This window comes from Tenrec ecaudatus, chromosome 7 (assembly GCF_050624435.1).
Source record: "Tenrec ecaudatus isolate mTenEca1 chromosome 7, mTenEca1.hap1, whole genome shotgun sequence".
NCBI lineage: Eukaryota > Metazoa > Chordata > Mammalia > Afrosoricida > Tenrecidae > Tenrec > Tenrec ecaudatus.
The window spans coordinates 137,150,857-137,295,035 of NC_134536.1; the positions used below are offsets into that span (position 1 = coordinate 137,150,857).

The 144,179-nt window shown below is 42.5% G+C and overlaps 3 protein-coding genes, 1 long non-coding RNA gene, 1 other non-coding gene and 1 pseudogene across 5 annotated transcripts; 3 read left to right on the plus strand and 3 right to left on the minus strand.

Moving 5' to 3' along the window:
* Nucleotides 1-4,501: 4,501 nt before the first annotated feature.
* On the minus strand, nucleotides 4,502-6,631 carry LOC142453668 (uncharacterized). The gene is made up of 3 exons (XR_012785400.1): nucleotides 6,186-6,631; nucleotides 5,305-5,402; nucleotides 4,502-5,112 (listed from the first exon to the last, which is right to left on the minus strand). It is a non-coding gene; the product is annotated as an uncharacterized LOC142453668 (long non-coding RNA).
* Nucleotides 5,681-68,569, plus strand: SRPK1 (SRSF protein kinase 1). Its single transcript, XM_075555209.1, is given in 16 exon segments — nucleotides 5,681-5,893; nucleotides 5,895-6,301; nucleotides 29,962-30,080; nucleotides 31,250-31,358; nucleotides 34,511-34,598; nucleotides 35,590-35,677; nucleotides 43,163-43,269; nucleotides 44,113-44,278; nucleotides 45,342-45,367; nucleotides 45,784-45,997; nucleotides 46,386-46,790; nucleotides 47,386-47,486; nucleotides 53,149-53,256; nucleotides 62,219-62,288; nucleotides 65,954-66,046; nucleotides 67,296-68,569. Coding segments are annotated over 16 exon segments (2,484 nt in total). The 5' UTR covers nucleotides 5,681-5,695; the 3' UTR covers nucleotides 67,481-68,569.
* Nucleotides 68,570-84,494: 15,925 nt separating this feature from the next.
* On the minus strand, nucleotides 84,495-88,064 carry LHFPL5 (LHFPL tetraspan subfamily member 5). Its single transcript, XM_075553810.1, has 2 exons — nucleotides 87,653-88,064; nucleotides 84,495-84,757 (listed from the first exon to the last, which is right to left on the minus strand). Exons 1-2 carry the CDS (start codon nucleotides 88,062-88,064, stop codon nucleotides 84,495-84,497), a joined length of 675 nt encoding a protein of 224 aa, XP_075409925.1.
* Nucleotides 88,065-93,713: 5,649 nt separating this feature from the next.
* LOC142452532 (H-2 class II histocompatibility antigen, E-S beta chain-like) lies at nucleotides 93,714-116,263 on the plus strand. The gene is made up of 5 exons (XM_075553811.1): nucleotides 93,714-93,830; nucleotides 110,420-110,708; nucleotides 114,045-114,326; nucleotides 115,017-115,127; nucleotides 116,046-116,263. The coding sequence occupies exons 1-5, from the start codon at nucleotides 93,714-93,716 to the stop codon at nucleotides 116,261-116,263; spliced, it is 1,017 nt and encodes a 338-aa protein (XP_075409926.1).
* A 3,537-nt stretch (nucleotides 116,264-119,800) lies between these two features.
* Nucleotides 119,801-121,271, plus strand: LOC142453670 (ADP-ribosylation factor-like protein 5A pseudogene; annotated as a pseudogene).
* A 1,866-nt stretch (nucleotides 121,272-123,137) lies between these two features.
* On the minus strand, nucleotides 123,138-123,198 carry LOC142453975 (U7 small nuclear RNA). Its single transcript, XR_012785520.1, has one exon. It is a non-coding gene; the product is annotated as a U7 small nuclear RNA (small nuclear RNA).
* Between the last annotated feature and the right edge of the window lie 20,981 nt (nucleotides 123,199-144,179).

Consider the following 144,179-nt stretch of genomic DNA (forward strand, 5'->3'; position numbering starts at 1 on the left):
CCATACCTCCGTGCAGTCCTTAGCTTCAAATATGTGTTTCCTGCTACCCAAGCACAGAATACACAACATACTCCAATGATCACAATGGCAAGTTACTGTTCTGTTAGGGTTTCTCAATTCTGCAGACACCTACTGGGAATCTTATTTTATTCAAAATCAAGCATCTGATAAAAATGCTCATTTTCTCATGGAGGGAGGGTGGGGTGGAAAGGTGGAACCAAATACAATGATCTACATATAACCTGCTCCCTGGGGGATGGACTACAGAAAAGTGGGTGAAGAGAGACATCAGACAGTGTTAGATATGACAAAAATAATAATTTTTTATAAATTATCAAGGGTTCATGAGGGAGGATGAAGGAGGGGGGGGGGAAATGAGGAGCTGATGCCAGGGGCTTAAGGGGAGAGCAAATGTTTTGAGAATGATGAGGGCAATGAATGTACAAATGTTCTTTACACAATTGATGTATGTATGGATTGTGGTAAGCAGCTGTACAAGCACCCAATAAAATGATTTTAAAAAAATAAAATGAACAGGAACAACATTAAAAAGTTCACCTCCTGCTGTTTGCTTACAAGACATTTCAAAATTCACTTTCATCAAGTTGATTCTGACTCTTAGGACAGGGTAGGACTGTCCCTTGGGTTTCTGAGACTGTCAGTCTGTACAAGAGTAGAACACCTCCTCTTTCTCCCTTTGAGAGGCTGCTGGTTTCAAACTGCTGACCTTGCAGTTAGCAGCCCAATGTGTAACCTACTACACCACTAGAGGGGACCATCATGGGAAGTGCTACTTTGGGTGAAACCGAAACTCACACTTTTAACAAAGTGTTAGTGTTTGTGGAAAGCAAGGCAGGGGGCTGTCGGCTGTGTGGAAACATGTGTCCTAAAGGCCAATAAATCAGATTTCAAAAAAATCCAAAGGTGAACAAAGGGAGAGGTTAGAACAGTCTCATAAAAAATAAGTTACGTTCCAAGATGGGAAACGAAAATCTGACAATGCCACTGAGCAGCCAGAATTAGGACTCCCCCATGCTGTTTGAAGAAGCCCTCTTTGAGAAGAGCTTGTAGAAAAGCAGCTGGCGGCGAGGGAGTGCGCACGTAGCCGAGATGGAACACCGAAGAATGGGCCACCACCTTTAAGAAGGGTGGAAGTCTGGGTAGGTCAAGTCCAGAATATGCTAAGCTCGGTGAAACTGCTAAAATAAAGTGATTGAAAACAACAACAAACAAAACAAATAACTGCAATTAAAGCAGGAAGTGCAAAGTAAGGGGTGGCCCTAGAGAGAGCGAGAACGAGAGCGAGAGAGGGAGAGCGAGAGAAGGAGAGAGAGAGAGAGAGAGAGAGAGAGAGAGAGAGAGAGAGAGAGAGAGAGAGAGAGGAGTGTGTGTGTGTGAACAACTGTGGTGATTTTTGAGAGCACGGACGGGTAGGAAAATGGGGACAAGCAGATGCCAAAAAGGAGAAACGAGATCACATTCTTGGAATTTAGTCCAATGAACTTGACGGTGACTCTGGAAAAATTCTCGAGTCGTTTAACAGATGGTTTGCAAGCTTTCAGAGAAAGAAGCCCTAGTCTCTCAGCATCCGAGTCAGAATCCTGCCAAGCTAAGCTCGTTTCCTTTCTTGAGGGAATGGCAGTCACCCATCTGGGGTTTAGCAAGCTCTTGGGCTGGGTTTCTCTATCTTTTCCGACCTTTCCCATCAACCACAGATCTGAATTTCCAATTATTTGCTAGGCATTCCCATGCGAGTCTTTGGCTAGACAAATATTATTCAAACACCTACTAAGTACTGGATAGAGCCCTAGGTGCAGGCAGGGTTCTGACACTCATGGAAATGGCAGAATCCAGAAGTACTGGATTCTGGGACATTTCTTCAGCTATCTGTTCTAGCCTGTCTTCGGAACCCAGGGGTTTCCTTGGGCTCCAAGGCTTCATCAGCTGCCCCTACTCTCCTTCTGTCCTCCCTGTGGAGTGATGAGAAGACCGGGCTGCAGTTTCCCTTGGCCAAGAGATGCTGTCAAACATTAAGCATCAAAAATCAATGTGTAGAGCCTTGGGTGGGACTTACTGAGCAAAATAATCCATGTAGTTCAGCTAGGGAGAAGGCAGTTTTGGGAATATGCCCAGAAATGCTATCATGCAGGTTCCATGCAACAGATATTAATTATCTATATTTCAAATGTGGTAGACCTACCTTTCCAGCCTCACCTTCCATTTCACCCCTTTAGTCATGAACAGCCCTGGGCCCCACCCACAAGCTTCTACGTTTATAGCTTTATGCTCCATCGATTTTCTTGGCCAGCAATGTCTGACATCTCCTTCTCCACCTATGGAAAGAAATCCTACACATTTCCCAAGATACAACTCAAAACTGGCCGCCTCCTGGGCAGAACTGGTTTACTTATTTTGTCCCAAAAGTTCCCCCTCCCGCCTCCAAGCAGCAGTTCGAAACCAGCAGTTTTTCCTTGGGAGAAAGATGAGGCTTTCTACTTTCATAAAGAGTTAGTCTCAGAAACACACAAGGGCAGTTTTATTCTGTCCTTTAGGGTCACTATGAGTCAGAATCAAGTTGTTGGCAGGGAGTCAGTTATTTTTTTGGTAAGCCCCAGTCTGTGCTGGTGTTTGAACCCTCTACCTAGATGCTCCAAGGGGAGAAAAATGAGGCAATTTGTTTCTATAGAGATTTACAGCCTGTGACACCCTGTGGGGCAGTTCTACTTGGTCCTATGGGGTCACGATGAGTGTGAATCCACTTGATGGCAGGTTTGGATTTACAGCAGTTGGTTTCATCTCTCTTTCAGAAGTTCCATTCAGTCAGTCCAGCTGTAACAACAGGGCTTGGCAACCTAGTGGCAGGCAAGAATGGCTGAAATGGTTGGGGGGGGGGGCGGAATCAAAGGAAGAACAATGTCGTGACATGTAAAAATTCCAGGAAATTCCTATTTCAGCATCCACAAATTATTGCAACAACAGCCCATAGTTTCCATGACTTCTTTTGTGCTCAAATGCAAAGCTGAGTAGTTGGGAAAGAAGTCTTATGGTTGAATCACCCAGTGAGCAAGGTAAGCACATGGTTTGGTCATCAACAAAACAGGGGTAGCTTTGTCCAAAGCAGAGACTCATAGACGCCCAGCTGACTGGACACAAGGCAAAAAGAAGGCCATGGCGGGAGGGAACTTCCAGGGCACTAAAAGAAGAACCTGCTAGCAGTTCTGGTATGTGAGATGTGCTGGCTGCAAATGGTGCATGGTCACCAGGTGCCCGCTGTTTAAGCTTGAACCCCCGACCACTTCAACAACTTTGTGGATATCTGACTCGGAAAGTTCCCTCTTATGTAACTGAAGCTCCTTTAAAAAATATTTCCCCCCCAGGGGGTCTCTTGGGAATACTCTTTCTAATAAATAGGCAGTCTAATACGCAACTGGATCCAACATGAACGGAAGAGCAGATTCTATTCACAGATAATTGGTCTGGCCCACTTGGAGAACACTCCCTTCTACATCCATGGCTGTTGATCTAGCAACTTCAGCCAGGATGCCCAGTAATGCTCTCCACCAAGATACCAACTCAAGGGTATGTGCTTGTACACGTCTGGTAAACATCCAATGGAAACTGTAGACCCAGATGACTCGAAGAAGCAAGGGAACTTGAGTAAATTGATTATTACAGTGAATTCAATCAAGTTGTTTTTTAACTGCATAACATTTATGCAGTTATATCTTAACTTTTGTAAAAATAAAATTTATGATTTTAACTTTAAAATGTGTGGCATACACATAAAAGCAATGTAGCATACATTTAATATAATACTAACGTGGACAATAATGTAATAATACTAACATAGCAAACATGAAAAAAAAAACACTGGAAATTTACCTAGTAGGAAATTTTTTAGCTTATGTATCAAGTTTTGTTGTTTATCATGTGTTACTTAGGGCTTGATATTATCACATGTTCATTACATTTATAATTATAGTATTTGTTACAAGAAGCATCAAAATAGAAGTATGAGCAAAATTAGTGAAAGTCAATTTTTGGTTGTGGGTGATAAGCAGAATTTAATGTTGATTTTTGAACAATGATGATGATGGACTCATTTTCGGTTTTGGAGAATAGGTGGGGTGTTTCTTATGTGAAAAATGTGATATTTACTAAAAAAAACTCAGTACCCTGCACCCACTAAATATTTTACAATCCAGTTTAACTCATTTCAGTAAAATGGCACACGGCAACTAATATTACAGTTGCATTCAAAAAGTTACACCATTCTTGTTGACACACTTAAGTACCCATTGGAATTGGTGAGTCAGCATAGAAAAGTGCCTGACAGATGGTCAGATTATCATTGTTTATGGCCTTCTAGTGCCCTAATCAGGCCCTGGATGCAGCCCTTTATGCGTTGACCTGCTTTACTATAAGGGCCTGATGATTTAGTCATTGGTCAGAATACCAACATTAAAAAAAATCATTTTATTGAGGGCTTACAGCTCTATAACAACCCATACATCCATCGTGTCAAGCACATTTGTACATATGTTGCCATCATCCCTTTCAAAACATTTTCTTTCTACTTGAGACCTTGGTATCAGCTCTTCATTTTTTCCTCCCTCCCTGCTGATCCCTTGATAATTTATAAATTATTATTTTCATATCTTACACCAACCTCTTTCCCCTAGTTTCTGTTGTTTGTCCTCCCTGGGGGAGGGGGTATGTTATACATCAATCATTGTGATCAGTGCTCCCTTTCTCCCCCTACCTTCCCCCCACCCTCCCATTATTGTTCCTGAGGGGTTTTATCTGTCCTGGATTCCCTGTGTGGAGAGTTCTATCTGTAACAGTGTATACATGCTCTGGTCTAGCCGGATTTGTAAAGGATACCAACATTCTAAATCTTAGTTTAGTGGCAGTAGTAAGTATCTTGCCTTTCCAGTTGTCAGGAACGTCTCATGAGATCAAGCATTTGGGAAAGCGGGAAGCACACTCCAAAGGAACTTTGACAACTTGGGTTATAATGTACTGACGAGGCAGAAAGTCGGAACATGAGAGACCACGAAACGTTGACTTATTCTTGCATAGTTCGCTTTCCTCCAACAGCCTTCATTTAAACTTTAAAATGAAAGAGAAAACTTACTTTTAAAGTTTCCACTCTTTAAACAATCCATTCCATCATTGTCACTGCTGTTATTTCTTCTCCCTCTCTCTCACAAGAAATCTTCGACCACCCCAGCCCCCCTCCCAATTCCCTTAAACAGTGTCTCGAGAGACTGGGACACGCCTAATTAATTCCATTTTACAGACCAGAAAACTGAGGCAGATCCCGTTGACTGCGGGGCTCGGACTTGGCCCGCTGGGAACCCTCACTGCCGCGTTCCTCGGCCTTTTTCCTTAGGGGCTACCTGTGGGTAAACGACACGAAATGGCCCCTTCAAGCTACGCCGGCCCACACCTCCTGGGCGTTCAGACTCGAAAGTTCCATTTCCCCGCCATCCTCCCATTGCTCACGGCGCCCCCCTCCTCGAGAGCAGGTGGTAGAATCCGAGCCCAACGCGCAGGCGCGCCGCGTCGTGGGCGGGGCTGGGCTGGGCGGGGCCTGGGGGCGGGGTGTGCGCGGGCTGGCTTTTGGGCCGCGGCGGGAGCTGGAGTCGCCGCCACACGAGTGCGCAGGCGCCTGGCGGTTACCGGTCTCGCAATGGAGCGGAAAGGTGAGCAGTGGGTCGGCCTCCGCCACGAGGGGCAACGGCCTTCGGGGCGAGGCCCGGGTCAGTGCCGGGAGCTCCGCGTAACCGCGGTGGTCCGGTCCCTGGGCGTGCGGCGCCCCTCTCCATTGAGGTGGCGGACGCCCCTCACCCCCCGCCGCTGTGCTGCCACTCCGCGCCCCTCAAGCCGGGGCGTCCTCCCGCGCCGGCCCCCGCCGCCTCTTGTTCTCCGACCTGCGGGCGGGAGCCTTGAGGCCACCGCAGAGCTCGGTCCCGGGCGGGCGAGGCCGGCCCACGCCTGCCGGTCCCCTGACGCGGCCCGACCTTCCCCCGAGGCATTCCGCCTGGGCGCTGCTCCGCGCCCCGTGGGCAGCCCGCCCCCCGGCCGCCCGCCCCGCCGAAGCCGCGGCGCTCGCCCCGGAGCCGCCCTCGAGGCCGGCCGTGCACTTGGGCCTGGCACCCCTGCTAGGTCTCCACCCTTACCTTGGTCGCCTGCTTCCTTCCACCTTCCCCCTTCATCAATCCCTCTCTCCTGCAGTGCTTGCGCTCCAGGCCCGAAAGAAAAGGACCAAGGCCAAGAAGGACAAAGCCCAAAGGAAGTGAGTCTCGAACCCCGCCACCCCGTTCTTCTGGGTTTGCGTCCCGCCGCTGCGCTCTCGTTTCCAATCCCCTCTCGGGCGCCGGGTGTGGGCAGCCTGCGGCCCCGGCCACATGGCCTCTCCCATGTGCCAGGGTGCTGGTCGCCGAACGCCAGGCCTGGGTCTGGTCCTGGCAACCCGAGGCCTTCAGGAAAGGGCCACCGGGGGGAGCGGAGCCTCCTGGGACACGCCACGCCGCCACGCCAGAGAGGAAGGCACCACCTTCTTCGCTCGGGGCTGCCCATCCAGCGCGGGTTGACCACGATCCGTTTGTTGGTGAACTCAGGGCCATTTTCTAGACCTGCCCAGCGCCTTCACTGTCCTCCCGAGGCAGTCCCGGTGGCGCAGTGGCTAAAGCGCTGGGTTGCGATGCAAACGCACCAGCTGCTCTGGGGGAGACAGCGGGGGGCCGCCTGCTCCCTAAAGGTTTCCAGCCTGGGACAGTTCTCCGCCGAATGACGGGAGCGCACTGGGTGGTGGGGCGTGTGTGTTATGTTGTGAGCGTGTGTTCCTTCAGTATTCCCTTCCAGTGCCATAACTTGCCTCCAGCATCAGCACAGTAGGCCCGTCAGGAAATTCTTGAATGAATTTTCCGTGTTTACTTTAGGCTGTGCCAACGACACGCTTCTCTTGGAAGAGGGCTTGGCGCGCTCCCCCGGGCTAGTCAACTTCCTGAGCCTGAGCCTGGCGGTGTGCTTACAGGCCCGTCGCAGTCCGCCCCTGCTACTCTCTGAACCGCCTGCTGAAGCGCAGGTACCCCTCCGAGCGAGCCGAGCGGCCATCACCTAAGTGAGGGGGAAGTTCTTGAGCTCCCTACCACAACTGGCGATGCAGGCTAGTGTAGCAAGTGCCACATGCCCGGATTTATCAGCAGGATGCACAAGGGTGGTGCCACACCGAGGTAGCCCGTCACAGCCTGCTAGAAGCACCCCAGAGAAGGCTTTTGCTTGGGAGGCTTAGTTAAAAGAACTCTTGCTTGTGCTAATATTTGCACTGGATGGGGTCTCGGAAATCCGCTTTTAGATAATCTGTATTTGGAAAGAAAAAGAATTGCCCATCTAATTCTGTTTAAAAAAATAATTTTATTGGGGGCTCTTAAAGCTGTTATAAACAATCCACACCAAGCACATTTGTACATATGTTGCCATCATCGTTTTCTAAACATTTTCTTTCTGTTTGAGCCCTTGCTATCAGCTCCTTTCCTCCCCCTCCTTCTCCCACCCTCCCACCCTGGTGATCCCTTGATAAATTATAAATATTAGTATTTTCATGTCTTAACACTGACCGCTGCCTCCCTTGACCCACCTTTCTGTTGTTGATTGTGCTTGCGTTAAGTAGCTGACAGTTTTCCATCTCCTTGATGCCTTGGCGGCTTTCTCTGCCTTTCCGGTTTTTGGTGCGCTCTAATTGTATCTGGGAAGGAGCCCTGGTGGCATAGAGGGTTACTCCTTGGTCTACTCACCGCAAGGTCGGTAGTTTGAAACCACTCGCGGCTTTGTGGGAGAAATAAAGGCTTTCTGCTTCCCGAAAGATTTTTAACCTTGGAAACCCACAGGGGGCAGTTCTACTCTGCCCAAAAGGGCTGTTCTGGGTCAAAATGGACTCAACCACAGTTGTTTGGTTTGAAGTCATTATGTGATAATAAATGACATTTCAAAGGCTTTCTGAGGTTACCCTAATGAATGACAATATCAGGGTGTGGATGTGTGTGTGTTCATTTGGGTGATACCAAATGTTAGGGAGCATACATAATTACATTTTATCTTTCAAGGCAGTTAAAGAGGTACATGACCTCAACTCTTGCTCCATTTCTAGCATCTGTCTTATGAAATCTTTTGTAATGTGCTTGCTGACTAGAGCACTGAAGTGTGTTTAATATATATATGGACACATTTACTTATGATAGTCTGTGTAGAGTCAATTTTTAGCCTAGCTTGATTTCATGGGAAGAACAAGGGGCTACCCAGGTTCTAGTATGAAGTGGGCATTTGAGTTGTTTTTCTCCCCCTGTCCCTTAGTTTTGCTATTTCTTATGAAGCTGATAGGAATGTGTTACAAAAAGTGACAGAGTACAGTCTTACCATTTCTGGTGCTTATTTTAGTGGAAAATATTTGTATTTACCTTGTATGAAGGGTTTCTACTTAACGTAGATTCCAGCTTTCATAGGTTAATGTATAACAGTACATAGACCAAAACCAAGTTCCCTGCTATCAAGTCAATTCTGACTCATAACAAGCCACCCTGTAGGACAGGGTAAAACTGCCCCTATAGTTTCAGAGACCTTATGGGGGTGGAACACCACTCCACCCTGTGTTTCTCCTGCAGAGTGGCTGGTGGTTTAGAACTCATCTGTGGGAAGCAGCCCGATGTGCAACCACTACTCCACCAGGGCTCTGTTATTTTGTGCCTTTCCTCCTTTTTTGTGGTAAGAGGGAAGATAAAGGGTGGGTAATGTAATCATAAATGGTGATATAGCTAGAAAGCAATTTTGGTCCCCCGATTTTATAGATTTTAAAACCCGAACCCAGAGAACATGAAATCATGTACCTGGGATCTCGAAGCTGGCTATAGCAGAGGCAGATCGGGAATCCAGAGCTCCTGCCAGCCAGCCTCGTGCTATTGTGATTTTGTTTCCTTTGAGTTCTTTGACTGCTGAACTATTTTAAAGTTGTCTTATTTGAATAATTCCTCCATTTCAGTTTTTGAAATGCTACTTTTTTTAAACTAACGTTAGTTTCCCTGTACAGATTAGGAAAGTGAGGTTTGCTAGGTTACTCATTTAGAAGCTTATAAAGGATTCAACCCCAGATTAGGCATTCTGCAAAGCCCTGAGTACTAGCTGTCTCTCTCCAGTTATTGATGCTTCATGGTATGTCTGAGGACAAATAGAGTAGGGTTTGAGTGAAGAGGGTGAAGGACCTTGGGGGACTGGGGTGTTTGAGTACCATTTTGTGGCCCAGTGGCTCATGTCTGCGGAAGTACATAGTGCTTTAATCTCCCTTTGCAGACTTGGTTTTCATTGTGTATACTAGTAACTGTACTAGAGCTTTTTTCTGTTTACCCTCAGCTCTTAGAATTTAATCTATTTTTGAAATTGCTTTCAAGGAACATAATTTCAGAGTGGATTTCATACCTGGTTTTATTACTTGGCTCAGGAAATTAGTGTGGACAGTAATTTTCACTTTGTTTGCAGTTAAAGAATCTTATGGGCTTAGTGTAAATTTGGTAGTAACCTTAATTTATTTGAGTGGTGGAAATGCTTTTGCTCATTTCAACACTCAATTGATCTGCGGGATCAGAAGGGAGTTAATGGTTTCATTTCTTAATTTTCCAAAAATAAAAATTGAGGTTTGAGAAGGGAAAATACTTAAAAAATGTTTCCAACATTTTTATGCAGAAGGGAGTAGCACATGTTAACTTGAAAGAAATTGGCTCTTGATCAGTTCTATTAAGTAGTCTTCTCCCCTCCCCCCCACCCCACTAAATCTTCAGAAATGGTTCTGTGTTAGGCTGCATGAAGGAGTCTCACCCAGGATTTCATTAAATGGTGCTGTAGTGGGTTATGCATTGGGTTGCTAACTGAAAGGTCAGCAGTTCAAAACCACCAGCTACTCCTTGGAAAAGAGATGAGGCTTTTTACTTCTGTAGAGGTACAGTCTGGGAAGTCCGCAGGGGCAGTTTTACTCTGTCCTACAGGGTCGCTGTGTGTTGGAATCAACTTGATGTCACTGAGTGCCATAATTTATTTTAGTCCCTATTAAACACACACACACAACCTCGGGACTTCAAAATTTTAATGCAAACAATTCCATTATATTTAATTCCATTTTTCCACAAACCTTTGAAGTCCCCACATAGGTATTTGTGGGGAAACTGTAGCAAGTGTTGGGCTTTTTCCCCCTACCTTGAGAATTTTGCCCTCTAATCTCCATGTTTTCCCTACCACTAATGCTGATTTGAGAACTTATTTCATTTTTGTTATCTTGACAGTTTTTAATTGAATTTAAGGTGCTGTCAATTTTAAAACACTGTATACTAGTAAGAGAAGATACTACCAAACTGATGTGTTGTTGCTTGTAAGATGTGTCCTTACTTCAAAGATGTGAAATGGAATAGCATTATATACTAATAGGCTGATGATGTAGAATTTGCATTTTCATTGTCTTTAAAAAATTTTTATTATGGAAATTTCAAATAAGGGTACAAATCATTTCTACTACCCCAAAGTTGGTCTTTAAGTGGTATTTGAACCTACATCAGAACAGTTATGTATGATTCCAATCTAATATTGGATTGTTATAGTATATAGTGTATCTTTCTGTGCAGAAAAAAACATAAAGAAACACTTCCAGATAAATTATCTTTAACATAATGCAATAATAGCAATAATGATGCTTTTGATGCTTGGCACAAAGTAGCACCTTTTTGTTAGCAATTGAAATAAAATTCGCTCATTCAAAGGTTGAAAAATGGACCGGTTTTTGGTGTGTTCACAGAGTTGTATATTGTCACCACATTCTTGAGCCTAGAACATTTTCATTATCCCAGAAAGGAATCTGGCCACTCCCCATTTCCCTTCTTTCACCCCAGCTCTAGGCAACCACTTTCTTTACAGATTTGCCTAGTCTAGATGTTTCATAAGAGAGGGTTTCAAAAAGTTCATGGAAAAATAGAGTGATCTTTTAAGTCAATTTTCCCATGAACTTTCTGGAATCCATTATATAAATGGAACCTACAATATGTGGTCTTTTGTAGCTGGCGTGTATTTTTATTGTGTGCCCCATTTGTGGCCAATGGAGCTTCTTTTATCATGGTGCCTGGATCTGTTTGATTCAACCTGAGGTGAATTTGTTAGCTTTTTTGCTCTGGGGTATGAGATAATACATTCCAGTTTCATCTAGTACACCTTGTTTGTGCCTGACTAGGAAACTATGAACCTTTTCTCCCAAGAAGTCTTTGAGTGGGAAATGGCATTTTAAGACCACAATCTGCACAAATATGGTGCTTATTCTTACTGAGTGAGTCGATTATGTAGGCCTTTTCTGTTAACAGAGCTAAGAAATAAGTTGAACTTTTTCTTATAAAGATTGTTTAGGTCATGTTCATGCTTAGGATCCAGGAATTTTTGTTCATTTTCTTGATTTACATCTGTATCTCCTTTCTTCCATGCTATAAACCAGTTATCAACAGCACCATTGGGGTGGTGGCTTGGGGCTGTCCTACCAGTTCCAACTCATAGCGACCCCATGTGCAGCAGAACAAAACACTGCCTTGTCCGGCTTCATCTCACGATTGTTCTTAGGTGTGAGTCCATCGATGTAGCCAGTGTGTCAATTTATCTTGCCAAAGGTCTTCCACTTTTCTCATGCCTTGCTCCTTTAGCAAGCATGATGGTCCTTCTCCGGGGACTGGTCTCCTGATAATACGTGTGTGTTAGGCCGGGTTGACTAGAGAAGCAAATCCAGTGACACTCATACATGTGTAAGGAAGAGCTTTATACCAAGAAGCAATTGTATAGCATGAAAACATCCCAGCCCAATACAGCTGAAGTCCATAAGTCCGATATGGTCCATAAGTCTCTCTTCAGTCTCATGCAGTCACATGCTATTGTGCAGCGGGGCAGGAGGGGGGGTGGGGGAGATAAAGGATGATCATGAGGTGACATCTCACAATGCTTGCCTCTAAGTAGCGTTCTGGACACATTTATTTGTTCTTGGTACTTTCGATATTCTTTGATAGCACCATAATTCAAATGCATTGATTCTTCAGTCTTTATTCAATGTACAACTTTCACATGCATGTGAGATGATTGCCAGTACCATGGCTTGGATCAGTGCATCTTAGTCTTCCAAGTCACACCCTTGCTTTTCATGACTTTAAAGTTGTCTTGTGCACCAGACTTACCCTTGCAATGTGTCGTTTGATCTCTTGATGACTGCTTCCTTGAGTATTGATTGTGAATCCAAGCAAGACAAAATCTTTGGCTTTTCCCCATTTATCATAATGTTACTAACTGGTTCAGTTGTGAGGATTTTGGTTTTCTTTACATTGAGTTGTAATCCATACTAAAGGCTGCAATACTTCATCTTCCTTAGCAAGAGCTTCATGTCTTTCTGACTTTAAACAAGCAGAGTTGTGTTATATGTATATTTTCCCCCAATCTTGATGGCCATTCTTTAAATAATTCAGCTTCTGTGATTATTTGCTTAGCACACAGATTGAGTAAGTATAGTGAGAGAATACAACCCTGACACACACCTTTCCTGATTTAAAACCCTTATTCTAATTGTACAACTCCCTCTTGATCCACATAGAGGTTCCACAGGAGCACAGTGTGGTGTTCTGGGATGCCCATTCTCAAAAGCTGCCCATAGTTTATTGTGGTCCACAGTTAAATGCCGTAGTGTAGTCAATAAAACACAAGTGAATGTCGTTCTGGTATTCTCTGCTTTCAGCCAAGATTCAGCCAATGATATCCTTGTTCCACATCCACTTCTGAATCCATCCTGAACTTCTGGCAGCTCCCTCTCAATATGGTTATTGTCAGTATTATTGTGACATTGTGGTCATGTGACACTAATATAGTTATTTGTTTTCTGTTCCCCACTATATGCATCCAGTAGTGTCAGAATGACAGTGCTAGAGCTTAACCAAACGGCATGCTTTCTGATGAAAGGTTAAATTTTTTTTTGTTTATAGGGTATATTTTACTAGCAATGTAGAATCAAATTGCTGTTTTATTTACTTTTAAACTTTGTGATTTAGGTGAAAGCTTACAGAGCAGATCAGCAGTTTTACATTTAACGGTTCATACACATTTTGTTTCAACTCATCCATTGTAATCCCCTCAAAGTACCATCACTTAGCCCTCTGCCTCCCTGTGTTTCTTATTTCTGTTCTTTTCCCCTAGCCCTTTGAATGGTTTTCCTTTTGTAAATGCAGTTCTTTTGATCTTAAATGGTTGATTATTCTAACATGGAGCTGAGTTCAGATCCAGACCTGAAGAGTGACTAAGAGCCATTGTCTTGGGAGTTCCACCAGCCACTATCCAACTAACTGAGGTTTTATTTCGCGGTTTTGTCCTGTTCTATCCAGGATCTTCTAATGTGATCCTTCGCAGAGCAGTTGGTAGTGGTGGGCAGGCACCATCTACTTCTCTTGGTCTCAATGATGTTTGTATGGCCCATGGGACTAATTGTTTATATGGTTTTCACTTTTCATCATTCTTTATCCTGGGGTGGGGGTGGGGGGGATAGTAGTTGCTTATTAGATGGCTGTTCCACGGGCTTTTAAAACTTAATTGCTAGTCACCTAAGTAGGATGTATAACACTGTCTTTATGGCCTATATTTTGCCAATTGATCTTGGTGACCTCTGAGAAATTCTTCTAGATTCTTAAAGTGGTGTATACATGCACTATTTCCTCACTGTGGTTATGTCACCCCTGGTTTCAGATTTGTTATTTTTTCTTTCATTTGTCATCTTTGACTTGTTTTCACAGAATTATTTGGGTCATCTGTTTGTAGCCTAAAATTAATATTGTATATAATTTTTTATTGTGATTTGTTTTTTATGTTGTGCTTTTCATTTTTTAATACATACTTTAGTTTTAAAATACTGTAAGATACCCTGAGTAAGACTGAAAAGAATGGTCAATAGTCAAATGTGTTGGGTGGGTCCCTTCCTTCCAGCCTACATGAGAAATGGCTCCAGCATTTGCTTAGAGTCAGAGAGAAGGTAAGCCTGGAGCTACCAGACCTTCAGTGTTTTATTTTTTTGAAAGAGAGAAGTTAGATACCTGTGTTTTTATGTGTTTGTAGCTCATTTATTTAGCTATCTAGCTATCTATTTATTTATTTCTAAGCCATATTTTAGTTCAACAGCAACAGGAATAAGTTTGTATCCTGCAGGTTCTCTGCCTTCAGGGTGAGAGTTGGGCATTAATAGGCCTATTGCCACAAGCATCCTCTCCTAGAGATAAACACTGCCTTGTGGAAGAGCCTTGTGATCCTCTTACTGGGGGGATGAATGTTAGAAATTTGAAGAAGGCCCGTATCAACTGTGAATGCTATAATAGCCAGTATTGCAACTGGTCAAACAAGAAATGGTTTCAGAAGTATATTTAATAACTTAAATATACTTTGTTCCTTTTCAGGAAGGTTGATAGCAAAATGTTTTCATTGAAGCCTAAATTGGCAGGCAGGAACCAGATAAATAAAACCAAATTGTTCATTTGTACCAAGGTTTGCTTTCAGTTATATAGGTGAAGGTTAGCCCTGGGTCTAATTTACTGCTTCCATGTTGGTTAATACATTTCTTGGTTACTTAAATACTTGAACATGTATTGATGGGTCTTTTAGGATAGCTTATCAAGAAGCCTTGGTAGCTTAATGGACTGCACATTGAACTGTTAACCACAATGTTGGTGGTTTGAATCCACCTGCCGCTCTGAGAGAAAGATCAGGCTATAACTATTGTAAAGATTTACAGTCTCGAACCCCAATAGGGCAGATAAACCATGCCTTATATTTGGGTCGTTAAGAGTCAGAATTGACTTAGTTGCAGCAATTTTCAGGAAGTTTGAGAATGCTTACTACATTTTAAGAATTGTTATGAATTAAATAAGAATTAATGCCTCGAAGTTTGGTTGTTGGTGTCATGAATCTTATGGCTAATCTTTAGATAACATTCGGTTTTAATCAAATTCTTTGTTCTAAATTTCTAGGCATAGTTAGCAAGGCTACCTTTTTATTTTTTTAGAGCAGTTACAACTTAAGCAGAAAGTACAGAGAGTTCCCAAATACTCCCGCTCTCTGCCTACTTTTTCCCCTATTTGGCGTCTTGCTTTGATGTGGGACATTTGTTAGAATTGATGAACCAATATTGATGCATTATTATTAACTCAATAAAGCCCAGTTTACATTAAGGTTCATTCTTTGTGCTTCTGTGGGTTTTCATGAATGTGTAATATATAAAAATCAGAATTCTTCCCCTCGTTTCCTGGCAATCACTAATCAAGTGTCTATAGTTTTGCCCTTTGTGGAATGTTTTATAATTGGGATGGATGGTACAGTTTGTAGCCTTTCCAGACTGGTTTCCTTTACTAAGCAACATCCATTTAAGATTCCTCCACTGGTAGTTTAATAGCTCATTTCTTCTTTGTTGCAGAATAATATTTCATAGTATGGCTGCACCATGCACACTCGATTGAAGGAAATCTTATTGCTTCTAATAAGCATTTGTGTGCATTTTCAGATCATATGGGGTTCCTGTCTTTTTGGACATGGTCTTTAAAAATTTGTTTCTGAATCCTAGGTTTGCTATAAGCTAGATTTGCTTTCCAGAACTCTAAACTCGCTGACTATTTGTTTTGGAGTTTTGGAGGGTGACCCCTTTTGTAGCTGATTATAAATGTTAATTAGTGGGCAGTGCAAGTGGCCACCATACCTTCTCCTCGTTCAGTTTGCTCTTAGTGTAGTGTTACTTTTCAGCCCGTGGAAACCGCCCCGCCAACAACAACAAAAACTACAAACGGAAAAAGTCTCTGATGGGTGGAGCTTTTGTAGCACAAATTTTTCCCACTAGCCGAGCATCAAACAACTCATTCTGAGTTTGTGCACCCAGCTAGTGTTGCCTGGGAAGGTTCTCTTTGGCCACAGTGAATTTTTTTCTAAATGTAGTTTCACTCAAACCTTGTTTGGTGTGATTGGCTGATATAAGAGAACTGTGTGTGGCTGTGAAAGCTTGTTTCCTGGTCAGGAAAAGTACCGCAGAAACTGCTGTGATGACAGTACAATGGGAGAAACTCAAGTGTACGAGTGGTTTTCTTGTTTTAAAAAAGATGACAAACCTCGGACGGCCGTCAACTTCCCCAACAGATGAAAATGTCAGCGCCCAGTGCATTTGGAATTCGTTCCACCAGGGCAGACTGCTAATCAAGCTTTCAATTTAGAGGTTCTGAAAAGATATTGTAGCCGTGTGCCACAAGAAAGGCCTTATTTGTGGCAGTTGGGGCACTGGTTTTGCCATCATGACAGTGCATCTGCTCACACAGCCATCCATCTCAGTGTGGGGTAAAACAGCATGCCTTTCTAGCCCTTCGCACCTGGCTCACCTGACCGGGCTCCGTGACTAATTTTTGTTTCCTCAATTGAAGAGGGACATGAAAGGACAGAGATTTGAGGACATAGAAGAGGTGAAGAAGAAAACAAGGGAGGTGCTGTCAGCCATCCAAACAGATGAGTTTGAAAGCTGTTTCCAAGAATGGAACCGCAGGTTTGACAAATGTATTAAGTGTAATGGAGAGTACTTTGAAAAGATGACAAGGTTGTTTCATAAAAAAATAAAAACACAAAGCCTTGAAAAAACTTGTGGTTTTTGGGGGGGTACCCCCTCGTATAACATGTGGTAAACTTAGACATTCAAAATTTTAATGTGATAGTAGCAAGTCTTATCCTTAGTTTAGGATTTCTGAGTTGAGAAACTTATAACTGCTTAAGTATAATCTCAGGAATTATGCATTGATTCTTCTTCCTTTATTGAATGTTTTCATTCTTATTTATTCAATGTCCAACTTTTATAACCATGAGGTAATAGACAATACCATGGCTTGGATCAGGTGCATGTTAGTCCTCAAAGTAACCTTGCTTTCTAGTATTCTAACGTCTTGTACAGCAGATTTACTTAATGCACCTCCTGTTTTGATCTCTTGGCTGCTGCTTCCATGAATGAGTATTGATTGTGGATTCAAGTAAGACAAAATCATTGGCAACTTCAACCTTTTCTTCATTGATCATTTTACCTGTTGGCCCAGTTGCGACATGTATGAGGGGCTTCAAAACGCTTGTGGGGCAAGTGGGATGAGACGATGGCATTCTTTGCACAGACCCTTTGGAGTGCCCTTTTGTCTTCCCACAATACAGAAGTACTAATAATCTTTGCGGTTTTAACTTTTGCTAGTCACCAGCAGAACCTGTAAAACCAGATAGACAAATTAGGGCAAGTCTGTCACCTCCTGTTGGACTATAAACTTGTTGGAGACGGTATCCTTTTTGCTCACAGTGCCTAGAAAAGTCTCTGGCATACATACAGGCACACAAAGTTCATTGAATGAATGAACTAACACTTGCTTGAAATTTTATATATCAGCCCTGTACTAAGCACTGAATAAAGAGAGATTTCCAAGTTCTCTTGTGCCACTTTGCAGTCCATTCTTTTCCACCTCCTTGTATCTCTGGCCCCAGACATTGACTAATCTGCTTCTGATATTGCAGGTTAGTTCACATGTGAACATGATGAAATAGATTATTTGCATCTGGCTTCTTACCTTAGCGTGCTTATTTTGAGATTCACCCATGTTTGTGTATATGAGTAGACTTGCTCCTTTTTAGTGGTGCATAATATTTCAGTGTTTGGCTATATCATCATCTGGATTGTTTCCAGACTTTGACACTTGTAAATAAGACTGTCTACATAGTAAATTTGTTGCTGAACCATTTGAAAGTTGTGTACAAAAGGTTATGTCACCTAGATATTAAAGCATACATCTTTGGAAAATGACATTTTCTTATAATGACCATAATACCTGTATCACACCTAATATTATTATTGATTCAATAAAATCTATTCAGATCATATTTGAAATTTCCCGATTTTTCTTTATACTTTTAAAAAATCATTTTTTGGGGGGCTCGTACAACTCTTATCACTATCCATACATACATCCATTGTGTTAAGCGCATATGTACATTTGTTGCCATCATCATTCTCAAAACATTTGCCTTCCACTTGAGCCCTTAATATCAGCTGCTCGTTTTTCCCCTCCCTCCCCACTCCCTCCTACCTCATGAACCCTTCATCATTCATAAATTATTATTATTTTGTCATAGGTTACACTGTCTGACATCTCCCCCTGCCCTCTTCTCTGCTGGCCCTCCCCCAGGGAGGAGGCTATACGTAGATTCTTGTAATCAGTTCCCCCTTTCTACCCCACATTCCCTCCACCCTCCAGGCATCGCCACTCACCTGGAGGAGTCATCTGTCCTGGATTCCCTGTTTCCAGTTGCTATTTGTACCAATGTACATCCTCTGGTCTAGCCAGATTTGTAAGGTAGAATTGGGATCATGATAGTCGGGGGAGGAAGTATTTAAGAACTAGAGGAAAGTTATATGTTTCATCGTTGCTACCCTACACCCTGACTGGCTCATCTCCTCCCACAACCCTTCAGTAAGGGGTTGTCCAGTTGGCTGCCAATGGGCTTTGAGTCTCCAATCTGCACTCACACATTTACAATGATAAGATTTTTTTGTTCCTTGATGCTTGATAACCTGGTTCCTTCGACAGCTCGTGGTCACACAAGTTGGTGTGTTTCTTCCATGTGGGCTTAGTTGCTTCTGAACTACATGGCCACTTGTTTATCTTCGAGCCTCCATGACCCCAGATGCTATATCTTTTGATAGCCAGGAACCATCAGCTTTCTTTACCACTTTTGCTTATGCACACGTTTGTCTTCATTGATCGTATGAGGAAGGTGGGCACCCACTGATGTGATTTTTAGTTCTTTGATGTCTGATAACTGATCTCTTCTACACCGTGTGGTCAGACAGGCTGGTGTGCTTCCATGTGGGCTTTGATGCTTCTCAGCTAGATGGCTGCTTGTTTATCTTCAAGCCTTTAAGACCCCAGACGCAATATCTTTTGATAGCCAGGCACCATTAGCTTTCCTCACCACATTTGCTATGCACACATTTGTCTTCAGTGATTGTATCAGGAAGGTGGGCACCCAATGGTATGATTTTTAGTTCTTTGATGTCTGATAACTGATCTCTTCTACACCTCGTGGTGAGACAGGCTGGTGTGCTTCTTCCACGTGGGCTTTTATTCTCAGCTAGATGGTTGCTTGTTTAGCTACCTTTTTTTTTAAAGCCAGAATTCAGTGTAGCTTCAAGCATTGTGTTTTGTTTATCTCCTTTACCCTTTGGAGTCCAAACTGTTCCGAGCATTTTAGAATATGATATAAATGTATAAATATCTTACAACCCTTCAACTTGAAGTTTCTACCTTTTTTCTGTATAGTAAATGTGCTGAACATTAGATATATAAGTCCTGTGTACACCTTAATTTTTAGTCTTAATATCTAGAAATGGAAAAGCTAGTGCTTATGGAAAAGTTTTGTACTTATAGCCAAACTCTGAAAATTCCTTATTTAGAATGCTTCAAATTAGCTTTGACTTGATCCAGGGCTTGTTAGGTAGGGAGCTGTCCATGACACTAGGATTTAAATGTCATGTGAGTAGATCTTCCTGCCTGCCTTTCTCCGCTCTGGACAATAGTTGTGTCAACTTTGTTTTCCTTTATTTTGACTTTCTGTTGCCATGTGGTAGCAATAACCACCTCTGACAAGTTTTTGGTCCTTATTGCTTAAGATTTCAGAAATAGAGCTTCTAGCAGTAATATATATCATTACTTCTCAAAAGGATTCTAATTCTCAGGAATTCTAGTTGATCTTGCTTCTGTTGTGTACTTGGCAGCTCTGCCGGGTTGTGGAGCAGCAGTTCCTGAAAGAAATGATGCCGAGGAGACAACAAGACTCCTTGTAGGAGTGACAATCCAAGCATTTCCCCCAGCTCATTAGTGACTTGTATTTTTAAGTGTTTTTCTAATATCTAAAATGATGTGACTATTTCATGAGTAATTCTCTCTGGAAGAAATTCTGATAATTTAGAATTATAATGTGTAATATATAATAGAAAATATGAAGACGTCACCTTGTGTTCTCTATATTCGTGTGTAACAGTTTTTTGTCTAGCAGTTGTTAGTGAGGGTTTTAATACCCCAGTCTTAAAACCTCCACCTTGCTCTATGTACGTATGTATGCCAGTGTACAAAACCAGAAAAAAGCCCACCACCATTGAGTCGATTCTGACTCATAAAACTATAGGGCAGGATAGAACTGCCCCACTAGAGCTCCGAGACTAATTTTTACACAAAAGCCTCATCTCTCGAGTATTTGGTTTCAGGCTGCTAACCAGTTAGCAGCCCCGTGTGGAACCACTGCACCACTAGGGTTCCTGTCAGTATACAAGGGGACTTCCACTTGGGGGATCCGAGGTGGAAGGAATAGAATTGGAAAATTAGATGCTAGGATTTCTCCACAAGTCTTTGGAAATCCATCTGTCTTTTTGTGTATGAACTTAGTCTTGTCAGCACATTTCCTTTGACTCCAATCTTCATGCTTCCCTCTTTTAATGATCCTTGTGATTAGATTGGGTCCATCTGTGTTTCCTGGTGATCTCATTTGAAACCAAACTGTTAATTACATCTACAAAGATCCTTTTGTCATGCAGGGGGTGGGGGCGGGGGAGCATAGTTACAGGATCCAGAGATTAGGACTTGCCCAACTTGCTATTATTTTGTCACAGCTGCTTGTATAGACCTAGTAATAATTGAGTGCCTTAGACGAGATATTTTATTTCTCACCTACTAGTCTCAAACATCTTTGTTATCATTTGGGGACTTGAGCCCCCCATTTCTTGAAGCGTTGTCCTTGTCCAAGTCCAGGCCTGAGTGGATTCTAGACCATTGGGTGGAGAAAGTGGCATACCTGCATGCCTTAAGTCCCAGAACCTGAAATGACATTCCTCATATCTACTTGAGGCCCCTGGTGAGAAGTTCATCATAAACCCACATGTCCTGCAAAGAAGTCTGGCAAATGTATTAGGTCTGTACCATTGGCTGTGTGGCTCTATGTATGTAAAGAGCTCTGTATTTTCTGGGCACTACGTCTTGTTAAGGATTCTTGGTGATGCAGTAGTTTAAACAACCTGTTGCTAACTAAATCGTTGGGACCTACTAGGCACTATGAGGGAGAAATATATGGCAGTCTGCTTCCATAGAGAAAGCCTTGGAAACTCAAAGTGTAATCAATGCTATTGAATTGGACGTATTGAATTTGCATGTATTCTGCAGTATAGTCAACAAAAACATAAATATGTATTATACGGTCTCTGTCTTTCAAAAGATTGCTTATCTTTTTAATGTCTTAACTGATGGCATACAAAACTTTCCATTTTCATGGGGCTTCTAGGTTTTAGGGTTAGATCCTCCATGTATGTATGCATGATTCTTAGTATGTTATGTATGTGTATGTTTGTAGGTATGTATTAAAAACAGTCTATCTTATTTTGTTTATAGATCAAATTCCCACTCATTACTCTTTCTGAAATATTTTTTTTGCTAATTTTCCTTTCCAAAATTTAACAAATCCTATTCTACTTGGTTTCCATTTAGGTTATATTGAATTTTAGATATTAGGGAGAATTGATGGACCCTTGTTGGCACTATGGTTGGGTGTTGGGCTGCTAACCACTCTGCTAAGATGTTCAGTTCAAATTCACCAGCTGCTCCAAAGGGACAAAGATGAGACTGTGGGCTTTTGTAAAGGTTTGTAGTCTTGGAAACCTGGTGAAAGATGACTGTGAGTTGGAATTGGCTTGGTGACTTTGTTGTTGTTGTCTTCAGAGGTTGTGTCAGTTTTTATTCTATACCTTTTTCCCCCCCCTGTGTGTGTGTCTTGTTTGTATTTCATACAAGGGTCCCTGGGTGGCAGAAATGGTTAAGCTCTGGACTATCAGTCAGAAGGCCTTAGTCTGTTTGGAAGGAATGAATTGGTACCAATGTATCCACATAAATAGCTCCATAAAAGAAACAGATTTAAATGAGCAATTATAAAAAGTTTGTAGGAGATCTAAATTTGATCACTAATTAAACCATGCCATATACAACCACTTTCCTACTGTATTTATGGTAACTGCATGATTACCTCAGACATCTTTGCAATAATTTGATGGATAAAGTCAGTGAGATTCTCTTCCTTGAAAGCATTCACAGCCATTTAAAAAAATGAAATACTTGAGAGTGTACATAAAAATGTATAAACAGTAGAGGTATAGCTATAGGCATGTAAATATATTTATAATGAAAGGGATAGAGGCCAATGTACGTTTCCTCTTCATAGTTTTATGTTAACACATTGCGGACGGATCCCGAGTTTACTCGTGTTTCGCGCACCATCTGTTATGGACGGATTATGAGATAACTCGTGAAGCAGCATGAACCTGTGTTCATTTCAAGCAATGGAAAAAAGAAATTTCCTACCAGAGCCTGTAGAGTTTGCGCTGCCCATGGAAAAAGAAGTGAAACCAGGTATACCTGCAAATTTTGTAAGATACCGCTTCACAGAGAAAAACGTTATACAAAGTACCATACGTTAAAAAAGTACTAGGAACGTTGTTTACATATAGGTCCTCTGCTAACTACAATACATGAAATAATTGTAACTGTTTAGGGTAAGGTCTGCACAACTGATCAAGCCAAAGGACTAGGAGATCATTTTTGCACAGTGTTTCGGGGATAATATTTGCACACTGTCTTTGTTTCTCAATGTAGTTGTGTAATATAGTTGTAGAGTACAGTAACAATAGTACATTGTGTAACAAAGGAACATAGCAACAAATGAACACTGGGGAACAAAGAATGTATTTTTTGTTTGATATACTGTATTTTTACTGTTTTTCAAAATAATATGGATTGTGTTGATTATTTTTACAAGATTACAGTCATGAAGATTATAGTTCATAAAAATAATGTTTTGCATACATTGCAAAATATTGTTTTATAATGTGAGATGTTTTATATTCAAAATCTGAAAATTAATAAATATGACAAAACGTTGATGAGATGTAAACCCATTTATGGTTTAATGCAAATAAAACCCCTAACAGCCGAAAAAGTACATGGCCACTCTATGTATGGAGTGTTATAAGAGCTGTAAAAACCTCCAGTAAAATGATTTGGAAAAAAAATGTGTAAACAGTATTATGAAAACACTTAAGCAGCTCCCACCCAGCTTAAAAAATAAAATAAAATATGCAATGTTCAGTGTGTACTCCCCTTCATCATATCCCTGTAGTTTCTCTGAAGAATGAATCCTTATGCTGAATTTGCCTGGTTTCTTTTTATGTATTGACGATCCCAGAACAGCAGATAAAATGTTTTAAAATTTGCTTTCCGTGGAATACTCTGTACACGCATCTTGTAATTTTCAGTCTATCTTACTGCAGTTGTGAGATTTCACACTGATGCATATATCCCATTCATTTTCGCTGTTGTATGTTTGATTGCATAAGTGCTTATTCACTCTCCTAGGAAAGAGTTTATGGAAAGAGTTGGTGTTTCTGGCCCTGTTTCTCGCAGGCAGTGCTGCTCTGAGCTTGACTACTTTCACAGGAGCATGGGCCCCAAGGCAGGAGTAATCCAAATGTCTGTTGTAGCAGTGGTGGAATGGACACACAACTAGTGACATAGCAATACAATGGAATATTATACAGCGATGAACATGCATTTCTATCGTTGCATTCTATAGTATAGACAGGTTTCAGTAACATTGTGCTTAAACAAGTCAGTCATAAAAGACCGTATATCGTGATTTTCATTTATACCGACTATCCAGAGTAGGCAATTCATAGAGATAGAAGGTTGATAAGTAATTTCCAGGGACTAGAAGAAGGGGATACTGGCATGTGACTGTTAATGAGTTTGGGCTTTTCTTTGTGGGACTGGGGTGGGGGTGGAGGTATGACAAAACTTCTATTATGATGAGATTGTAACTCTGAATAATATACTAGAATCATTGGATTATATAATTTTATTAAGTAAATTTAAGTGTTAAATTATCCCTCAACAAAGACTTAAAAAGAATCTTAGGTCAGTTATTAGGTCATAATGCCAAGTTAATGAAATTTTCTTAAGAAAGTAAAGGAAGGGGAGATGGCGCCCATGGTTGACTCATGCACTGTTCAATCAAAAATTCAAATAGCATGTGCTTTATGGCGATGATGACATTACAGCCACTGCCCACAAGAGATTTGTATTTAAATGCTTTCATTTTACTATTTGTTTCAGAGATCTAGGTAAGTAAACATCATTGAGAATGAGGATTACACCAGGAATGGAATCTGAGTTGAGAAAGCCTTTGAGATAAGAGGAAGCACTGGTCCTTAACTCATTAGGCTTTTATCAACTCTCTTAACCTTCCAGAATGTTCCGGTCAAGTTCAACTTGAAAGTTAGAAGAGCAAAACTGTCAAGCTTCTCCATCTCTGTCTTCCTTCCAGAAGTTTGCCTTTGTTCTATTTTGCAGTTTAGCCTAGTACATGACTGTTTCTTACAGTACTAGTGTTCTTTTTAAATCAGGTTTGAAAGAAATTTGATTCTTTTGAAAGCATATTTATTATCAATAATAAGTTGACCAATTCAGTTTATAATGGAGGATTTACAGACATACTGGGTTAAATTTTTGATACTTGGAGATGAAATATCCATCTCTATATATGTTGTTGTAAACATGAAGAGCAAATATGGGAGACATTTACTAGATATAAAGAGTTTAAAGGCATAAACAATTTTAGGACTCTCCATTTTTGTTTTAGGGAGAGTGAAGTTTAGTTTTCAGTATTAATTAGCTGAAAATTCTGTATATGGTATTGAGAAAATTCACTTCTTGAGAAGATCAGCGAAACTTTCTTTTAATACTCATCAGACTGTCCTTTAATACTTTTCTCACATCATTTTATTCACCTTCATCAATTACTTGGAAATCTAATAGTAAACTCTTTCCTCAGATTTCTCTTTCTTGTTTTTAATTCAAGAACAAAAATGTGTGGAAGATTAAAAATATGGTAGAAATATAAAAGATAAAAAATTGGGAAGATAAGTCTAGGAAGTAGAACAAAAACCACGAAAGAAAAATTAGAAAAAGAAAATTAATGAATTAGGCAAGAGAAACCAATGTTTGGGTGAGAGTGTAGACCCAAAAAAATTCTTTTTAGCAGTTTTATTGGCATAGAATTCACCTACTATACAATTCAGTGGTTTACCTATATTAAACAGGACGTGCAACCACCACCACAGCCGGTGTGAGAACATTTTCTTCATTCTTGTGTCCCCTATTATTAACTCCCCAGTACCCTTCAACCCCCCGCTATAACCCCAAGGATCTATTCCTCTGCTCACAGAGTAGACAAAACTAGGGAAATAATTTCAGTGAAGAGCAGAAAAATTTCCACAAGTTATTCTAGTTAATTTGGTTTGCAAAGACAGTACTTTTAGCAAGATGGATTTTAAAAACTCATTGAAAATTTTTCTAAGAAAAAAAATTCACTTTATTTCCTTACAAGCTAGTTTTTCTTCAGCTTCTAATTCTTACATAGGCTTTGGGATGAGGTTGTGGGTCTAAGTCGGAGTGAGTGGGGGGGGGTTGGTCCTTCTGGGCTCCATGTGACAGCTTTCTGGCCAGCTTGCTGTAAGTGGCAAAACTCATGTAAATAATGTAGCTTTGCATACAGCTGGGGAGGCCACATACGCATTGAAGACATGATGGAAATTTCTCTAATGGCTGTGGCCTGTACTATTTTCTTTTTACGAACTTAATGGCCTTGTCATTGGAATTCTTAGTCAATTTAATTGTAAAAGGCAACTGCATTTGGTGTAAATTTGAAATTAGATTATCTTTTAGGGATCTTAATTTTACATTTGTGGAAGTTGTCCATTCAGTGATGGTGTTGCTAAGTGTTGGACTGCTAATTGAAACATCGGTGGTTCAAATCCACCAGGTGGTCTGAGAGAAAAAGACGAGGTTGTCTGCTTTGATAAATTATTACTAGTCATTCAGACACGTTATTTGTATTAGGGAAAGTGGGCCAGGTAATTCCGCAATAAATATATTCCTCAGACTTGTTTTTTCTCAGAGTGAGCACATTGGCTAAGGTTTTATAATTACTTTTGTATGTTATTTGTTACTGTTGAGTCATATAACAGAAGGAAACTGCCTGATCCCGTATGACCTTCGTGATCATTGGTTTGAGCCCATTTTTGTGGTTTTATGTCACACCGTCTCATTGAAAGTTTCCCTGGTTTTCATTGACATTAGTTCCTTATGTGTATACCTTGGAGTGAAAAATCATACAAAGAATTGAAGCAGATTAGTGTGGCCACTTAAAATTTAAATCTAAATAATTAAATTTACCAAGGAATGTCTTAACCCAGTGATACTGTGTGACTGGTTTGGTAATGTATTTTTCTCCTGTTAAATTGAATCTTTAGAAGAAATAATTTGATGAAAAGGTAAATAAACATTGAAGATACAGAGTGTAAAATTCCTTTTTCTGCAAATACTGAGAGGCATGCTGTGGACCCTGCTTTTCTGCGTATAGCTCTGTATAAGGTAGACAGCTAGTAAGTGTCCAAGCCTGAATACAAACCCAGGACTTTCTGCCTATTGAACTGCTCCATGTACCAAAAAGTATGATACATTTAATTGGTGACATGGAGAAAGGAATCACTAAATTAGGAAACATTGTTAGGCATAAGTCATAAGTGACTATCTAAAAAGCTGTTTTCAATTGCCCCTTCCCCCAGAAGAAGTTACTTTAGCGGACGGCCCAGAAGCTGCAGCTAGGGAAGAGGGACGTCTGATCAGAGCAATCGGGAGCAAATGAAGGGGGAGGAAGAGAGAGTGGAGCACATCTTAGCCCATCAGGCCTGGGGGATGATATCCCTGCTCCGAATAGCCAATGCACAGAGTGGACCATATGGCTGATCCCACTATGAGACACGCCATCCCTCGCTGACCCATGGCCCTTCGGGGGACAACACTGGATACTCAGTGTCAGGATTGGCCCGGAGTGATCCTGCGACACCGAGGCAAAACAGTAAAGGTGTGGGGCAGAGCAATGGGGTGGGGAGGGGGGGAAGGGATAGAGCCCAGAGCTCCTGAGGGAGTGCAAAGGATAGACTCAGGGGCCAGAGCGTGGCATCCCATCGGACTTGACTGGAGGACATGCCTAGAGGTAAAAAATCAGACCTTGATCTATTTACAGGTTTTTCTTAAAAAAATTTTTTTTAATTTTCTTTTTTTAATTCTTTTATGGGTCGTTGGTTTTCTTTTTTGTAGTCATCTTGTTCTCTTTTGTCGCTTTGTCTTGCTATGCCTTGTTTTTTGGGTGAATGTTATTATCTCTGCAGATCTATCTAGATAAAGATGGGCTGGATGAACAGTCTGGAGGAGAAACCAACGGGACCAATGGTTCCAGGGGGACACAGGAGATGGGGCGGTGGGGGTAAGGAGGTGATCTTGCCAACCCAAGGACAAGGGAGCAACAAGCGATCCAAAATTAGTGGCAAGGAAGGAGGTTGTGAGAGGCCTGGTAGGGATTCAGAAAGGGCAATGTAACCAAGGGAAATTACTGAAAGCGCAATGTAACCAAGGGAAATTACTGAAACCCAAATAAAGGCCGAGCATGATAGTAAGACAAGAGGAAAGAACTAGGAGAGAAACGGTATTTATAGAGGTCTAAATACAAGCATGTACATATGTAAATATATTTATATAGGATGGTGGGGAAATAGATCTACGTGCATATATTTATAGATTTAGTATTAAGGCAGCACTAACGGGCATTGGACCTCCATTCAAGTACTTAATGCAAGAACACTTTGCTCTATTAAATTGGCATTCCATGATGCACACCTTCACGACACAATCGCAGAAGACATATATGTGTGCATAATCAAACATGGTGAAGATAGCTGATGGTGCCTGGCTGTCAAAAGATACAGCTTCTGGGGTCTTAAAGACTTGCAGGTAAACAAGCAGCTATCTAGCTCAGAAGCATCAAAGCCCACATGGAAGAAGCACACCAGCCTGTGTGACCACGAGGTGTCGAAGGGATCGGGCGGGTATCAAGCATAAAGGAAAAAAAAATCATATCATTGTAAATGAGGGTGAGTGCAGAGTGGGTGCTCAAAGCTCATCGCTAGGCAACTGGACACCCCCTTACAGAAGGGTTGCAGTGTAGCAACGTTGAAACATACAACTTTGCTCTAGTTCTTAAATGCTTCCTACCCCCACTATCATGATACCAATTCTATCTTACAAATCCAGCTAAACCAGAGGATGTGCACTGGTAGGAACAGGGAATGCAGGACAGATGATCCCTTCAGGACCAGTGGTGAGAGTGGCAATACCTGGAGGGTGGAGGAAAGATGGGGTAGAAAGGGGGAGGTGATTACAAGGATCTACATATAGCTTCCTCCCTGGGGGATGGACAACACAAAAGTGGGTGAAGGCAGATGTCGGACAGTGTAAGATATGACAGAATAATAATTTATAGATTATCAAGGGTTCGTGAGGGAGCTAGGGAAAGGGAGGGGGGAAATGAGCTGAAATTAAGGGCTCCAGTAGAAAGTAGTGCATGTTTCGAGAATGATGATGGCAACAAATGTGCTTGACACAATGGATTATGGATGGATTGTGCTAAGAATTGTACAAGCCCCCAATAAAATGATTTTTTAAAATAAATAAATGAAAAGCTGTTTCATGAATGTAGTAATATTTTAATCCTGGAAGCCTAGATACGGCCAATGAAAATGTAACCCCTTTAGAAAGTAGTCATGCCATATGACTGACACTCCTAAAAAATGTGTGAAAAGTTGACACAGGACGAGCAGTGTTTTAATTTGTTATACATAGATTGGGTCACTGACTCACAGCTGACTCAAAAATGTGCATGGCCACAGACAAGGAAACACTCAACTGTTGATAGGTGTTCAGATTAGGAGTATGTATAGGCATACTTGGAAATCTTAAAAATCTAGTCTTGTCTAGACTATTGTAATGGAGCAAGCCACATGAATTTTTGTTTCCTGGTGCGTGTAAAAATTGTTTATACACTGTACTGTAGTCTATTAAGTATAATAGCATTATGAAAGCGTTTAGATTATTGTGCAAGTTGACAAAAAGTGAGTCTTTAAGTGAGCACTCATAGAAGAATGGTGGTAATAGTCAATTCGAGATTGCCATGAACCTTCAATTTCTAAAAACCACACTGTCTGCAAAGTGTAGCAAATGAACTATGCCTGCATTAACTGTTTTTCATATATTTACTTTTAATGTTTTATAAATGGGAGAAATACTTTTATTCCTATCTAGAAGGGAAATCATTCTAAATACTTTTATAGCTTTTCAGAAGTGAACATTTCTGAACAAGTTCCATGCTGGAGTGTGCCTTAGTAAGGGAGGATACTTTTAAGGAAAAGCATGTAAGATTTCAGAGTGCGGAAAGCTTACATCACAATAGGAATGCTTGTGTGTTTGTGTGTGCGCGCACGCGTATATGTGTAATACATATAGTGTATAAGTAGACATGTATTTCTATAACGATAGAACCATGCTGGAAAGTATCCAGGTTTGATCATTGGTTACAAGTGCCCTCAGAATATTTATGGAAAAATGGAATTGAAAGATAATGCAATTCCACAAAATTTTTGAAGCCCTCCTGTACGTTAGAATCCATGTCACTTTTCCTCTTTACATATGTCCCAGGTTTTATTGATCATATGTTGGCTTTTAGTAAACAATTCCCTACTGACATGAGATAAAGCTGTAGCTAGTGTTTTCCTAGGCTGCCACTGACTGTAGCATGTGAAGGCTCACGGAGGGGAGGGACATTTTCTTGAAGTCCTTCTTCCTTCCATAAGGGGTGAACATTTGTGTCATTTGGTAGATCTGAACCTCAGCACCGAGGCTCTGCACCCCACTCTGAGAGTGATATACCGGAGCAAGAAGAGGAGATCTTGGGATCAGATGATGATGAGCAGGAGGACCCCAATGATTATTGCAAAGGTAAGGCTTTCTAAGACAATTCCAGTTGTGACGTGATCCATCCTTCTGCAGCTTTTCATTTGTGTGTTTGGTTTATTATGTACTGGGGGCTTCTGGAAAATGCCCTGTGTCTTCTAATTCCATTTACCATGAATTTTTGGTGCTTTCTGTGTGTTTTTTTGTCTAAGGTATAAGAAATAATACTTTTCACTTGAACTGAATTTATTAAAATCTAGTTTTTAGGTTAAATCTTTTTTAACCCTTTAATATTGATGCATACTTACCTTTGGAATATTCAGAAAATATTAAGCAAAAAGAGGAAAATAAAAGCCAACTGTAATGTTATTACCCAGAAGTAGGCAATATCAACATTTTAATTGTAGATTAGTAAAGGAAAGAAAACCTCATTTCATTTCTTTTCCTTAAAGGGCTGGTTGCTAAGATCATTAACCTTGGACTACAATGTTATAAGGTTGCCTACTCTCTTCTCTGTTTCTTTTATGGGACTTTCGAGGATCCTTGGTTAGGAATTTACAACAAAACATACGATGCATCTTTGAGAAGAGTGTGGTTCTGATCCTCAGCAGGGAAAGATCAGAATTAAAACACCTGGAACCACTGCTGTTGATAGACTAGTAAGGACTCGTTTTGTGTTAATTTGGAGAAGCCAGCCTTCCTGTGTGCTTTCTCTTTTTTAGTCAAACAACCGTCATTCAATCTCCTACCTCAAAACCATCCTGAGATGGCAACTATAAATACATTTTTGTGTTTAGATAAATCTGTTGGATTATTGAGTGGCAAGAATATTGTGCTCATACCTTTGAGGATGAAATTTCTGAAAGAAAATGACTACAGAACATCACAGGTTCAGTCTAAATCTTACTAAGGCCTTTGCTTTGTTTTGTTTTTACTGAGATCTCTAAATACTTGGACTGATTTAGCTTTTGCAACTTTTTCCTCAGTTGGTTACATAGGGCTTCAGAAAGTTGGTGGGAAATGGAATTGAAAGGTAATGGCACTTTCCAATGAACTTTAAAGCCTTCTTATAAAGAAACAATGTTTAGTGGATGAAACATGTATTCCAAGTTAAGAAATGTAATGTATCTCTTACTCTTCTTTATTTAAATAGTATTGTTTCTTATCATGCTGCTTCTGATTAAGCTAAAATTTCTTCTCATTATTTATTCTAGGAGGTTATCATCTTGTGAAAATTGGAGACCTATTCAATGGGAGATATCATGTGATCCGAAAGCTGGGTTGGGGACACTTTTCAACAGTGTGGTTGTCATGGGATATTCAGTAAGTTTTAGTTAGTAGCTCTGCAAAATAATTTGATGCCTCGGTGTCTGTTTTTTTTTTCCTTTTTTCTCCACAGATCATTAGGGCTACATTCTAGCTTTAGACTGACTGCTTGATTAGAATCTTTTTCTTGAAAATAATCTTTATATTCTTGAGCAAATTACTTTCCTCATGAAAAATCAGTATTATACTGTGTATGCCCAAGTATAAGCCGACCCGATTTTCCACCGAGGGACCTAATTTTACCACAACAACGGCATTAAAAATGTGCTGGGAAACTCTGCTTATACTCGAGTATGTATGGTATACCTGGCCCTCTACTTTAAGATACAAGAAAGTAAGTTACCATCAGTGAAGCTATGGAACTCCTACTTAAAAGCTTTGCAAATATTCATTGCTTGGGCTGTAAATGGATGGTTGACTTTTCATTGGAGTGTAGAGTTAAATTTGTAGACATTGTCCTAGATGAAGCAAAATTGTTGTATTTTTGTTTTGGGAACAAATTTGCTGAGTTGTGCAGCCTAGAAATTTTCTTTACAGAAAAATACCGTATATGCTCATGTATAAACAAAAAAATGTGCTAAAAAAACGGGTTCGGCTTATACATGGGTCAGTGGTACCCCAGCAAGGTATAACATCTTGCAGCCCCCCCACCCCCCATAACGTGACATGTGCCCGTTATCTCGCGGGTGATTGCCGTTTCTCCGCTGTTCATTCAAAGCCCCGCTGACACTGCAGGGCTTTGAATGTTTGTTTACTCAACATCTAACCAGTCAGAGCTGTCCTATGACATGGACGACTCCAATTCACAGACGTACCCGTAGTGATTCACTTACACCAGCAGCTGAACTGGTAACCTGCACAGATTCCCCCCCCCCCCTCCATCCCGGCTAACATACTCTTGAACCAAAACAAAATGTCTGTCATATGAGGCTGGTTTCAAAATGAAGGTTGTGTCAAGAGTAGAGGAGAAAAGTAACAGTATTGCAAGTAGGGAACTCTGTGTTGACGAAAGCAAGGGAGGGAGTGGCGGAAAATGAAGGCTGACTTGGAGCAGATTCCAAAAGCTAAAAAAACTCATCGTGGTTTAACGTCTTTTTATGGGGCTCTAGAGAGTGAATTCCATAAATGGGTTATGGAGTGTCATCAAAATGGTTACTGCTTAACACGCATGGGAATCCGCATACGTGCTCTACAAATGGCTAAGGATGACAAATGTAAAGCACCAGGGATTGAAAAATTTGCTGCATCAGCAGGATGGTGTACCAGCTTGAGGAATAGGTTTGGCCTACTATGAGACAAAGAACAAAGATTTCCCAGAAATTGCCACACGACTTTGAAGAAAAAGTTATGTATTCTAGTCATTTATTATAAAACAAAGAAGGATTTATAATTATGACCTGGCAGATATTGGGAATATGGATGAAACTGCCATGACTTTTGATCTTCCAAGCAACAGAACTGTGGCAAGTTTAGGAGTAAATGAAAATGAAAAAAAAAACAAAAAAACACCACAGTTGTTCTGTCATGTTTGGAACTAAACTGCATCCTGTCATTATTTTTAAAAGAAAGACCTTGCCTAAAAAGATCAATTTCCCACCAAGAATTACTGTGCGTGCACATGTTAAAGGCTGGATGCATGAAGACGGAACAAAACAATGGCTGGAAGAAATTTGGAACCGACGACCAGGAGCAGCCTTAAAGAAAAAGCCATCGTTACTTGTTTGGGATATGTTCAGAGCCCACCTATCGGATGACATAAAAAAATCGGCAAAATCCAGTAAAGTTACTTTAGCCATTATTCCAGGTGGGCTTACATCTGTACTGCAGCCTCAGGATGTATCTTTGAATAAGCCTTTTAAAGACCGTGTGCGAAGGATGTGGCATGAATGGATGTCATCTGGTCAAGCCCGACTAACAAAAGGAGGAAATCTCATGAAGCCTGACATTGAGTTAATAGCAAAGTGGGTTTGAGATACATGGGAAGACATTCCAAAAGACATGGTGTGACGTGCCTTCCAGAAATGTAGTATTAGTAATGCTATGGATGGCAGTGAAGACTGCGCTTTGTGTGAAAATGACAGCAGTGATGGTGATGACGGCGATCTCAGTGAGGACAGCGTCTATGATGACCTCACACCAGCTGAAGCTCTGCATTGGGATACGGATGATGACAAGGAATCCAGTTTTGAAGGATTTTAACCCCCTACATTTTAGCTTGGTTGCTGATTGAGCTCAGGAAATGATACTCTTAAGGTATCATTGTTGATACTTTATTGTTTTTGTTGAACCTATTTTCCACTTACTGTACTGGTTTACTAATGTTAAATGACTTGTCCTTTTATTTATTTTTTTTATTTAAAATAAATATTTGAATACATTACCCGACTGATGTCTCAATTTTTAGTAATTTTATTTTCATTTGTTTTGATTACTGAAACTCACCAATAGCATCTGCATTTTCCATCCTAGGCTTATACTCAAGTCAATCAGTTTTTCTGGTTTCCCAGGTAATAATTAGGTACCTCGGCTTATACTCTGGTCGGCTTATATTCGAGTATATACGGTACTTATAATGCTTATAGTTTGTCTTTGAGATAATATTTACTGTCTGTGTTGTTTATTGTTTAGTTTTTAGGACTTTTGTCATTGTATTTTTCATACAAATAATTCTTCTGGCTTCTTACGAGAAAGTATTAACCTTTTTAACATTTTATCTTTTGCTATACCAGTGTACTTTTGTTTCATGTCTTCCCTTACTTATCCTCATTTTCATGATATGAGTTACTTGGGATTTGGGGAGACATTCAGATGATGGATTTTTAACTTGGAGAAAATGTTTAGTGATTGACCTTATCTGAGAAAGGATTTTTTTATGTGTATATTGAATCTGGCTTGACAATGCCATTAATGGCCACAGTGATCCCGTGGAAGTGGTACCCATGTTGATGTACAGGGAATGATAAAATCAAAATGTGTGCCGATTCCTATGCTTCTACTGCAGGGGCCAGGAGAGAAGTTAGGAAGGGAACAGTTCGTGTGTACATAACATCAATATTAATGACCATCACCTGCCAGTTGTAGCTTAAATTTTAGTTTCCTAAAGTAAGAGTAGGACATTTACTCTTAACTGATCTATGTTTGTTTCATAGGGGAAAGAAGTTTGTGGCAATGAAAGTAGTGAAAAGTGCAGAACATTATACTGAAACAGCACTCGACGAAATCCGGTTGCTCAAATCAGTGAGTATTGGAACTTATGCCTGAACTGCAAAGCGTTCTGATGGACATTGTATCGAAGTAACACAAGGACCAAGTGGTAGACTCTTTGAGCATGGCTAATTTTAACTACAATGTTACAATACCTTTAAAGAGGTACACCACAATTGCCCATTCAGTGTACAATTGGTGTGATCAACCCCACCACTACAAACAGACCAGAAAAACAAAGCAAACACCAAGTAAACAAAAAATGTGTATCAAGCATGTTTTATGTGCTAGGTAGCACTGCCATACATGCTTTTTTTAAATGCTGTGGTTGAAGAGGTGACAGATATATATGTTTTAAAATGTTTAAAAATTTGTAACATTAAAATACTATTTTCCATGTATTCCTGGATACAGGTAAATTGTAATGAGAATTTTTTTTCTTTTCACAATTTTACTGTAAATGAGGAAGATGTCAGTGTGGCACAGCAGTTTATTTTAACTCATATCATTTTATTTCTTCTGAATCTTAGAATTTTTAGTAAGGGTGTTGGACCAGAAGCGTTCTAATGCAGTGATTTTCAAAGTGCCAGTCTATGACAAGAAATAATCAAATAAATCAACATACTGCTTCCTTCATTGGGGAAGGTTTTCTGTGTAAGGAGGGAAAATGTCAGTATTGCTGCTATTGATTTGTGTCCTGTAAAAAACTTGATTCTTGATGGTCCTAAGACCAGCAGTCAATCTTTGGGCAGCACAGTGAGCAGCAAAATGGTTGCATTATTAAAATAGTTCTTGTTACTTGTATTTCTTCTTGTGAACTGCCTACGTTCTTTATCTATTCTGCTACAAAAAATTTAAGAGTATCTCTTTATAGATTTGTGTGAGTTCTTTGAGTTATTAATCATTTGTTACATTTGATGCAGGGATTTACCTTCAGCTGCATATCTCCCTCTTCCCCCCACCCCCAGTTGAGCTTATGTCCAAGCTTTCCTTTTTGTTAAATACTGTCTCTCCCCTTTTGTAGGTTCGAAATTCAGACCCTAATGATCCAAATAGAGAAATGGTTGTTCAACTACTAGATGACTTTAAAATATCAGGAGTTAATGGAACACGTATCCTTTTGAGAACCAGTCATGTTATAACTCTATCCCAAAGTAAGGAACCACATTGTAGAAACAGTATTGGTTTCTCTTCTGAAGGCAAGCTATAATTAAGTTACCTTTTGTTGTAAATGTCTGAACTCACAGGTGTGAATCATGAATGGTGTGATTTTGTTCAGGGTATTGCTTAGGCTTCTTGATTTTTCTTTTCAGGTAAATTAAACCAAAGTCAAAAGAAAATTTTAAAAGAAATATTTTGTATTAAATTACTAAGTAAAGATTCTGTCACCTTTAGTTGATGTAATAATTTACATGGTAATTGCTATGCTAGACAAGAATTTAAGGCATAATTTCATCTTTCATCAGGCCCATTACACTCTCACGGTAAAAGGTGAACCTCAGCTTAGGTTAGGAAATTCAAAGGGACACGTTCACACATTATTTTAAAATGTGTAAGGGAACGTATGTCATTCTATCGTTACTGCATGTGTAGCTTCTTTCAGCACCCATTTTTTAAAAATGTTTTATTAGGGGCTCATACAACTCTTATCACAGTCCATACATATACATACATCAATTGTATAAAGCACATCCATACATTCCCCGCCCCAATCATTCTCAAAGCATTTGCTCTCCACTTAAGCCCTTTGCATCAGGTCCTCTTTTTTTCCCCTCCCTCCCCGCTCCCCCCTCCCTCATGTGCCCTTTGTAATTTATACATCGTTATTTTGTCATATCTTGCTCTATCCGGAGTCTCCCTTCCCCCCCTTCTCTGCCGTCCCTCTCCCAGGGAGGAGGTCACATGTGGATCCCTGTAATCAGTTCCCCCTTTCCAACCCACTCACCCTACACTCTCCCAGCATCGTCCCTCACACCCTTGGTCCTGAAGGTATCATCCACCCTGGATTCCCTGGAGCACACATTTTTAACTGCAGTACAGTGGTCTTTTTTCTGAACCCTCTTGTTGAGGGTTGTAAGCTCCATGGACCTTTGTTTACGGAGGACTCTGGGAAAAGATAATAACAGAGACCTAAAACTCGCTCAGGTGGTAATGTGAACTTGTTTATCATTTGAACTGAGTTGTAGAGAAGCAGTATAGATCACCGATCCCTGGATTTCTGAGAGGAGCCACAAGCTCCATCCGCCTCATTTTAAGAACAGTGGCTGTGTTTGTTGTAGCCACTGTCAATGGCTTATACTTTAATTATTTATCTGTTTCATTACTTGATGTGTTCTGGATTTAAGGGGAAAGTCTAGCAAAAAATAAAGAGCAACAGTGAAAAGAATGACGACCTTTGGAAATTGTTTCTCTGTTATGTTGTCTTGTGATATTTGTGCAGCTGCAGTTCATTTCTTCCTTTGTCGTTAGTCTTTTCTTTCCACTCTTGCTCCTATTTGACCACCTTTCTTGGCTACTACGCTGTGCTGCTGTTAGAGATTGTAAAGGCTATGCCTGGAGTATTGTACTGGGTCATGTCACTGTCACTCCCCTAGCTCACATCTCTTTCCACAATACAGGCACACCTGTGTGCAAGTATACATGGCTATTTTTCTGTGTGTCTTGGCGTCCTACTGTTTTAGAACAGTCCTTTCTCATACTGAAATTTAAAGTACTGTTTCCTCGAAAAGATGGCTGCTTTAGACGTCAGTGACACTGGTTCATTCTGCGTCAGTGGCAGAAGTCAAGAGGGATGAAGGACAACCTGTCTGTAGGTGATACTGATGCAAGCCAGTGTGTGTCATTATTAAGCAACTTGTATGTTAAGACTGTTCTTTATTTCTAGTGTGCACTTCTATCTTTTTTGCTAACTCTTCTTACTCATAATGCAGCCGAACTGTAGTTCTTACTCAGTACTCAGTTTTCACTCTTGTTTTTCTTGGCTGCCCTGTCTCCCCAAGAGTTTACATGCTGCTTTTAATGTAACGCAATATAAACCAACCAACAGCAGCTCTGATGGCCTAGTGATTATGTGTTGGGCTTCGATCTGCATGGTCGGTAATTCAAAACCACCAGCTGCTCCTGGGAAGCTCCATGGGAGAAAGATTGGGCTTTCTACTCCCCTAGACAGTCTTAGAAATGCACGGTGGGGCTGCCATGAGTTAGCATTGACTTGATGGTAGTGAGCTAGTGAGAAAAACAACCAAACCAAACTCAACTGTTAAGTTGATTTCTACTTAGAGTGACCCTATCGGACAGTGGGTCTCAGCCTTCCTAATACAGTTCCTTATGGGGTGGTGACCCCAACAATAACATTATTTTCCGTGCTACTTCATAACTAATTTTGCTACTGTTATGAATCATAATGATATGCAGGATATATTTTCATTGTTACAAATTGAACCATAATTAAAGCATAGTGATCAGTCACAAAATCAATATGTAACTTATATTGTCAAATACTTCTTTCTAATTACAAATAAATGAAATTTTGTCTTGAAGCATGGTATAGCATGGGTAACAGTCTTCACGCCAGGTACTCATATGTGAGCGTATCTGCATGTGGGCAGACCTGTCTGGGAAACCCTGATCTAGTTCTAGGGTTGTGGAATCTGAGCTTTGTGTGGTTCATTGGTCCCTTGGACTGATTATTTCTATGCATCTTTGATTTTCTTTGCTAGGAGAGACTAATAGTTGGCACCTGAAATGACTGATCACAAGGTTTCAAACCCCAGTCACTGCTTACCAAAGTAGGATGTTGAACATTTTCTTTGTGCACTGTATTACACCTTTTGACCTTCCTATGTGTTACTGCAGCCCCCAGCTTCTAGGACCAGCAATTCGTCCCTTCATAACCGTGCCCCCTTTATGCTCTGCAATATGCATGGCTATGTTTACCCCACATTCACTGCTGTTGAGTTGGGTCCTGCCCAGCAACCCTGTAAGGAAGGAGAGAGTAGAGCTGTGCTCCATAGGGCTTCTCAGGCTATAAGGCTTCCGTGAAACAGATGGCCTCGCCTCTCCCCTGAAGAGGGGCAGGTGGGCCCAAATCCTGACCTCTGCAGGTCAGCAGCCCAATATGGAATCACTGAACAAAGGCTCCTTAGATATATTCACAGCAAAGATGTAGAAATATCATCTGCCGCAGCCATATGTGGTAGTCCTATTTGCCTAATCATACCTGTTCATCCTCCCAATCTACCTAGGGATACTCATTAATGTTTGTTATTAATGATAATGCAGGATTGCATATGTAATATTATTTACCTTTGTTGTCAGACTTCGGTGCCCCTCTCTGCACCTTCCTTCTCAGTGGTATTACTGATCACTCTCTTATTGTCTGTTGTCTTTTCCTTTACCCAAATTAATGCATGAATGATTTGAGTCTTGATAAAAAGTTTGCGCCAATGATAGTTTTATTATTTGGTGCTGTTGATTTCAACTCATAGAGACCCTGTGTACCCAGAATCTAACACTGCCTAGTCCTGAGCCTTCCTCACAACAATTGTTAGGTTTGATCCTGTTGTTGCAGACATTGCTTCAGCCCATCTCCTCGAGGGCTTTCCTCGTTTCTGCTGACCTCTACTTTACCAAGCATGTGTTCTTCTCTAGGGCATGGTCTTGTCTGCTAGCATTTGTAAGTTTGTGAGACAAAGTCTAACCGTCAAGTCTCGCTTTCCTTAATTCTAATGAGTATTCTGGGTGTACTGCTTTCAAGACAGATTGTTTAGGGAGCTCCCAAATCAAGATCTAGGACATTTTCATCATCTCTTCTCATGGCAGCTGCCTTCCAGAAAGGTTGACACCAGGGGTTCTCAACTTGTGGGTCGTGACCCCTATGGGGGCATTGAACGACCCTTTCACAGGGTTTACCCGGTTCATAACAGTAGCACAATGACAGTGATGAAGTAGCAACAAATATAATTTCTGGTTGGGGGTTACCACAACATGAGAAACTGTTAAAGGGTCGTGGCATGAGGAAGGTTGAGAACCACTGATTTACAGCCTTGAAAACCCTGGGGGCGGGGCAGTTTTGCTCAGTCATGTAGGGTGCTTTTGCTGGAACTACCTTGGCAGCTATTGCTTTGGTTTAGAAAGTTATCCTGCAGTTTACTGATGCTCTCTGTTAGATTGTTCCATCCCCCACCCCTCCTGTGTGTTTCATTTTAGATACCTAGTTTATTGCCATGCCTTCAAGTTCACTATTGTTGCCCCTGGACTGTGTCAATCTGCCCTGAATCCTGTCCAGTGTATTTTTCACCTATCTTCCATATCTCTTTTTCAAATGTCTGGAATACAGTTACAACTATTTCATGTCTGCTAATTCTAATGTCTCTTGTCAGTTCTGGATCAGTTTTGAATGATTGAATATATTCATTTGGGGGCATGTTTTCCTGCATTCTCACACTACCAAAAAGCCCCGTAGCTATGAATTTTTCCATTCTGTCTGGTGGGAACAGGCACGGTGAATGTTGGGCGTTTCCCCTGTAATCCTTTCAGGTGGTGGCTTTACTTGGCTGAATATTTGAGAGATCTTTCCTCTGTAGTTTTGTCTCCTTCCTGTTTGCTCATTCTGTGGACTCTAGACACTCAGCTCTCCCTGTTCACCTCAAGACTGCTGGGTTATCCCTGTGCCTCTCTTCTTAAACTTCAACCTGGAAACCCTCTGAGGCTGTAAGAGCGTGAGACTGTCTCAGGACAGTCGTGGGGCTAACCTCATTTTTTTTTCCTTTTTCCAGGTTGATTGCTTTCCTTGCCTAATGTCCAGGGCTTTGCAAACTGTTGTTTCAGGTATTTTTATCTGTGCTCTGTTGTGGTTGTTTGTGCCAGGGAAGAAGGTGGGCAATTTCAAGCCCTGTTACTCTATCTTGGCCAGGAGCAGGAATAGAAATCCTTAGGTGTATGTTTAACTCTTTAAGAGCTACCAGTTTTCCTAAGAGAGTCATTCTGTTAACACTTGTAATTGTAATGACATTGTAATAGTTTTCTTTTTTTCCCCACAACCACCACCTTCCATTTCATTGTAATAGTTTTCATTGATCCATTTCTTCCCTTATATTTGGTGATAAGCCTATATTTTAGCCATTCTAGTAGGTTGAAATGGCATCTCATTTGAATTTGATGTTGTCATGTCCCTTAAATTTTCTTTAATTTAGAACACTTCCTTTCATGGCATTCATTAATTTATTTATTTGGGGAAACCAGGCCAGTTGCTTTGTTCCTTAATTTGCATTTATCTGGTTGTTTTTTTGTGTGTAGATTCTGGTTTTAGTCAGAATCGAATCTAGGGCAGCGTGTTTGGGGTGGTGTTTTTAATACCACCCCGATACTGTTTTGTCCTCTCATTGTAGTTCGTAAGAGGGCACATGTGACTTTACTCCCCCATAATGCTGGCAAACTTGATCACTTAATAAAGGCAGTGTTCTCATATTTCCCCTGAAAGGACCTTTTTCCTTTTGTAATCAGTAATTTAAATTTGTCGAATTATATTCTGAGACTGAGGATCCTTTTCCTTAATTGTCTTTTATCAAGTGGCTTTTAAGCATTTATTGATTCTTACCTGAATCAGTTACTATTTTGGTAGTTTAGAAATAGTGATTAAAATTTTTTTTGGCCGTCTGAGGTCTTAAAGGCTTGAAGATAAACAAGTGGCCATCTAGCTGAGAAGCAACAAAGCCAACATGGAAGAAACACACCAGCCTATGTGATCACGAAGTGTCGAAGGGATGAGGTATCAGGCATCGAAGAACAAAAAAAAAATCATAGCATTGTGAATGAGGGGGAGGGCGGAGTGGAGACCCAAAGCCCATCTGTTGGCAACTGGACATCCCCTTACAGAAGGGTCACGGGGAGGAGATGAGCCAGTCAGGGAGCAGTATAGCACCAATGAAACATACAACTTTCCTCTAGTTCTTTAATCCTCCCCCCCCCCACACACACACTATTATGATCCCAATTCTACCTTACTAGTTTGGCCAGACTAGAGGATGTACACTGGTACAGATAAGGGATGAAAACACAGGGAATCCGGATAGATAAACGGGACCAATAATGAGAGTAGTGATACCAGAAGAGAAGGTAGGGTGATAAAGGGGAAACCGATCACAATGATCTACATATAACTCCCTCCCTGGGGGACGGACAACAGAAAAGTGGGTGAAGGGAGACATTGAACAGTGTAAGACAAGAAAATAATAATAATTTATAAATTATCAAGGGCTTGGGAGGGAGGAAGAAAATGAGCTGATACCAAGGGCTCAAGTAGAAAGAAAATGTTTTGAGAATGCTGATGGCAACAAATGTGCTTGACACAATGGATGGATGAATGGATTGTGATACGAGTTGTATGAGCCCCCAATAAAATGATTTAAAAAAAGAAATGACGTACCAAATACACAATAAAGAATATCATCAAGACAAAAAAAATTTGAGTGTCGCTTGGCATTACTTGGCTTCTCTATAAATGGCCTTTGCCTCCTCTTTTCCTATGCTTATTTACTTTAGTGTCAGCATGGATTCATCCCATTTCTAATTTGAATTAATGTTAAGTCTTCCTTTCATGTTGTGATGTTGAAATGGTCTCAAGTTTGACCATTGACTTCCTCTTCAACTGGTTTCTCTTTCCTCCGGGCATTTCCTTCTCCAGGCAAGGAGTTCCAGGTTGACCTCTGTTTTCATTTGGCCATTTCTCCCAAGACGTCCAAGTTGAGGACATCACCAGGTCTATGAGGGAGCTTCAAAAAGTTCATGCAAAAATAGAAGGAAAACAAAATGTTATTTCTCTTCAAAGCCCCCTTGTATATTTTAACTCTCTAATTTATATAGACGTTTCTGAGGGGGAAAGACACCAACATCTCACCACTGAAGTCTTTGCCTGTTTTTTCTACTAGTAAACACAAAAGTTATTCCTGCTGCATGGCCTGATCAAGAGGTTCCACGCACACAGAGAACACATGGTGGTGCTATCACCATGCTTGTATAGGAAAGGCCTGCTGATCACTTCTCAGTTCAGCCACTGTGAAAATTCTGTGGTGCTCCATTGTAATACAACAGCCAGGGGCCCGCCAGGAGTCAGAATAGGCTTGTTGGCAAAGCATAAAACAAGTCCGTGCCCTTAAGTGATGGGACACTGTGAACTGCAGTTAAGGCAAGATGTGGTTTTCCTTACTTTGAGGCTACAGTGAGACCAATTGAGGTAGGAGTTACTACTCTGGACATTAGTTTAAACGTCAGGGACAAGCGGGCTTTATTTGATGTAAGCTAGGATTTAAGCCTAGTGCTTTTCTTAATTACATGTTCATATTTCTTTCTTCCTTTTATCACTAAGTATTTTAATTCTTAAGTGCATAATTTTATCATAAACCAACCCCTCCTTCCCCTCACATGAACTTTTTTGTTTTTATTGACTACAGTTGTTAACCTTTGGAATTTCAGGATATTAATGGTATTTGTATCAGTTAAATCAGGTAACTTTTTATATTTAAAACAAAGGCAAGTCCTTGGTGTGGGGCCTGTTGTGTGCTGTTCTTTTGTGCCTTTCCTCCTTAACAGATCATTAGATATCTGCATGGTGTTTGAAGTTTTGGGACACCATCTACTCAAGTGGATCATCAAGTCAAATTATCAAGGGCTTCCACTGCCCTGTGTCAAAAAAATTATTCAGCAAGTATGTATTTTACGCTTTCCTATGTAGATTTTTTTTGTTTTGTTTTTGAATTTTCTTAAGTATCCGAGGTTTCTTTTATCTTTTTTCCCCAGTAGAATGATTATTGTTATTTTAAAGACTATTATTAATTTCTGAAATATGCATTCATATTCAGCGTCAATTGTTTATGTTGATTCTGTTTTCAAAGGTTTAGCACCATTCTCTCCAGGTTCATCTCCTAGGATAATTATTAGCAGGGAAATTGTATGGGGTGCTACACTTAACCAGAAGTTCTAGTTGCAAACATGACTTAAATATGAATAGAGATTTGCTAGATTAATCACCTTTTTATATAGCATTGTTTGTGGACATTTTCACAGAGCCCTCAATATTCACTGTAGGATTTACCACTAGGAAAGTATAAAACTTTAGAGGTATATGATTTGCATGGGCAATTGGTTTTGGTGGAAAGAGTTCCGCACTGGAAATCAAGAGACCTCAGTCTTCATCACTGAGGAAATTAGAATGAGGAAATAATCATCACTTAAAGTGTTGAACATTCATTCTCAGTTTTAACAACGTGCTCCAAATAGAATGAGCTTTATAAGACATGTAAGAACTCTTCATTATCATTAAACTCTTGCTTTTGTTCTTAAGAGTTTGTAGTGAAAAAATAGTTTACAGCGACTATTTCTAAGAAATATACTTTGTGCTTAAAATGATTTATTCTCTAGAAAACTCATATAGTTTGTGTTTGGCTATTTAAAATAAATTTTGTTGTTGTTAATATGCTATAGATTTTCCCTTCTACACAAAGCCTTGTATTCCATCTTTGCCACACTTTACTGCACTATTCCCATTCAGGTATTACAGGGTCTGGATTATTTACACACCAAGTGCCGTATCATCCACACTGACATTAAACCAGAAAACATCTTGTTGTCTGTGAACGAGCAGTACATTCGGAGGCTGGCTGCAGAAGCAACAGAATGGCAGCGGTCTGGGGCCCCTCCACCTTCTGGATCTGCAGGTGTGTTTTCTTTGAGTATTTCTCTCATTTAAAGAACTTCTAGTTTTTATCTTGTTATCAGACGGTTAGTTAAATAAAATTCATTCATCTTATAATGCTATGTAATAAAGTTCTTAATGTGTGAGAAATCTACCTAGCCTTTAAGAGGCTTACCTTATTCTCAGTTTTAGTCCCATATGGTGAAGAGAAGACTAGAAACTGTATCCTGTAGGTGCAGGTAGATTTAATTAAGAAAAGTGGATCTGTGTTGGTCCCTGTATTTTGGTGATCATTTTATTCTGACCTGTGTACATGCTTCTTGCCACCATCACACATGGTTGCTGTGGGGCAGGCATCTGTGGAACTGCAAGATAACATTGGTGCTAGAGCTTGTGGGTTTAATACTGAAGTTGGACAGACCTGGCTTGTTGAATCCTGGCTTCGCCAGTGGCCAGGTGACCTTGACTTTGCTTTTCCTCCTGTGGTTTATTAGGATTAACTTTCACGTTATAGCCCTTGGTAGTGTGCCACACAATACTGCATGCTGAGTAAATTCAATACCATATAAGATGATGGTGTGAGGTATAGCGATTTTAAGTTTCCTAGTCCATTTGTATTTGATGAACTTCCTTGATGTCTAATTTCAGCTGTCATCGGGTCAGCTTTTGAAAGGAATTCACCTCCTCCATGAGCTGAATTCATATCTCTAACAAGCTACATAGCAGTTTAATGTGTGCCCGGCTGTTGCTTTGACTCCCCTGTCAAAACTGGCAGCTGCCAAGAGGGGAGAACTAGAGATTGGAGTCTTTGAGGGGGAAGTTCTACTTAGCAGCACACAGCACTGGGTAATACCTTTTTTCTCACAACACGAGTTAGAAATATTCTAAGCATTATTCGTGAAAGTCAGGATTGGAGACATGCCTGTGCAGACATTGATGCTATCTGGGGAAGAATTTAAACTACTTAGACTTAAGTTTGTTAACTTCTATATGAATGTGGTTTTTTTTCTTTAAAAGAAAGAAAATAAAGATATTTTGCCTTCCTTTAAAGCAGCGTTTAAAAATCGTTTTCTTTTTCTTTTCAGTCAGTACTGCTCCCCAACCTAAACCAGTAAGTATAAGGTGTTTCTATATTTCATTCTGGTCGATGGGCGGCATGGGTGCTTCTGTCATGGAAGGTCACAGTTTGTTTAGTTTGGAAGTCAAAGGAAAGAGATCCTCCTGCACGTCTATCAGTCCCCGGTGCATCTTCAAGGAAGTGTGCATTGATGAGGCTTCCGTAAATCCGAGTGTGTCTAGAGTATACCAGCCCACAGGCTGCTCAGAAGACCAAGATGTGTTGTTCATTCTGTTTTCAATTTGTTTCTATAAGAGTATTCTAATTTTTTAATTAATGAAAAACTTAAAGTGCTTTGTCAGGGAAAAAGTGAAATTTAATTCGGAAGTAATTAAAATTAACAGTTATCTCCAACCAGGGGTAATGGATTAGCCACCTGAAGGCTTTATCTGTTTGTAATCTCCGCCCAGGCTGACAAAATGTCAAAGAATAAGAAGAAGAAATTGAAGAAGAAGCAGAAGCGCCAGGCAGAATTACTAGAGAAGCGAATGCAGGAAATTGAGGAAATGGAGAAAGAGTCGGGTCCTGGGCAAAAAAGACCAAACAAGCAAGAAGAATCAGAGAGTCCTGTTGAAAGACCCTTGAAAGAGAACCCACCTAATAAAATGACCCAAGAGAAACTTGGTATAAATAGAGCATCACAAAACTTACTTTTTAGCAAATTTTAACATTATTTATCATTGTTATATATATATATATAATGGTTTCGTGCATACAGTGCATCTCTGGGGTGTCCTTATGCACTAAGAGTACAGAATTTGTGATAAATGTTAGGCAGGTAAATATTTAAATGTAATTTGTAACTTTTCTCAGGAAATGGAGCATAGGCCTCATTAACAGTTGGGTAAGCATAAGATCTGTGTTCTTCTATAAATAGGCTTTTAGCTGCTCAGTCATGTTTTTTATGTCACCTAGTATAAATTCTAGGAAATGTTTTAATCTTGTCAAGAAACCTTTCTGTTCTTTCACTCACACACATACACATACACCTTTTTGTTTGTTTGTTCCTTAGAAGAGGCAAGTACCATTGTCCAGGATCAGACACTTATGGAACGTGGTGTAGAGGGTGGTGCAGCAGAAATTAATTGCAATGGAGTCATTGAGACCCTTACTTATACTGAGAACAGTCATAAAGAGACATTGAGGCTTAAAGAGGATCTACATAATGCTAATGACCCTGTCACCCAAAATTTGAAGCAGGAACCTAGTTTCCTAAACTCACAAAATGGAGATAGCTGCACATCTCAAGAAATAGACTCTTGTACACCTATCGCCTCTGAAACGTCGGATACTATGGTGTACCAGTCTTCCTCAAGTGTAAGCCAGGACATCAGCCAACTTCAGGAAAGCATTCGGGCAGAGATTCCTTGTGAAGATGAGCAAGAGCGGGAACATAATGGACCACTGGACAACAAAGGTATGTACCTGACAGACTGCATCGACGTTCCATCACCGATCAACATAACCATGAGTATGTAGACTAGAATGGGTCGGCTAACTTGTGATCTGGAAGGATTATTCCTGTCTCTCAACAATTTATGAGAGCCATAAGTATATTTTCCCCAACAAGTGAAATCATTATCTGAATAATATCCTTAAAAAATTTTTTTTCAATATTACTTCAGAGTCACATGTATGTACCGGAAGAGCCACCTGTGGCTTGGGAGCTGCGGTTTGCCGACCCCTGGACTAGAAATACCTTTGTGTAAATGCAATTGTATCGCAAGTTTCCAAGTCGCTTTCGGTGTATAAATTCATAGTGATGTTAAATTGAATTAGTCAATTTAATTTAATTGGATGCACAGCAATATGCCTGTTGTTTTGTGGGCAGAGATTTTAATTTAATTCAAGAGACTCAAGGTGTTGCTGAGAACTTTCATCTTACAAAATTTATTGTAGGTTGTTCACAGGAAGCTGGGCATACTACTTCAGGAAGCCTCGTTCATCTGTTAGTATTTCTTCATTCAAGCCTATGTTTGTAGCCTTATTAATGTGCTACCTATTGTCTGTAGGAAAATCCTCTGCTGGGAATTTTCTTGTTAATCCCCTTGAACCAAAAAATGCAGAAAAACTCCAAGTGAAGATTGCTGATCTTGGGAATGCCTGCTGGGTGGTAAGTTAAGCGTGTCTCGTATGTGTGCTTTGTTTCCAAGTGACCCTGATGGAGTGAGGGTATGCAGAAGTATCTATCATTCAGCACCTAAATTGCCACTTACCATTTTAGTGAGTTTTGTTCTTTTTGTCCCCCTCCCATATTTTTTTCTTTCTACCTTTTGTAGAATAGTTGAAATATATTTGCAGGTATAGAGAGAATTTCAAAGAAACAAACACTGCCATTGAGTCAGTTCCGACTCATAGCAAACCTAAAGGGCAGAGCAGAAAGGCCACTGCCCTTTTGGGTTTCCGAGGCTATAAAACTGTGCAAGAGCAGAAAGCTTCCTCTTTCTCCTGAGGAGCCGCTGGTGGGTTTGAGCGAGACCTCCTCATTAGCAGCTCTCCCAGTTCCAAAATTAGCACCCAACTTTACAAAGTTTGACACTGCCTTTTAATTCACTTAATATATTTTGAACACTTAGTCAACAAAAATTTACATAATACTAAATTGGTGGTATGTGAGGGGGCTTTCAAAAGTTCGTGAAAAAGTAGATAACTGAATTTTGCCACACTGTTTAAGGGTGCTTAACCCGCCCCCCCAATATCCTTTAGGCTGTAACTCTTCTTTTTAACTTTTTATTATGAAATGGGTGAAAGCTTACAAAGCATATCATCAGTTTTACATTTAACAACCTGCCAATTGCAGTCCTCTTAATGTATCCTTTCCTCCCTCTATTTCTTGTTTCCATTCCTCTTCTAACCCTGTATACTTTGTTCTTGGGTAAATTGTGTCTTTTTAATGGTTGATTATTCTAATACTGGGGTGGATTCAATTCCAGACTTTGAAGGGTGATCAAGAGCTATATAATCCTGTGGGATCTACCAGTCTCTAATGACCAGGAAACTTGGTCTCTTTTATAATTGGGGTTTGTTCCACATTTCCTCCCACTCTAATGTGATCCTTGTCAGAGCACTTGGTAGTGCTTAGCCAGGCACCATCTAGTTCTCCCAGTCTTAAGGCCTAAACTGTATCTAAGCTTTACACATTTACGTAATAACAGCTCTATTCATATTATTTTTTATTATATGTGTAGTCATGATTTGGGTTTTTTGTTTTGCTTTGTCTTGAACATTTCATTGGGTGAAAGCTGTAGCGAGCAAACCAGTTTTACCTTCAGCATTTTGTCCACGTCTTATCTCCTGGCGTCAGTTGCAATCCCATCAGCGTGGTAGCACTCCTTCTGCTTCTTCCCGGGGTCCCCACTTCGTTTGCTTTACCTGCCTTCTGAACCGGGTTCGTGAGCAATGCTGCCCTTTTGGTCTCGCTGGATTGATAGTTCGTAGGGTAGCCAAGAGTTGGAATTGACTGGGCGGCAGTGGGCTCTTTCTGTCTTATAGGCCTCTCTGTTTGGCTGAAAGGTGACCCCTAGGAGTGGGTTCCGTTCTAGGCTTGACAGGTGTGTAACGGTGGTAATCCCAGGGGTTCCACTCGTGTCTGAACAGACCAGTAATTCTGGTCTTTTTTTTTTTTTAATGATTATGACTTTTGTTTCACAATTTTCTCTCACTTTGCCCAGGACTGTCTGTTGTCGTCCTGTGCTCAGAATGCTTGTGGTGATAGCCAGGCATCAGACAGTTCTTGTGGGTCTCAGGATATGGTTCACACACACCCCTACACCTTCATTACATGTGTTCTTGTAATTTCTCCTACTCACCTCTGTGTTAGGAAAGAAAAACAATCTTCATAGCATTTAACACAATTTGATACGGTGTATTTACTTCCTTAATATCCACCTCTCTAGAATACAGGCTTCATCACCCCAAGGCTTCTTATGGCCACTGCTCTATACATAAATACAGTATGTGTAGGGAGGTGTGGCACGTGGTCGGTGCTCAAAGAGTATTTAAGTCAGTACGCTTTAGAGGTACACGTGGATATTGGTTCATTACTAAATAGCTTTCTGTAAATGCTATTGGGTTTCTGCTCACATCATGTTTCATAATGTGTGTCTTTGTATCTGGGACACCTTTCTCCATGCGTCCTTACACATTTGGAACAATGTTGTTTCTTGGTGAAGTCCTCGTTGCCTCTACTACTCTCCCTTCTATAAGAGCCCTGGTCCTGTGCTGGGCTGCTAACCGCGAGGTCAGCAGTGCAAGACCACCAGCTTGTTCAAGGGAGAAGGACGAGACTTTCTGCTGCTGTAAAGGCTGGGACTCTTGCTGGGGTAATGCTGCCCGCCAGACAGAATCTCTGTGACGGTGGTTTTTGTTGGGTTTTATTATATTTATGTCTTTCAAACACTAAAAAGACTTGTGTTTTTACATCCACATGTTCAGCAAATACATTGGTGCTGCTGGGCCCTGAGCACAGGGACCTAGGAGTGAACATGACACACGTGCCCTGCCTGCTGGATCCTGGCCAGGCCTCGTATCTCACTTGCCTCTAGCACAGCAGCCTCTGGCATTCAGTAATAAGAGTGTTCGGTGATTATCATATAGCATTTTCTCTCTCTCTCAATTGAATGTCTTATTTTACCAGCTGTGCACACACATACTTTGAGTTATATAGATTTTGATTTAAAACGCTGGCCATTTCTTTTGCTGTCTTTTTTATTCCCCATAATAATAGCTTCATCTCACTAGTAGATAGCATGGTTGTATTGTCCCTACATGTCCTCAGTCCTCTAATTTCAGGTTTTCTTTCTTTCTCTTGGACAGTAGGACTTACCTGCTCCCCTTCAGCCGCGCTCCAACCTTTCCAGCTTTAATGGCTTCTCATCCGCCGGTCAATTTCTGCTTCTTTCATTAGAACCCTAATGTAGTCCTCAGCTGACCTGAACATAAATTATGACATATGTCCTGAATAGCCTTTTGTTTGCTTCATTTTCATTGTACTACTTATCACTTAATGCACCTTCACCCATAACACCATTCTCACACCTGAAAAAGTTGACAGTTCTCCAATATAAAATAGTCAGTCAGCTCCCTAACTCACAAGAATTCTTTTACTTTTGGTTGCCTGAAGCAAGATTCAAATTTAACTCATGAATGTAAATTATACCATGTCTCTAAACTGTTATTACTATAGAAATATTGTACACCTTTATCCAACTCCTTCGCCCCCATAAAGTTTATTTGCTAAAGAAATCTGTTTCTCTGATCGCATTTCCAAAATGCCTAACATGTTCCCCCGAAACATCCTATCGATTGGTATAGATCATGGAGCTTGATTAGGCTCAGGCATTCTGATTTTGTTTGTTTGTTTTCATATGTAGGAGAAAGCTTTATATCAAAGAGTAATTGTATATCAAGAAAACACAGCTTACTCTAGATCGAGTCCATAAGTCTAATTTTAGCCCATATGTCTGATACTAGTCTATAAATTCCTCTTCAGACTCTCATAACCACTGAAAATGAAGGCGAATTCAGGAAGATCACAGGCTGGTGGGTGGAAAGTCTCGTTGATCTAGTGGCAGTGGAAAAATCTTAGCATTGGCGAGAGTCTCCATGTGATTCTCCAGCTCTCTGAGTGTCTCTTTCACAGGAAGGTAAAGCAGAGAGTGTGTGGCCTGCTTCCAAGGAGAAAGAAAGGAAATTCCCAGAATCCTCATGAGAGGGTCTTGTCTACAAGGAAGGCATCATCAGGCTGTGACCTGATTGACAGTCTAGACTCTACCGCTGGACCTATTTAGCACATTGACATGAAATTATGTAACTACCACAGTAAATGAAATTAAGAATCTCATATACAAGGGGGCTTCAAAAAGTTCATGGAAAACTCCATTACCCTTTAATTCCATTTGAAGCCCCCTCTTATGGGTTGTATCTGGCACTAGACATAACCCAAGAGAGGGTTCAGAAACTGGAAGATAGATCAGAAGAAGCTATCCATACTGAAACATCAAGAAGAAGGATTTAGAATGTAATGGATAGAGGGACATAATGAAAAGTTTTGTCATACATGTTTGGAGTGTCAGGAGAGGAAAGACCAAAATCGATACCTGAGTAGATTTTGTGCTAAGGACCCCAACCAGGATAAATACAAAGATTTAATTTGGGGATCTATATTATCAGAATAATTACTTTGCTAATGCTATTAGTTTGCCCAACTAAAGTTCAGGTAAACTTAGTGCCGTTGAGTCAATGCCAACTCATAGTGACCCTATAAGACAGGGTAGAACTGCTCCTGTAGGTTTCTGAGACTAGCTCTTCTATTTTATAATCATTTTATTGGGGGCCCGTACAACTCTTATCACAAGCCATACATCCATCCCTTGTGTCAAGAACATTTGTACATATGTTGCCATTATTCTCAAAACATTTGGAGCCCTGGTGGTGTAGTGGTTACACATTGGGCTGTGACCCACGGGGTTGGTAGTTCAAACACACCAGCAGCTCTGAAGGAGTCATGGAAATATTTGCTTTCTACTTGAGCCCTTGGTGTCAGCTCCTCTCCCACCCACCCCCTTTCCTCCTTGGTCCCCCCTCCCCCATGAACCCTTAATAAATTTATAAATTATTATTTTGTCATATCTTACACCATCCAACGTCTCCCTTCACCCACTTCTTCACTGTCCATTCCCCAGGGAGGAGGTTATATGTAGATTCTTGTAATCTGTCCCCCCTTTCTCCTTCACCTTCCCTCCACCCTCCTGGTATCGCCACTCTCACCACTAGTCCTGAGGGGGTTCATCTGTCCTGGATCCCCTGTTTCCAGTTCCTATCTATACTAGTGTACATCCTCCGGTCCAGCCGGATTTAGAAGGTAGAATTGGGATCATGATAGTTGGGGGAAGGGGAAGAATTCAAGAACCAGAGGAAAATTGTATGTTTCATCGTTGCTACACTGCACCGTGACTGGCCCATCTCCTCCCCGCAGCCCTTCTGCAAGGGGATGACCAATTTCCCACAGATCGGTCTTGGGTCCCCACTCCGCACTCCCCTTCATTCACAATGCTATGATTTTTTTTTTTTTTTTTGCTCTTTGATGCCTCTGTCTGTTCTCTTCGACGCCTTGTGGTTGCACAAGCTGGTGTGGTTCTTCCATGTGGGTTTTGTTTCTCAGCTAGATGACTGCCTGTTTATCTTCAGGCTTTTAAGACCTCAGATGCTCTATCTTTTGGTAGCCGGGCACCATCAGCTTTCTTCACGTTTGCTTGTTGTGCACCCGTTGTCTTCAGCGATTGTGCCAGGAAGGTGAGCATCTCAAGGCTGTCAGGCGTGCTATTTTTGAAGGTAATGAGATGAACAAGAGAGAATAAAGACAAGGTGGTGTATAGACTTGAAGTCTATATCATTTATATCCTTCTAATGAGCACAGAGCAAGGAGCAGTTTAAAGTAAAATTGGTGTTATTTTATTTGTTGTAATGTAATTTATTAATAGATAAATAAGCAGCTTAATTTTTGTTTGGGGGAAAATAGTTTTCTTAAAAAATTATTGTCATTCCATAAATCTGTGTATCTATATTAAAATGTAGACTAATCTGTTTGCAAAAATAATTTGGAATAGACTATAAAGCAAATTGCTGTTCTGAACTAATTGCATCAAAATTCTGCATAGGATCTGCTAAGTAGAAACTTTGATTTGGGAGGGAAACATTATTACTAAACAATCCTAACTTACTACATTTAAGAATAAATGAATTTTAAAATGATGTTTCTTTCTCCATTTACTCAGCACAAGCATTTCACTGAAGATATTCAAACAAGGCAGTATCGCTCCTTGGAAGTTCTGATAGGATCTGGCTATAATACACCCGCTGACATTTGGAGCACTGCATGCATGGTAATGCTTTTTGCCTTTGGCCTTCTCTTGGAAGTTACATTCCTTACTCTATTTGCTAGTTCCAGTAGACCTTCAAATTAACAAGCAAAAAAGGAATCTGGTGACTTATCATTGGCACTTAAAATCCAATGTCTGGAGAGATGTGGTTCCAAGTGCTTATCCTAAACATCTGAGTTCAGTCTGTTCCTTCTAAGTTCCTGTTGGGTGAAGGAACTGAATGTTTCTTACAATGGATTTTTAGGGAAGAAAGTAAAAAACTTCTAAGATGGTGTTGGTTTTGATTAGGAGGTTATGAGTCTGCCTATCTTTCGGCATGCATCTGTTTTTAGGCTATAGAAATTCCGGGAAACTGCTTCTTTCTGTACAGCTCAGTAATTTCACGGGTATCTTTGCAACTCCTGAGATGTGAAACCCAGATTCCTAAGTTGTTACATTGTCTCTGGCAAGCAACTACTTGAGTGATCAGATTTACTTGATAAAAATTTTCCACAAATAGCCTCATATTGGAACATGTTATATTGTTTCCTGAAATGAAGTATACATTCTTCAAGATGTTTTATCACAGTTTCTAATAATGTTTGCTTCCCTACTTCTCTTCTTATAGATCATAAGCTCCATTCAGGCAGGAAGCATGTCTGCTATGCATAGCTAAGTATCTGGTTCACTGACAGGTACATTTTCAGTGGGGGCTTAAGATCTATTTGTGGGCCACCAAATGCTAGACCCAGGAGCATATTGAACTCAGGAGCTTATTGTAATGAATGTTTACTATTCACATCAGATTTATCAGAGAGTTGGCACTTATGTATACCTGTTACCCATCTGAGAATCTGTTTCTGTTGGTTTTCTCAGAGAAAACTACAGACAGACTGGCAGCCCCAAACAAAGGTGTCAAGTAGAGTGGGGTTGGGTATCATGTGCACAAGATGAAAGAACATTGGAATAAACAGGGAAGTTAACTTCTTGCCACACTTTTAAACTTACGTTTTGAGTGATTTGATTATAGTTGATTTATTAGAAGAAATCACCTAATGATGCCACCAGGTATAAAAAAAGCTAGTTCATAGAATTAAATTTTTTTTAATGTTGAATGATTCCTACTAGTGGATTAATTGCTTGTGAGGACATTAGTATCTTTGTCTTTTTTCTTTTTTTTCCCCCTGCTTATTCCACATTTCTATTTTGCTTGAGGGCAGTGGTTCTACTTGCTATTTACCATGATATGCCCAATACCAGGCTTAAGAAATAGGACAGAAAGTAGAGGTTTCACCCTGTTTCTGGACGAGCTCATCTTTGGGAATTTTCCTGACCAAGGGTTGAAAAGTAATTATCTGGCATGAGATAATGTCATGAAAACTTGAGCACCATTTTCTCCAAACAAGTTTCTCTCATTTTTGCTAATAGACACAGAAAATGTTGCTTTAATTTTGGCCATACTCAGAAAGTTAAAAATAAATCCTGGAATATCAGAAGTGCCCAAAGGGATGAATCATCTTGCATCCTAAGCAATTAATTGATGGAATGATGGGGAACCTTTCCGAGAGGTAAAGAGAGAAGTTGAGAGATTGCCTACCCCATTAGAGCTTAAGAATTTAGGGCTACAAAGTTCGAAGAGCAAATTTAAAGAGAGAAGTTATATATTTGGGAAGAAGAGTAGGAACTAATAAGGAATAGCTGCTCTAAGATTCTGCAACATGTAGGTCCATAACTGCTAGGGTGAGGTTATCTTCCTCCCTGGCCTTTGACCATGCCCCGCCCAGAGAGGAAATAGTTACATCCTCACCTGTCTTCCTTTCTTGACACTTTCCGCCTTGGAGGTATGGGCATTCCTAGAGCTGTTCTTTGCCTCTTTTTCTTGTTATTCAAATTCAGAGTAGTATGAGAACACTGGCATTTATTTGTAGGCGGTTCTGTGATAGTGACGACACATGCTTAGGACATTGGATAATTGCATATCCCTGTCCACCCCAGAGATTCAGTATTTATAGGGAGAAACTAGAGAGTGTAATTTCATTCTTGGGGCATTTTTAGCAAGGAAATGAATCCTTGGGAAATAGAACCAAGAAAGAATAGAATAAAGGATCCATTAACTTGTTTTCTCTGTCTGGAATTTTTAAGGCTAATAAAATACCCTAAATCCACAATCAAAATTTAAATAGCTGTAATTTTCCATGCTACAGAGATACTTGAAAGATGCATATTCTTTTTTTCCCCTTTTTATTTTTAAAAATTATTTTATTGGGGGCTCTTGCAGCTCTTATCTCAATCCACACATCCATCCATTGTGTCAAGCACCTTTGTACATTTGTTGCCATCATCCTTTTCAAAACATTTTCTTTCTACTTGAGCCCTTGGTATCAGCTCATTTTCCCCCCTCCCTCCCTCATGAATTCTTAATAATTTATGTAAAAAAATTTTTTTCATGTCTTACACTGACTGCTATCTCCCTTCACCTACTCTTCTGTGGTCTGTCCTCCTGGGAGTGGGTTATATGTAGAGCTTTGTGATTGGTTCCCCCTTTCTCCCCCCACCTTCCCCTCCTGGTATCGCTACTCTCATTATTGGTCCTGAGAGGTCTATCTGTCCTGGATTCCCTGTGTTGTGAGCTCGTGTCTATACCAGTGTACATTCTCTGGTCTGGATTTGTCAGGTCGATTTGGGGTCATGAGAGTGGGGTGGGGGAGCATTAAAGTACCTGGAGGAAAGTTACATGTTTCATTGGTGCTATACTGCGCCCTGACTGGCTCGTCTCTTCCTGTGACCCGTCTGTGAGGGGGGATGGAAAGACGATTGTCTAAATGGTTATAATACAATGGCTGAATTTCCCAGGTGTAATTGAAGGTAAAGGAGAACTGGACATTTGCTGCCTGTGCTATATAAGCAGGAAAAGAACTAGAGAGAAATTGAGAGAAGTAAATGTTGGCTAGGGGTGATGACATGCCTGAAGGCCCAGTAGTACAGTGATTAAAGCATTCAGCTACCAGTCAGAAGGCCAGCAGTTCAAATCCACTAATCGCTGCTCCGGAGAAAGATGTTGATATCTGCTTCTGTAAAGATTTCCAGCCTTGGAAACCCTATGGGGCAGTTCTCTTCTATCCCAGAGAGTCACTATGAGTCAGAATCCCCTTTACAGCAATGGGGTTTGGAAAGGCTTGCTTCCCAAGGATGATAAAATTGTAGCTGGTTGATTATAAGACCTCTAGTGTAACCCAGTCGATAACAAACTGTTGTTCTGAGGGCTTGAAACTAACATCAACTAAAGTGCTGCAGATTCTGATGGACAAAACAGCCCGTCTCTGTTTTAGGTTATGCATCATATGTTGATTCACAAGCTGTATGTGAGAATATTTTATATATGTTTCAATTGCCAGTGAAAGCAAGAAATTAGATGAATAACTGAAGCTCTAACTTTATACTTCCTCATTTAAACATACCACTTGGTATTAGGAATGTAAGTAATCTCTTTGTTAGAAGCCCCAGTGATGTAGTGAGTGGTTACACTTTGGCTTGCAATCCTCATGGTTGGCAGTTCCAAGCCACCAGCAGCTTGGCTCTTTGGGAGAAAGACTGTGTTTTCTGCTTCAGTAGAGAGCTCTGCAGTCTTGGCACAGAGGTGTTCTATTCCATCCTACAGGGCGTCACTAAGGTGGAATCCACTAGACAGCAGTGAGAAGAACCCTACAGCACGGGAGTGCTGCATGGTGTGAAATCAGGAAAAGTGTGCATCCGGGTTGTATCTTGTAATCATTCTTAATCAGTCTGTGTGCTGAACAAATAATCTGGGAAGATGGACTATCTGAAGAACCCTGCAGCCGGATTGGCTCATTAACAGTCTGCAACATGCAGGCGACACAGTCTTGTTTACTGAAAGTCAAGAGGACTTGAAGCATTTAACTGAAATACAAAACACTGCAGCCTTCAGTATGGATTTGAACTTAGTCAAAGGAAAACAGAAATTTTCATAACTGGACCAATATGAACAGAAAAGTTTGAATTTGTCAAGGACTTAATTTTACTTGGATCCACAGCCAGTGCTCATGGAAACAGCAATCAACAAATCCAAAGTATTACATTGAGCAGGGCTACTGCACACAAGACCTCTTGAAGGTGTTAAAGAGCAAAGATGTGCCCTGAGGCATAACAATGTCACTCAAGTCTATACTTAGGAAAGTCAGGTACAAAGCAGAGGTGCCCAAGCTCCATGACCTTGTCAGTGACCACATGTATTTGAAAGTGTGTGCCATGAATAAGGAAAACAAGAGAAGACCCGAGGATATTTGTAATAGAGTGCTGGCAAAGAATATTAAAGGAGCATGAATTGCCTGAAGAATAAGTGAATCTGCCTTGGAGGAAGTGTAGTTGGACTGCTCCTAAGGAGCCAGGAGGAGAAACTGTATCTTGTGTACTTTGGTTATTTATCAGGAGAGACTAGTCCCTGGACAAAGACATTTTGACTTGTGGCGTTGGAAGGTTAGTATACAGAGGAAGACCTTGAGCTGTATCAGTGGCTGTGGTGCTGGGCTCCGGCATAGTGATTGCAGATCTGTTTCCTTGTGTGGTATGACTGGGAGCAAACTTGAGTGGGGAGCACTGGGGGCAAATGAAGTAGGGATTGTACTTCTTTTCCATTGTAGTTTGCAATTTCCAAACCATCCCTTTCTCCTGTGGGCTTTGTACGTACGGTGGCATTGGCTTTTCTGTGGGAAATAGGCTTTCTACACCCATAAAGAGGTACAGTTTCAGAAACCCACAGGGACAATTCCATCTTATTCTATTGGGTTGCTATCAATGGGAATAGACTCAAAGGCCATGTGTTTGGCCTGGTTGGTTTTCTCTCTGTTGTAACTTTGTTTCAGTTTCTGGAATGAGAAGATATCTGCTTATTTGCATCATCTTCCTGTGGTTGGTTATTAGCAGGTCAGTATCTACTTAATGATGTCACATCATGATATCCAGTAGACTTTTATTTGAAATTTGAACAGAACTTGTTTCTGGGTTGAAATGAGTATTTTAAACATACCATCTATTTTTGTGATTTGAGCAATGAAAAAATTTTAATATTTCCAATAAGACATGAGGCAGTTCACCCAGTAACAGTAAATGCTCTTCATGTGGTTTTAAGAAAGAGTTCCTTATTGTGAAAAACGAATTCCTCACCCTACCCCCGATCTTTTAAACAGACTTTATTGTAGTCTCCAGTCCTACTCTGGAATTGTAGTTTCCTCTACGAGAAATTGTTAACACAAGACATTTGATTCATCTTTTTTCTCTCTCTCTAAAATAGCATGTCCAGAACTTTAATGCTTTTTAATGTTCGGTGGAAGGTCAAAATCAAGTGCTTAAAGTTAGACACTCAGCACATCTGCAGCCCAGGCCTCCATAGGAAGGGTGCATCATGACTTCCCCTGACGTCTCCACCAGCGGCCAGGTGTGACATGTTATCCAGAGAATCAGTTCTAACCATGAAGCCGAAGCCTCATTTCCCGTGTGCTCCCCGTGCTTGGCCCTCTGACCACCTGTCCAGGCTGCCTCTGAATGCTGCACTGACTTCAGGTGGTGTGGGAATTCCATTTTGCCCCCCAGCTCTCACAAGTTATTTCTGGATCGTTAGTGTGTTTAGCCACGATTCACGCCACCTTCTGAGGTTCATTTTCCTCTGAGGCAGTAGTGGTGAGGTGTTGCCTGTGTCTGTTAGTGTGACCTGACCAAGGTAGAGCAGGCTGTAGTTTGGACTTGGAAGCCCGGCCCTGGGTTCTAGGCTGGGATCTGATCTGCCTTTCAGTGCAGTCACCTCCCTCATCTGTAAAGGTGGGAAGACATTGGGCTGGCTGGATGTTTCCTAACTTAGTGGCGCTACTTTCAACTCTCATTTTAGGGTCTCTTTTTTGGCTGTTAAACTTATTTGTAAAATTGTAGCTACTAGTAACTAACTTGTGTTAAAAAAATTATTTTCCTGCAAAATGAAATACCTAGGTAAAAAAGTTTAGTGGTTTAGCAACATCTAGACAATTTAATTTCTATGCTTGAAATTTTTAATTCACCAACACCGTGACCTTCAGATTCTGAAAAATCAACTTAGTGGTTTCAGAAGAGATTAACACATACACACCCCATTTTTTAATTTCCTAAGGTCTTTAGGAAACATTTCATCTTATGCTGGCCATAGTGCTTCATACCAGATTTGTATGCTCTTTTCCCATCTCCTGAATGCAAAAAAAAAATTTTTTTTTGTTCAGTCATTTATTTTCATCTGGGACTTCATTGTGCAACACCTACCCAAAAGAGAAGTTGACTAAAAGGTGCCGCCAGGTGTGGATAGAGACCTTCAGTTTTTTTTTTTAAAGGAATTATTCCTGTTTAACACGCAAACTTTTGATAACTTTCTCACCACTGCTGCCTCAGAGAAAAATGACCTCAGAAGGTATCATGAAGTCATACATTGATGAACCGGAAATAACTTGCAAGAGCTGGGTGGCAAAATGGAATTCCATCACAGCTCACAAGTCGGTGCAGCATCACACAATCTAAGTAAATAAATTAGGAAGGACTCAAGCATGCAGCTAGCAAACAGAAACTTCTATAAGGAACCAAACCATTGATCGCAACCAGTTCTCTGCTTTTAATGCATACGCCCTTCTGGAGCAAGGCTCTAGTTTATAGAGTTTTAAAGAAACTTGATGAGATAAAGTAACAGGTAGTCTTTTCTGTAGGGAGAAAAAAAATTGCTGCCACTTTTACTCAGGCAATTTTAAAGACAGTTAAAAATAAATAAGGATGCATACAGTACACTTAAGTGTTTTATCTTTTATTGTTGCAGGCTTTGTTCTGCTTTGTACCTGAATTATAAAAATATAAACTTGACAGTAAAGTGACAGTGTCTTCCAAATAACAGGAAACAAGTTCTTCAACCCTATTATTTAGATCATTATTTAGTATTTATTATTTTTACTGTTTTGTGTGTTTTAAAATTCCATTTGCTAATTATGGTATTCAATCAGATATACCAACAAATCCACTTTAAACCATATTGCATAAAACAAATGATCGGTTAATTCCTGATGAACTGATTGCACTCCTTAATGGATTTCTTATTTAAATCTCTGGGGGTATTTTGAAAGTTTTGGGGAAAAAATCAAATTGTCGTTTTATCCAGCTATTGGTCTGCATTAATAATTTAAGCCTCAAGTGTTGGAGTGATCTGCTTCAAAGTCTAGAAAGGCTGACCTCTCCTGCAGGATGCCACCCTGGCCCGCAGGAATGGAGGCAGATTTAGAAATTTAGGAGATTTTTCTGGATGAGATTTTAGCCCTTTGCTAAAAGGAATGCCAAATATACCTTCCAGTTCATTCTTTTTTTGAAATTGAACAAGGGACATGACACAAAATCGTGAATTTGAGCTGAGCATGTTTTTGGAGAATGGTTGAGATGTGACATACCTGTCAGTCAGAGATCACCAAAAGTCGATCAATGAGAATCACAGTTTGTCTCTGTGCTGCTGTGGCACTAAGTCTCAGGATAATTCAAGGTGGATCAAGTGCCTGCTAAATCAAAAACAACCCATTTTCTTCAAGACAATTCCAAGTCGTAGCAATCTATAGGACAGAGTAAAACTGCTCCGTAGGGTTCCCAAGCTGTCCATTGGTACAGACTCGACCTCATCCTTCTCACGTGGCGGAGTTAGTGGTGATTAGCAGCCCCGTGCGTTCCTAACCCACGCTCTAGGGCTGCTCAACTCCTCCATCAATGTGGTTCTGTTTTGTAATGAACCGATGAAACAAAAACAGGACGACTAGCAAACCATTACATCCCTCGTAGTTGAGAGTGGGAATTGGACTCTCTCAGGACAGGAGCCTCCTGGTGTGTGACCCTGCTATCAGTTGTTTAACCTGGTTTCCAGAAAGGCTGTCCTGCCATAAAACAGCTGGTATGTCACCAACACCTACAGCTAGGACTGAACTGAGAACTGTCCTCTCTGAATCGACCCACACACAGATTATTTGGAGTAACAATGACTTAAAACTGACGCAGTACTAACACTATGCTTGTAACTAAACTTCAGTGTCAAAAAGAACCCCTTTTAAACGACTCTTCTTTTTTTTTAATGCTCACATGTAATTGAGAAAGTCATGTTGCCCCATCTGAAAGGTTACTAACCCATTCTTAAAATGAAAATAACTGTCTCTGTTTTTTGCCGTTTTTTTTCCCTACTGGATGGCATTTATTTCAAAGGCAAGCCCTTCTTAAGACCTCCTTGAAAATGGGTTGGTTGATTGACTGGTTGTAAGAGGCTGTCTTATTGTATGAGACATACCTTTTTCTTGATGAGTGAATGGAAACCTGCTGATCAAAAAGAGTAGAAGTGGCTCTTGGCTCCACTCCATTGGCAGTGAGGTTTGGCTTTCTGCAGAGCCAGGGAGTAGGAACCCTCTATCTGGGGAAGCTAGGGAGTACTTTCCACAGCAAAGGTTAGGAATAAATGTACTGTTTGCCAAATACTAGAAAGTTCTAAAGGAGAAAGATCTCTGAAGGTTTTTGTTTGGAGGAGGGGGGGTGTCAGAATTTTGTTTCTCACCATGTTTCTACCTGATTAGCCAAGATCTGCTCGTCTATGAACAGATTGCTACAGTAGAGTCACCTTACTATCTTGAAGTGCCCCTCTCTAAGCCAAGAAGGGCCACTCAGGACTTAAGTGCTGACTTGGCTGGGGGGCCGAGAATGGAAGCAGTGGGGCCTCTTGAATAACCTACATGTTCATATTGATAAAGTTTTTGCTGTTTTCTCCATGTTTACTAAGATACTAGCTACGGGAAGAAAGACTTTTGAAATAATATTAGACATTTTAAAAGAATGATTATTATTTGCAGGTTTGTTTCTTAAGAAGAAATTACTTAATGATCCGAACAAGAATAAGCTTTCTAGCCTTTTCTTTGATGCTTACATGTGTTACTCTTCTTTTCCTTAGGCCTTTGAACTGGCTACAGGTGACTATTTGTTTGAACCTCACTCAGGAGAGGAGTACACTCGAGATGAAGGTGAGTCCCTTAACAGGACATCTGTGCGTTGAAGTCCCACAGAGGGCTTTAGTGTAGAAGAAGTGTCTTTGTAGTGTGCCAAACCAACTGCTGACTGGATTCTGAAGCCCACAGAGGGTTTCCGAGACCTAATTGTGACAGGAGTAGACAGCCTCATCTCCAGAGAGCAGCTGGTGGGCTTAAACTGCTGGCCCAAACATCTAACCCACGGCACCTTCCGTGTGGTCGCACGTTAGTCAACTCTGACTTAAAGAGACCTGGTATATAGAAACCTCAGAAAAGATAGACATATCAGCGACATTCTATTTTAGGTATGTGAGATATTTCATAAGAGATTCTTGAGCTCTATCAGCTATATCTATTATCCAAAATTGGTTAAAACTAAAACTATTATCCAAAATTGGTTAAACTAAAACTTCTTCAACATCTGGTTATCTTCATTTTTATAGATATTAATGATTCTTTTCCCTGCTTGAATTTTCCTTGGTCATTCAGCTTTTGGTTCACTTATGCCTCTATATTTGTAAGCCACTCATTTTAATATACAGAGACCATTTATCTTTATAATTTTACATCATTCCTTATTGATTTTGTTCCCCTATCTGAAAATTAAAAGTATTGATTTTTTTTTTTCTTTTCAACGACACAGAAATTTAGAATTCTATTCTAAAACAAAGCATCATTGATTTGGGCTGGGAAAGCCCAAGCTATCAGTTAATCCATCTGGGAGACTATGGAGGCAGGTAGTAGCTGTGTCTGCCAGGTGGTTGTCATTCAGATGATTAGATATTGGGGCTCTGGTGTGAAGGGAAACGTGACTGAGGAAATGCTTTCCTACCGAATCGTGGCAGCTTGCATCTTGTTGGCAGGATTGAGAATTTTTGAGAGACCATTAGCAGAGAGACCATTGTGGAAGTTGTTTTGTTTTTTTTTCTCTTTCTGTGCTTTCTTCAATTCTTTGGGAAATCAGTTTTCTATGGGACCAAGAATACTCTCCCTTTCCCAGACCCGTTCCCTGGGATATTAATAGGCAGTGTTAGTAGCATCTGCTAAGATTCCTAACAAACAACAGTTTGGGAAATACTGCACTAATCGCCATACCTAGAGGCCTACCTGTCAATTACTGTTTCGCCATGTTTGGGCCCACCAGCTCCTTGTAAGAAGACAGTCATTGCCACCCATGTGCACTCTTGATTTTCCATGTTTTCTACTTGGTCTTTTCCAAATTACAAATCTGGGGGCTATAGGTTATAATACTAAAGGTACCCCACCATGTATCTGTGTTTTGGAAGGTTTTATTTTAGTTTTATCTCTCCCCGCCCCCCAATAAATATTAGTGTGTTGTGACTAGAACTGCATTAGGTAGGACCTTGTGCTTCCTGACAGTTGACATTTGGATGAAATGTACCAAATAAGGGGACAAGAAAGAATTACTCTGAATTTAGATCCAATTTCTTTCCTCTGATAACAGACTCCCTGTACTGGCCCTACTCCATGTGGCCCTGCAAGGGCAGAGAGCAGCAGACCTGCCCAGCAAAGTGTATCGAGGTTGTTGCAAGTCTCAGGAGAGCTGGGCCCACGTGGTTTGCCTTCTGCAGTGACTCCCCACCGCCCTGACCTCTGCCACAATACTTGATCATTTAGCCTGTCAGGTGTGAGCCTAAAACTGACGGATAAGGTGGCAAATAATAGTTCCAAGGGAAAGCTAATTCGGCAGTGTAGGAAAAATGTTAAAGAACTGATACTTTTCACGTGGAAGCCCTGCAGTAAGCAAAACCGCAATTTCACCTCTTCATTGATTTTCTCCCTTTGATTGTTGGTAGTGACAATTCATACAAAGACATTTATTTCTATTTCTGCCTCAAATCGGCAGACATTTCTTGGCAGTTAGGTGCTTGTTACTAAACCATTAATATATTCAGTCAAAGCTGCCGCTTCCCCCCACCCCAAATAATTGGAATGACTTCATAATGTACAGGCCTTCTAAAGTTCCACCACTGGCCCTTTAAATGAGAAGGGAGTGTGTGATCTGAGACTTTTGCCAATTCCCAGGTAGATGGTCCTCTACTGTGCCTTTCCCCTCTAAAGCACAGCACTGAGAGTTTGTTTTTGAAGTGAGTCCTTTGACTATTAATGATTCTGTAACTCTTAGGATTAAAAAAATTGACTGAGGTCTTTTCCAGCTAGGAGCCATCACTTCAAAATCTGTTTCTCTCCCCTGCAGTGTGACACGGGCAGGAGTGCTGGGTGGTCCCAGGCTGTCCCCCTGGCTGACAGACTGCACGCCAATCTGACAGTGCACACAGCCCCTACTCACATGGCATTCACAGCTCCCTGCATGACTTAGACAGCCAGTGGCCGGCAGATAGTCAAGTAGCTATGCTTTGAGGTGTTTATGCTAATTCTTACTTTTTAAAACCAAATGTTCAATTTTTCAAAAGCTTTGAGCTAGATACTGTAAAATTTGGTCCTTCATTTGAGTTATAGCTCTTTTTTAGTCCTGTGGCTTCAAGCAAACCAAAAAAGCATGTTGTCATTGATTTGATCCCTGTGTATAACAGTAGAGCAACGTCGAACTGCCCTGAAAGGTGCCTGAGGCAATACCTCTTTCGTGAGATGGCAGAAGCAGGTTGCCACACCTTTCTCCCACAACTTTGAATAAGCCGCTTATTTGTTCTCCCTCGGACTCCATTTTCCACGTCTTTAAAATGGGGCTGTGCTCTTTGGCCCGTTTTACAGCTTCGTTGTGAAAATTCCAATGTGTGAGTGCTTTGACTAAGGTGACCAGATTTTAACATTGATAAAGCCGGACACCATTGATAAAACTCATATCCTGGCGAAATAGCCACAGGACAGCAGAAACCGTACACCCTAGCTTGTCGTGCATTCTTTCCAAAAAATCGGGATTTTTTTTTTAAACACCACGGGACGCTGGAAAAATTGTTAAAAATCAGGACATCTGGTCACCTTAGCTCTGGCTGTTGTGAACATTCTTACATAAGACAATGATGTTACTGCTCCAAGCTCAGAGTAGCACACTGTAAATTACAGTTCTGGGGTGCCTAAAGCATAGTGGCACCCTGCTTAGCAAACATAAAGAACCTGGTTATACTGACAGAGTAGACCAAGATATAGATAAGCTTCCAAAATCCAGACTGGGGTTTTCCAGGTCCTATGACGTGACCAACCACCTGAAATAATTCTTGGCCTTCCCAGTCTCCCCTCCAGTAGCCTTGGTTTTATTTGCAGTTACTTTTAAACAGCTTGTCCTTGGTCCTGTTTTTCTTACCCTTCTACTTTAGACCACATTGCACACATTAGAGGGCCAATAGGCAGAATTCCAAGACACTTTGCCCGCAGTGGGAAGTAGTCACAGAACTTCTTGAGTCAGAGGTGGTATTGTTGGCCCAGAGAGACCGCGTCAGGAAGCAGAGCATGTGCACTCGGGTTCATATCCAGTTAGCACACAAGCCCCGGCGTCCTTGCTTTTCTCGATTCCCCACTAAATGGCTAGAACCGTCCTCGCCCCGTGTCGGGCTGAAAGTGAGCCTGAGACATTGTGCAAAGAGCTGTGCTTGCTACGCTTTCTGCCAGGAGCAGATCTGCAGTGGTTACTCTTGTTATGTATGTCTTTTTTCCCCTCTTGAAATGTTTGAATCGTACAGATCACATTGCATTGATCATAGAACTTCTGGGGAAGGTGCCTCGCAAGCTCATTGTGGCAGGAAAATATTCCAAGGAGTTTTTCACCAAAAAAGGTAAAGTATATGTGTTGGTTCTTTACCTTACAGGCGTGAAAATGTTTTAAAACGAAGAGGTAAGTACAGTTGGATACAGGTTTCCAGCATATGGAGAAAGCTAGTCCTAACCTGGACGCTGTGCTGTGTCTGCCTTCCCAGGGGGCAACAGTGTGGTCAATAGCTAGCCGGAGCCGGACTGCTGTGCTCAACTCCCAGCTGCTCCACTAGCTGTATCACCTTCACTACCACCTCTGTGTCTTAGTTTGCTTGTCTCTTAATGGGCAAGATAACAATGATGTGTACATCCTACTAAAATTAGTATGAGGGGCTATAACAAGTTCATGGGAAAATGGATTTATTTTATGAAGTTTTGAAGCACCCCTGTATTGGCTGGCATTAGTCCGACATTTCTGAGAAGTGGGCACATTTTTGCTGGTATTTGGTATAAGAACTGCCTCTAACAAAGGTCAAATTTTCATATTTTCAAGGGCAAAGGACCACCACATCTCACTCATCTTTTTATCCCAGGTGACACCTAACTGTCCCCAAAATACATAGGGCATGCCAGTGAACTTACTGTTTTCAATGTGATCGCTTGTGTTATTTCTTTTTTTTTTTTTTTTTTCAGCTTCGAGTGTGTTATTTCTTATTAATGTAGAAAACACAAACAAAGATAAAACTCAACCTTGGGGGTTTTTTTTGGTGGTCTTGCGTTTTTTGACTGATAATATATACATTCCAAATACACTTTAGAAACTAAAATGTAAAGACCTACCCACAGAGGAGACTACAAACACGTGTCAAATGAAAAAACTCGCAATCAGTATTTACTTTAGTAACCAAAGTATGATGCTGCTGTATCTTACAACTGCCTGAGGTGTTTTTTTGTTGTTGTTCCATTTAACATATTTGACTCAGTATTAGCACTGAGTCTCTGAACACCATAGGAGACCCTATTAAGCATATAAGCATTTAGTATTATTCACTGCAGAAAATACCCAATTCCTGATAGGCCTTTTCAATTTCACTGGGAGGGAAGAGTCCCAGATTGGGGGAGAAAACAACAATCTTGATTTCTTTAGGTCCTCAGGGGAAAGTAGGAGATGATTTCTTTAGAAGAGTGCATTAGAGTTGCATTGTGGGTGGGCAATGATTGAATGTGATCCCTTCTAGGCTGCGTGGGTTAGGGCTAGTCCCTGGATTTCAGCATGAAGATCTTGTCACCTATCAATGTTGGTCAGTTATTTTTTTGTTGTTGTCCCTGCAGGTGACCTGAAACACATTACAAAGTTAAAACCCTGGGGCCTTTTTGAGGTTCTCGTGGAGAAGTATGAGTGGTCTCAGGAAGAGGCAGCTGGCTTCACGGATTTCTTACTGCCCATGTTGGAGCTGATCCCTGAGAAGAGAGCCACTGCTGCCGAGTGTCTCCGACATCCCTGGCTCAGCTCCTGAGCCCTGGCTCAGCACCGCAGCAGAGACCGGTCACACGCTGACCCGCCTCCCCTCTCAGCCAAGGGTTTCCCTCCTCCCATTTCAGGGTGAAGCTCTTCCTTCAAGGGTTTCTAGATTTTTCTTTTTTCAATCTAACATGTTCATTTGGGTTTGCTTACTTGACCCTGTGGAGCTTCCACAGCCATTGGGCATCCTGGGTGAAATTGGCCTTAGTTGGGCTCTGCCAAAGACGAACGGACTGAAATGTGAAACAGCCTCTCGCCCTGAACCCTTTGCCTTTCCATTAGGACATCCTTTAAATTATAAGCATCCTTTTTAAAAAAAAAAAAAAGAGCAATGAAGAAGTATGAGCCCATTTTTTTTTCACTGACTCTAAGAGTCAATTTTCTAGTACATATCTACTTGCCAGCATAAGGATGAGGGGGGTGGCGGGTGGGTATTAGTTTCTGTACAGCAGAGGCATTAAACTTGCTGTATCCAGGCTGCATTGTCTTCCTGGATGGTTTCTGTTGTTCTCTATGCTCATATTTTTCCCCTGCGACTTTTAACCTCTATTCTTTGGTGGGCTGTATAAACACCAAGCCTGGGCCCCATTTTTATTACTGATCAAAGTACTGTCAGCCTCCTTTCACCCCTTAGTAATTCTATGTTCTTTGGGTCTTCTATCTCGTGAGTGATGGCAACAAAACAGACGCATGGGGTAGCAGTTTCTTCAGACCACAAGTGTTCTGAAAGGTCTGCCTTTGCCCTGAGAGCAGCTGCTTAAATTGGATTTCTGCTCTATACTTTTTAATCCCTGGCTGGCACTTTGCTCATTGCCCCTGAGTTTATTGGCCTTGTAACCCTGTGATGAAAGAATTCAGAAGGACTGGAACAGAGGTCTGGTTTCAGAGGTTGCCCATCTAAGAAGAAAAGATCCCGCAGCTCTTGACTCTTCCAAACAGCCCTAGTTGATGGCTCTTTCTTTATCTTGTTCAAGACTTTGGCTGTGAAGCAACTTCTGTTCACTTCTCGCTTTGGCTTTCTCGTTATCTCAGAGGCTTTTGAGGTCTTAGATGAAACTCCAAGATAATAGAACCAAGGGGACGGGGTGGGATGGGATTTGGGGGTGGGGTGATGGGGGTTGGTGGGTTTTTAAGATTAGCCATTCTCTGCTGCTGCTATTTCCTTGTATAATGTAAGTTTTTAACCTCAATTTTGAAGATGATTGAGATGTACTTGAGGCTTTTTTTTTTTTAGTGAGGAAAAAGCTTTGAGTATCTTATTTTTGGATGGTCCCCTCCTAGACTTGGTCCAGGCATTACATAATTGTTGGGTCATCATGGCAAGCAAAAGTGGGGCAGGATTTCGGGGGGTAAGGGGGTGGGGGGGCTGTCATGCTGCTTGTTCAGCCCGGACCAAGTGGGCCTTGGGGATTGTAGCATCTTGAAGTGGCTACGGGACTCAGATCTTACCGAAGGCCCAGGAGGTGCGTGCTATTTGAGGCTCTACTCACAAGACTCCTGATGAGACTGTTGGCGTCTCAGTTTTCGACATGGGCAATTTGGAAGCCAGCTTTTGTCATTATCCACCAACAGTGGTGAAGGGAAAGTGGTGCAATTATGCAATCCATTTAGCTCCTACCTATATGACCCTGTAACTATGGCCAGCCAGTCATCACATCTTGATTTGGGGACTCGTTACATCAGACGAGCTCCTGTAGGAAGACTTTTCAATCAGGCTGTCTATGCACCTATGAAGAACAAAGACACTCGATTGTATCAAACAACGGCAGGGAAATCTTTCAGCAACTCCTATCCACCTTGGGTTTGCAGCTGTATCTACATCTAAAGCAATAGCAGACAAGAACTAAATTCTCTTCTACACTGTAAAATCTTAGTTGTGGAACTACAGGAACTCTGGTGATGATATTAAGGTGAAATAACCAAATGAAACCTAGAAGGCCCTACTTTAACAAGCATTGTGGAAAAGAATACCGAACTTCATTTTGGAAATGTTTCTCATCCACATAAGGGCTTTCTCCACTGAGATTTAAGGAGCCAGATGAATTTAGAAGACAGAAAGAGGCAGCTGTAGAACTTCATCTTCTGCAGGCCCTGCAGGACCTGTATTGGGCTGCAGCATCATAATGTCAGATTGCCATGATCTCTAAAGGATTTCTATTTGCTGCCAGTTAGAAATACATCCCTGAGTATCTTTTTATTCTTTCTACTGGGTGCATCATTTTATTTGTAAATGCAGTACAATAAAAATATTTAATAACCTACATGTTTCCAGAAACTGATTTGTTATTAAAGTTGATCTGACCCAAGACACTGGGTGGAAGGAAAGGACTGGTTGGGTAAACTTTGAACTAAGATACATAGTTGGGACAAGTTGAACCCAGACCATTGTGTAGTGCTGGTTTCTTGCTTCTAGCTCTTTGAATCGAGAGCAGAAAAAAATCTGAGGAAATTGTTCCTACTTTTTCAAGTATCTGTAGCATTTTTCTGCAACTTAAAAACTGTGTGTGAAATGCAGGTAACTTGGAAAAATAAAGACATTGGCGTGATGAATCGTTTCATACACAGATTTTCACACTTGTCTGAGTCATTCTTTGGGTGTAAATTCTAGGGGTGCAATTGCTGCCCCAAAGTGTGTATTTTTAAGGCTTTTAAATAAACGTTGCTTATCTGGAGCATGGTCTTTCACTGTGGACCAGTAGTATTTGAATGGGTCTTTTGTGATCTCACCCTTTTTTGCCTAATGGTTTGATTGCAACAACCAAAAAGGTGGGGTGGGTACTCTTGTTTGAATTTAATCAGGTCAACTTACTAGTGAGGCTTAAAAAAAAGTTTTATTGTAAAATACTCCCAAAATTATTTAACCATTTTTAAGCATAGTCCTGGGTGTAACATTATGTTTGCCACGTTGTGTAATCACAATTTGTCCACGGTGTTACAACACTCCAAATAGAGAGTGCAGCAATGACTAGCTGTTCCCACCCCAGCCACTGTCACCCCTAGCGAACTTGCCTCTGTCAACTCTATTCGAGGTATTTCATGCAAGAGATCCTACCATTCTTGGCTTTTTGTGCTTGACCTCAGGGTTCATAGCATGTATCCCTTTCCTTTGCATTCCAATAATACTGTATTCTGTGTATACACTTTTTGCTTTATCTGTTGGACATGTGGAATAGGTGTATGTTGGAACCCTGACTTAAAATATGCTCAGGAGTGGAGTTACACGTGTGTCATTTTACAGCCCTGCCAGCAATGGCTGGGGGTTCCAATTTCTTCATTTCCTCATGAACACTGACAGTAGGCTTCTTAATGTGTGCACGCGCCATTGGCTTAAATTGGCAAGCTTTTAGTGATTTTATCATTTTTAGTATATTTCATGAGCTTTTCATTTTCTCAATTTTATACGTGGTGTCTGTTAATAAAAAGCCCTGTTCTGGCTAACCTAAATGGTGCAGTCCCGAAGACAGTATAGTGTGTTCAGTCTTGGAACCCCCCCCCCCCCCAGAAGGAATTCATCGAACATGTTTCCCTGACTGACAAACTCGGCCATCCTATGTTGATGCTTGAACACTACGGTGTAAACCCTTAACACTATTGTAGGCAAGCGAACCACAATCACGAACGAAGTGTGCAGGCCTTTCAACCCCATGGATGCCTCAACTTGCCCCCGTGGGAATGTCTACAAGTAAACCATTAGTTACTCCGGAGCAGGTCCAGGCTGTAAATGGGCTTCATTAGACCCACTTTTTGAGCCGGAAGACTCTTAGGAGGAACATGGCAAGGAAATTGGCAACTTACTGGGAATAGAAACAGGCCTTGTGTGCCCTCTGGAAGTAGGGCCCTTTGGCCACCAGCAAAACTTAAAACGATCCTTTTTGTTTGGTAACGTGCGTGGTGCCTTTGGAGATGGCAGGGCATTGGTAACTTGGAGCTCTGCTGTCAAAATACCAGTACACTACGAGGCAATAAACCGGAAGGCCGGTTAAGATTTATTTGTATGCTGAGGACCTTTTTAAAACCGCAGGCTAAAATGTGTAAATTCTTGTGCACATAGCCCGTTGTAGATCCTTTGGCTGGTTTCTCTGCTAGGAAGCTGTTTCTCCCTTCTGGGGACCGAGCCAGGGGTCTGAAGCACAGTCTTGTAGAGAGCAGTCCAACCTGAAAATGTCTCTGCTCCGGACGACTTCTGTTTTTAAGAGGAGTGTGCTCTGTGAAAGGACAAAAACAAAGCCTACTGGCATTCATTGCAGCTCCTAGTGGCCACGGGTGACAGCGTCAAAAACCAAATTCATCGTCCAGTCAATTCCTGCTCAGAGCAACTCCCGGGCTTAGCACCACAGGCTGGCTGGGCCCCCACTAAGGGGGCATTGAACCTTTAAATGAGCTGCTTGCAAACCGGTGTGCCACTTGGACATTAGTAAAGGGAGAAGGGTTTCTAAAAGGCTTCATTTCATAGCCGCCCAAACTAATTTTGTATCGTCTTTCTTTTGTCCTAACCCTAACTTTGCCCATTCTAATGCTTTCACAAGTCTTGCCTTGCAACTGGCAAAATGACTACAACAGTGTACTGGCCGCCTGCCATTTGGGCTAGTTCAGCTGTGCCATGACAGCATGCTTTGCTCTGGTGGGTTTTGTTTATTTTTTGATTCACTGGTTTGGTTGATGTTGGAAATAAGTTTATTTAATGGGCCCAGGGGCCCCTGGTTGCACAGTGGACAGAGCACTCCGTTGTTAACCTAAGGGTCAGGTTCAAGAACACGAGCTGCCCTGGGAGATACATGTGGCAGTTCTAATCTGCCTTATGGAGTTGCTTTGAGTTGTAATTGGTTTGGTGTTTTTGTTGTTTCAGTGGAGCAGGAGTCCCTGGGTAATTCCAGGGGTTAAATGACAGACTAAACCAGAAACCCCACTGCCACGGAGTGGATTATCACTGTCGGCTGTTTCTGAGGCTGTACTTATGGAAGAAGACAGGCTTGTCTTTCTCCTGCAGAGCAGCTGGTGAGTTTGAACACCCAACCTTGCAGTTAATAATACATTGACCCAACAGTAAGCACCACCAGCGTTCCTTAAGTGCTAGATTAATAGAAAATCGGCCCTTCACACCCACCCAGAGACACCAGGACAGTCTGCTTCTGAAAGGTCAGTCTTAAAAAATGGAATCAGTTCTTTTTCAACCTTAGGCCATCAAGTTGATTCTCACTGAGCGACCTTCCAGGATGGCGTAGAACTGCCTCTACAGATTTCTCAGACTATGGAAGTAAGAAAGCCTCTTTCTCCCAAGGAGCCATTGGTTCCAAACTGCTGCCCTTGTGATTAGCAGCCCAATATGCCACCAGGGCACCTTGCTTTTATCTTTAGCAACTTAATTTACTACAAAAAAACAAGTTTGTTTTTTTTTAAACAAGTCTTGATAAGCACGTAAAGCTACTAAAATCTAAGCTTTGTCTCAATAAACATTCTCATAAATGCTTGCTTCGGAGAATTGACTGTGAGCACGTTTGATGACCCCCTGACCCCACAAAGAGGAATCAGTGTGTTAGGGTTGCGGTGCTGCTGAAGAGTACTGAAAGTACCACGGACTGCCCAAAGGACAGACGTCTGTCTTGGAGGAACTATGGCCAGAATGCTCCTTAGAACAGTGACCGCGAGACTTCATCCTTGGTAACGTGAAGGGGCAGTGAAAAGGAGGAAGCTCTTCAACAAGGTGGATTTACACAGTGGCGGCAACACTGGGCTCAAGCACAGGAACAATTGTGAGGATAGTGCAGGACCAGGCAGAGTTCTGTTGTGCATAGGGGCAGGTCACTATGGGTCAGAACTGACTGGGTGACCCCTAACAAGAGCCCCACAGTATTGTCACCTTGCACGTGGGCATTACAAGGCAGCAGTAGGCGAGGGGGTTGTAAGTTAATGAAAGCACGTAAAGATGTCGGTTCCAGGTCATTTTTCAACTGTTCACAAGTGGGCCTTCCTCTCTCAACTGTCTCTTCCAGGGGTCATCATCGTTAATGAAGTTTGAACACCACAGCCATCTCACCCAGCCCAAGGCCGGAAGTGATGAAGAAACAGAAGAATGCTGATTTTTATTGGTGTTCTACATATGTTCAACACGAGGCACCATTAGGAAGAGTTTTTATTTTTATTTAAGTAAAGCCGTTTTGAAAGAGCTCACATATATCAGTTACTAGATATCAGAACTGAGATAATGGCTGCTAAATGCCCACGCTCATGTAATCCATCTTCCGGGGAGCTTCAGCAGGCGCTTCTGGGGACCAGTGCACTTGTCATTTCAATGAGAAACATCTTGAGGGCAGAGGAGCATATAGAAAGGAAACGTCGTGTCTCTGAAGTATAGTAGGAGGAAAAATACAAGAACAGATTTAAGAAAGTCACTAAGGCATAGAATTACCCCAATTGTGAAATGATGAATGACAGAAAAGCACATACCAGGCTATGAACGAAACAGTTGTACCAAAGAAGAAAGTACGATCATTCTGAAAAGCTGGTTACTGTGGACCAAATGACAAGATGACACCCCCTGCAATTGAGGCAATGCTAGAGTACTTTCCTAAGCCATCGACTAGTAAGGAAAGCCTACTGACTGGTTAGAGAAACATGCTCCACAGCCCCAGGAATAAGAACACTGTTCCTGTGGCTTTGCTGCTTGGTCAGGGGACGTGATTCAGTACAGTTTTGTTTGGCACTTCTCACACTCCCCACCTGTATAAGCAGCACCTAAGTATTCTTTACTGAAGAACCATGGACCCTGAGCTGGATCATTCACTACAAGACCACACCAGCACCACCTTCCTGAGAAACAGCTACCACTTAAGAAGGCTCTGTGCTCACTGAGAAAGCTATGCTCCCACCCCTCAGGGACAGCCTTAAGAACCTATCTCTCAGGGTTCAATATAGCACTGATGAAACATACAACTTTCCTCTAGTTCTTTAATGCTTCCCCCGCCGTCGCCCCCCCCCCACTATCATGACCCCAATTCTACCTTACAAATCTGGCTAGACAAGAGCATATACATGGGTACAGATAAGAGCTGGAAACACAGGGAATCCAGAACAGATAAACCCCTCCGGACCAATAATGAGAGAAGTAATACCAGGAGGGGAAGGGGAAGGTGGAGGGAGAGAGGGGGAACTGATCACAGGGATCTACATATAACCGTTTTCCAGGGGGACAAACAACAGAAAAATGGGTGAAGGAAGAGTGGTCAGTGTAAGACATGAAAAAGTAATTTATAAATTATCAAGGGTTCATGATGGAGGTGTAGGGAGGGAGGGGTAAAAATGAGCTGATACCAAGGGCTCAAGTAGAAAGAAAATCTTTTGAAAATAATGATGGCAACATATGTACAGATGTGCTTGACACAATGGATGTATGTATGGATTGTGATAAGAGTTGTACGAGCCCCCAATAAAATGATTTTTTTAAAAGAACCTATCTCTGCCTTGGCATTTGCTACAATGAAGTGTGACTAAAATTGAGTTCCCTGTGGAGGTTGGCAGAAGAAGGTTTCATCATTTAGTGTTCCAAATCCCAAAGTTTTGATAAGAAATCTCTATCCTCGTAATGTAATGTACTTGGGGGTAGGTAAATTTCTGAAGCTGCTAGTCGGCTAAGTTCAGTTGGGTCAACGTGAGCACTGGGAGGAAAACGTGATTTCTAGTTAAAACCAACTTAGTCTCAAGTGTTTTCAAGCCTACACCTATTCGATCTTTATAGGGCTTCCTCATGGATATGAAAGGACTTAGGTCCCTATGGCCTGTTCATTCTGTGCCCCTCTGAACAGCAATAAAGAAATACAATGTGAGGAAGCAAGACTCAGCCTCAATCTGCCGTGATCCAGTAGGTTCACAGCCATCTCGGCCTTTGGGACAGTTTCTGAATGGAGGGAGTTTCTGTGCGCAGCTTCAAAGGAGTGTGCCCCTGGTTATTAGGCTGTTGGGGAGTGATAGGGTGTGAGGGGCCGGCAGAGATCCTGGGTCTCCAGTCAGTCACAACACTCAGCCTCTCTGAATGTCCCTGATGTGGGTCACTGCAGTTCTGCTTCAGGAAAAGAGTTCTTCATATGCAAGGAAGAGGTCTGGTCTCGGGAGACAGCAGACTGGAATCCTACAATGGGACGCTTATAGGAGCCAGGGTCAGGGAAGCTTGGAAGGAACACGTTATCTCTGAAGAATTAGATTCCCTACTTTTCCATTTTCTGGGCAACAGACAGTATAAATAAATAAATATAAAATAGTATAAAACAACAACAAAAGATGATAAAATTTGGCATTTTAAGAAACCAACATTAAGAAAAATACTTTCTCATATATGTTCACATTTTGACTTCAGTATTAGCCTGATGTGAAAATTTCCTACAAACTCAAAACTCTTCAAAATGTGCCAAAAATAGCGGATAAAGGACACAAAATAAAGCTACTCTTCTGAGGTAGTTTATTGTGCCAACCTGGCCGATAAACACAGGTGGGGTTAATTGAAGGGCGGAGGGATACATGACTTAATGAGCCTCGCCTTTCGAGTTCTTGGGTCTCTTGCTTTGTGATGGTCGGACCAGGGTGCAGCTGCCTTAGTCAGTTAACTGCTTTTGCTTTCAAGGCTCACTTCCTGCAAGACATCCCCGAAGAGAAGCTGCGTGGACTTACACCAATGCAGCCCTGGGTGCTGGAGCAGCTGTGTGGAGACCCCTGCCAGTGATGAGATGTTCACACATTGACTGACTCAGCTTTCCTCCTGCAGTCAGCATCATTGCGTGTGTTTTGTGAGATGGAGGAGGACTTTGTGGATTGGTGTTGGACATATGGGTTAATGTTGGACTTGTGGGCTTGGGCAGCACTGGTGTTGGGATGTTTTCTTGATGTGCATTACCCTTTATAGAAAACTCTCTCTTATAGATTTGAGTTTCTGTGGATTTTTTTCTCTAAAGTACCCAGACTAATACACCTTCCATTCAGAAATTCAATTTAGGAATATATCAACGAATGCAGAAAACTATAGTTACTATCTATGATTTGTCGAATAATCAAGGTCTGGTTTAGGATTCATGATACACCAGGGCTGTGGAGTGTGTAGCTTTTAACATAAACATTTATAAGAACAAGAGAATATGTTTAAGCTCAAATCCTTTGCTACTCAGTGTGACCCCCATTTGTTCTAGCTGACACCTCCACAGGAACCTGGGAGAAAGGCCTCCTCTGCCAACCCCATCCCTAACGGAGTCCTAATCTGCATATGAACAAGATCCTCCCTTCAAAGTGTGAGAAGCATCTTCCAGTTGGTGTGGGTGATGGGGCTGATGCTCATGTATAATGATTCAAAAAGTAGATCCCTGGGCTCAAAAACGGAAAGGTACTTTCCCAAAATAAAAGACTTTCAGTGGAGAGAATTCCTCTTACCCGTGCAAATGCCTGCTGTGGGGCCTGAATAAGTGGCAGCTATTATTAAGGAAAAGGGGTGCTGGGAGTACAGTCTGGTGAGCATTTCAAGGTCAGCAGTTCAAACCCACCATCTGCTTCATGAGAGGCTACTTCCTTAAAGATTTACAGTTTTGGAAACCTTATACAGGGTCACTATGAGTCAGAATCGACTCAATGAGAGTGGGCTTGTTTTGTAAAGGAGCAATGGTCATGCAGTGCTTAAGCGCTTGGCTGCGAACTAAAAAGTCGGAGATTCTTACTATTCACTCTGGATTTACAATGTTGGAAACCCAGAGCAGTGCTGCCCTGTCCTGTGGGGTCGCGGAATCCGAACTCCACTCCAACAGCAACAACATTAACCAGGAAGGTGGTACTGCTGTGGGTTCCTGTTTTAAAATGTGTTCCTTGATGTTCTTGGGTCTGAGAAACATCAAAGACTCTTTTAAAAGTTTACATGCTGTGCTTCCGTTTGGACCAGACATGAAAACTGGTTAGCAAAGGTTTGTATTTAAACAAGCAGGCATCTAAGTCCACGTGGCAGAAGCCTGTGTGATCCAAGGGTGATAACAAAATCCAAATCTGAAGGAGGGAAAGGTATCAGAGCTTGAATTGTGAACACCCAGTTTTCAGAAGGCTATGGATGGCAGCAGGAGCCCCAAATTCATCTGCAGGGACCCTAAATAGATTAGGCTTCGGACCACAGTTGAGGATGTGAAGAACCTTGTTGTCAGACGTCATTAGGTTAAATTTGTGGTACGTGCTCATTTTACCTCCTGTTTGACCCATTTGGGATATGTTCTAGTTTTTAATATTTCCTGGTTTTTTCCCTCTGGTTTACTTTAATATTGTTGTTGGTCTTTTCTTTCTTTTAAAATATATTTGCTGTTTTCATTTTGTTTGTTTTTTTCCCCAGTGTCCGAAGGACAGAATGGGCAGATGTACAGAGACAGTAACTGGTGTCATGGCTTATTAGGGATTATTTGGGGTGGTGGTGAGGGGAGGTTAAAGGGAAATGGAGAGCAAATAATGATCACAGGAGGGGGGGGAAGATGTTCTGGAATTGATTGTGATGATATAAAACTTTAAAAAATATGACTGAACTATGGAAGTGTGTGATATGTGACCTATATATCACCAAAACTATTGGGGGGGGGGGCAGAATTAAACTGATTAGCTTCTTGTGATTTTTTTTTTTTGTTTTGTTTTGCTTCAGCCAGAGTTACATTTACTACTTTTACAGTAATCCTATTAGCCCGAGTTTCTGGAATATTTGTTGTCCTCTCTCTGACTTTATTTTCTATTTTATTCAGTTTTCTAGGGGGATCTCTTCTAAGTCACTTAAAACTCCATCTGAAAACTGGGATTCAGATGACAATAATGACTTTTTAAAAGAATCTAGTTTTAAAAACTATCATTATTATTTGTGAGGCCCCACAAAGAGATGAGCTTATGAAACTGGCTACCTGCCTGTTTTCAAGGTTCTCCCCCCTGCTCTTCCAGTTCTCAGAACACAGACCCAACTAAGAGCTTCCTTCATGCCGGCCCACTGCAGCCCCGGCAGCCCAGCTCCACGTAGCATCCCATCCCATACAGACCCCCAGGGCACCCTCTAATAGGATTACTCACCCGTCCTTCCTCTGCTTCAGACTTCCTCTGTCATGGAAAGAGAAAGCAAAGTGGTTATAAGTAAGGCCTGCTTGTAGGATGATTGCTGGAGACACTGGGAGCTGCACCACCACCTCCTTCCTCTTTCTGTCTCATGAAAGCAAGTACTTGTTAGTCGTGATGTTCGTCAGCCTGTGAACTCCAGCTTCAGCTTTCTCATATCCCTTGTGCCTGATAGTGTCTGCGCCCAGGGCTGGTTTGTAGTTCTTAGTGTATGAGTCTTGCGATTATTTGGCTAGATTTATTCCTAAGCACTTTATTCTTCTTAAAAGGGGTTGCTTTATCAATCTTATTTTGGGGTTGCCCATTTGTAGCACCTGTTGCTGTTCTACATGATCTAATCTGTGGTGCAACCGGACGAAACACTGCCCAGTCCTGCCCCATCCTCACAAGGTTGATGGTTGAGCCCATTGTGTCAATGCATCTTATTGAGGGTTGTGTTAGTCTCAGTTGACTAGAGAAACAAATTCATAGACACTCATGTGTTAGAGAACGTTATATCAAAAAGTAATTGTACAGTAAGAAAATATCCCAGCCCAGTCTAGATTAAGTCCAAAAATTCGATATTAGCCCATATGTCTGATACCGGTCTATAATTTCCTCTTCAGGCTCATGCAAGACATACAACAATGCCAAATGCAGGAAGATCACAGGCCAGTGGGTGAAAAATCTTGTGGATCCAGTGGCGGTGGAAGCATCTCAGTGCTGGCGTGGGCCTCCACGGGGCTCCTCCAGCTCCAGCGCTCTGGTTCCATCAGGGGTCTCCATGTGGCTTGTCAACAGGAAGACAAGCCAAGTGTCTACATGTGTACCTGGCCTCCAGGGAGCTATTTATCTCCTTCACGCCTCCAAATGAGGTCAAGCTGCGACTTGATTAACAGGCTAAACTCCACCCCTTCACAAGTTGACCAGAAATTACTGCCACAAGGGCCTTCTTCTCTTTCACTGCCCCTCGACTTTACCAAGCAAGATGTCCTTTCCAGGGCCTGGTCTCTCCTGACAACATGTCCAAAGGACACGAGACAAAGTCTGGCCACTCTTGCTTCTAAGGAGCATTTTGTGTGTCCTTTTTCAAGACAGATGCACCTGTTCTTTTGGCAGTACACGGTACTTTCAATGTTCTTTGTAAGCGCCACAACCCAACTGCACCAATTCTTCAGTCTTCCTTATCCAATGTCCAACTTTCACAGGCATATGAAGCAATTGAAAACACCTTGGCTTGCCTGGTTCTCAAGGTAACATCCTTGCTTTCCAACACTGTCAAAAGGTCTTATGCAGCAGATTTACCTAACACAATTCATTGATCTCCTGATTGCTGCTTCCATGAGCACTGGTTACGGATCAAAACAAGAGGAAATCCTTGACAACTTGAATCTTTTCTCCATTTATCATCATGTTACCTATTTGGTAGGGATCATGGAGTGACAATGTCTATTTTCTTTAGATTGAACTGTAATCCATGCTGAAGACTGCAACCCCTGATTTCCATCAGCAAATGCTTCAAGTCGTCCTCACTTTCAGCAGACAGGGTTCACGTTTGCATGTGGTAGGTTGTTAAAATGCCTTTCTCCAATCCTGATGCCACATTATTCATATTCTTCTTTATTTGCTCAGTATATTGAATAAGTACGGTGAGAGGATACAACCCTGATGCACACCCTTCTTGATTTTAAACCTGCAGTATTCCCTTGTTCTGTTCACACAACTCCCTGTTAATCCATGTACCGATTCTGCATGAGTACAATGAAGTACTCTGGAATTTCCATTCTTCTCAAGGATATCCATACTTTGTTATGGTCCACACAGTCACATGCCTTTGCCTAGACAATAAAACACAAGTAAACATCTTCCTGGTGTTCTCTACTTTCAGCTCAGATCCACCAGACATCCTCAATGACATCCCTTATTCAACATCCCCTTTTGAATCGGGCCTCGATTTCTAGCAGCTCTCTGTCAATGCACTGCTGCAATCATTCAGCAACATTTGACTTGTATGTACTATCAGTGGTGGTGTTCTATAATTTACGCATTCTGTTAGGTCACCTTTCTTTGGAATGGGTACAAATATGGATCTCTTCCAGTTAGTTGGCCAGGTAGCTGTCTTCCAAGTTTCTTGGCATAGACAAGTAGTGTTTCCAGTGCTTCATTAACTGTAGAAACATTCCCATTGGTGTTCCATCAATTCCTGAAGCCTTGTTTTTGGCAGATGCTTTCAGTGCAGCTCCTTCTGCTTCATATACTACCTATCAAAATGGTTAAACAGCGACCACTTCTGTTTGTCACAGAGGCTTTGTGTAGTCTCTTCTTCTTCTTCATGCTTCCTGCATGGTTCAATATTTGGCCCATAGAACCTTTCAATCTTGAAACTTGAAGCATGATTTTTTCCCTGTTTAAGATCTACTGAGCTTGTTCTTCCTTCACTGTTTTCTAACTCTGGGTCTTTGTACATTTCCTTATAATGTTTTACTTTCTCTTCTCAAGCTGCCCTTGTAAATTTTCTTTTCAGCTCTTTGACTTCATCGTTTCTTCCATTTACCTTAGCTACTCTATTATTAAGAGCAAGTTTCAGGGTCTCTTCTGACATCCATGTTGATCTTTCCTCTTTTTTTAATGACCCCTTGCTTTCTTCATGTATGATGTTTGTTATGTCATTCCATAGCTCAGCAGGTCTTCTGTTATTAGTCTTCAATGCATCAACTATGTATATGGTAGTTACATAATCCATTATCAAATTAAGGCTATGAAGAGTGAAGGGGTGGAGGTTAGCCTGTCAATCAGGTATCAGCTTGATGATCTCATTTGGAGGCACTAGGGAAATAAATGGCTCACTGGAGGTGGGACACACACTCCTGAGGAGACAGACATTTCTGCTGACAAGACACATGGAGCTATGCTAGTGCCCTGGAGCTGGAGGAGCCACGTAGAGACCCCTGCCAGCACTGAAATACTTACACCGCCACTGGATCCACAAGACTTTCTACCCACTGGCCTTTGATCTTCCTGCATTTGGCACCATTGCATGTGTTTCATGAGTCTGAAGAGGAATTTATAGATTGGTATTGTACATATGGGCTAATATCGGACTTATGGGCTTGATCAGACTAGGCTGGGATGTTTTCTCAGTATACAATTGCTCTTGTTTTTAAAGTTCTTTCTTATACACATATGAGTGTCTATGAATTTATTTCTCTAGTCTGCCCGGACTAACACACTGTTCTTGAGATGTTCTCAAAATTCAGCTCAGATAGACTTAAGGTCGTATTTGACTCTTAAGTGGACTTATTTTCATTTTCCTCAGTTTCAACCTAAACGCACATATGAGCAATTGATGGTCTGTTGCACAGTTGCCCCCAGTCTCATTTTATTTTACGGCCTCCCCCCCAAAAAAATTTGGCCTCCTTTTAGCTGCTGATATTGAGCTTCTTCATGATCTCTTCCCACAGATGTAGTCCATTTGATTTTTGTCAATTACACTTGGGGAAGTCCACATATATATTTGCTTTTAGGGGTATTAACAAAAGGCATTTGTGAGGAAGTTGTTGGTCTTGCAAAATTCTATCAGGTGATTTCGTTTCATTTCCATCACCAAAGCCCCATTTCCCTATTGTTTTTTCCTTTTTGTTTCCAACGTTTACATTTCACTTGTCAGTACTTATCATTGCATCTTGATTGCCCGTGTGATCAATTTCAAACCGAGGACATTGGTAGAATCCTTCAATTTCTTTATCACTAGTTAAGCTGCGGTGTTGGCGAAGAATATTGAAAGCACCGTGGACTGCTAACACAACAAACAGATCTGTCTTGAAGATGTGCAGCCAGAGTGCTCCTGAGAGGCAGGATGGTCAGATTTTGTCTCAAGTACTTTGGACGTGTTGTCAGGAAAGACCCATCTTTGGAGAAGGTACATGTGAGGGAGGACAGTGTGAAAGAAGAAGACTCTCAAAGAGATGGATGGGCCCAGTGGCTGCAACAATGGGCACAAACAAGAAGACTTGGGAGGTTTGGGCACCGGACTGGGCAGTGGACATGGGGTTCTGTTGTGCATGGGGTCACTACGAGTGTGCATGGACTTGATGGCACCTGACAACAACAACAAAAGAGACTATGCTATCACAGACAGCATTGTACTTCAATACTGCTGTTGAGGTGTCCTTGGTGATGATGAAGGCGACGCCATTCCTCTTGCATTTCTGACATACTCTACCATAGGACTGCCTGATTCACTACATGCAGTTCAGCTCACTCATGCCCAGTATGTTGACCTTTATGTGTTCTGGGTCATCTTTGAGGACTTCCAATCTTCCAAGCTTCATACATACTTCCAACAGTCCAAGTTCCACTTATTCACAGATGGCTGCAGTGAGTGGTGTCCCATCAGCAAGTTGCTCAGTCGTATCTTGAGTGCCTTCCAAGCCGAGGGGCTTATCTTCTGGCTCTACCTCACACACGGTGTCACTGTTATTCATAATGTTTTCCATATCTGACAATGTTCTGGTGCTATCCATAAGGGTTTCAGTAGCTAATTCCTCTGAAGTGGACCTTGTACTCATCAGTTCAGTGCTGTCCAGCCGGGTCTAAAGTGGCCCTGCCTTGAAGCCATGAGTCAGAGCATCTCCAGCCACTCCTACCGAGCCCTCTGGAAGACCTGTCACAGGAAGACTCAGTCCACAGATTGCCATGGAATTCCAACTCCAACCTCTCCTGACCACCAATAGTGTTGAGAAGATGAAATAAAAAATTAGGGTGTGCGGGGTGGGTGGAAGGGGGAGGGTTTCAACAGCACCCGTGCAGGTGGAAGAGGCTCTGTAAAAATGCTAGTTCCAGTCCCAGGTCCTAAGAGTTCCCTTGATTAGAGAGCTGCAAGAATGGAAAGAGCGAACTCTCTTCTCTCTTCCTGGGTCCAGCTCTTTCTAGTACAGTGATTTGCTTCCATCGTTAGCCTAGTAATTTAGGTATGGAAGTCTCTCCTGCCCCCAAAGGAAGGTGAGATGGTTCCGATTCTCCCCTGCGGACCAGTGGGCCCGCGGCTGAGCAGGAGACAACCCAGGTCTTTGTTGGCGCCCTTCCGCGTGTCTGGTGGGTGCCCTCTGGGCTTCCAGTCCTTCAGTCTGGGATGGACAGGGGTAGGGGAGTTTGACGCTTCTAGCGCAGGCCCAGGGGCTGATGTGAAGACACTGTGGGGGAAAGGTAGCAAAGAGGCCCCTGCTGCTACCTGCTGGGAGGAGGCCTCTTGGTATTCATGGGAGGAAGCCACAGGCCCAAGCCCTGTGGCAATGAGCCCTCTCAGCAGACAGGGATAAAGCCTAAAGAGAGAGGAGAGAGGAGCGGGTACGATCCCAGGATGAAGGGCAGTCCATGGGAAGCAGAGAGGCAAGGCTTCCAGGAAGGGCTTGCCAGGGCCTCAAGGGTTAGCTACAAGTGAACATTGTGACAGGTGGGTAGAATTGAGACCAGAGGGGTTTGAAGTAGAATGGACATATGGGAAACATCCAGGCGGCCTGAATCAAGGTCGCTCAGGCTCCATCATCTGCACTCCAGGGCTGTCACTTCCACCCACTCACTGATGTTTTTTCAGCCCTACCCACCACACATTCTTTGCCGGCTCCTTCCCCACAATGCTCCCTGTCTCTGCTTAGCAATCTGCCATGCTTGCTTCAAGACACAGTCCCAGTGCCTTATGCTAGGGGAGGCCGCACTTTGCTTATAGTAGACCTGAGCACACAGCGGGGGTAGGGGACGTCCCTCCACTACAGATAACCTTGGCCACTCTATCTTGCACCCCTTCATCATGCTTCCTGGAAAACCCTCCACTGACCCTCACCCTCTGGTAGGACAGGGCTGGGTCTGCTTGATCTTGGTGTCCCCAGCCTTTGGCCAGGGGCCAAGCCTCCAGGTGCCTGACCATGAGGAATTCCTCACCCCCAGCCTGGGGATACGGTACCATTTCCATCGGCCTTGTAGTCATCAGGGAGGAGCTTGTCCTGCCTGTAGCCCAGCACGAAAGCCAGGAAGGAGAGGATGAGGGCGTCGCCAATGCTGAGGATGGCCAGCATGAAGGCCCAGCGGATGGTGCAGTGACCCAGTGTGTACTTGCCCGTCTGCTCCCCGCACATGCGCCGTACCTCACTTGAGTCCCATCCGTCTGGGTAGACCAGGCAGCCAATCATCAGACCTGTGGCTGAGAGGGCAAGAGAAGGTGTAGATGTGTTAGGCTGGTGAACCTAGCCTGCTACCTCCGGCCCTTCCCTGAGTCCGCTCTCACTGCTCTTGCCCCTCATCTCTCCTGTCCTTGTTTCAGGAGCCTGAGAGACACCGCTCCTACCGTCCTCCTTCCAGGGCCTGAGTGAGAAAGCTGAGGCTGCCAAGAGCTTCAGAGACTGGCGTCTGAGAGCAGCAGGCAGAGGCGCAGAGGGGAAAGGGAGGCTTCTTCCCCACACCAGGCCAGCCTCCCACAACCTCAGTGGTTTCTTCTCCCTGAGCGCGTCTGGGCACTCTCCACCGGGGCTTCAGCATCCCCTCCAGAACTCATTGCTCCTCAGCAACGCATCTCTGTCTGCATCCCGACGTCTCTGAGATCAGGCTTGACTTACACTCTGTGTCATAAGGACACGTCAGGCCATCGTTGGGTTAGCAGTGGGTTTCTTTATAGCACGTTAAATAAGGATGTGGCCCCCAAGTTAGGTATCTCCTCCAATGAGTATGGGAGCTGCTGCTTCCTTCATGAACCTTCCACTCATGCCAACCAGACGTCCTCACTGTATCCAGGATGGCACCAGGTCACACCTCCCTGAATTTAAAAGTTTCCGGGACTATTGGTTTGAAAGGCTGATTCCCAGGCACCTTCCCAGAGGATCTGGTTTCATAAGGTTAGGCTTGGGCTCAGGAATTTGTGATTTTGAGTCACTCTCCACGGGCTAGCTGGGTGGCTCAGTGCAAGATACTCCAGCTTTCGTTGCTATGGTTTCCTCATCTATAAAAAATGGGGATTCTGGGAGGATCCACTGACCCTCGCTGGGTGAGTACCACGAGCAAGAAACAATCCTTTGTTTTAAACCACTGCTATTAGGGTGGTGGTGGGGAGGTGTTGTTTGTTCCTGTGTGATCCCCTCCCCTATCTTGACTGATAAATTCAATTTTTGTGCTTTTTCACATTTACCAAGCACCTGCTGTGCACTAGGCATCGCGCCAAGCATTGCACACACATTGTGTCATACCGTGCTCACGTGAATCATGTGAAAGGAGATCCTAATGCCACATGCTACAGATGCTTGCTTTCCCAAAGCTCAAAGATGACAAGCAGCTTGTCCCGCCAGTGTTTCTGACATGGGACCTACACTAGCATCTTGATGCTCCATCAACGCTGTTCAGCTGCAGCTGCATCCTGCCCCAGGCTTCAATCCATGCTCCCTTTGCCCTCCCTCCCTTCTCTAGTCCCACTTTCCTGGAAAGATGGATCTCACTGTGTCTCTCGGAATGGATGCGTCTGCCAGCTGCTGGCTGTGGGCACATCTCATCTCTCCCTTGGCTCATCCTCCCTTCCCCAGCACCACTGAATGGAACATGATTCCACCGTCCCCACCCCCAGCATGAATGTTTCATAAGATGGCACCTGGCCACCTCTGCTATCAATGTCTCCAGCTCTATGGCCCAGATGGAGCTGGACTCAGATGGCTGGTTGGCCCTCCACCCCCGCCCCCAACCCTCCCAGCAATGCCTGTTCAGCAAATGGCTCCTGAGTGGGTGGGTGGGGGTGATGTAGATTCTGACCCCACTACTTGTTCTGCCTCCCCCTCCTCCCCAAGTGCTGGCTTTCCCAGGTCCTCAGACCACACTCTCCTTGGCCTCAGTTTATTGGGTCCCTGCCTCCAGTCCTACCATTTCCCCTATCTGTCCATCATTCAATGCCTTTCTAAAGTTCAATCCTGATCAAGGATCTTCAGCTGCCTAGAAACCCAAATTCGAATTCCTCAGTCTGACTTACAAAGACCTGATCTCAGCTTAGAATTACTTGAGAGAGAGAGAAAAAATATCAACGAGCCCTAGGTGTTAGGCACTGTGCTGGAGCTACAAAGATGAGTAGACAAGGTACAAGTTCACAACAGAGATTAGAACCGAGGGAGAGGGAGAACTACTGATCGGAAGGCGTCCACTTCCTGCCATCTTTCTTTCTCTCACATCTACCTCAACGCCTGTCTTTTCAAGACCCTGATTTCACATTCATTCTTCATCTACACAGACTCACATTTCCATACCCCAGGCAACAGATGACACTGGCAAATGAGTTCTTCCTGCCCCAATCCCTGTCCCCTTCTGCACCGCATCCTCCCTGGACACTCAAGGTCTGCCATTATCAATCCTAAAGAAAAGCCAGTTCTATATTCATTCATTCAGATCGCCATGGATGTACTGGATCAGAATCTCCGGGGAGTATTTCTTTTGAAAATCCCACCAGACTTAAGGACCACTGGGTGAGCAATGCTCTCCCGAGTGTCATCATAGGAATGAAGCAATCCTCAACTCACAGGAGTGGTACAATGATGGTGGAATCTCTTGGCCCCCTGAAGCCTAGCTGGAAAATTTCTGGAATCTGTCTAATGATACAGAAAGGAGAATGAGAGAGAGATGGGGGTGTTTCTAATAATCCATGATCCTGATAATGGAGGATCAGGTCCATTCCACTCCTCTTTGGGTCAAGCGGCTAAATCTTCCTTCCCTCTTTTTCCTTAGCATGGCCCAGTCTTCCCCCGGCCCACTCCGAGACCAACCTCACTTTGTACCCAGGAGAGTCAGTCAGGGGCAGGACAGGGGCGGCTCTGATTCAGGTGAGTGACCTGACCTGGGCACAAGATTCGTAATCTAAGATTCTGTCTCTCAGGATTTTGTGCACAAAGTCAAAAGATCTGGTCAGAGTCTTTACCTGTGAGATGGAAGGACTGACTGTCCACCTCTCTGAGTCGCTGCAAGATGATGTATGCGAAAGCACTTCAGCATTATATGCATGTAAATGTGCAGTGCGGTCAAAAGGTCTCTAGGGACCCACTGCCCCTGCCTGCCCTTCGCCATCCCTGCTCACCTGCGGCCAGCTGCATCCAGGCGCAGATCTTGTAGACCGTGGCTGTGTTGCAGATGAAGAACAGGCTGAAGCAAATGATGGAGCCGATGACGAGAAACATGGCCAGGGCCACGAAGAACATGGCCGTCTTGAAGGCTCTGGAGGGGATGGAGGAGAAGTCCAGGGGGCCTCCCTTGCAGATAAGCTCAGACGACAGCACGTTGCCCACACAGTAGGAGAAAAGGCCGAAGTACCCTGCCTGAGGTGTGTTGACGCTGTCACCGATCCAGTAGGGTTGGATGAAGAGAGCCATGACCAGCACAGAGAAGCAGATGGTGAGCGTGCCCCACATCACACCTATGGCCCGCGAGTTCCGCACGTAGTTGGTATGGTAGATCTTGGCTGCCTCCTGGGCAGGCAGCAGCTTCACCATGGTGAGGGCGGCAGGCCCTGGCCTGGGGACCCAAGGGCGGGCAGTTGTTGACTTTGTGTATGGAGGCCCAGAAGTAGGCCCCTCCTCAGTAGGGTGTGGGGGAAGAGGCTGAGAGCAGGACACGAGGGGAGGAGCTTTGCCCTCTGCCCAGGAAGCCTGTCAGGGTGACTGCGTCCTCTTCCTCTTCGGCAGAGGCCAGTCTGTCTACGGCTCCTCTCGGGCCCTCCCAGGTTTCCAGCCTGCCTCCGCCCCGCCCCCCTTTCCAGCTCCGCGCTCCGGAGAGCTCCGCCCCCCGCCCGGCCCGGCCCCGCCTCCTGGGAGCGGAGCGAGTACTTCAGCACCACGGCCAGCGCCCGGGACTGGGGAAGGGAGCCCACCCCGGCCGGGAGCCGCGGGGAGCCGCCTGACCCACCTCCACTCAACACAAAGCCCACACCTGCCTGCTCCCGCCAGAGCCGGGATGCAAGGAATCAGGGGGTCGGGGCGGGGTGGGCGTGGAGCTGCGGCTACCACCTCCCTCCTGCCCAATTCCAGCCACAAACTCGCCACCCACCCCACCCCTCTCTGGCTCCCTCGTCGCCATCCTGGAACCTCCAACCCACCAGCGGGGATTCTGCTCTCCTGTGCCTGGCTTCTGGTCCCCCATCATTCAGCCAACAAGGCCGAAAAGCCTACTGCTCCGTGTTCAGGCTTTTGTTGGAAAACACCTTCCCTAAGCAGGTGCCACAGAGATTAAAAGTGGGCACTCTCCCCATCCCCCACCACTTAGGAACTTGCTCAGTCCTTAGCATATGCTTTTTGCTCAATGTCTTTTTCCTCTTGCTGAATATTAGGGAGGAAAACAATCTTTAAAAAAATCCTCCCCCAGATTTATAGGTAATGTTTTGTGTGGAGAACTAGGAATCAAACATATTTGAAAGACAGGACAGTATACATAAACGAACAGAACAGATATTCCACATAACTCCAACCTCAGAAGAGGTGAGATTCTTTTAAGAGCATTGACTCTGGTTTCAGACAGACTTGGATTTAAGTCTGCCTTCATCTGGTGCCTGCTTCTTCTTCTATAAAATGGGGACGGGAGGAGGTGAAATCATACGTAAAATGTTCACTCCACTGCCTCGTGTATAAAGATGCTCAGGTGTTTGCTATCATTTTCTACTACCACTATTATAATCTTGATGGATTTCTTTCCTGTGCAGACTGTATGCTCTTGTGGATTACTTGTTGTACCGCTATTGAATTCTTTTGTTGAATACTGTTGAAAATGTATAAATACTATTGTATCCAGATGTTTCACCGCGCATTACACCATGACGGCTTTCTCACATTACCTGTCCTCCACCCAGTGAAGTGCCGTGCTGCAGTGGGTGATGCATGGAACTGATAACCCACAGTCGGCAGTTCTGTTAGAGCTCTCTGGAGCTAGATCTATACCTCAGTCCTTGGTCCCCCGCAAGAAAGAATTCACGCCGAAGACCGGTTTGTGATCCAAGTGCATTTTATGAGAGCTAGAAGAAGTTTCAGGTTTACACGGCACCCTGTCCCGGCCCGCGGGACGTTCACCGTGGGTCCTGGGGGGAGAGAGTGGGAATTGGGGGGTACAAGAGGCACGGAGAATGAGGACAAGACAATATCCTGATCAAGTCCTGTTTTAATGAACAGCTTATAAGGGCCAGCCAAGGGGGAGAGCCTCAGCCGCACATGCAGATTAGGCTACCTTGGCAACAGGCCAATCAGGGAGTTCAGGGGAGCGTGCCCTGCCCATGAGTCAGTAAGGGCTTACAGTCTTCAATTAGGTACGCAGAGGAGTGGCATGTACACTTCTACAACTTGGTCATAGTGATAATGACACAAATTCATAAATTTACTAAAATCACTGAAGTTTCCAAGTACAGTGGGTTAATTTTGTGATACATAGATGATATCTCAATAGACCTGCTAATATAATCTTCATTAAACAGTTTTTCAAAGCCAAAACAAACAAACAAAAACTCAACATAAGAAAAACCTAACACTGTCAAGTGAGGAGACTCATAGCCACCTTATAGCACAGCTAGAATTGCTCCCACGAGTTTCCTAGACTGTAACTCTTTTTTTTTTTAAAATTTTAACAATTTATTAGGGGCTCATACAATTCTTATCACAGTTCATACATATACATACATCAATTGTATAAAGCACATCTGTACAGTCCCTGCCCTAATCATTTTTTTCTCCTCTTTTCTTTTTTCACATTTTATTAGGGACCCATACAACTCTTATCACCATCCATACATATACATACATCAATTGTATAAAGCACATCCATACATTCCCTGCCCCAATCATTCTCAAGGCATTTGCTCTCCACTTAAGCCCCTTGCATCAGGTCCTCTCCTTTTTTTCCCCTCCCTCCCCACTCCCCCCTCCCTCATCTGCCCTTGGTAATTTATACCTCGTTATTTTGTCATATCTTGCCCTATCCGGAGTCTCCCTTCCCCCCTTCTCTGCTATCCCTCTCCCAGGGAAGAGGTCACATGTGGATCCTTGTAATCAGTTCCCCCTTTCCAACCCACTCACCCTCCACTCTCCCAGCATCGCCCCTCACACCCTTGGTCCTGAAGGTATCATCCACCCTGGATTCCCTGTACCTCCAGCCCTCATATGCACCAGTGCACAGCCTCTGTCCTATCCAGGCCTGCAAGGTAGAATTCGGATCATGGTAGTTGGGCGGAGGAAGCATCCAGGATCTGGGGGAAAGCTGTGTTCCCCATCGGTACTACCTCGCACCCTAATTAACCCATCTCCTCTCCTAAACCCCTCTATGAGGGGATCTCCATTGGCCGACACTTGGGCCTTGGGTCTCCACTCTGCACTTCCCCCTTCATTTAATATGGTATATATATACATATACACACACTTATATCGTTGTTGTTTTTTTGCATGATGCCTTATACCTGGTTCCTTGGAACCTCGTGATCGCACTGGCCGGTGTGCTTCTTCCATGTGGGCTTTTTTGCTTCTGAGCTAGATGGCCGCTTGTTCACCCTCAAGCCTTTAAGACCCCAGACACTATCTCTTTTGATAGCCGGGCACCATCAGCTTTCTTCACCACATTTGCTTATGCACCCATTTGTCTTCAGCGATCCTATCATGGAGGTGTGCAGTCAATGATATGATTTTTTGTTCTTTGATGCCTGGTAACTGATCCCCCTGGGACCACTCGATCACACAGGCTGGTGTGTTCTTCCATGTGGACTTTGTTGCTTCTGAGCTAGATGGCCGCTTGTTTATCTTCAAGCCTTTAAGACCCCAGTCACTATCTCTTTTGATAGCCGGGCACCATCAGCTTTCTTCACCACATTTACTTGTTCACCCACTTTGGCTCCAGCCGTTGTGTCGGGAGAGTGAGCGTCATAGAGTTCCAATTTAATAAAAGAAAGTATTCATGCATTGAGGGAGTGTTTGAGTAGAGGCCCAAGGTCCTTCCGCCACCTTAATACTTGACCTATAAATATAGACACATAGATCTATTTCCCCATCCTCCTATATATATTTGCATGTACATGTCTTTGTCTAGACCTCCATGAATGCCCTTTGACTCCTAGCTCTTTCCTCCATCTCCCTTGACTTTCCTCCTGCCCTACTACCATGCTTCATCACCACCTGGGCTAGAGTATACCTCTTCTCTAAGCAACCTTACCCTTGATCATTTCCCACCATGCCTGCCGCTCCCCCTTCTCTACCATTTGGGGTCCCATGTTTTCCCCTTGTCCCTGGGTTTGTTAACACCACTTCCGTACCCCCCCACCCCCCCACCCCAAGTACCCCCGGAACTATCGGTCCCGTTGTTTTTCCTCCAGATAGTTCATCCAGCCTGTCCTATTCAGACAGACCTGTGGAGTCACTAACATGCACGAAAACAAGACAGAGGAAAACAAAGCAACAGTATACAACCAGACAAGAAAACAACAAAAACAAACCATTGACAAAGAACAGAACAAAACAGTTCACAAGAGAAAAGCTTGTAGTTAGTTCAGGGATCGTTTGCTGGCCCTTAGGAGCGTTTTCCAGTCCAGTCTGTTGGGGCACCACGCCCTGGCCCCAAAGTCCACTTTCAGCATTCCCTGGGGACCTTGCCACTCCATTCCCTGCTGTTCCGCTGCACTCCCCCAGTGATTTGCCTCGGTGTGGTGGGATCAGGTCAGGTGCAATTCCCACACTGTGTCTCCGGTGCTGTCCCCTGTATCGCCCTTAGTCACTGAGGGGCATCATGTCTCATAGTAGGGCCAGCCATGTTGTTCTCTCTGTGGACTGGCTGCTCTACTCAGGAACATCATCATCGTGGCCTGGTGGGCCAGGCTGTGCTCCACTCTCTCCTCCTGCCCCTTCATCTGCTCCCGTGTGCTCTGATCAGATATGTCCATCTCCCAGAGCTGCAGAGTCAATGTCCTTTGGAACAAATTCTTTTCGGGGAAGGGCAGGAATCCACTTAATTTATGGTGCTGGGGCCAGCCTCCCAGACCTCTCCACTGGTTCCCTCCTCCACGCCGGGATATTGCATTCACACCTTGCGACACTGGGTTGAAGTCTGGTCCCACTTTCCCTATAGAGATATAAACAATACCCTCCCATTGGGTGGATTAATGCCCCCTGACCCCACTACCCTTTTCTTCCTTGTATTCATCCTTTTGTTTTCCTTTCCCCACCTCCTCCACCATTGTCTACCATGTACATCCCTGGTTTTGGTCTGGGACTGTAACTCTTTACCAGAGTAGAATGCCCCATCTTTCTTCTGAGTTTCAGGGCCAGATCTTCAAGGCCAAATGCCTCAAAAATATATCCAGAGTACTATCTAATTATGTATATGTTGTTGCTAGAGGTGAGTGAATTGGTTCGGACTCATAGCCACCTGCACCATCCTCACCATTGTGATGTTGGAGCCCATTGTCATTCCACCTTGTCAAGAGTCCTTTTTTTTTTTTCTTTCTGTCCCTCCAGTTTACCAGCTGTGATGTCTTTTTCCTTAGGACTTGTCTCTCCTGATATCATGTACAAAGTACCTGAAAACAGTCTCACTAGCCTGGCTTCTAAAGAGCAATCTGGTCATGTGTACTCTTTCTGGGACAGATTTGCTTGTTCCTCTGGCCGTCTGGGCACTATAATTCAGATGAGTTAATTCTTCTCATGTCTTCTTTATTCATTGTCCAGCTTTCACTTGCATATGAGGTGACTGAAAGCACCATGGCTTGGCACAGGTGCACCTTAGTTCTCAAAGTAACATCTTTGCTCTATGTAACACTTTTTGCTCGATTTAACACTTCTTGTGCAGATTTCCCCAATGCTGTATCTTGTCAAGTCAATAAACAAATGAACAAGAATCCAACAGAAAGGTGGACACGGGATATAAACTCCTTACAGAAGAGATAGGTAAATGATTAATAAACAAAATATATGCTCAAATTCACCAATATTTAGAAAAATACAAACTCAGCAAAGAGGTGAAATAGCTATCGCCACAAATTAGCAAACATACTACTTTGTTTGTTGTTTGATTTGGATCACAGATTTTGAAGAATCTTTGGGAACAGAATCTTTATTGTTATTAGGATCATTAATGGGTGCTAGGTTGGAAGTAGCTATTAAAACTCAAGATGTGAATAGAACATGATTGACAGCAACAAAAATCCACTCTTGAAAAATATCAGCATGGAGCAAGGTCAGGTGAATCAGGTGGTTTTTGAGCACAAGTGTATGAACTTTGTTGATATTATTGACCATTTGGTAAGTTGATGGGCATCCACAACGAGGTTTATTATTAATTGACATTTCCCATCTTTTTTGAAATGAAAAATCCACTCATACACTTGAGTTTTTCCTATAGCGCTCTTCTTGTAAGCTGTGTTCAACATCACAACAGTTTCTGCCACATTTTTTTATGAGTAGGAAACAAAATTTCATAGTTACAGACTGTTCTCTTAAGTTGGCCATCACAAAGGAAGAGGTTCTAGCAAAACTGCTCTTATGAAAAATTAATTGTGACCAAAGGAAACCTTCCCACTGGGTGCACTAACTCAGAGTGAGTTGCTTGATGCTTTCGCCTAGCAGGAAAATGCGTACTACAGAAACTCCGCCAGGTGAAGCTTTTTCCTGTTTTACGGTGGATGGGGTGGGGTGCCCTCTCATATACAGACCTTTAAATGAATTCACTAGCACAACCAACAAGGACAGGAAAAAAACTTATCAGCCACAGTGCCAGCGAGAATGTAGAAAGTTAAAAGGGCCATCACTGCCTCCTTAAGAACAAATATGTAAATGAAATGAACAAACTGGAGAAAAAAAACAAAGTCTCAAAGACTTCAGACAGCTATACATTCTTTTTTTTGAAGTGCCTCTGGGTTGGATAAAACTGACAACCTTGTGGTTAATAGTTCAATGCTTAACCATGAAAGCCACCCAGAGACTGGGACAGCTATAGATTCAAACAAATCTAACCGAAGATGGTCAAGTTCTGACTCCAGGAGACTGGTGGGGGTGACCAGCTAAGTTCTTGATGTTCACAATAAAATGACATTAGTAATCCAAGGAATAAATGCCAATGATGCTTTGAAATATTCTCTGTGGCTTTGTAGTACCGTCATGGTACCTTAACACAGAAGCTTGCCTTTGGGAGGCGGATGGGTTTTTGATAAGTGGGTACAGGCTGAAAAAGAGACTTGTGCACATCTAGAACACAGATTCAAATAACCATGTCAATTAAATACCTCGCATTCTTTCTCCTGGTCTGCCAAGTCCAATTCTCTACTCCCTGAACCTAGGAAATAAAGCAATTGGTAAAGATGAGATTTTGGTATACAGCTAGGTTGCAGACACCACCTTAGCCCGAATCCCATTAAAATACGTCCACTTTGGGTGACCCTGCCTCCAGACTAAGAATTGACAACACCGAAGGACTCAGCTCCCCACTTTGGAGGAACAGCTGCTGAAAGCCTTATGACTAGATTTGAAACACCACGAAGATCTAATGAATGGAAGCGGAGCATAGAAACAATTGTGAGGATGGTGCAGGACCTTGTGGTGTTTCCTTCTGCGCTCAGTGATTCAAACCACTCATCAACCCACCCCATCGTTGAGCCAAACCTTTAAATATTTATGAATAGTTATATACGAGGACCTCAATTGGGTGGCAACAGGACTAGTAATATGATGCACCCTTCCAGTCTAATGATGATGAAGAGTAGCTTAAAAAAATCATTTGGTCAAGCTATGGAGCAGGTGTCTCATGACTGAACGCGGTTCCCTATCTACGCCAACCTGTAACTATGTTCATGCACTGGGGCCCGGGACACGCATGATGACGTGGAATATTGTTTGGTACTGAGGAGTTGAAATGGAACATATTAGATGACAGTCTGTGCCATTCATAGAGTGAAGGTTCCCAGGCTTTTATTCTCTATATTCCCTTGATCTCAGATATTATCTGATCTCAGAAAAATGGATACTTTTCATTCCTGGGCTTTTGATTTAGGCAGGACTACGTTTTAATGCTACTATTCTGATGAATTCGAATGACTAGCTTGGGCCTTTTAAAAGCCCTACTTCTTAATCTTCTACCTATTTACGAATTCATTCGGCAAATATTTACTGTGGGCCCTGAACTATTCAAGGTGCTAAAGAATTAGTAGTTCAGAAAAAGAAACTCCATTATGATGAGTAAATATGCATCATGTCTGGAAGTGCTACTTGGTGAGAGAAAAATAATCAGTGCACGATGATAAAAATTTCCCTCAAGTTATCCAAAGACAGGCCTCAGGTGGGGTCACGTACTTTTTCACAGTGTCCCTCTTCCCATCACAGGGGCTTCTGCATCACTAACAGGGAGGGTCCAGAGTTAAAAGCATTTCTTGGTCTTTGAAAACTGACCAGGAATCCCCCACAGATGCATGAAAAAGTTCACATGTTCCCACCTCAAACAACACTAAGCGCTTAGATACTCACTCCCCGTTCTGCGTCATGACTGCAAAATGTGGCTTCCTACCTCTCCTCTCAACCACATCTTGCTCCTTTCCGTGAAAGGAAGTCGTCAGATGTTGCTCTTACCACATATTAATCATTCCATCCCACCTCCATTTTTTCCCCAAGACCTGGCACCAAAGGTTCTCAGTAAATAGATCTGCTGGAGACAAATGACGCTGCTTCCCTCTCTATTCTCATTGGTTAAAAAAAAAAAAAAAGGTCGCTGATGGGATGGGGATTTCCAGTAATACGTTCCTTTCTTAAAAGACATCAGTGCCAAAAATTGAAATGCCTTTTCAAAATGGAGTTAGGTTGAGCAAGAGTTGGGGTTTGAAGACTGAATTTGTGGATCCTGAAAAGAGATAAAGGCATTTCTTCAAAAAAAAAACAAAAAAAAAAAACAGGGTCAGGGGACCTTTCTCTGCCAAGGGCCATTTGGGTCTTTAGAAGCATCATTCTAGGGTCTACAAAATAATCAACTTCAAAATTAGTCTGCTATATTTGGCCAAACTCTTAATTAATCCACCCCTTCTGGGATGCCTGAAACTGCTGTTCTTGGCGAGGTGTGTGATGTGATTTCTCCGGCCTTCCCTCCCACCCTTGACCTTGAATGAAATTTCATTTCTTGTTCTTGGACATTTCTGTTGCTCTCATCAACGCGCACCATGTTCCCTTTCTCCTTTTCGTGAATCTTATGGCCTCACACAGTGCAGACTCCAGTCTTTAAATGTTAACATATTCGGAAGTTGAGACAACATTTGAAAAATGTGTTCCCTTTTTCCAGCTAATCAGCCTGCCAGTTTGTGTTCCCATTGGACTTTATGAACAGACTGATTGCACTGTAATTGTGAAAGGGTGAGGATATACCTTTCACACGATCCATTTTATATCTAATAATTTAAGCTACTTAGCACAAGTTCTGGAAACATTAATCAATTTGTGTCATGTCGTTGGCCCTTTGAAGAAAACTTGCATAAGAGAAAGAAACACGTTTTAATCCATTTCCATTCCCCAAAGAGAGTAAGAAATTTTGATTTTTGAAGTTATGATGTTGTTTCCCTATCCCCATGATCGCATACCAAAGTGGGGGGTGAAATGTTATTTTAAAAGTTGTTATGAAGATCAATGGAGTTAACTGAAAATGCCTAAAGTGATTGATTTCATTTCCAAAATGTGGTCCCTGCACTTTTCCATGATAACCAGCAGGTGGCAAGCTGAATCTCCATCAGTCTGCCTCTTGTCAACCTTTTCCCCAACCTTTTGTGGAAGAGATGAATTTTCTGCTGCAGTTTCCTTTCTGTTTAATTCTGGGTGGAGGCTTTCCAATGACGTCTGGAAAGGGATAAGCAACCTTATTCTGAGGACCCAACAATCATCCAAACCAAACTTCAAAACGGGGAGCATTCTTTTTCTTTCTTTTAAAAACATTTTATTGGGAGCTCTTATCACAACCCATCCATCCATCCATTGTGTCAAGCACATTTGTACATATGTTTCCATCATCATTTTCATAATACTTTCTACTTGAGCCCTTGGTAGCAGCTTATTTCTCCTCCCAACCCTCCCTCCCTCATAAACCCTCGATAATTTATTTAATTTTTTTTCATGTCTTACACAGACTGCAGTCTCCTTCCACCCACTTTTCTATTGTCTGTCTGTCAGGGGAAGCCAGCCCCTAACACATCATCACGGGTCCGGTACGTGCAATTGTACAGCAATAATAAGTAAAGATTATAGTAAAGTTACAGAGAGCATGAGAGATAGAAGAGAAATATTGAAATAAATGGAGTCAGACACAATTCATGGTAGCATGCTCACCTCAGTCCCGCTTGGTGGTCCATGTGGAGGGAGAGAGAGAGTCTTTAATGCTAGCCCAGGCTTTTATATTCTCTGGGGACATGCAAGCCCCCTAATTACAGGTGAAGACATACGTCACAGGAAGGGGTGGTGCTATAGGTGATACAGTAATGGGAGGGGGTGATCTGGGGGTATCCACGCAATAGGAAGAGGAGGGACTGGGGGTATACATGTGGCAAGATGGACGGATCCTAGATACAGCATGACAGCCTAACTTTGGACATCACAGAGCTGGTTTGGCCTGTTCCCTGGCTCAACTGATAGAGACCATTATCAGTAGGGTGTGAATTCCACCTACAGGAACCAAGGTAATGGTTGCAGGCCTTAGGGAGAAGTAAGTAATCCACTGTCTCCAGCAGCAGGGTGGTGCAGGGAGACAGCAGTCTGGCAGGACTACCTTCAGGGAAGATGTCTGTAAACATCTAACCTCACCCCACTTCTGCTCCCCTGGGAGAGGGTTCTATGTAGATCATTGTGATCAGTTCTGTGGGAGCATTCTTGACCATCCACAGAGCCTTGTCCTATTTCTTCGCATTAACTCCAGGCATTTGAACATGTCTTCACTACTTAGTTCATTACATACTCCTTTGTTATATTCTCACAGACAGAAACAGACTCAGGTTAGTACAGATGCTTTAGAATTATTTGCTGGAGACAAATGATGCTACTTTAATGGTTGGTTATAAAGCAAGGAAGTTGATAAGTAATGAAGATTTTCATAAGTCGTTTGTCCAGCAAATTGATCATCTTCATCATAAAAGATAAGGGATCAGGCTGGAGAGTCAACATGACATTGGAGGATGGAGTCTTTGACTGCTACAGCTAAAAAAAAAAAAAGACAGCTGTAAGACACTGCATTTCCCCCCTACTGATTTCATAGTAGTGCCTCACATAATTTTTGGAAGATAGAAGAAATTCAGTGATATAAAATGATTCTAAAATAATAAAACCAACTCCCAAACCAAACTGAATGCCATTGAGTTGATGCCAACTCATAGCCATCCGGTAGGACAGGGTCGAACTCCCCCTGTGGGGTTCTGAGACTGTAACCATTTATAGGAGTAAAAGCTTGTCTTTCCCCTCAGAGCAGCTGATGGTTTCAAGCAACTTACCTTGTGATGAGCACATCCAAATGTATATTAAAAAAACAAAAAAACCCACTGAATTTATTTAGTCATCTACCACAGAAATATTTATTTTTATCATTTTATTGGGGGCTTGTACAGCTCTTACCACCATCCATACATATATCCATTGTGTCAAGCACAATTGTACATATCTTGTCATCATTTTTTCCTCCCTCACGAACCCTTGATAATTTATAAATTAGTATTATTATTTCATGTCTTACACTGTCCAATGTCTCCCTTCACCCACTTTTTTGTACGTCCCCCTGGGAAGGGGTTATATGTGACAGTTTCCCTCTTTCTCCCCTCTTCCCCCAACTCCCCCTTACCCTCCTGGTATCTCTGCTCTCATTATTGGCCCTGAGGGGTTTATCTGTCCTGGATTCCCTGTGTTTTGAGCTCTTATCTGTGCCTGTGTACATGCTCTGGTCTAGCCGGATTTGTAAGGTAGAATTGGGGTCATGATAGTGGGGGGAAGGAAGCATTAAAGAACTAGAGGAAAGTTGTATGTTTCTTCGGTGCTATACTGCACCCTGACTGGCCGTCTCTTCCTTGTGACCCTTCTGTGAAGGGTTGTCCAATTGCGTACAGGTGGGCTTTGGGTCTCCACTCCGCACTGCCCCCCTCATTCACAATGATATGATTTTTTGTTCTGATGATGTCTGATACTTGATCCCATGGACACGCCATGATTGCACAGGCTGGTGTGCTTCTTCCATGTGGGCTTTGTTGCTTCTGAGCTAGATGGCTGCTTGTTTACTTTCAAGCCTTTAAGACCTCAGATGTGATATCTTTTGATAGCCGGGCACCATCAGCTTCACAGAAATATTTCTTGAGCCCTCGAAGTGTCCTTCACTCATTCCTCTGAGTCTTTAGTGAATGTTGTTGTTGTTGTTAGTTGCCATTGAGTCCCTTCTACTTACAGCAACCCTATTTACAACAGAAGAAGCCACTGCCTGGTCTTTCCCAGTGCTCCCAGCTGTTGTGATATTGAAGCCTATTGTTGCACTAATCCCTGTGCCAGTGCATCTCGTTGAGGGTCTTTCTCTTTGAGGGTCTTTCTCTTTGAGGCTGACTTTCCACTTTACCAATCATGTTGTCCGTTTCTGTGCATGAGATGCAGTCTCGAAATCCATGCTTCTAAGGAGCCTTCTGGTTGTCTTCCTTCCAAGACAGATTTACTTATTTTTCCAGAAGTCTATGGTGCTTTCGATATCCTTTGCCAATACAATAATTCAAATACATCGACTCTTCTTTGGTTTTCCTATGCAATGCCTAAATTTCACATGCATATGAAATGATTGAAGATGTCGTGGCTTGGGTCAGGTGCACCTTAGCCCTCAGAGTAACATCCTTGCTTCTGGACACTTTAAAGAGATCTTGTGCTACAGACGGACCTCTTGACTGCTGTTGCATGACGTGGACAATTTTTTTTTAATCCAAGAAAGATGAAATCCTTGACAACTCCCATCTTTTCTCCATTTATCACGCTGTTGCCTACTGATGCAGTGGTGAGGATTTTAACTTAATTTACATTGAGTTGCAGTCCATGTCTGACGCTGCAGTCCTTGATTGCCATCAGCAAGTGCTCCATCAATCCTGTGCTGCATTTCTGCTTTTGTTTCTTAAAAAAAAAACCTTTTGTTGAGAATTGAGCAAAACCTGTGGAGCATATCAATCATCTTACAAGCAGCCATTCAGACGCTTGTCGTCTCATCTCACTCAGTGCAATCGCGTACCTGCGCGTATCTCATTTCCTCTGTGTTTTTGGTTTTCCTTTTTCCCTCTGAACTTTGTCTTCAGGTGAACACTGCCTTGTTGGTTGTGTATCATTGATGACTCTAAAGTATGCGTACCTACCTAGCACTATCACTCTCCTAATAGAGCTATTATTTAACGAAAACTGGAGCCCTCAGGGGAAGTTCATTTCAGGACTTGAAGGGTGAAGGGGTATAATCTTGTGGTTTTCACCAGTTTATGTCTGACCAATAAGCCTGCTTTCGGCAAATTGTGTGGAATGCAGTCTTGAATCTATCATGGTAAACCACTTAACCTAGCGATGTAATACAAAGTCAAGTCAAAAGATGTCATAGATCAATCAAGGACTCAGAGTCCGGCTTTGGCACAAGTCTATTTTAGAGTTGTCCGGAGCCATGAGGCCCGGCCATTACTTGGAATTTATTAGCCTGAGCTCTGGGCATTCTTCTACCCCAGCCTACGTGACAGAGCACTGCAGCTGTAAAGCTTGAGCAAACAAGGGGTGATGCTCTTTAGATAAGCACCCTTGTCCTGCATCCCCTTGATTGGGCAAAAGATCCGTCCTCCCCTGTGCTTGATTTGCATATACATGCTACTCTTCAGCGTACCTAATTGAAGACTGTAAGCCCTTACTGACTCACGGGCAGGGTGCGCTCCCCTGGACTCCCTGATTGGTCTGTTGCCAAGGTAGCCTAATTTGCATGTGTGGCGGAGGCTTCCCCCCCTTTGCTGGCCATTATAAGCTGTGACTCTTTGTTCATTAAAACAGGACTTGATCAGGATATTGTCTTGTCCTCATTCTCCATGCCTCTTGTACCCCCGCAATTCCCACTCTCTCCTCCAGGATCCACGTTGAATGTCCCGCGGGACGGGACATTAGAGTAATTAATGCTTATATGGGAAAGGGTTCAGTTCCTTGCTTTCAATTCCCATTACGATTTTTTTTCTTCACTTAACTGAAGATACATCTTTGAAACCGGTTTTACTGGCATATGTGTTAGTCTGGGTAGACTAGAGAAAACAAATCCACAGAAACTCATATGTATAAGAGTTTTATATAAAGGATAACAAAAGGAAATTGAAAGTAGTCACTTGTTTAACCTGACTGTAAAGTTGTCTCAAGCTCTCTTTGTGTTTAATTGGCTAGGCTCTCCTGATACTGCCATTGTGTTTCTCTGAATTTGTCACAGAGAATGGAAAGAAGAGAGGCTATCGGAGAGGAGTAGAGCTTGGGCCCTTTTTGTTTTCCGTATAACAATCGCTTCTCAGCTGCTTATGTGTGTGTGTTGGACTGAAAACAGTCCTCATAGCCTATTGGCCTCTGCTATAGGCATAGATACAGAAATGAGCCTTGTTTTTATGAAACTTGAAGATAAAGGCAATACGTCAAGGAAGTGTGAAAGGATACTATGATGTAAACTCTGAAGAAGATGTGTCAGAGCGGTGAGGCAGAGAGTACTGCAGTCAGACTACTGCAGTTCAGGGGATGAAGGGACCCTTCCTGAGAATGGGACATTTAGAAGATCGCCATGTGACAATCTCAGGGACCATTGCTGCAGGGAGAGGGACCTCCAGGAGAAACATCTCAATGGGATAGGATGTTGGCTGTGTTTAGGGTGAAAGAGAAGGTTAGAGTGCATGGAGCGTAGTGAGTTACTGACGCAAGATGAGGTTGGAAAGGGAGACATGAGCTAAGTCACTTAAGGCCTGATAGTCATGGTGAGATATTGGAATTTATTTGAAGAGATAATTGGAGGGCTATATGGAGAAGTTATTTATAGCAGTTAATTATTTTTCCTGTCTTCTAGGTAGAGAATGGATCGTAGGGTTCACAAATGGAGACCGGGACCATTCAGGAACTTATAGACTCCTCCAGGGAAGTCATACTTGTAGCTTTATTCAATGTTGTCATGAAAAAGACAGAGAACAGTGATGACTTATCCGTGTAGAAAGTCAATCTCATGTGATTTCGTCTTCAACAAATAGGTGTGTGAACAGGAGTGGTGGTGAAGCAGGTCATTCTTGTTTGGTCTGCACCTACAGGGGGAATGCTTTCAATTTTCCCCTTTTGAGACTAAGGTAGGTCTTTGGTTTTGTATGCATGATTTTAATTATGTTGATAAGTGTCCCTTCTAATTCCATTTTGTTGAGTGCTCTGATCTGTTAGGGTCTCGTCCAGCGAGACCCTCATGCGATGACCCGGAGGGGCAACGAACCTGGATGGGAAAAAGACACAGAGACATGGGGCAAGACAAGTGCTGATCAAGCCCATTTATTTTGCCAAAACTCGGGGTATATATTCACAACAGAGAAGGAAGTGGGAGGCACATATTCCAATGAAGCACACTGTGTAACAACCAATCAGCTACATGTTCCTAATAAGGTTCAAAGGGTGCGCAACAGTACTCAAAGACGTCCGTGGTGACGTCCGCATGCAATTTAAGGCTTACTGGGTGAACTTATCACTATGTTCCTAATATGGTATATCTGCAGTTCAATGGGTGCTCAGTACTTTGACTAATGGCAACAAGGTCAGTTATCGCAACTGCCCATGCTACTGAGCATGTAGCTTGGAATGTGGGGGCGAAGTTGGTCAGGAAACAAAGCCTTGCTGTTAGAAAGCGGCCAGGTTTCTGCTACGTGTCTGAGGCCAGGGTCTTAATGGCTATCGGCTCCCAAAACTTATCAGGCCTGGGTGTTAGATTTTGTCAAATGCCTTCTACTGGAGTGTTGGTTCAATCCTGTGGTTCTTTGTTTTATTTATGTGGTGAATTATGCTTATGGTTTTCTGAATGTGAAATTATCCTGAAATACCTCATAGGAATCCCATTTGGTTTGGATGTGTGTGTGTGTGTGTGCGCGCGCACATGCTTCGTATGTTGTTGCCCTCCATTGGCTAGGATTTTGTTAAGAATTTTTGCATCTAAGTTTATGAAGACAATTGGTCTAAGATGTTCTATTCTGGTGGTATCTTTGCCTGGTTTTGTTTTCAGAATTATGCTCATGGAGTCTGTTCAAATTTTCTACTTTTGGATTAGTTTAAGAAGTTGTATGTTCGTAGAATTTTGTCCATGTATTGTAGGTTTTCAAATGTGTTGGAATACAGTTTTCATGATATTCTGTTATTATCCTTATTGTTGTGATACTTCCCATTCATTTTATCTTATTTGCATCTTCTCTTTCTTTTCCTTTGTTGGCTTAACCAGTGGCTTGTCAATTTTATTAGTCCTTTAAAAGAACCAATTTCTAGACTTGTTAATTTTTTCTATAGTTCTGCTGTTTTGTTTCATGTATTTCTACTTTAGTCTTTATAATTTATTTTCTTATAGTGACTGTAGGCTTATTTTATGGCTATTTTTCTTTTTTTAACTGCTATTTTTCTAATTGTTGGAGTGATTGAATTAAGGTGTAGATTCTGGTTCTTCTTTTTGATGTGTGTCTTTCTTGCTACTATTTGCTCTGTGAACACTTCTTCCCCCGTGTCCCACTGGTTTTGGTATGTCAGGCCTTCATTCTCATTTGACTCAAGGAATTTAAAGCTTTTTTTTCTTCTATCGCTCAGTAATTTCTAAGCAGGATGTTATTCAGTTTTTGTGATTAGAGCACTCAGCTGCTAATATAAAGTCATTATCTTGAACCTACTAGGAGAAAAGTGTGGCAAATTATTGATGTTGTGTGCTTTGATGTTAATTAAGACTCATAGTGACCCTATATGACTCTATAGAACATCCCCCACAGGTTTCCTAGGCTACGATTTTTATGAGAGAGGATCTCTGGGTCTTTTCACCTAATTCACCACAGACATGAAACAAAAGAAAAGAACCACAGGCTCACACCTATTGACATGGCGGCTGGTGGATTCAAACCTCCAACTTCTCAGCTGTCAGTTAGTGCTTCACCATTCTGCCACTAGAATTGTTTTCATAAAGATTACAGCCTTGGAAACCCTCTGGGTTAAGGTGTCAATTTTGGTTCTTTCTTCTCTTTTGATGTGTATCTTTCTTGCTATAAATTGAAAGATTTACTCCTTTCTGACAGTCTAGATGTTAACTTTGCCTAGTAATTGTCCCCTTTTTGTTTTTATTGTGGTGAAATATATACCACAAAACACACTAACTTTACAGTTTCTGCAGATATAAACCAGTGCCATTGATTAGTGTTCACTTTGTGGAGGGAGAACTTGTAGAAATAGCATGTCTCTTGTTTGACTCCACAGTAGCTTTTTATACACTCACTAGACATTATGGGTGATTTATTTGTTTATATTTTAAGAATTCAGCCACAGTGCAGATATTTTCCCAGAAAAATAAATTTATTCTGCAGTGAGGTTTTCATCAGACCTAATATTGGCAAAATTGTTCGTGTAAGTTTCAAGTCTTTCATAATTAACATTGACTTTTGCCTCACAGACTCCTGAGATGGTTTTTACCAGTGGTTCTCCCCCGGGGACAGTCTTGTCCTTCAGGAGGCGCTTGGCAACGTCTGGGGACATTTTTGGTTGTCACAGCTGGGGAGTTGTACTGGTATCTCATGGGTAGAGACCAGGAATGCTCCTAAACACCATATGTTCCACAGCTGAGTTCCATTCCAACCCCCCACCCAGCCCCCAAAGAAGAATGCACAGTCAAAAAATATTTACTGGGGCCTAGATTACAAACACTGCATTTAAAAGATCTAAATGAACAAGTTATACATACGCACACCTTCCGACCCACTTTCTCATGGTCTATTTTTCGCTTGTTTCCCTTCTAGAATGCTAGGAACTTTATCAATTTATTACTGTATTCATTTAGTCGATGCCGTCTCAAGATCTTACCGTTACTTTTCTGCCTTATGCAATGTTCTCCAATGTTTCAGGAGTTCTTGGTTGTCATAGTCTGCTAATTTTCAATAACTTGCCTTAATACTGTGAAGTCATGGTGGCGATGATCACAAGGGTTTTTCCATTGTAATGTCTCCAACACCCCAGTAAGTCTGGATATAATAAAGGGGCTGGGTGGTGAGGTCAGGTTAGTATTGAACTTCTAACTATGAGGTCAGCAGTTCAAAACCACCATGTGCTCTGTGGGAGGGGGGAGATGAGTCAATCTGTGTCCTTAATTATGCACAGCCTCAGGCACCCTAGATCAAAGTCTACTCTATGAGTCAACATTGACTTGATGACAGTGGATATGTTTTAGTAATTCCTGATACTAATTCCTTTGAAACTGCAAGATTATTCTTTCAGTCTCTGCCCCCACCTCCCACCCCCACAGTTCATAGCTCAGCTAAATGTAAAGACAAAACCACAAACATATACAGAAACATCCTTGACTACTTGGCAGAGCAGAGCTCTGGGACACAGCAGACCCCGGACCTCATCAGTTCAGATTTGCCAAATAAGTTTTGGTAGCAAACTCAAGCATTGTTTTGTTTTGTTTTCTGAGCTCTTTGGATTTTGAAAGCTAGAGAAGGGGTAGGGGATCTGTATTGAATCATAGTTGTAATCTGCCTAAAACAAGTTTCCCATTTCCTATTTTGTAGCGGGAGCTCTGGTGGTGTAGTGGCTACTCATCGGGTTTCTGACTTGCAGGCTAGCAGACAGGGCTTCCTACTCTTGAGAAGAGTCACAGACTCAGACCTCACAAGAGCAGTTCCATCCTGTCCTACAGGGTCGCTGAGAGTTCACATCGACTCGATGGCTATGAGTTTTTGTTTCTTAAATTTACATTGAATACAAAATCAAGCTCCTAACATTATCTCCAGGCTTGTCACATGTGATTTCTCTAATCTACTCTCTTCTCCTTCCCCCTCACGCTCTGTGCATCAGGGAACTCTTATTCTGTTTTCTTGAAGGAATTCGAGTCTTACAAGCCTTGGCACACATTATTATTACCTTAACCTGAGATGTGCCCCTCTTTTAACCCCAACTCACCCCCAGCCCCACTTTTCCTTTAGCTCACCTCAGCTCAGTCCTTCATGCCATTTGTCTTAGGTCTCTAGTGTTGCTGAAGCAGAAACCCCACAGCAGGTGCCTTTAACAAACAGAAATGACACGTCTCACAAGAGGCTCACTGCCATCAGGTCAATGCCTACTCATAGCGACTCTATAAGGCAGTGGTTCTCAACCTTCCTAATGCCGCGACCCTTTCACACAGTTCCTCATGTGGTGGTGGCTCTCCGACCATAAAATGATTTTCGTGGCTACTTCATCACAGTCATTTTGCTACTGTGATGAATCGGGCGACTCCTGTGAAAGGGTTGTTCCAGAGGGGTCGTGACCCACAGGTTGAGAACCGTGGCATATGGTAAGGTAGAACTGTCCCTGTGCATTTCTTTTTTTTTTAAAAACGTTTTATTAGGGGCTCATACAACTCTTATCACAATCCATACATATACATACATCAATTGTATAAAGCACATCCATACATTCCCTGCCCCAATCATTCTCAAAGCATTTGCTCTCCACTTAAGCCCTTTGCATCAGGTCCTCTTTTTTTTCCCCCTCCCTCCCCGCTCCCCCCTCCCTCATGTGCCCTTGGTAATTTATACATAGTTATTTTGTCATATCTTGCCCTATCCCGGAGTCTCCCTTCCCCACCTTCTCTGCCGTCCCTCTCCCAGGGAGGAGGTCACATGTGGATCCTTGTAATCAGTTCCCCCTTTCCAACCCACTCACCCTACACTCTCCCAGCATCGCCCCTCACACCCTTGGTCCTGAAGGTATCATCCACCCTGGATTCCCTGTGCCTCTAGCCCTCATACCAGTGTACAACCTCTGCCCTATCCAGCCCTGCAAGGTAGAATTCGAATCATGGTAGTTGGGGGGAGGAAGCATCCAGGATCTGGGGGAAAGCTGTGTTCTTCATCAGTACTACCTCGCACCCTGACTGACCCATCTCCTCTCCTAAACCCCTCTATGAGGGGATCTCCATTGACCGACACTTGGGCCTTGGGTCTCCACTCTGCACTTCCCCCTTCATTCAATATGGTATATATATATATATATATATATATATATATATATATATATATATATATATATATATTCTTTTTTTTTGCATGATGCCTTATACCTGGTCCCTTGGGCACCTCGTGATAGCACTGGCTGGTGTGCTTCTTCCATGTGGGCTTTTTTGCTTCTGAGCTAGATGGCTGCTTGTTCACCTTCAAGCCTTTAGGACCCCAGACACTATCTCTTTTGATAGCCGAGCACCATCCACTTTCTTCGCCACATTTGCTATGCACCCATTTGTCTTCAGCGATCCTATCATGGAGGTGTGCAGCCAATGATATGATGATTTTTTGTTCTTTGATGCCTGATAACTGATTCCTTTGGGAACACTCAATCACCCAGGCTGGTGTGTTCTTCCGTGTGGGCTTTGTTGCTTCTGAGCTAGATGGCCGCTTGTTTATCTTCAAGCCTTTAAGACCCCAGTCACTATCTCTTTTGATAGCCGGGCACCATCAGCTTTCTTCACCACATTTACTTGTTCACCCACTTTGGCTTCAGCAGTTCTGTCGGGAAAGTGAGCATCATAGAGTTCCAATTTAATAAAAGAAAGTATTCATGTATTGAGGGAGTGCTTGAGTAGAGGCCCAAGGTCCTTCAGCCACCTTAATATTAACCCTATAAATGTAGACACTTAGATCTATTTCCCCATCCTCATATATATGTTTGCATGTACCTGTCTTTGTTTAGACCTCCATAAATGCCCCTTGACTCCCAGCTCCTTCCTCCCTCTCCCTTGACTTTCCTCCTGCCCCACTACCATGCTCCGTCCCCACCTGGGCTACAGCTATACCTCTTCTCTACGCAACCTTACCCTTGATCGTTCCCTACCAGGCCTGCCACTCCCCCCTCACTACCATTTTGGGTCCCATGTTGTTCCCTTGTCCCTGTGTTTATTAACACCACTACCTTACCCTCCTCTCCTTCCCGCACCCGGAGCTGGCTGTCCCCCCGGAACTGTCTGTCCCATTGTTTTCCCTCCAGATAGTTCATCCAGCCTGTCCTATTCAGACAGACCTGTGGAGACACTAACATGCAGGAAAACAAGACAGAGGTAAACAAAGCAACAGTATGCAACTAGGCAACAAAACAACAAAAACAAACCACTGACAAAGAACAAAACAAAACACTTCACAAAAGAAAGGCTTGTAGTTAGTTCAAGGATCGTTTGCTGGCCCTTAGGAGTGTTTTCCAGTCCAGTCTGTTGGGGCACCATGCCCTGGCCCCAAAGTCCACTTTCAGCATTCCCTGGGGACCTTGCCACTCCATTCCTTTGCTGTTCCACTGCACTCCCCAGTGCTTTGCCTCGGTGTGGTGGGATCAGGTCAGGTGCAATTCCCACACTGTGTCTCCAGTGCTGTCCCCTGTAGTGCCCTTAGTCACTGAGGAGCATCATGTCTCATAGTGGGGCCAGCCATGTTGTTCTCTCTGTGGACTGGCTGCTCTACTCAGGAACATCATCCTCATGGCCTGGTGGGCCAGGCTGTGTTCCACTGTCTCCTCCTGCCTTTCATCTGCTCCCGTGTGCTCTGATCAGATATGTCCATGTCCCGGAGCTGCAGAATCAATGTCGTCCTTTGAAACAAATTCTTTTTGGGGGAGGGGCAGGAATCCACTTAATTTTTGGTGCTGGGGCCAGCCTCCCAGATCCCCTGTGCATTTCTTAGCCTGTATTCTTTACAGAGTAGAAAGGCAGGCCTTTCTCCCGCACAGGAGCCTAGAGGTCTGAATTCACAGAAAGGCCCCAGGAGGAGGCTGAGTTCTGGAGCTGCATCTTTGTCTCTTCAGAACTTCTGTTCCTTGCGGATGTCCTTGTGGCTTGGCCTCTGTTCCTCCATCTGCATGCCCAATCCTGGGCTGCTTAAGCGGCGCCTTTTCTGTAGATTGACTGAAAGCACCCAGAACGGTAATTAGACGCCTTTAGCACAGCAAAGGGAACTCATGCTCAGAGGCGATGATGGCCACAGGCATAGGAATAGGGATTTACAACACATTTGGGGGTGCGTGGGGGTGCAGAATTCAGTCCGTGCCACTTCTCGGACTCTCCTGCTCAGGCACCCTAAGGCCACTGAGATCACATGACCATCCTCTTACAGAGCTCCACAGCTTTCCTTTCGGACTGTCCCTTACCTGTAGCAGCTCATATGTGTATGGCTTGTTTGTCTACCGATTTCCCTGAAGTTGAGCCTCCCTTGGTGGGCGGAAGGGAGAAATCTGATTTTCCCCTTGGGATTCCCAGGGCTGGCACAGGGTCAGGACTAGTGTCACACAAGTGTCTACCGAATGGAGAAGGCAGGAAGGGTTGGGGGGAGCAGGAGAAGCTTGTGAGGTGACAGGAGGGGCTGCAGGGAAAGGCGGTATAGATCCCAGGACGGGGACAGATTCCCCTACAGATTCCACGTGGAGTCTGCGGCACGTGTCTGAGCAGGAGAGGGTCCCCCGGGCCCCTGGGTAGGCGGGGTGGTCCCCCCTCCCCCGCGCTGGTGGGGGTGGGGTAGGGGAGCCCCTTGGAGTCTGTGCCTGCTGCCTCAGCCAGGGCACTTGGCTGATGGGCTTGGCGGGGGTGGGGGTGGGGTGGAAAGCTCTCGGGAGTGGGGCGCGGGGTGGGGGGGTGGCGCTAACAGTTTGTCTCTGTCCCTGCAGCACATTTCCTGCGTCAAGCCAAGTCTGAGTGTCATTTCACCAACGGGACGGAGCGCGCGCGGTTTCTGGAGAGGCATATTTATAACCTGGAGGAGTTTATGCGTTTTGACAGCGACGTGGGGGCGTTTGTGGCGGTGACAGAGATGGGGCGGCAGGACGTCAAGCACTGGAGCCCCCAAAAGGACCTCTTGGACCACCAACGAAGTCTGGTGGACACCCTGTGCAGAGCGAACTACCAGGGGATGGAGAGCTTCACCGCGCAAAGGCGGGGTGAGCCGGAGTGCGGAAGAGTGCATGTGGATGGGTGCGGGGTTGGGGGGGGGTCCTGGGGGCTAGTTTTTCTGGTGGGGGGCACAAAGGAAGGAAGGATGTGGGTTTAGGGGTGTGGGTGCAGGAGAGCACCTTCAGGGAGCCCTTGGGGCCACAGTGGGGAGGGCTGAGAGGAGGAGGGGGTGGGTGGAGCTGCAGTGAAGGGGCCTGAGGAGGGGAACACCCTGGGTGGGGTGGGAAGGATATTTAAAGCATCCACCTGCTAACCTCCAGGTGAGCGGTTGGAAACCACCAGCCGCTTTGAGGGAGAGAAAGGAGGTTTTCTAGTGACATAAGGCACCACAGCGGTGGAAACCCACAGGGGCAGTTCTACCTGCCCCGCAGGGGCACTATGAGTCCACGTCCCCTGGATGACAAGGAGTGGTCTGGCTTTGGCATTTGGCGGTTGGGGAAGGTGTAGCGGGGACAGAAAGGAAAGTGCTCATTGGGGATGGTGTGAGGTTAGTCACAAACCGCTCTGACCAGGTCCCTTCCCAAACACGAAACTCCAGACATGCAAACGCTGTTGTCTGCGGCTGTGTCACACTGAGAAAAAATGCTGGGCTGTTGCAAGACCGAACCAGCGAAGGAAATTCTAAGGTCCCTCTGATTCTTTCGAAGTTTCTTTAAAGTCTGTATTTCCTGCGATATTTGTTGTTTTCTAAATGCATGTATGCTTACGTAGTTGAAATAATTACGAAGCTAGCTATTTTGAAGTATACTTTTATCAACATACTGATGTTGCTACTATAGAAGCGTGCTCTAACTCCCGCCATGGAGTTGATGCCCAGGAGAACTACCCTTTCGGATTTCCGAAATGATAACTCTTCCCGGGGGTGGAAAGCCCCGTCTTTCTCCCAGAAGCCTCATAGCAGTACTTAGCTCCTTGCACGCTAGTGCTTGTTCAGTAGTAACCCCGTTTCTCTTAGAGCCGTTGTGAGGAGCCTTTCATTTCCGGTGAAATTTTTTCTCTTTATAGTTTGAGGATCACTTTGGTTTGATTTCTGGGGCTCTTAAACATGTTCAAACCTATTTATTGGCTCGGTGTAACCACTGCACTAAGGATTATGTATTGGCTGTTCTCTCTGGGGTCCTCCGGTGCTGTTGTTTTCAGGAAATAGGTGATCTATAAAGCTTACGACGCTATTGCGAATAACTGCTTCAACATTTATTCAATTGGTGGTTGACAGTTTGATTCTTGTTAAGACTTTCTTTCTTTTCCTTTCCTTTTTTTAAAAAAATCATTTCATTGGGGGGCGGGGGGGGTGTCTTCCAGCTCTTATCACAATCCATACATTCATCCGTCCATTGTATCAAGCGCATTTGTGCATATGTTGCCATCATCATTTTCAACACATTTTATTTCTACTTGAGCCCTTGGTATCAGCTCATTCTGGTCCCTCCACTGTTATTGAGAATTCAAACACTTTTATTAAATGAAGGGGATAAAGATGGGGCTACCTACTCCGCTAAAGAGTGACAGCCTCGGAAACCCACAGGGGCCGTTCTACCCCGTCCTACGGGGCTGCTCTGAGGGCCGTTCTACCCCGTCCTACGGGGCTGCTCTGGGGGCCGTTCTACCCCGTCCTACGGGGCTGCTCTGGGGGCCGTTCTACCCCGTCCTACGGGGCTGCTCGGGGGGCCGTTCTACCCCGTCCTACGGGGCTGCTCTGGGGGCCGTTCTAACCCGTCCTACGGGGCTGCTCTGGGTCGGGATCGACTCGATGGCCGTGAGTTTGGTTTGGTTTATTAAATGAAACACATCGCAGACTTATTAGTAGTGATTTACTATCCATCTTCAACCCATCATTTTGTGCTACAGGGTACCTCAGAGATAGCGGGGTTCAGTTTCAGACCACTGCAATTAAGGGCACACTTTTTTTCAAAGCACCTAAAATGACCTGCACCCTTTCTGGTCATGTATTAAATGTGCAGTATCGTCACAAAAAGGCTTGAAATACTGTGAGAATCACCATCCTGTGCCAGAGAGGCACGAAGTGAAGCCCATGATGCTGGGGAGGTGGTGCAACAGACCTGCTGGTCACGGGGCTGCCAGTGACCTTCTATTTGAAACAAAAAACAATACCTGTGAAGGGCTATAAAGCAAAACACAACAGACTAAGTATGACTGCATTATGATCATGTCGTCTCCCACGTTTCTCCTTAAAAGCAACAATATTTCCGGAGGGTCTGCTGGAGTTAGGGCTTGCCCCAGTCATTAAGTATATATCACCATTTAAAAAGTACATATTAGAACAAGCCCCAGACCCCACCCTGACCTCCAATGTCAGTATTGAAAGAGAGACACTTGTCAAAGAGTAACGATTCTACATAGGTTTGTTTTGAAACAGGAGAAGAATCAATCAGAGGAGAGTGCATATTAGATCTTCTTTTGACTGAATGACTTGCCTTATTTCTTTACCTCTCCTTCAGAGCGCATGTTCTCATTGGAAACTAACTCTCAGACAACATATCTGTGGTGGTAGAACATTTCTGTGGCTTTAACGGTGTGTGAGCTTCAAGAGAGCATTCTGGACTTTGTCCTTTTACCTGCCCGGCATCCTGCTGGTGTTCCTCTATCTACCCACCAGTACAACTCATGGTCATTGAGTCACTGCTGACTCATAGAGACCCCCTGTGGGTTTCTAAGACTGGAACTGTTTATAGGAGTGGAAAGTCCAGTCTTTCTCTCACGGAGCTGCCAGTGGTTTTGAACAGCCAACCATGAGTATCACAGCCCAAATGCATAACCACTATGCCATTGGGGCTCCTATATACCACTATACTACTTTGAAACACATTTTCTGTCCAGGAAAACAAGGATACTAACTAGTTAGCATATATTGAAAGCTAAGTTCCAGCCCAGTCACTGTTCTGTTGTTGTTGTTGTGTGTGTGTGTGCATTTTATTTGCATCGATTTGCACATAAGCTAAGAGATGCTTTACTATTATTATCCCTGAGAAAGCTGAGGCATGGGAATTTTTAAAACCTCTCTCAGTTCATGAGGGAAGAGACAGAGACTGCTGTGAACCCCATCATCCTGCCACTAAAAATCACTTCAGCAGTGAATAATTATTCCAATGATCAAAAACTCCAAAATTTAACTCAAAATTCTCAAATCTAATTGGGTCCACGTTGGAAGGATTACATCCAAGGCCTGTGACACGCTGACTTGGATGTCCAAATGCATGAACGGGCCTCAAAGACTGGGGCCCGGGTTTGAAGAGAAACATAGGAGCAGTCAAGCAAGACTTCCTCTGTCTCCCTCACTGATCTCTCTGCCTTTTCTCTCCTAGTGGAGCCTGTGGTGAGTGTGTATCCTGCCAAGACTCAGCCCCTACAGCACCACAACCTCCTGGTGTGCTCTGTGAATGGTTTCTATCCAGGCCACATTGAAGTCACATGGTTCCGCAATGGCCAGGAAGAGAAGGCTGGGGTTGTTTCCACAGGCCTGATCCAGAATGGAGACTGGACCTTCCAGATGCTGGAGATGCTGGAAGTCACTCCTCAGAGTGGAGAGGTTTACAGCTGCCGAGTGGAGCACCCGAGCCTGACCAGCCCCGTCACAGTGGAGTGGAGTGAGCAGCTCTATCTGACCTCATACCCTTCTCACTCACCGAGGAGCGGGACTAGGCCTATCCCTGAGTGTCAGATTTCTCTTCTTCCCACGCCACATTTTCATTCTCCTTTCCTTTAGTGCAGGTCACTGAGGGTACCTCTGTGACAGCTTCCAGAAGTACTGAATTCCCTGGGGAGAAAGGTATGCTGGCAAGCAGAAAAGAGGTGGTCTTTCTTTAGAATCATCTCACAATGTCACCCTCTTGGCCCTGGGTATCAAGAGCTGATCCTCAAGGTCTGCTTCAAGGGCTGATCTTGTACTTCCGGTGATGTTTCTGAAGCTGTCTAGATGTTCATTGTCATGTTACAGAGGAGCTTCCCGAGGGGAGTGCAGCCTCATCTCTGCCTTTTCTTGGCTCTGACCCTCTAGACAAGCCACTTAACCTCTCTGAGTTCCAGGCTTTTCACCCAGCAGGCGTTGTTGTCAAACCTTGGATCAGACTGTGACATTTAGCAAGTCCAGTGCCTGAGCCTTGGGTCTATTTAACGTGTATTTGAAAATTTTTTTTTCTCCAGGAGTGACTCATTTTTCTAGTTTACATAATAGAATTCTTTCCCATTTCTCAAAGGCTCTGAATCTCAAGGTCTCTGCTCTAGAAGGTAAATTTGGGGTAAAAATAAAAATCACTGAAACTGGCCTTTCCTCCTAGGAGCACGATCTGTGTCTGCCCAGAGCAAGATGCTGAGCGGCATCGGGGGCTTTGTCCTGGGTCTGCTCTTCCTTGGGGCGGAGCTGTTCATCTCTTTAAGGAAACAGACAGGTGAGGACGCTGGATTTCTCTGTGGGGAGAAATATACTTTTGTTCACATTAGTCTTCTGTCTAGTGGAGACCCTGTGGTGTAGTGTGTTGTGCATTGGGATGCTAATGGCAGTTCGAACCTACCCTCTGCTCCTTGGGGGAAAGATGAGGCTATCTCCTTCCGTGAAGACTTACAACCTCAAAACCCTCCTATTGGGCTGCTATGAATCAGAAGTGACTAGACAGCAGTTTGGGGATTTTTTGGTTCGTTTTAAAATTTTTTGGATGACTTTGTACACAACTTTTGCTTTTTGGTCCAGTTTAGGATTTGGAACATCCAGCAATAAAGCGCTGCTAGCTGTTTTGTCAACATGGAGATGATAACATTCCTGTGAATGGAGAACTTTGGTCACAAGCCTGGGGGAAAGAAACACGGAGCCACTCAGGGTAATAATACGCTGGACTTGTGTGTCCCAATCCTCAGAGAGTACAGGCTCTCCAACCCTGCTCGCTCTCTGCATTGTGTGGTAGTGGGTTACCATTTTAAAAAAATCTCCAGTGGGAATTGTAGAATTGAGGACATGGGATGCGTGGACAGGTTTGCTTATATATTTGCCATAGACATCTATCTTCCTCGGGATTTCTAATGCACTTTAAACATCTTTTCGAATGGGGTTTCATTTCCTAGATTTGATAATAGACGTGAATGAACAGGAGAGTGAAACAGCTGCCTAGTGGCAGTGCCGTCAGGAAAGACGCTGGATTCGGACTCCTGATGAGGCAGCTTGTACTACAGCCCGTGCCTATAGGAGGACGATGCTTGAGAGAGCTGGCCAGTAAGTGGCTGGTAGAGTCAGGGTTTCAAGCAACGCTCGTTCCTCTTTAGGACCCTGAGGTGAAGCGCAGATGTCACACTCAACGCAGACCCTTCTTTTCCAGCTTCATCGCAGCTTCATCCACAGAGCGAGTGTTTCTCCAGGATCCGCCTCACTCCTGACTCAGTTGATCACCATTGGATCGTGGAGACTTACAGGCATTGCATTCGTTTTCCGTCCTTCTTCTGGCTGGGTGACTACAACATGAGAGAGCGGGAAGAAGTTGCTGGCAGACTTCGGTTCGGACGCAACCATGTCTCCCTACTTCTCCGGGACGCTTGAGCTGAGTGAAGATGGTGACCCGCACGGAAGAGCGTTCTGTCCAGCTGCTTGACGGCATGAAAATGCGTCATGCTTTGCTCTTGTTTGTCCATGCTTCTTCAGGACCTGGCTCACTTCCTGTACAGTGACCCCACGTTAATTGTCCTTCCTTCTGGAGGGATGTCCTTTCCCCGGCCCTTCGGTTTGGCCTGGTGGTTCCAGTGTTGCCGATTGTATCGGGGTTCGTTTTTCTCCAGTTCCCTTCTTATTTAACCCCTCCTCCTTATTGTGTATCCCTGCTCACCTTGTGCTCACATGACTCTGGGACCGTTTACTCGGTAAACTTGGGTTGAAAATCAGTTCTCTCTTACAACTCCACGAAAAAGAAGTTGAAAGAAAGGAAAATTACAATACGGTAATTCACTTCACGGAGATTCCTGAATGTTGGCTCAGATGTGGATCTGGAAGATGCCCTTGTTTCCTTGCCTTCTTTTTATTGGCTTTTCTTTGTTCTTCAAGGAATGTCACCCAGTGCATGGTGCTCTCCCACATCTTTGCACTCTCCCCAATACAAATACGCACCATGGTCCCCAGGAGGGAGACAAGCCAAAACCAAACTCACTGCCATCGAGTTTGTTGACTACGGCTCCTGGCAGCCCTTAGGAACAGGGTAGGCATGCCCCTGCGGGTGTCTAAGACTGCAGTTTTTATGGAAGCACAAGCCTCATCTTTTCCCTTGAAACAGCTGGTGGTTTCAAGCTGTTGGCCTTTTGATTAGCAGCCCAGCGTGTAACCACTAGGCCACCAGGCCTCCCTAGATGGGAAGCAATACGCATGGAATAGCCGTGGTGTCTGGGACTATGAGGCCGCCAGTCATTTCATGAATTTCTTCACAAAAGCCTATATGTTCTTGCTGGGCAGCATCAATTCATATGGTGAGTCTTTGTGTTTGTGTGAACATATATAAAATATTAGGACACGTGGTCAGGAAAGACTCGTTCCTGGAGAAGAGAATAATGCTTGGAAAAATAGAGGGGCAGCGAAAAAAGAGGAAGGCCCCCAAGGAGATGGATGGACACCGAGGCTGCAACAATGGGCTCAGGCAGAGGAACAATTGTGAGGATGGCGCAGGCCGGGGCAGTGCTTCCTTCTGTTGTGCATGGCGTTGCTATGGGTCAGAACTGACTCATGGAACCTAACAACAAATAAAAGGCCAAACATAAATACTATGACAATTTCTAATAAACAGTAAGCAAGAGCTTTACTTTGATTATTAGATTGTTTGCTTGATTTTTAGAACTCATGCATTACTGGTCAAGATAGATGATGTTAAACCCACTGTGTTAGTCTGGGGAAACTCGGGAAACAAATTCAAAGAGACTCATGTGTATAAGAGAGAGCATTTTCTCTAAAGCGTAAGTGCACATTTAGAAAGCATCTCAACCCAGTGCTGTCCAAGCCCATCAGTCCAACATTAGTCCAACACCGATATACAAAGTCCTCCTCCATCTCACAAAATTCATGAAATGACGCTGACTGCAGGAGGAAAGATGAATCGGTGAGTGTGTAAGCATCTCAGCGCTGGCAGCGGTCTCCACACAGCTGCTCCAGCACCCAGGGCTGCATCAGGGTAGGTCCATGTGGCTTCTCCTCAGGGATATCTTTCAGGAAGTGAGCCTTGCCAGCTAAAGCAAGGAACTGGCTAAAGCAGCTACACCCTGGTCCGACCATCACAAAGCAAGAGACCTGAGAACTAGAAAGGCGAGGCTCACCAGGCCATTTATCCCTCCATCCTTCAATTAACCCCACATGTGTTTATTGGCCAGGTTGGCACAATAAACCTTAACTATCTCACCCACTTTGTAAAACAGGTCGATGATTTCTAAAATACAAAGAGTGTTTGGATATATTCCTGTGACCAGTGGCAGGAGGCAAGTTGTTTCCGTAATACATTTGACTTTGTCTTTGTGGGGTGCCTTCAAAACCCAGATCTGCTTAAACAGTGACTTCCAAGTGCATCTGCTGGGTCAGTTACACAGAGAGGTCAGTTCAGAAAGGTACAGCAACTTTTTTTTGAATCTCAAAAGAAAAATCCTGATAGATTTTCTTGAAAGATTCAAAATTATCATGGGGACTTATAAAGGATTTTGAAGAAAATTAAAAACAGCATTGTTCATTCTTTGAGAGAAGCAGGGGCTTCCTTCCCCGTGACAATTGCTTTGGGAAACCTTTCCCCATCTACCCGCCAGCCCTGACTTTGCCTGTTCAGGCTTCTTTTTCTTCCCCAAACTCAAAAACATGTTTTAAAGGAACAAAATGTGTGTCCCTCAATAATGCCCAAACTGCTGTTTTGATGTGATGTAAATCAAAAGCACAGATTCTTGGAGGCAGGGATCCAACACTCACTCCCATGGAGTTGATTCCGACTCATAACGAACCCTATAAAACAGGGTAAACTGCCCCGGTGGGTTTCTGACCCAGTAACTCTGTATTAAAGTGGAAAGTCCCATCCTTCTCCTGAGGAGCGGTGGTGGCTTTAAATTGCTGACCAGGGTAAGGTCTCGGCCACCGGGGATCCTTGGAGGGAGGGCTAGCGATGGAATAGTGTCTTCAAGTGTACAGGCCGACATGGAGGGTGGGTTGAGAAACGATAGCTTCACATTTTGATATTTTTTGCTCAATGAAGGTTTCCATGATTTTGCAGCAAAATGTTATGACTTATCTTAATATCCTGTTATTAGGAGTGTGAACGCGTGGCAGCTTGGAAGGGTCTAGTCCAATAAAAAATACAAATGTCACATGAATGATAGCTCCAGCCAAAATCCACTATTGACAGCATTCCTAAAATATCAGCTGTGTATGAGCCAGAGGAGACTAAAATTGAATGCTTGTTGTTCCAGGATTTAGAATCTATTGCCAAATTCTTTTTTTAACCCTCCCTCTTCCTTTTTCCCCCCTCCCTTTTTCTGTCTGTGCAAGACCTGCAGCTGCTAAAATCTACTTTGCCTTTAATTAACTATGTTCCCTCCAACCAAAAAGAAAAATCTTTTTTTAAGTAATAAATTTGTCTTGGTTATAAATATTCTGTATATAAAATATTCCATAAAATATATGAGATGATATCATATTGCAGGATATTATTTTTATACTGAGCATGGGAATGTGAGTTTACATTGGTTTAGCCTTCTGGGTGCTTTGATTAATTCAGTGTTTTCCTCCTAAGCATTTGTATGCTAGATAAATTCTCACATGTGTGCTCAAAATTGCATAGAAAAACTGTGTTATACAACATGAAGAGTATAATCACTGACACTGAATTATACATGTAGAAGTTGTTGAATAGGTGACTTTTGTTGTGTGTATTTTTGCCAGAACGGGAAAAGAATTACATGAATAACAATGATTATGAGGACAAAGAAAATGTTCTAAAACTGATGTGGTACAGATTGCACAATGCTTCTTGATATGGTTGAACTGTTGAGTTGTATGATATGTGGACAAGGTGCCAATAAAACTGTTTAAAATCTGGGGAAAAAATGAGAGGTTGTGGCAGGCAACGCGGCGGCGATGTCCGCGAGCCAGGCGAGTGCCGCGGCGGCAGCGGCGGGGCCTCGCGCGCGGCAAGGCGGCCTAGGCTTCGGCCTCCCTCCGCTTCCCGGGAAGCGGGCCGGCGGCAAGCGCGGGAGCAGCAGCAGAGGCGGAGGCTCTGGCGCGTCTCTCACCTCAGCCTCTGCCTGAGCCGGGGGCAGGCCCGGCGGGCGGCCCGGGTGGCTGGAGTGGGGTGTGCTGCCCGAGGATGGGAATTCTCTTCACCAGGATATGGAGACTGTTCAATCACCAGGAGCACAAAGTTATCATTGTTGGGCTGGATAATGCAGGGAAAACTACTATTCTTTACCAAATTTCTATGAATGAAGTTGTACATACATCTCCTACAATAGGAAGTAATGTAGAAGAGATAGTGGTTAATAATACGCATTTCCTAATGTGGGATATTGGTGGCCAAGAATCTCTTCGTTCTTCCTGGAACACTTACTATACTAACACTGAGTTTGTAATAGTTGTTGTGGACAGTACAGACAGAGAAAGGATTTCTGTCACTAGAGAAGAACTCTATAAAATGTTAGCACATGAGGACCTAAGGAAAGCTGGATTGCTGATTTTTGCTAATAAACAAGATGTTAAAGAATGCATGACTGTAGCAGAAATCTCCCAGTTTTTGAAGCTCACTTCTATTAAAGATCACCAGTGGCATATCCAAGCATGCTGTGCTCTTACTGGCGAGGGACTGTGCCAAGGACTTGAGTGGATGATGTCACGACTTAAGATTAGATGATCTCTGCTGACCTCGTCTCATGGACTTTGTGCAAACGAAGTGCTGGACTTTACCTGGAAGCTGCAACAATGAATGGTTTAGATATATTTATAATAAACGGATTCAAACTTTTTCTAGAAGAAGAAAAACTAAGACCACTTATTTGGGGGGAAAAAAAAGACGACGAAGTCTCACCTTTCGATTTGCTTTTTCATCAGTTCTTCCAAAGTAAGGTCTAAAGCTGTGATTGACTTTTCCCCTCAGAATCAGTCCTCTCGGGACCGTGGGTAGCCTCTGGTAAGTACAAAGGAGAGGAAGACATTTTTAACTTGGAAAACTTTGTTTTCAGTACCACCCTCCCTAGTTGAGCGCTGTTCTCTTCTTGTTCCATTAAGTCGAAGTACAAATCAGCACAGATACTGTTTCCGATATTTTAAAATGTAATGTTGCTTTTGAAAAGTATTTTACATAAGGTTGTGTATGTTTTGTGTATATACCTCAAGTTCAAGTTAATAGCATTGACTTATGTTCTAAAGAAATTTTGTGAATAACAAAAAAATGATAACATCTTCAATTACAACCATAATAACATGCGTGTTGACATTGGTGTTAAGTGTCATTTTGTACTTTTCCCCTTATGTTCATTGTATTATACTGACCAATCTCCAGAATCATTGAGCTCCTTTGAAAGCAAATAGAGTAGAGGAAGACAGCTTGAAAAAAAAAAAAAAAAAAGAGAGGTTGTAAAGTTGAATTGGGGGGGGGCAGGGAGTCTACCACAGTAACAGAAAAGAAAAACATTCTGAGTTTTCATATAGTGAATGAATAAATGGTGGTATACTCATTCAAAGGAACAATGAGCAGAGTTTTGCGTAAATGAACTAAGACAACCCACAGAGACAGGAACAAAGCAACCAACCCATAAGCCCTAGTGGCAGTGAGAATGTAGAAAGTTACAAGAACCATCACAGTTAACAGGACAAGAAAGAGTCTTTAAATGAAATAAACTCAGAAAAATCTTATTTTTAAAACGTTCAAATAGAAATGAAGATCTAGACAAGTTCTTAAAATGCCATATCCCAGAGACATAGCTGAGGACAGTTTCTACTCTTCTCTCTTGGACCATCGGTTGAATCTGAACATTGGTGGAAGGAAGATTGGACCTGTCATGAAAAAAGAGACTTTTGAGGGGGTGAGGTTAATGAGGCAGTGAGCTTGTGTGATGAACTAGGACCTAGGGAGTCTCCAAATATAAAACTCCTTTCCTCTCAACCGATTCTCCTTTCAGAACTTATACTGAGTTTATGACTTGTGTGTCGTACACTTGAGAGGCATATAAATCAAATTAAGTCAAACTCGTTGCCATCTGGTAGATTCTGACTCACAGTGACCCTACAGGACAAAATAGAACTGCTGCCTAGACTTTCTGAAACTGTAAACTTTTATGGGAACAGACAGCCTCCTCGTTCTCTGATGGAACAACGGACTTTGTGGTTAGAGAACCAACGGGCAGTTCACTCTGCCACCAGGGCTCCCTGTGGGAGGTAAGCTAAAGGCAGAAAAGCATCTCTGTTGTTTCATGAAACAAACACCAACAAGGAAGTCCACGTTATGAATACTTTCAACCATTTTGACCTAATTGACATTAATAACTGACATGCATGTTGACTGTATTCAATAACTACAGAATATATTGACTCATTTTAATTGCACAAAGCATATCTGAAAAATAGATGGCATATTAGGCCAGAAAACAAGTCTCAGTAAAGTTCACAGGATTGACATAATATAGGACATATTTCCTGGCTACAAATTTATTAGATTGTAAACCATTAAAGTTGAAAAGAAGCTCAATGCAATTCTAAATAATCTGTGGCGTGTCAAGGAAGAAAACTAAAGGAAAACCAGAATTTCTTTTTAAGGGATATTAAACAGCTTCCCCAAATCCCCAACCTTGTCACAGTGGAGTGGAGTGAGCAGCTCTACTGACCTCCTACACTTCTCACTCACCAAGGAACAGGACTTTGGTTATCCCAGAGTCTCAGCTTTCTTCCCTTCTCCCCTCCTGTTTTCATTAGTTCCATGTTTTTTTCTCCTTCAGCACAGGTAAATGTATTGGTGATTGAGATAAAGTTTATTGTGCTAACCTGGCCAATAAACACATGTGGGGTTAATTGAAGGGTAGCGAGATAAATGGTTTGGTGAGCCTTCTAGTTCTTGGATCTCTTGCTTTGTGATGGTCAGATCAGGGTGTAGCTGCCTTAGCCAGGTCCCTTCTTCAGTTGACAAGGCTCACTTCCTGCAAGACATCCCCGAGGAGAAGCCACGTGGACCTACCCAGATGCGGCCCTGGGTTCTGGAGCAGCCATGTGGAGACTCCTGCCAGCACTGAGATGCTTACATGCTCACTGATTCATCTTTCCTCCTGCAGTCAGCATCATTTCATGAGTTTTGTGAGATGGAGGAGGACTTTGTGGATTGGTGTCCGACATATGTTAGACTTGTGGGCTTGGGCAGCACTGGGTTGGGATGTTTTCTTCTTCTTCTTTTTTGTGTTAAATAGCTGTTTTACTGGTGTGTGGGGGTTTTCCAGGAAAACCAGAAGACCTGCTAGACAAATTCTAAAAGAGCTGTAACACTTGGGATGTTTTCTTGATGTGCACTTAGCCTTCATATAAAACTCTCTCTCTTATACATATGCGTTTCTGTGGATTTGTTTCTCTAAAATACCCAGACTAACACTGATAGTTTCCACAAACACCTATACCTTCCGGAGAGGCAATTATGCTTCACAGACAGAAAGGCGGTTATCCCTTTGTGAATGTGCTCATGATATACTTCTTCACCCTAAGTACCACCCCTTGCTTCTGGGGCTGAACTTCCACTGCTGATACTGTTGCTCTGAGCTATCTAGATATCCACTGTGAGCCTCCTCTTCCTGACCTGAGGAAAATGCCATCTCAGCCCTGCCTTGAATAGCTCTATCCTTCTAGACAGCTTCTTAAGCTCTCTGGGTCCTAGGTTCCCACACATCAGATGTTGGGGTCAAAAATCTTGTTGTCGCGCGCCAGGTCTCGCCAGCAAGAAAAGACGCGCCACAACAGGATTCTTCCACAGGCGTTTAATTTTTCAAAATGTGGAAAAAAAGACCCCGAAACCCCAAACTACTGCTGCTTATATATGCTCTATGGGGACGTGCTGTGCCTTGATTGGTGCATTTGCCAAAACCTCATGCATTGATTGGTGAGTTCGCCAGAACCTTCGTTTGCATACTCCAGGGTGGAGTTATGACTACGTCATCTCAGCAGCGCGCATGCGCTAAGTGGTTGTTTACCACTTAGTTGGGCCACCGCCCTGACTGCCTGGCGCCATCTTGTAATGGCGGCGAGAGCTGCGACTACCCACATCGCGAGAGCTGTGGCTTCCCACATCTTGTGACAGGTCTGTTAGTTGATGAGTACAGTGCCTTAACCTTATATTTACTTAATGCAAATTGAAAACACTTCTCCCCCCCCCCCAGAAGTGACTAATGATTGTATTTGGCCTTAATAGATCCTTTCCCCCTATTCATAAAGGCTTTAAATCTCAGAGTTTCAATTACAGAAGGTGGACTGGGGTTGGAAACCACTAAGCCTGACTACTCTTAGGTGTACAATCTGAATCTGTATAGAGCAAGATTCTGAGTAGAGTCGGGGGCTTTGTTCTGGGCCTGCTCTTGGGGTGGGGTTGTTTATCTACCTCAGGAATCACAAAGGTAAGGACCCTATTGGTCTGTGAGATTCCCCATGGGAACACCTCTGATGGAAGAAATATGGCTTCCAACAAATTAATTGAAAGAGCCCTGGTGGTAGACTGGCTCCTCATTGGGCTCCTAACTGCAATGTCAGAAGTTTGAATCCACCAAGTGCTCCCGGAGAGAAAGGCGAAGCTTTTCCGATTCCATAAAGAGGCAGGTCTACTTGGTCCTGTAGGGTTGCCATGAGTTGGCATCGACTCTATGGCAATGAGTTTTGTGCTCATGTTCATTTCCTGTATAACTGTAACTCTCTAAAAAGCTATTGTTTCCCAGTAAATATCACCTTTAAGGACATTCAGAAATAAAAATCCCATGGCTCCATTGTCATCATAGTGGGTATACCCTGTAGCAGATAAAATAAAGGATGCTATGCGTGCAGATTTGGGGTCAAGATCTTGAGGCAGACGAAAGAAGAGCCATTCGGGCTAGTAACATTGTGCTGGATTTGTGTGTCTGAAGCTCCAGAGTGTAGGCTCTCAGGCTCTGCTTTCTTCTCTGTCATTGTGTGATTAGACTTGAAGAACTGAGGAAATGGTGTGTGGAGACAGATTTGCCTCTATGTCTTAATAGACATCTATCTTCTTCCCAGGATACTGCGGACTTCAGCTAACGGTTACTGCACTCAAATCTTCTTTTAGAATTAGACTTACTTGTTTCTAGTAAAAAATAGCACAGGATTTTTTCCATAAACAAACAAACAAACAAACAGGAGAAAATCAACAGGGAGGAAATACCTAGAACCGCAAATCTCTTAAGGAAAGGAGAGCTGAGTGAGCCCAAGCCCTGCTCACGAAGAACAAAGAACAAGCAACTGACCAGAAACTGATGAATTCCTGCAGCTGTGTGTGGAATGGAGGGTGCAACCTTAGCCCACCCTTCCTAAAAAACTGTTATGGTAGGCCATCCCAAGTTCTGGGGCTTTCCATTACACAGGGGGTTCACAGTGTACAGGGCTGTCAGAGCCAGAGTGGGGCATTTTTCTTTCTTTTCTTCCCCCCACTAAACCAGTTGTGGGATCAGTGGAGTGGGGCCTGTATGTGCCTGCTCTACACATGGTCATTGCCAATAGCCTGGAGCTGCCAGACTATGGGAATACCCCCCCACCCTACTTTATCCCCTCTCCTTTCTGTTCTAAATGGGGCCACATGCTCTCCAGCACCATGATAAAAGTGAGTACCCCACAAAGTAGTCCTAAACGAGCAGGGTTACTATATGATGAGCAGGGTCATCTCCACATCCAATCTTCCACTCCTTGCTCTCAGTGGCAGTGAGTAGCTTCCAGAGGACATAAGTCAAATGCAGCATTTTGAAAGCATCGGAGCAGAGCTTGACTGGTGTGTTGCTGAAGCTGGGTTGAGGCTTCTCTCCCCTGCCCTCCCCCCGCCAAAAAATAGTAAAATAGTGCCAGACAGGTGGGGTCCACACATTCCTGTGATTTGGGGGCAAAGACCCACTCAGCACTGTGGGAAGTTGGCAGTATTTTAGGGTACTAGGGCTGACCTGGTAATTTTATTTCTTTTTCTTTATTTTGTCTTTTCCTTTTGTTTTTAGCTTCTCTGACCTGAAGTCTGTCCTTTCTTCATTCATTTATTCTTTCTTTTTGTTTTGTTTTATTTTTTTTCTATGTCTGTTGGCTTGTTTGCTTTTGTCTTGCTACATCTGATGGTGACAAGTGTCCCCATACAACCTGGTGAGCCTGGCACCTTCCACAGTTCCACCTAGGGGACAAGGACCACCACCCACTCACTAAATGAACACAAATTGAAAATCACTGTGATGTTGGCAACAACAGTCAATGATAGTTCATACAAAGACACAAATGGCACAAGCAAGTATACGGAGCCAAAAGACCTCCCCAAGTAAGGTAAAGCTTTGGAACTACTAGAAAAGGAATTCGGAAGAATGTCCCGTCCCACGGGACATTCAACGTGGAACCTGGAGGAGAGAGTGGGAATTGGGGGGGGTACAAGAGGCACGGAGAATGAAGACAAGACAGTATCCTGATTAAGTCTCGTTTAATGAACAAAGAGTTACAGCTTATATCGGCCAGCAAAGGGGGGAAGCATCCATCCCACATGCAAATTAGGCTACTTTGGCAACAGGCCAATCAGGGAGTTGAGGGGAGCGTGCCCTGCCCATGAGTCAGTAACGGCTTACAGTCTTCAACCAGTTATGCCTCGAAGTGGCATGTTTATGCAAATCAGGCACAGGTGAGGACAATCTTTTACCCAATCAAGGGGATGCAGGACACAGGTGCTTATCTAAAGAGCATCACCCCTTGTTTGCTCAAGCTTTACAGCTGCAGTGCTCTGTCACGTAGGCTGGGGTAGAAGAATACTCAGAGCTCAGGCTAATAAATTCCAAGTAATGGCCGGACCTCATGGCTCCGGGCAGAAGAATGACTCTTAGGTACTTTCAGTGGATCGAGAAAAGGATTTAGAGAGCTATGCAAACCAAAATCATTGGAAGAACTCAGGAAAATCCTGCAAGAGCAATATGACAAAATTAATGAAAAATTAGAAACCATATAAAAGCAACTAAATCCAGAAAACAATACTAACATATTAGAAATAGATAATACAATGAAAATAAAAATAAATAGAATTGAAGAAATGGAAGGCTAAATTAGTGAAATTAAAGACAACTATTTCAATACTGAACATTAAGAATGATCCACAAAAAGTCCTAAAAGAGCCTAAGAATTATGTGGAACAGTATAAGAGGAATCCAAACATATGTTAGGAATTCCAGAATAGGAAGAAGCAGGAAAAACACAGAGCAAAGTATCCAACGCCTACTGGACGAATCATGAAAGAAAAGAAAATAACCATCCAAGAAGCTGAAAGCAAATCAATCAGAATAGATCCCAAGAGGAAATCATCATGGCATATCCTAATCAAACTTTCCAAAATCAAAGACACGGAAAGTATCCTGAGAGAAGCTTGGGAAAAACAAAGTTACCTCCTAAGCATGAATTTTTCAGGAGAAACCATGCAGGCAAAGAGACAGTGGATGACATATATGAAATTATGAAAGAAAAAATTGGCAACCAAGAATCTTATATCAAGCAAAATTGTCCACCAAATATAAAGGAGAAATAAGGACATTTTCAGTTAGGGAGAAATTAAAGGAATTTGTAAAATCTGGACCAACCTTACACAAAAAATACTAACGGAGTTCTTTGGGCAGAATCAACAACAGCCTCAGGTATCAATCTAAGATCAACACCCAAGACAAGCTAGCAGGCAACCTAATCATCATAGCAAACAAAGGAAAGTAGACTTACAAGACTGAAAATTGGAAGTCAGATATGTCAATCTGTAATTAAGATAATTAAGAAGTAAAAAGGAATAAGGGTACATACAAAATATTCAAACAGATGAAGTCAAGTAGATTTTGAGAAAAAAAAATGTGTTGAATTTGGGAATAAATTAACCAATAACCAGAGAGTCTCAAATAAAGTAAATAAACAAAAAAGGAAAATCACAAATACTTTAAACTTGAACTCAACTGCCATTAAATCAATTCTGACTCATGGTGATCCTATAGCATAGCACAGAACTCTCCTGCGGGTGTTCGAGGCTGTAGCTCTTTATGAGAGTAGAACGTCTGCACAGTAACACAACAGCAAAGAAAAAAAGATAAGGAAAAAACACAACTAAGCAAACTCAGCACAAAAATTTCAAAGAACAAAGAAATAACTACAACAAAAAAAAATACACAACAAAATGACAGCAATAAATTTGTACCTATCAATGATGACACCAAATACCAATGGATTAAATGCACAGAGATACAGAGTAGCAGAGGATAAGAAAACAGGATCCTTCAATATACTGCTTACAAGTATTATCTTAGACAACAATAGACTAAAAATCAAAGGGTGGAAGCAAAAATGTTAAGCTCATGGAAATGAAAAAAACAGATAAGACACACTCCAGGTAAATGCCACCCAGAGAGACAAAGAGTGGCAGGACATAATGATCAAAGGGACAATTGAACAAAAAGATATAACTATAATAAATATCTATGCACCCTAAGCAAATGGGGCGAACAAAGCTGACGGTGCCCAGCTATCAAAAGACATAGCACCCGGAGTCTTAAAGGCTTGAAGGTAAACAGGCGGCCCTATAGCTGAGAAGCAACAAAGCCCACATGGAAGAAGCACTCCAGCCTGTGTGATCACAAGGTGTTGAAGCAATCAGGCAGCAGATGCCAAAGAACAAAAATCGTCATTGTGTGCTCACCTACCCCATGCAAATGCTGAAGACAAATATGTGCATAAGCAAATGTGGTGAAGAAGGCTGATGGTGCCCCGCTATTGAGAGATATAGCGTCTGGGGTCTTAAAGGCTTGAAGGTAAACAAGTGGCCATCTAGCCCAGAAGCAACAAAGCCCACATGGAATAAGCACACTATGTGATCACGACGTGTCAAAAGGATCAGGTATCAAGAACCAAAGAACAAAAATAATATCGTGAATGGGGGGGGGCGAGTGCAGGGTGGGGATCCAAGGCCCATCTGTAGGCAACTGGACATCCCTTTGCAGAGGGGTAGTGGGGAGGAGACCAGTCACTTAGGGTGCAGTGTAGCATCAATCAAACACACAATTTTCATCTAGTTCTTAAATGCTTTCTCCCCCGCCCACTATCATGATCCCAATTCTACCTTAAAAAATCCGACTAGATCAGAGGATGTAGACTCGTACAGATAGGACCTGGAAACACAGGGAATTCTGGACAGATGAACCCCTCAGGACCAGTGGTGAGAGTGGTGATTCTGGGAGGGTAGAGGGAAGGTGGGGTAGAAAGGGGGAACCAATTACAAGGCTCTACATATAAGCTCAGCCCTGGGGGATGGACAACAGAAAAGTGGGTGAAGGGAGACGTCAGGTAGTTTAAGTGTAAGATATGATAAAACAATAATAATTTAGAAATTATCAGGGGTTCATGAGGGAGGGGGAACAGGGAGGGATGGGGGAAAGTGAGGAGCTGATTCTAAAGGCCCAAGTGGAAAGCAAATGTTTTGAGAATGATGAGGGGCAACAAATGTACAAATGTGCTTGACACAATGGATGTATATATGGACTGTGATAAGAGTTGTAGGAGCCCCCAATAAAATGATGTAAATTTTTAAAAATCTAAAAGGCTTTCAAAATACAGGAATCAAACCCTTATAGATTTAAAGGGATAAATAGATAACACTAGAACAACAGCAGAAGACTTAAATACACTTTTCTTGAGGAAGGACAGAGTGTATAGAAAGAAACTCAACAAAAACACAGAGAATTAAACTGTACAAGTAATCAACTTGACCTTTTAAGACATAAGAACACTTCACCCAACCATTACACAATATGCATTCTTTTCTAGTACACGTGGAATATTCTCCAAGATAGACCATATGTTAAGTTGCAAAGAAAGCCTTAATACACTTTAAAACATCAGCATACTGTACACCATCTTCTCAGATCACAAAGCTATAAAAGTAGAAATCAATAGGAAGATGAAGCGCAAAAGAATCAAATACGTGGAAATTGAGCAGCATTCTCCTTAAACCCTCCCTGGTAATGAAAGCAATAAGGATGATTTTTAAAAATTCCTTGAAACAAATGAGAATGATAATACAACATACTAAAACTTTTGGGACACAACAATGGCAGTAACCGGAGGGCAATTTATAGCAATAAATTCCACATCAAAAAAGTATACAAAATCAATACCTTAAGCCAACATCTTCAGCAATTAGAACAAGAGCATCCAGAAAAACTCAACCATCAGTAGAAAATAAATAAATATCAGGGCAGAAATAATTTAGTCAGAAAGCAGAAAAACAATAGAATCAACAAGGCAAGAAGTTGGCTCTCTGAAAAGATTAACAAGATAGACAATTGGCAAATTTACAAAGGAAAAGAATATGCAAATATCCTGAATAAGAAATTAAATGGGTGGCATCACAACAGAATCAAATGAAATAAAATACATAATAATACGGTATTCTGAAGTCTATACTCTTTTTTAAAAAAAAATCACTTTATTGAGAGCTTGTACAACTCTTATCACAATCCATACATCCATCCATTGTGTCAGGCACATTTGTTGCCATCATCATCATTCTCAAAACATTTTCTTTCTACTTGAGCACTTGGTATCAGCTCCTCATTTTCCCTCCTCCCTCCCTCATGAACCCTTGATAATTTATACATTATTATTATTATTTCATGTCTTACACTGACCGATGTCTCCCTTCACCCACTTTTCTGTTGTCCATCCCCCTGGGAGGGGGTTATATGTAGATCATTGTGCTCAGGTTCCCCTTTCTCCACCCACTTTTCCCTTACTCTCCTGGTATCACTACTCTCATTATTGGTCCTAAGGGGTTTATCTATCCTGGATCTCCTGTGTTTCTAGCTCTTATCTGTACCGGTGTATATGCTCTGGTCTAGTCAGATTTGTAATTAAAGAACTAGAGGAAAGTTGTATGTTTCATCAATGCTATGCTGCACCCTAACTGACTTGTTTCTTCCTGTGACTTCTGTAAGGGGATGTCCAATTGTCTACAGATGGGCTTTGGGTCTCTACTCTGTACTCGCCCTCATTCATATGAATTTTTGTTCTGTGTTGTTAATGGAAAGTCTATACTCTTAACAAATTTGAAAACCTATGAGATGAAAAAGCGTTTTTCCCCAGAATGTTCCTCATATTGTATGCCAGACGTAGCTAGCTAATGGTGGGTGACTGTACACTCTGGAGGTCAGCTGCTTAGAGGTTATCTCCCTGAGAGTATCAGTTATCTAGAGCAATCAGACCCTATTGTCTGTCCCACCGTAGGGGTCTACTCCCTGTTGATAAGGAGCAGAGAGACAAGGTCAAGCCAACTCAAGGATGACCAAGGTTAGGCTGCCATCTTGAATCTAGGATCGGCCCATCTTGTCACATGTGTACCCCTAGTCCCTCCCCTTCTTATTGCATGTACACCCCCCAGCTCATTCCCTTCCTGTCACATGCATGCCTATTGGAAAACCCCTTCCTGTTACATATATGGCTGCCTGTACTCAGGGGGGGCTTGTACGTCCCCTAAATATATACAAGCTGGGGCTGGAAATATACTTGCTCTCTCTTCTCCCACCTCCGTGTGGACCACCAAGAGGGGCTGAGGAGAGCATGCTACTATGAAATGTGTCTGACTCGTTTATTTTATTCTCTCTCCTATCTCTCCTCTCTTCTATGACTTTACCTTTATATTTTATCGCCGTACAATTGTGCTTGCGGACCCTTTGGTTTCCTCTGACAAAAACTTAGATCTCAAAAAGTACTAAACAGCCATGAGAGTCAAAATAGCCTAATATTGATACAATGAGATACATAGGCAAATGACACAAGATATGGAACCTAGGAATAAATCCATTGACCCAGAGACAACTGATTTTTGACAAAAGACTGATACACATTAAATAAGGAGAGATAGTATCTTCAACAAATACTGCTGGCAAAATTGTATTTCACTTTGCAGAAAAATAGGACTCATACCTCACTCCGTATATAAAAAATGACCTAAAGATGGTTGGAGCCCTGGAATTACAGAATTCTTCAGTGAAAAGCGGGGGCAAATTAGAGGCCATAATATATAGTTTAAAAACTCTATCAAACATCGTGAGAAACACATGCAAAGCCAAATATAAAATAGATAACTGGTACTTCTTTAAAACAAGACAGGTACATCAAATGATTTCCCTGAAAGATTAAAAAGAAAACCCACAAACTTGGAAATTTATTTGAATATCAGACAAGGGACTAATCTCTAAAATATATAGAAAAATGCAACATCTCAACAAGAAAACATGAATAACCCAATTTTTAAAAATGAGCAGAGAACATGAATAGGTAATTTACTAAAGAAGACATTCAGGAGGGCAAAAAATTAATGGAGAAACGCTTGGGATCACTGACCACCCAAGAGAAGCAAATCAAGACAGTAAGATGGCACTTTACACAGGCTATGATCATAAAATTTTAGAAAGCAGAAAAATAAAAACGAATCCTAGAGGGCATGTGGTGACATTGGCACCCTCTTACACTACTAGTGGGACTATAAAACAGTACAACCGCTACAGAAAGCAGTGTGGCACCTCATCAATGGAAATACCATATGACCCAGAAACCACATTACTTGATATATTCCTTTCTTATAAGAAATGCCTTCTAAGGAACACAGCAGGAGCTCACCCATCCTCATCGCAGCCCCTGTAGCCGTTAGTAGAGGAGTGGATAAATAAGCCTTGGTCTGTACACACAAGGGAATACTACAGTTGACGGCTCTGTGAGATACCTCATGGCCTGGGTGGAACTGGAGCACATCATGTTGAGTGACGTTAACCAATCGCAAACAGACATAGATGGTATGAGACCACTGATACAGAAAAACAAATTAAGAAACATACTTTGGTGGTCATCAGGGGTGGAAGGAGAAGAGAGGAAAGGGAAGCAATAGACAAAGAGCGTGAAGGGGGAGAGACTCTCCTAAAGGAGGGAGGTGGGGGAAAAGTGAGGAGGTCAGGAATAGGGCAAGTCATGAAGATGGTTGATGAGTTGCTAAAATTGTCGAATGGAAATGATGATCTGATAGTAAACTCTCACCTCTCACCTACAACACAAAGGTTTTGGGTTTTGTGATTTTAATTAGATTTGGTTCTCCTAGAATTGATAGTAGAGATGGCAAGGTAGGAAAGAGAAGTAGCAGGAAAGATTTTTGATTCAGACTATTCATCAGGCAGTTTATATTAAAGAGTCTCCTCTCTGCTTAACAGGCCTGCACTCAAGGACAGCATTGGGTCACAGAAACTTAGGGTTGTTGGTTTTTATGATAATTTTAAAATCCTCATCTGTCTTCTGGCTGGGTTGCTCTAACAGGAGGCCCTGAGAGTGAGGGAAATGAGGTTGCTGGTAGAGTTGTTTGGAAGCGACACTCTTCTCTGTACTCTTCAAGCCTCCGGAGCAGAAATGAAGATAGCGATACTGCAAAAAGAATCTTCTGTCCCAGCTTATTCAACGCATGAAAATATATCACTCTTCACTCTTACTTGTCCACAAAAAAAAAAGTCCAGCTTCAGAATCTGGCTCACTCCTGGTTCCGTGACTCCACAGAAAATATTCTTCCTGAAGTGTTTCTCCAAACTGTGTAATTGACTTCCTGGAGGTCCTCACGTTTGCTCGTCATACCGTGTGTCCATTGCCCCCACCCCCACCCCAGTTTCCGTCTTATTTAGCCCATACTCCTTCCCGCGATCTGAACTCAGCTTCTGCTCACATGACTTTATGAAAGGTTTCTCCAATAAACAGGGACTGAACATCATCTTTTTCTTCTAGCTTCAAGAAAAAGAAGTAGAAACAAAAGAGGAAAAGAGGGATACATGACAATAAATTGCTTTCACTTATATTTCTGAATTTAGATGCGAATCTGGACGATGTCCTTGCTTTCTTGTCTGCTACTTCGTGGTTTTCCTGTGTTCTCAGGAATTTTAATTGAGGTAGGGTAAAGCCCATGAATTCACCCAAATCATGGAGATCTCCTACACCTTTGCTTCATCAAACACAAACGCATGCTGCTCAGCACCCTGCGCTACAGTGAACATAAGAAATAATGATGTTTACAGAAAGAAGAGCGTCTGAGGTCTTCGGAGCTTGTCTTAAAACAAGCAGCCACCTAAGTGAGGTGCTAACTAAACGCACATGGAAGAAACACGCCAGCCTGTGTGATTGATTCAAGCATTGTAAAAAAACAAAATCCAAATCCAGAGATGGGGAAGGTATTAGAGCTTAAATTCGTAACACCTGGTTTGCAGAAGGCTATGGGTGACAGTGGAAGCCCAAAGTCAATCTGCAAGTCCACATGACTTAGGCCTCCATTGAGGTCCCTCTGCTGATAGTTGAGGGATGTGAATAACTTTGCTATGGGACGGAGACCATTGGAAAGTCTTTTACAGTTGTAGTTAGGGCAAAATATAGCACCTTATCATTCTGATATTTTTGGAACCATTTTAAAGTTGTTTCAATATTTAATGTTTTCCGCTTTCTTTTTGATTGAGGGTTTTCTCTGTTTTGTTTGGTCATCGATATTGGTTTTGTTTGTTTCTTGTTTATGTTTTGCTTGATTTTCTGTACATAAAATTCAACCCAAAGCAAACCAAATTCACTGCCATCGAGTCAATGCTGATTCATAGTGACCCTATATGGCCGTGTAGAATTGCTCCTGAGTTTCTGAAACTATAACTCTTTACAGGAGTAGAAAGTCCAGCCTTTCTTTCCCAGGACAGGTAACTAAAGAGTGAATAGCTATGTTAATAATTTTTTAGGGGCATGGCAGAGGAGGTGGGGCAGGGGTGGTGGCAGTGGCGGCGGGGGCGGGATGGGAAGCTAGCAATGAGTACCAGAAAGAAGAAAATGTTATGAAATGGATTGTCGTGATGGTTGCACAATTCTTCTTAAAACGATCTAACTATTAAACCTAAAATAAGAAATAATGGTGTTTGGAATTGTCAGGTTGTCAGTATGTTTAATGAATTTCTTCATGGAGGTCTATTATTCTTGTTGGGCATCATCAATTCATGTTTTGAGCGTATGTGTGTACATATGTGTGTGTACACATATTAAATGAAAATTGCTAACCATAAACCCACTTGTAATTTGAAAAAAAGTAAGCATCAGTATTATTTTATTGATTTCTATAACTTAACATGCTGATAATTAGTTTTATGAGAAAAACTATATTTTTCAGGAAAAATTTTTATAAATCATTTTACTGGGGCTAATACAACTCTTTTTTAAAATACTTTAAAAGTTTACTATAACACAAATAATCACAATGATCAGAAGTAGCAGTCATTACAGACACATTCCCAAGCTATCTAATACAATATCTGACATATAGTAACTGCTCAGTAAGTATTTGTTGAGTAGGTGAGGTGATAAAATAATTATTTTTTAAAATACTGATAAAAATACTGATAATCTGGCAATACAAGAGAGTGTACATCATCTGGAATATTAAAGAGTGGGGACGTCCAGGAACTGGTCTGCTTACTTTCTTCCTGCTGATTGGCAGATCTATCTAGAATGGGTAGGTCTTCCAGAAGCTCATACAACTCTTATCACAATCCATACATACATCAGTTGAGTAAAGCATCCTTATACACTTGTCCTCATCATTCTCAAAATTTGCCTTCCACTTGGATTCCTGGAATCAGCTCATTTTTTTCCTTCCCCTCCCTTCACACTCCCCCCTCTCTCATGAACCCTTAATAATTTATGAATTATTATTTTATCTTATCTTACACTGCCCGGAGTCTCCCTTCACCCACTTTCCTGTTGCCCATCCCCCAATGATTTAGTCCTGTGCTGCGGACACTGCGTCGATCTAGTCATTGATCTGCTTTACCAAGCTCCTGGTAACATTTCCAACGGAGTGAGAAGATGGTGTCTGAGGAACATTGCGCTGTATTCCTTCCAACCCAAACTTGTCTGTTCTTTTGCTAGCCCAAAGCATATTCAACATTCCTTACGAATTTTGTAATTTAAATGCATCCATTGTTCTTTGGTCTTCTTTGTTCATTTTCCAGCTTTCACATGCACTTGAGGAGAATGAACATGCCATGGCTTGGGTCAGATGCACCTAGTCTTCAAAGCGACATTGTTGCTTTTTAACAGTGTGAAGTGGCCTTTCGCAGTAGATTTTTCTACTGCAAAATGTCCTTTAATTTCTTGACTGCTGCTTCCACGCGTGTTGACTATGCATCTAAGTAGAATGAAACCCTTGGAGACCTTGATCATGTTTTCCCTTCAACTTATTATGACGTTATCGTCTGACCCAGAAATTCCACCACTTGAAACTTACTCAAGGGAAATGAAAATAAATGTATTCATAAAGATACATATGCAAGTATTGATAGAAGTATCAGTCATAATCCCCCAAACTGGGAACAGAGAAATGTGCTACAGCCATTGAATGGAATAATGTTCACCAATAAAAAGGAATTGGGCCCACTTCCCATTCTCAGTGGGGGGAAAATGACTATTTGCTCTATGATTCTTCTTTTTATATCGAATATTTAAAAAATACAGCTTTCTCGACACAGAAAGCAGAGCAGAGGATGCTTGAGGGCATGATGTGATTTATGTGTAAACATGAAAAACGTTGGCTGATGAAAATGTTCCAAAGCTGGATTGTGATGATAGTGGCACAAATATAAGTTTTCTAAAATCAAGGTAAACGAGCGGCCATCTAGCTGAGAAGCAACAAAGCCCACATAGAAGAAGCACACCAGCCTGTGTGATCATGAGGTGTCAAAGGGCTCAGGTATCAGGCATCATCAGAACAAAAATCATATCATTATGAATGGGTGGGGGAGAGCAGAGTGGAGATCCAAAGCCCATTTGTAGGCTACTGGACATCCCCTTACAAAAGGGTCGCGGGGAGGAGACAAGCCAGTCAGGGTGCTATGTAGCAACGATGAAACACACAACTTTCCTCTTGCTTCCATGTCCCCCACCCCCACCCCACGCAGGTATCATGGTCCCAATTCTACCTTACATCTCTGGCTAGACCAGAGGATGTACACTGGTACAGATAGGAACTGGAAACATAGGTAATCCAGGGCGGATGATTCCTTCAGGACCAGTGGTGTGAGTGGTGATACTGGGAGGGTTGAGGGAGGGTAGGGTGGAAAGGGGGAACTGATTACAAGGATCTACATGTGACCTCCTCCCTGGGGGATAGACAACAGAAAAGTGGATGAAGGGAGACGTTGGACAGTGCAAGATATGACAAAATAATAATTTATAAATTATCAAGGGTTCATGAGGGAGGAGGGAGCGGGGAGGGAGGAAATGAGGACATGATGCCAGGAGCTTAGGAGGACAGCAAATGTTTGGAGACTGATGAGGGCAATGAATGTACAAATAAATGCGCTTTACACAATTGATGTATGGATGGATTGTGATAAGAGTTGTATGAGCCCCTAATGAAATGATTTTTTAAAAGTTTTCTAAAATCATTGAAGTTCACATGTACAATGAGAAAATTTTATGGTACTTACAATTTATCTCAATACACCTGTTAAAATTATCTTTAAAGAAAAAAATCTTCTCTAATAAATAAGAAAAATAAAAATTAAAAAGACAGACAGGAAAAAATACACTAATATAAATATGTAAATTTTATCTTCATGGAGAAAATCACACATTTAAAAATATGTAAACTTCAAAGAAAATGGATAAGATGTAAAGCAAATATTAAACTAAATTTCTTATTATGCAAAATTGTCAACACAAGTCAATAAGTAAGTGAACAAGGATCCCACAGAAAATGGGCAAAGGATATAAACTATTTACAGAAAAGAATATGCCAGTGCAAGCTTCTTAAAACTCCTGTTGTGACCAAACACAAGTCACTGGGCCTGGGTGCCTAGAACCAGAATTTGGGGGACACCAAGTCAACTAGCACCACACACTCCATAAAGACAATGTTTTACATCCCACTTGAGTGGGTCTAGGAGCCATCTAATTGGTCACTCCCCACCCAGAGAAAAGAAGATCAAAGACCGAAGGAAACATTGGGCCTCTGGAATAATGGATCATACAAACGACAGCTTCCATGATGCTGAGATCCGGAGAACTAGTTGGTGCCCAGCCACCTCTACCAGCCACTCCAATTGAAATCACAATACAAGGTCCTCTATTAGCAGAGTGAGAGAAAAAAAACCATTAGAATAAAGTTAGGAATAATAAAAACGACTGGATTTACTGGTGATGATGCCTCCCCTTAAATTGCAGCTGTTAGATGCCCTTCAACCCTGGAACACAACCTGGGGGTCAACTGTTAGCTAAACACTAGACAGACCTATAAAGTGAACACTACGGAGAAAGGTATTTCTAGAACAATAGAAAGTACATGGGCATATTTGCCCAGAAATAAAACTCAGAGGCAAGGAAGGGCAGGAAGGAGGAAGAACAGAAAGGAGAAACACATGGCAAAGGAGAAACACATGGCGTGCTGTTATTTTAGAGGAATGGAAACAAATGTTAAGTAACAAAATGTATGTAAATTGTTGGATGGAAAACCATTTTGGTCTGTAAATTTTCACCCAAACGACAATAAAAAGTTCAGAGAGGGAGAGAGAGAGAGAGAAACAGGCCAGTGGGCAACAAAATGTCTCCTCAAACTCAGTAGTCATCAAACAAATGCAATCTAAATAGCAAAGTGAAGAAATATTTCTCTTCTCAAAGTGGGAAATACAATTGTTTTGTTTTAATCACGGATTTATAAGACTCTATTGGAATGAGATTACTCATATGATTAGAATCGTGAGTGGGTGGCAGGTCGGAGGTAGCTTTTAAAATCAAAATGCAAATATAACATGATTGACCACAACCACAAAAATCAAGCTGATCTAGACCTATAATAACTGGCACAGATCAACTTCAAATGAGTGACATTGAATATTTGCTACGTCGCTTCTCAGCCGTTTGGCTAAGATCAAGTGTAGAATATTTGTTACATTAGGACTTAGAATATTCAGTTCTAAAAGATTGATAAACCTGTCTTGTTTATAAAAGTTCTGTATATTAAAAACAGTAGAAAATACATCGATGACAGCATGTTGCAGGGGAGAATTGAGTGCTGTGCATGGGGGGTGAGTGTAAACTGGTGTCACCCTTGGGGTGTTTTAGAGAATCCAACACTTCTATCCTCAGTGTTTACACTCCCTCACATACATGCGTCATATCAAAATGTCTTGTGCCATAGTAATAGAAAAGAAGCATTCTTAATATTCAGGTAGAGAATCGATAAATTGTGCTATATCCTCTTAAAGAAACAGGACACAAAGCTTTTAATAAACGGGCAAAGACTATCAATATGGAGGAACAAAATCATAAGCCACAGTGGCATGGAGGGTGTAGAAAGTTACAAGGGCCATCATTGCTACCATAAAGACAAGAATAAAAGTATATGAACTCAGTTAAAGGGAGAATCTATATTTAAAGCCTCTAAAGAGCATTTAAAACCTCCAGATTCCTGATATGGACAATTTCTGCTTAGTTGAACAGGGACAGATTTCCATTCTCCTCCCCTGGATCTTCTGCCGAATCTCAGCATCACTAGGATGAAGATTGGGCCCTAATAGAGAAAGGAAGGTTTTGGTGGGGCAATGAGAAAACATCAGCATTTAAATAGCCTGTGTCCTTGTGTGATTGATTGAATCCCTATAGACTCCAAGTATAAAACTAACTTCCTTGTCAGCTGACTCTCCTCCCAGTGCTTGCTGAGTACATGATGGTGGTGTGGGAACTTGGGAGGTGGATGGAGGCAGAAAAATACCTCCATAGTTTCATGCAAACAAGCATCAGCGAGGAAATAGAAGTTACAAATGCTTTCCACCATCCTGATGATTGACGTTTATAGCGACTTACACCCAATTAGGACAAAATGCATTTATAGCTTTTAATTTTAAAATATCCATTGAAGAGATCATATATTCATCCATAGGACAAGTCTCAATATGTTTCATAAGTTTGGAATATATTCTCTAGACAACTTTATTAAATTATAAATCAAGAAGATTGAGAAAACACTCACATCTTTGTATGTGAAGCAATCACTTCTAAATAATTCATGGCGTGTTGAGGAAGAAATTAAAAGGGAAATTAGACAATATTTTAAACTAAAGAAATAATAACAGTAACTTTACAAAAATGTAGGAGAGATCACCAAAACACTTTCAGAGACAATTGTTTTTTTGCCCACCTTAGGTTTATTTGTGCAAATAGCTCCATACAGATGGCAGTCCAATCCCTCTTGTCCTCAGATAGAGAACTCTACTTTGTGGGAGCTTGGTTACCTTTGAGAGTGTGATAGTTCAGGTTTATTGTGCCAACCTGGCAAATAAACACAGTTTATCAACTACCAGTGATTGAAGGGCAGAGAGATAAATGACTCAGTGAGCCTTGCCTTTCTAGCTCTCTTGTCTCTTGCTCTTTGATGATCGGACCTGTGTGCAGTTGCCTTAGCTTGTTCTCTGCCTCAATTTTCAAGCTACACTACCTATGGGACACCTAACCCATGGACTGTGTTGCTGTAGTTTGAGGTTCCTTCGAGACCTGCTTCATCACGCTGCTGGAGTAAACATTGCTTGAGCTGGGGACTGTCGGACCCTGTCATCTGGCTGACTGTGGGTGACCTACCTGCCTTGCTGTTTGCTGTCTGTGGCTGGATTGCCTGAACGGCTTTACAGAGGACTCAGTTGTCTGCTTCCTTGACTTGCACCCGGTGGCCCTCAAGACTTGAAAGTCTGCCCGTGTATTAGCTGTCTCATGGAAGTGAGTTGTACTGAGCCATTTGTACTGCTTTATAGATTAATTAACTGTTTATTTCTTATGCTATCTATCTGTCTACCTATCTAAATATATATAAAACCATAAGTGCCCTGGTTTTGTTTCTCTATAAAATCATAAGTGTCCTGGTTTTGTTTCTCTAGAGAGACATGTCTAACACAGAGAGCTTGAGCTGGGGTTAAGGCCTTGACTGTAGAGCCAGCCTATGGTACTTTGTGTCTTGGCCTCCGCTGTGGGCCAGCAGAGCCTCAGAACCTTGTCAATGCTTGCCAAGCTTGGGATGGGCAATGTAGGCCAGTCCATTGAGCTTCTAGTTGATGCCCATTAGGATCTTAGTCTTGACCTCCTTGGGCTTCACAGGAAGCCTTGATAGCTTCGCCATTTGCATTCATGGCCTTGGCGTTGTTGGCCTGCATTTTCTTCAGGCCTTTCTTGCTGTGCTTCTTGGTGAAGCGCATGTTCCTCAGGAACTTGGGGTCCACCCCTGAAGCGATCCATATCACTGTGATCAGGGCTTCTACGCCATTTTCAGAATTGGCTGTGCATTGTGTGGTTCTTGGACTTGGCCATGTCTGCAGTGACCCAGGCAAATTTATAACTGGAGTGCTTAGAAGAGAACAAATATATAAAAAAAAACCCAAATTAAGTATGACTAGAGGGGAAAAGAAAGATTTACTTTAAAAAGTAGATGGTAATGAATTAAGGACATTAACAAACTTGAAAAAATTATAATAAAAAAGGCAGCAGAAGTAGAAGTGTTTTATTTGTAATACTTTGATAAACCATTTTGAAGATTTATAAGGAAAAGGAAGAAAATTTCAAATTATAGATCTGTTGGCCTATGAAAAGAAAAGGAATCACATTGTTACAGATTTTCAAGGTATTAAAAAGATCTCCCCCAAAAATCAAATTTACTATTATCAAATCGATTCTGACTCACAGTGACCCTATAGGACAGAAGAGAACTGCACCTTCGGTTTCTCAGACAATCTTTTTTGTTTGTTTTTAAACAGTTTTATTGGAACAAAACCCACATACAATCCAATTCAATAGTTCAATCATATCAAGTAGAGTTGTACAATCATTATCACAATCAATTTTAGAACATTTATTCTTCCTCGTACTCCTGTGATTGGCTCCCCATTTCTTCCTGGTCTCCCTTCACATACTCCCAAGAAACCATTAATCCAGTTACTGTCTATGTCCTGGAATTCATACACCCCAAACAAAAAAATAACAACAAAAGATTGTCAATCTTTGTTGTACAGAAGCAGAGCCTCATCTTTCATTCATGGAGCACCTGGAGGTTTCAAACTGCTGACCTTAAGGTTAGCTGCCCAATGCATAATCTCAAAGGTTCTAAGATGATCATATAAAGAATTTGGTGCCGATACATTTTCCATCTTAGACAAAATTCCTTAAACAACATAGTATTTCATTTTAGATTTCCAAATGACCCAAACTTATTGATTGAAAACTATAGCCATTATTTTTTAAAAAATCATTTTATTGGGGGCTCTTACAGTTCTTGTAACAATGCATACATCAATTATATCAATCACATTTGTGCATATGTTGCCATCATCATTTTCAAAGCATTTTGTTTCTACTTGAGCCCTTGGTATCAACCTCTCTTCCCCCCCCCCTTCCCACCTCCTCTTACCCTCGTGAACCCTTGATAAATTAGAAATTATTTTTATTTTCATATCTTACACCATCCACATTACAGGCATTCTTTTTTTTTTCTTCTTTTACATTTTATTAGGGACTCAAACAACTCTTACCACAATCCATACATATACATACATCAATTGTATAAAGCACATCCCTACATTCCCTGCCCCAATCATTCTCAAGGCATTTGCTCTCCACTTAAGCCCCTTGCATCAGGTCCTCTTTTTTTCCCTCCCCTCCCTCCCCATTCCCCCCTCCCTCATATGCCCTTGGTAATTTATACCTCGTTATTTTGTCATATCTTGCCCTATCCAGAGTCTCCCTTCCCCCCTTCTCTGCTGTCCCTCTCCCAGGGAAGAGGTCACATGTGGATCCTTGTAATCAGTTCCCCCTTTCCAACCCACTCACCCTCCACTCTCCCAGCATCGTCCCTCACACCCTTTTTCCCATTACAGGCATTCTTACAGCCATGTCTTACAGCTCCGGGAGCTGGTTAAGCTCACCAAGGTGGTTCTTACTGGCTGTCTCTTCTGTCATAATATAAAGACGGCAGCAGGGCTGGGATCTTCTGCAAGCTCAGCCGGGACACGGAAACACTTCTCTCTACATTGAGTCCTAGCATCTCTAACTTGGCCTCTGTGGACTCAGGCCTTCCAACAGCATTTTCCCCAAGAGGCTGCAAAGACCTAGCATCAGAAATGAAGTAGCATCATGTCCACCACCTCCCATACTGGTATGGATTTGATAAGAGTTGTACGAGCCCCCAATAAAATGATATTTTTAAAGGGAATAACATTTAAAAATTGCTGCGATGTTAATTAATGACCATTTTCAACTCAAGTGGAATTCATTTTTATTGTTGATTTGGATCGGTGTCAAGTTAAATTTTCACGGATGCATATGAAAATGACCTAGAAATAGCAACAGTTGTTGAAAAGCCCTCAGTACTCTGCATTACACTGCATGCAGAACATTGTATTTCACCTGGGGGTCTGTTTCTAGAATACCTACCACTTCCCTTCACTAGTTTGCTACACCTGACTCAACCTCATACTATATTAACTCACATAATATTACAGTAGGCTTTGCTGGAACGTGTACTGAATTTCCTCCTGTTTTGTGCTAATGTTTCAAAACTTCCTTGTCTGATCTAAGGCCTTAACATTTACATATGAATTTAAAATTCAGCCTAACCATTCCCTCTACCGCTCAATAAAAGAAAAGAGAAGAAATTAAAACAAACAAAAGAAGCACTCAAGCAGGCAGACAAAGCATCTTACTATAATTATCAGTGTGATTTTACCAAATATAGATTTGGAAAGAATGAACATCTTTAGTTTAGTCTTAATATTTTCACATTAGGTATTCTCCCCATTTATTTAGTTCTATTAATTTCTCCCAACGATGCTTTATAATTTTCAATATAGAAATCTCTCCTTTTTTGGTTAGGTTTATTCCTAGGTATTTGATATAATTGGTGATTGTGAATGGTATAATTTTCTGGGCTTTGTTTGGTATTTGTATCTGGCAGAGCAGGATATCATTGCATTATGTATATATTTGTGTTTAGCAATCTCACTAAATTTAGTATTTAATCTTTTAATGTGCCTATACAGGAGGCTCTGGGGTGCAACGGATAAGCACATTGGACTTCTAGTGAATATGACTATAATTTTAATTTCCTCAGTATAAAGAGGCTTCAAAAAGTTCATGGAAAACCTTCTAATTCCACTTTTTAAAAAACTGTCTTCTTGGCATTCAATCCACA

Excerpts from the sequence above, each read along its gene's own strand:
- LHFPL5 (XM_075553810.1), bottom strand. The coding sequence starts at position 88,064 with ATGGTGAAGCTGCTGCCTGCCCAGGAGGCAGCCAAGATCTACCATACC. Across the intron at positions 84,758-87,652 it reads CTGGATGCAGCTGGCCGCAG|CCACAGGTCTGATGATTGGC; the intron begins GTGAGCAGGGAT and ends TTGCCCTCTCAG.
- LOC142452532 (XM_075553811.1), top strand. The coding sequence starts at position 93,714 with ATGATTGACAGCAACAAAAATCCACTCTTGAAAAATATCAGCATGGAG. Across the intron at positions 114,327-115,016 it reads CCCCGTCACAGTGGAGTGGA|GAGCACGATCTGTGTCTGCC; the intron begins GTGAGCAGCTCT and ends CTTTCCTCCTAG. Across the intron at positions 115,128-116,045 it reads CTCTTTAAGGAAACAGACAG|CTTCATCGCAGCTTCATCCA; the intron begins GTGAGGACGCTG and ends CTTCTTTTCCAG.